Here is a 144,179-nt window from a genome sequence, read left to right as displayed (position 1 = left end):
GGGTCTAGCTCTGAAAAGGCTTTGTTCCTCATTTTTTAATCCTTCTTAACAGCCCATTAAATAGACCTGCTGGCATTCTCAGGCTTCAGCACTGCCCTAGGCAAGGGCAGAATTAAGGACAGTCTGAAAGACAAAGTAACTAGTAAAATCAATAGGGATAATTCCCCAAAGGGCACATTTTAAAGGGGTTTCTACTGGCAGCAAGGAAGTTTAGACAAGCTTTAACTGCAGTTTTAATCCCAGAAGAGAGGAGGTGGGATTGACGGGGGGGGGAGTGAAATAGAACAAAGACAGAGGGTTTTGAAGTTCAAGAATCTCAGAGTACTGGAATCTTGGGGGCTGGGGACTGACTCTGAAAAGGGATTTCTTTTATCTTTTATTTTATTTTAAAATATTTTAAGTAGCTCATTAGAGAAAGCCCCATTCTCGATTGCCAGCAAGGCCCAGGAAAGGGTTGAGTTAAGATAGGGCTGAGAGGCAAACTAATGAATTAAGTGAGGGAGATAATTCCCCAAGAAAAAGGGAGTGGGGCCCAGCTCAAGTGGTGGCCCTCTTTCAGGGAATTCAGGCCCGAGGGTCTAGGAAACAGAAGCAACCTAAGTCCCGTTCTGCCTCAGCCTCTGTCTCAACTGCACCCCTGGCAAGAAGAGGCTGCTGAGAATCAAAAGCACTGCATGGTTGTACACTGATGGGAAGCAAAGGGCTGACAGGTACCACTCTGAACAGGAAAGGAAAGGCACAGGACCTAGAGGCTTCATTGGAAAGCCTGACAACCTATTGGGTCTTTTCCCCAGTGAAATTTGGAACTTATTACGTCCTCCTCCTGAGACACAAGCCTGTCTGGTCTGGGAAAATTTGACTGGGGGCAATCATATCTGAGGAAACACTCCTTTTAAAATGCTTCCATATAGGCAGAACAAGAACCAGAAAAACAAAAGCTGAAAAATTCTGATCAGTTAAATAGATGCCATGCTAGAGGTCTAGAATAAGTTGAACTGAAGGCCAAAGAACAGATAAAGAACAAAGCAAATCAACAAGAAAACCCTAGGTAAAAGAATGAAAATGGCCCCAAGAAAAAACTAATTAAGGAAATCAAATGTTTAGACAGCATCAAAAAATAACAACTCATACTAGGAAAATCAAAGATATGGCCAAGTCAAAGGAACAAACCAACAATTCAAATGAGATGCAGGAGTTGAAAAAACTAAGGACGTTCAAACAGATATTCAAAATCACATAAAAGTCAAATCATCAAGTTAAGGGATGATATGGTAAAAGAAATTGTGTCAGTTTGAAACTATTATGTGTCACAGAAGAGTCATGTTTTAATCCTGACCCAATCTTGTGAAGCTAGGCATATTATTTTGGGTGGGAAACTTTGATTGGATTGCTTCCATGGAGGTGTGACATACCCAATGGTGAGTGTGGCCTTTAAATTAGTTAGAGATGTGACTCTACACATTCAAAGTGGGTTTTTAAAATTAAAATTTTAAAAATTAGTTTACTAGAGTCCTTTAGTAAACTAGGGGGAAAGAGCTAGAGCTAGAGTAAAAAAGGGGGAAAGAGCTGACAGAGATGCAGACATCTGGAGATGCTTGGAGTGCTGACAGAGAAAAAGACATTACCATGCATCTTCTCGTGAGATGCTAAGCAAACCAGAACCCAGAGTTGTGTCCCAGAGGAGCTAAATGAAAGCCCACAGAAGCTTAGAGAGTTTACCACTGGCATTAGAATCTAGAAGCAATGGAACAAAAACAAGGACAAGAAAATGCAAGACACATGCCTTTCCATGTGACAGACATCAGCCTTTCTTGAATCAAGTATCTTGTCCTGGATACCTTAGTTTGCGCATTTGTATAGCCTTGAGCTGTAAACCTGCAAATTAATAAATTCCCTTTTTAAAAGCCATTCCATTTCTAGTATACTGCATTTGGGCAGCTTTAATGAACTAAAAGAGCTAAAGGATATAAAGACACAGGGTGACAATAAAGAAGAATTTGAAAGCTTGAAAAAACAAATGGCAGAATTTATGGGCATGAAAGGCACAGCAGAAGATGCAAAAACAAGGGAGACCTACAGCAGCAGATTTGAAGAGACAGAAGAAAGGATTAGTAAAATACAGGACAAGCCAGCTGAAATCCTACACAATAAAGAAGAGACAAGGAAAAGAATGGGGAAATATGAGCAGGGGCTCAGGGAATTAAATGACAATGTTAAATGCATGAATATATGTATTATGGGTGTCCCACAAGGAGAAGAGAGGGGAAAAGAGGCAGAAAGAATAATGGAGGAAATAACCACTGAAATTTTCCCATCTCTTATGAAAGACATAAAATTATAGATCCAAGAAGCAGCACATACTCCAAAAAGAATAGATCCAAATAGACATACTCCAAGACATTTACTAAGTATATTCTCAAATGTCAAAGACAAAGAGAGAATTCTGAAAGCAGCGAGAGAAAAGTGATGCACAACATACAAGTAAATCTCAATAAGGTTATGTGTGGATATCTCAGAAGAAACCATAGAGGTGAGAAGGCAGTAGTATGATACATTTAATATCTGAAAGGAGAAAAAGTGCCAACCAATAATTCTATACTCAACAAAAGTGCCCTTCAAAAATGAGGGAGAGGACAGGCCACAGCGGCTCAGCAGGCAGAGTTCTCATTTGCCATGCTGGAGACTCAGGTTCAATTCCCAGTGCCTGCCCATGCAAAAAAATAAAATCAAACTAAAATTAAAAATGAGGGGGAGTTTAAAATATTTTCAGATGAACAGTCACCGAGAGAGTTTGTGACTAAGACACTAGCTCTACAAGAAATACTAAAGGGAGCACTATAGACAGATAGGAAAAGATAGGAGAGAGAGTTCTGGAGAAGAGTGTAGAAGTGAACACTATCAGAAAAGGTAAAAAGAGAAAAAAATAAGATATGAAATATAAAATCCAAAAGACAAAATGGTAGAAGAAAGTACTTACTGCCTTTACATAATACATTACATTAAATGTTAATGGATTAAACACCCAATCAAAAGATATAGACAAAGAATGGATTAAAAAAAATCAGGAACCAGCTATGTGCTGTCTACAGGAGACACACCTTAGACGCAAGGACAAAAACAGATTGTGAGTGAAAGCTCGGAAAAATAGATTATACAAAGAACAACTAGAAAAAAAGTAGGGCCAGTGATAAAAGTCGGGCCAGTGATACTGATATCTGACTAATTACACTTCAAATGTAAAACAGTTAAAAGATAAATAAAGACACTATGTATTAATAACAGGAACAATTGATCAAGAAAGCATAATAATCATAAATATGTATGCACAAAGCCAGAGTGCTCCAAAATACATGAGGTAAACACTGACAGCATGGAAGGTAGAAGTAGATACCTCTACAGTGATAGTTGGAGTTTTCAATACACCACTCTCATCAATGTATAGAACATCTAGAAAGAGGATCAATAAGGAAACAGAGCTTTTGAATTATATGATTAAAGAACTAGACTTACCAGACATTTATAGAACATTACACCCCACAACAGAAGATACTCATTTTTCTCAAATGCTCAAGGATAAAGCATATGCTTGCTCACAAACCAAGTCTCAATAAATTTAAAAACATTGAAGTTATACAAAACACTTTCTTAGATCATAATGGAACGAATTTGGAAAACAATAAGAGGCAGAGGGCCAGAAAACTGACAAATATATGAAGGCTAAATAACATACTCTTAAAAAAACAGTGGGTCAAGGAAGAAATTACAAGAGAAATCAGTAAATATCTCAAGGCAAATGAAGATACAAATATCAAAACTTATGGGATGCAGTAAAGGTGGCTGTGAGAAAGGAAATCTATTGCTCTAAATGCCTATATTAAAAAGAAAGAAAGAGGAAAAATCAAGGAATTAACTGGAAAAACTAGAGTAAAAACAGCAAACTAACCCCAAAGCACACAGACACACCCTAGACTCAGAAATAAGTGAAATTGAAAGACTAGAGCAGAAATAAATGAAATTGAAAATAGGAAAATGAGAAAAAAATCAATAAGAATCAGAAGGTTATTCTCTGAAAAAATCAATAAAGTCAATGGATCCTTAGCTAGCTGACAAAAATAGGAGAGGATGAAAATAAATAAAGTTAGAAAGGGCAGAGGGGACATAACCTCTGATCCCATAGAAATAAAGAACATAATGAAAGGTTACCATGAGCAACTATATGCTAATAAACTAGACAACACAGATGAAATGGATAATTTCCTAGAATAGCATAAACAACCAACATTGAGTCAAGAAGTAGAGGGAGACTTCCAGGAAGATGGCTAAATAGAGTAGATCAAGATTAGCCCTGCTCCATGGAAAAGTTAGAGAAGGGACAGGAGGGCCACTGAGGTAGCAATTCAGGAGTGCGGCTGACATGGGAGAGCCTTCTGCACCACATACAGCATCCAGAGTTGCAGAGGCCAAAGAACGGAGAGGCAGAAAGCTGGAGCCTGGCTCGGATGCACAGGGCCCTCAGGAGTGCATGGACAGGAGCTTGGGACTAGGAAATAAGCCAGGCCGCATTCCTTGGGCGTGCTACCCTCACCAGCACAGCCCCGTGACTGGTGACTCACCCACACCCCATGTCACTAAACCCCATCACCTGCCCCCATTCCCCATGCTCCAGGCATCCCCACCCCACTTGCCCCCAGAGCATGTACCTGCCCCACACCCCCACCCCAAGTGCAGCCCAAAATACCTCTCCTGCACCCCTCCTGAGTACTACATCCCCCTCCCTGTTCCTTGTAGGCTGTTGCCAGTGCCTAAAGGCTGTGGGCACTAACCTCCATACCCAAGGTACTCCTATGCTCCTTCCCATAGTGTCACATAGCATCACCCTCCCCCCCTCACCAATCTCTGTGCATCAGTTTACTGTACTCCTAGACCCACGCATGCGCATGAGCCCCCAATCAGGTCATTCAGCTCTAGAACTGCGCACGTGCACGACCCTCAGACACACTTCCCAATTCTGAGAAAGTGCTGACCTGTGCCCCATCTGCCTCCAATCCAGGAAGGCATAATGCCAACCTGCTGCCACAATTCTAAACCTGTGTACAAATGGCCCCATGCCTTAGACCAGTGCACACCAGCGTTACACTACCCAGACCACTGCACAGCTACATCCTACAACGCCACTAGGCACCCATGTTCACAAGCATCAGAGTAACATCCCCAACCTGCACCTATACCTGCCCTGAAACCAATTACCACACTGTGTGCCCCATCCCATCCCCTGCTCCCTGCTGTACATCCATCCTGCAAACACAAGGCCTTAGACTTGTGTTTGAAAGAAATCAACTCCCAAAGTAAATCAATCAAGATATTTGTATGTCATAAAGACAGCAGAAGATCACTAAAAATATCATGATGCAGACAGATATAGAGCACAGGCTACTGACCAAATTAAAACACTGGACAAGACACAGATGTTAGAACAACTAATCGAAGATATTCATAAAACTCTATTTAAGAAAATAAGTGGGATGGCAAATGATATAAAGGAGATAAAGAAGACAGTAGAAGAGCATAAAGGGGAATTTGAGAGAATACCAGATATCACAGAGATTAAATTCTGTTGACCAAATAAAAAACATACTAAAGGCACATAACACCAGATTTGAAGAGACAGAAGAAAGATTAAGTGATATTGAGGACAGGATAACTGACTTCAAAGACTTAAAACAGCAAATGGCAAAAAAGATGAAAAATTTTGAATTGGATCTCAGGGAAATGATAGAAAAACAAAGCACACAAATTTGACTTGTATATTTATGTCCTTTATAAGAATCATTGGTGTTCCAGAAGGAAAAGAAAGAGTAAAGGACTAGGAAGAGTAGTTGAGGATATAATGGGGAAAAACTTCCCAACCTTCATAAAGGACATAAATATACAAGTCAAAGAAGCCCAACGAACTCCAAACAGGATAAATCCAAAAGGCCTTCCCCAAGACATGTACTAATCAGTCTGTCAAATGTTGAAGAGAAGGAGAAAATCCTGAAAGCAGTGAGAGAAAACAATCTACTACATACAAGGAAAACCAAATAAGAATGAGTTCAGACTACTCAACTACTCAACTAGCACCATGGAGGCGAGGAGGAATTGGCATGATTTATTCAAGATCCTGAAAGAATTCGGTACCCAGCCAAGAATTCTGTACCTAGCCAAATTGCCCTTCACAACTGAGGGAGAACAAGATAAAAAAAAAAAAAACTGGAGAGATTTAAGTTTTCACAGACTAAGAAGTCCTGAAAGAACTTGTCAACAAGAGATCAGCCTTAATAGAAATACTAAAAGGAGTTCTGCTGGCTGAAAAAAAAAGACACAAGAGGGAGGTCTAGAGGAGGGCACAGAATTGAAGGGTACCACTAAGAGTAATTTAAAGAATACAAAGAGAAAGAGGGAAAAGAATATTTAGATCTGACAAGTAAAATAAAAATGATAAGATGGAGGATTCAAGAAATGCCTTTTCAGTAATAACTTTGAAAGTTAATGGACTAAATGTACCAATTAAAAGATGCAGAGTGGCAGAATGGATTAAGAAACATAATCCAGGGATATGCTGCTTACATATAGGGATGCAAATAGATTGAAAGTGAAAGATTGGAAAAAGATTTTCCATGGAAGTTGTAACCAAAAGAAAGCAGGAGTAACTATACTAATACCCAACAAGATAGACTTTAAATGTAAAGACATCATAAAAGACAAGGAAGGACACTATATACTACTAATTAAAAGGCCAATTCACTAAGAAGATATAAAAATCATAAAGGTTTATGCTCCCAATCAAGGATCTCCAAAGTAGATGAGACAAACATTGGCAAAACTGAAGGGAGTGATAGATGTTTCAACAATAATATATATATATATATATAGAACAACCAGACAGAAGATCAATAAGGAAATAGAGAAGGTAAATAACTTGATAAATAAAAATTAGACCTAACAGACTATATATAGGTCATTGCACACCAAAGCACAAGGATATACATTATTTTCTAGTGCTCATGGAACATTCTCCAGGATAGATTATGTGCTGGGACACAAAAACAGGTCTTTATAAATGTAAAAACATTGAAATTATTCAAAGCACTTTCTCTGATAACAATGGGATGAAGCTGGACCTCAATAACCACCAAAGAATGAAAACATTCACAAATATAAGGATATTAAATAACAGAGTCTTAAGCAACCAATGGGTCAAAAAAGAAATTGCTAGAGAATTCAGTAGCTATCTGGAGGCGAAAGAAAATGAGAATACAACTTATCAAAACTTATGGGATGTGGCAAAGGCTATGTTGAGCGGGAGATTTATTGCCCTAAATGCCTATATTAAAAAACAAGAAAGAGCAAAACTCGAGGACATAGCAGCACACCTGGAGGAACTTGAAAAAGAACAGCAAGCTAACCCCAAAGCAAATAGAAGAAGAGAAAACAAAGATTAAGGCAGAGATAAATGAATGGGTGAACAAAAGAACAATAGAAAGAATCAATAAAACCAAAAGTTGGGTCTTTGAGAAAATCAATCAATTGATGGACCACTAGCAAGACTGACAAAGAAAAAAAGATAGAAGATGCAAATAAACAAAATCAGAAATGAGAATGGGTGCCAATACCACAGACCATGAAGAAATAAAAGAAATCTAAGAGGATACTATGAACAACTATACGCCAACAAACTTTGACACCTTAGATGAAAAGGAAAAATTCCTGAAACTCACAAACAAGCTATACTGACTCAAGAAGAATAGAGGATCTCAACAAACCAATCATAAGTAAAGAGATTCAATCAGTCATCAAAAATCTTCCTACAAAGAAAAGCCCAGGGCCAGATGGCTTCACAGGGGAATTTTATCAAACATTCCAAAAAGAACTAACACCAATCCTGCTCAAAATTTTCAGAAAATTTGAGGAAAAATGAACTCTACCTAGCTCATTTTATGAAGCTAATATCATTGCAATGCCAAAATCAGGCAAAGATGCTAGAAGAAAGGAAAACTACAGGCCAATCTTCCTAATGAACATAGATGCAAAAATTCTCAACAAAATATTAGCAAATTGAATCCAATAACACATATACACCATGACCAAGTGGGGTTTATACCAGGAATGCAAGGATGGTTCGATACCAGAAAATCAATTAATGTAATACAGCACATTAACGAATCAAAAGGGAAAAATCATATGATCATCTTGATTGATGCTGAAAGAGCATTCAACAAAATTCAGCAACTTTTTCTGATAAAAACACCCTAAAAGACAGGAATCAAAGGTAACTACCTCAATATGTTAAAGGAAATAGATGAAAAACTGATAGCCAGCATCATACTCAATAGAGAGAGACTGAAAGCTTTCCCCCTGAGATCAGGAACAAGACAAGGATTCCCACTGTCACCATTGTTATTCACCATTGTGCTAGAAGTTCAAGCTAGAGCAATCAGGAAGGACAAAGAAATAAAAGGCATCCAAATTGGAAAAGAAGAAGAAAAGCTCTCATTATTTGCAGATATGATACTATACTTGGAAGATCCTGAGAAATCTACAGCAAAGTTACTTGAGTTAATAAACAAATTCAGCAAGGTGGCAGGATATAAAATCAATGTGCAAAAATAAGTGACATTTCTATACACAAGCAATGAGCTAGCTGAGGAGTCAGTTAAGGAAAAAATTCCATTCCAAATAGCAACTAAGAGAATCAAGTACTTAGGAAAAAACTTAACTAGAGACATAAAGGAATTGTATACATAAAACTACATAACACTGCTAAAAGAAATCAAAGGAAATCTAAATAGGTGGAAAGACATTTCCTGCTCATGGATAGTGTGTGGTTTTGAAAGAATGTATGTCCCCTACAAAGCCATGTTTTAATCTAAATCCCATTTCATAAAGGCAGAATAATCCCTATTTAACACTGTATATTTGCAACTGTAATCAGATAATCTCCCTGGAAATGTGATTTAATCAAGAGTGGTTGTTAAGCTGGATTAGGTGATGACATGTCTCCACCCATTTTTGTGGATCTTGATAAGTTTCCAGAGTCCTATAAAAGAAGAAACATTTTGGAGAATGAAAGAGATTCAGAGAGAGCAGAGAATGCTTCAGCACCACGAAGTAGAGAGTCCATGAGCTAGTGACCTTTGGAGATGAAGAAGGAAAATGCCTCCTGGGAGCTCATGAAACCAGAAGGCAGGGGAGAAAGCTAGCAGATGACACTGTGTTCACCATGTGCCCTTCCAGCTGAGAGAGAAGCCCTGACTGTGTTCACCATGTGCCTTCTCACTTGAGAGAGAAACCCTGAACTTCATTGGCCTTCTTGAACCAAGGTATCTTTCCCTGGATGCCTTAGATTGGACATTTCTATAGACTTATTTTAACTGGGACATTTTCTTGGCCTTAGAACTGTAAATTAGCAACTTGTTAAATTCCCCCTTTTTAAAAGCCAGTCTGTTCCTGGTATATTGCATTCCAGCCGCTATCAAACTAGAACAGATTTGAAGGCTAAATATAGTTAAGATATCAATTCTACCCAAATTGACATACAGATTCAACACAGTACCAATCAAAATTCTACAACCCACTTTGAAGATTAGGAAAAGCTAACTACCACACTCATCTGGAAGGGAAAGAGACCATTAATAGCTAAAAGCATCCTAAAAAAGAATAATGAAGTGGGAGGATTAGCACTGCCTGACTTTAAAACCTACTATAAAGCTACAGTGGTCAAAACAGCATGCTACTGGCACAAAGATTAAAGCACTGACCAATGTAATTGAATCAAGAGTGCAGAAATAGACCACCAAACCTATGGTCAACTGATTTTTGACAAGGCCCCCAAAACCTCTGAACTGGAACAAAATAGTCTGTTCAATAATTGGGCATGGAAGAACTGGCTATCAATAACCAAAAGAATGAAGGAGGACCCCTATCTTACACCTTACACAAAAATTAATTCAAAGTGGATCAAATATCTAAATATAAGAACTAGCACCATAAAGATTCTAAAATAAAATGTAGGGAAACATCTTCAAGACCTGGCAATAGGAGGTAGCTTCCTAAACTTTACACCCGAAGCACAAGCAACAACAACAAAAATAGATAAATGGAAACTCCTCAAAACCAAATGCTTCTGCACCTTGAAAGACTTTGTCAAAAAGCTGAAGAGGCAGCAAACTCAATGGGGGGAAATATTTGGAAATCACATTTTGGACAAAGGTTTGATTTCCTGTATATACAGATATCATGTCAACAATAAAAGAACAAACAACCCAATTTTAAAATGGGCTAAGGATATGAGTAGGCATTTTTCTGAAGAGCAAATACAGATGTCTCAAAAGCACATGAAGATATGCTCATTTTCTTTGGCTATAAGGGAAATACAGATCAAGACTACAATGAGATACCACCTCACACCTATAAGAATGGCTGCTATTAAATAAACAGGAAACTATAAATTTTGGAGAGGATGTGGAGAAATTGGGACACTTATGCACTGCTGGTGGGCATGTATAATGGTGCAGACACTATGGAAGACTGCTTGGCAGTGCCATAGGAAACTATTGAGTTGCTCTATGACCCAGCAATAGCACTACTTGCAATATACCCAGAAGTGCTGAAAGCAATGACACAAACAGACATTTACACACCAATATTCATAGCAGCATTATTCACAATCGCCAAAAGGTGGAAACAAATCAAATGCCCATCATCATATGAGTGGATCAACAAAATATGGTATATACATACAATGGAATATTATGCAGCAGTAAGGTAAAATGACATCCTGAACCACATGACAAGATGGATGAGCCCTAAGGACATAATGCTGAGTGAGATTAGCCAGATACAAAAGGATAGACACTGTATGATTCCACTTTTATGACCAGCATAAAGGTGTAATCATACAGAGGCTTATAATTCAGAATATAGGGGACTTAGAGATACACAGAAGCTAGAGATGGGTAAGCGGTTAGCTAATGAGGATGAACTCCAATGTAAGGAAATAGACTGCAGTGAAGGTGGTTATCTAATGGGTCTATAAGTAATATTACCATTTTGAGATGGACAAGATTGAAAGGGGTTATACAGGAACATCAGGCAGCCTCCAGCAACACCCAGCAAGAAGCAGGGCCTTCAATCTTACTATCACAAGAAAATGAATTCACTTACCAGAAGCATTACACCATTATCAGTCATTTATACCTCAGAGCCCACAAAGGATTTGCTAGCTGCTGGAATGCAATATACCAGAAACAGAATGGCTTTTAAAAGGGGGAATCTAATAAGTTGCTAGTTTACAATTCTAAGGCCAAGTAAATGTCCCAGTTAAAACAAGTCTATATAAATGTTCAATCAAAAGCATCCATCCAGGGAAAGATATCTTGGTTCAAGAAGGCCAATGAAGTTCAGGGTTTCCCTCTCAAGTGAGAAGGCACATGGTGAACACAGTCAGGGTTCCTCTCCTATCTGGAAGGGCACATAGAGAACATGGCATCATCTGCTTGCTTCTTCTCCTGGCTTCCTGTTTCATGAAGCTCCCTGGGAGGCATTTTCCTTCTTCATCTCCAAAGGTCACTGGCTGGTGGACTCTGCTTCTTGTGGCTAGGCCATTCTGCTCTGCTCTCTCTGAACCACATTCTCCAAATGTTTCCTCTTTTATAGGACTTCAGCAAACCAATCAAGACCCACCCAAATGGGTGGAGACACATCTCCATTAATCCAGCTTAACAAACACTCTTGATTGGGTTATATCTCCAGGGAGATTATCTAATTACATATAGTATTGAATAGGGATTATTCTGCCTTTACAAAATGGGATTTTGATTAAAATATGACTTTTCTAGGTAACATACATCCTTTCAAATCATCACACCCACTGTCACCATTGTTATTCAACATTGTGATGGAATTTCTAGCCAGAGCAATTAGACAAGAAAAAGAAATAAAATGCATCCAAATTGGAAAGGAAGAAGTAAAATTCTCACTTTTTGCATATGACATGATACTATGAATTAGTTAGTGTTCTCTAGAGAAACAACCAACAGGGAACACTCACAAATATAAAATTTATAAAAGTGTCTCAGGCGACTGTGGGAACACAGAGTCCAAAATCCGCAGGGTGGGCTGTGAAGCTGATGATTCCAATAGAGGGTCTGGATGAACTCCACAGGACAGGCTCACCAGCCGAGACAGGAAGAGCCTGTCTCTTCTGAATCCTCCTTAAAAGGCTTCCAGTGATCAGATTAAGCATTACTCATTGCAGAAGACACTCCCCTTTGGCTGATTACAAATGTAATCAGCTGTGGATGTAGCTGACATGATCATGATTTAATTCTATGAAATATCCTCATCGCAACAGACAGGCCAGCACTTGCTCAACCAGACAAACAGGTGTCACCATTTGGCCAAGTTGACACTGAACCTAACCATGACATACTATATGTTGGAAATATCAAAACATGTATAGTAAAGCTACTAGGGCTAGTAAAAGAGTACAGCAAAGTTTCAGGGAACAAGTTTAAGACTCAAAACTCAGCAGTGGGAGGAGGGCCAAGATGGTGGCTTAGCAAGGTGTGGGATTTAAGTCGCCCTCCAGAGCAGCTAAAAAATAGCCAGGAACAGTACATAAAAACTGCTGGGGCCACATCAGTGACCAGACACACAGCATACACCAGTCTGGACCAGCTGGACAGGCTGCAAGCCCACCCAGAACTGTGAGTTCCCCAAGCTGCAGTGGCAAGCGACCTCCCCCACAGACTGCTTCCCAGAGGGGAAAGTAAAGGGAGTTTACCAGCAGCAAGGGCTGAGTGCAACAAAACTCCAATTGTGGAATTAATTAACAAACCCTGACTACTAAAAATAGGCCTTCAGTTCAACTGAACCTCCAGTAAAAATGGAGGTTGCTGGATTTTGCCCCAGCACATAGAAGGCCGGGCTGATGGAAAAGGAAAAAAAAAAAGATTTTTTTTTTGAAAAGGTCTGGGCCCTGAAGGAAAGGGGGGGGCACATAGGACCTGGAGGTACACAGAACAATGTACCAACTTAAGCTCTTGATTGACAAACCCAAGGAATGGGGTTCCTGCTCTGAAAAGGATTTTTCTCTTTCATTTTACATGGCTGTAATTACATGGCTGTAATTCTACGGCTTGACTGCTCTTTGGATACAGTGCAAGGTTTCTTGGGATCCACTGCCCCAGGCATAGGTAGAACTGAGCTAGTCTGAGAGTTTGTCAGGAATCTATGCCTTCCCCAGGAGAGGGGTGGGGCCCAGCTCAGGTGGAATCCCTCCCTCAAGGAGTTCAGACCCCAGGGTCTGGAAAAGTGAAGCAATTAAAACCAAGCTACAACCACTCCTCTGTCTCCACCATGCTCCCAGCAGTAAGAGTCTGCTAAAGTTAAAGGTACCACATAACCGTATGCTGGTGGGACCTGCAGGCAGACAAGTGCCACATACTGGGAAGGATAGGAAAAACAGGGAGCCCCAAGGCTTCATAGGAAAGCCATTCAAACTGCTGGGTCTCACCCTCAGGGAAAATTGATGCAGGTGACTCTTTCCTCCTAGCAGGAGGCCAGCTTGCTCTGGGAAAATCTGGCTGGGGTCTATAATAGCTAAGTTGACCCTCGTAAAGGAAAAAAAAGGGCACCATACAGGCAGGGCAAGAAACAAGAAAATAAGAACTGAAAAATTCTGATCTGTTAAACAAAACCTAAGCTAGAGGTCCAGAATAAGCTGATCTGAATGTCAAAGAATAGATAGACAACAAAGTCATCCAGCAAGAAAATCCTAGGTAAAAAAAATGAAAACAATATCCAGAAGGTAATTAAATGCCTAGATGCCAACATAAATAATAAAACATACAGAAAAATTGAAGACATGGCCCAGTTAAAGGATCAAACCAACAATTCAAATGAGATACAGGAGTTGAAACAATTAATTCAGAATGTACGAACAGACATGGAAAACCTCATCAAAAATCAAATCAGTTAATTGAGGGAGGATATAAAGAAGGCAAGGAATGAACAAGAAGAAGAAATCAAAAGTTTAAAAAAACAAATCACAGAATTTATGGGAATGAAAGGCACAGTAGAAAAGATGAAAAAAACAATGGCAACCTACAATGTCAGATTTCAAGAGGCAGAAGATAGGATTAGTGAACTGGAGGATGGGACATCTGAAATCCAACAAGCAAAAGAAAATATAGGGAAAAGAGTGGAAAAATCTGAACAGCATCTCAAGGAATTTAATGGCAATATGAAGTGCATGAATATATGTGTTGTGGGTGTCCCTGAAGGAGAAGAGAAGGGAAAAGGAGGACAAAAACTAATGAAGGAAATTATCACTGAAAATTTCCCAACTCTTATGAAAGACTTAAAATTGCAGATCCAAGAAGTGCAGCATACCCCAAACAGAGTAGATCCAAAGAGACATACTCCAAGACACTTACTAATCAGAATGTCAGATGTCAAAAGAAAGAGAGAATCTTGAAAGCAGCAAGAGAAAAGCAATCTATCACATACAAGGGAAGTCCAACAAGACTATGTGTAGATTTCTCAGCAGAAACCATGGAGGCGAGAAGACAGTGGGATGATATATTTAAATTACTAAAAGAGAAAAACTGCCAACCAAGAATTCTATATCCAGCAAAATTGTCCTTCAAAAATGAGGGAGAAATTAAAACATGTTCAGACAAAAAAATCACTGAGAGAATTTTTGACCAAGAAACGGGCTCTGCAAGAAATACTAAAGGGAGCATGAGAGACAGATATGAAAAGACAGGAGAGAGAGTTGTGGAGAAGAGTGTAGAAATGGAGACTATTAATAAAGGTAAAAAGAAGGAAAATTAGATATGACATATAAAATCCAAAAGGCAAAATGGTAGAAGAAAGTACTGCCTGTACAGTAAAAACACTAAATGTTAATGGATTAAATTCCCAAATCAAAAGACATAAACTGGGAGAATGGATTAAAAACCAGGGCTCACCTATATATACTGTCTAAAGGAGACTCATTTTAGAAACAAGAACAAAAATAGGTTGAAAGTGAAAGGATGGGAAAAGATATTTTCATGCAATCAGCAATCAGAAAAGAGCAAGAGTAGCTATACTAATATCTGACAAGTTAGATTTTAACTGCAAAACAAAAGAGACAAAGAAGGACACTATGTATTAATAAAAGGAACAATTCAACAAGAAGACATAACAATTATAAATATTTATGCACCAAGCCAGAATGCTCTAAAATACATGAGGCAAACATTGAAAAGAGAAACAGACACACCTACCATAATAGTTGGAGACTTCAATTCCCCACTCTCATCAATGGACAGAACATCTAGACAGAGGACCAATAAAGAAACAGAGAATTTGAATAATACAATGAATGAGTTAGACTTAACAGACATTTATGGAACATTACACCTCACAACAGCAGGATATATCTTTTTCTCAAGTGCTCATAGATCATTCTCAAGGATAGATCATATGCTGGGTCACAAAGCAAGTCTCAATAAATTTAAAAAGATTGAAATCATACACAACACTTTCTCAGATCATAAACGAATGAAGTTGGAAATCAATAATAGGCAGAGTGCCAGAAAATTCACAAATATATGGAGGCGCAACAACACACTCTTAAATGACCAGTGGGTCAAGGAAGAAATTACAAGACAAATCAGTAAATATCTTGAGGCAAATAAAAATGAAAACACGACATATCAAAATTTATGGGATGAAGCAAAGGCAATGCTGAGGGAAATTTATTACCCTAAATGCCTAAATCAAAACAGAAGAAAGAGCAAAAATCGAGGAATTAACTGTCTACTTAGAAGAACTAGAGAAAGAACACCATACTAGCCCCAAAGTAAGCAAAAGGAAAGAAATAATGAATATTAGAGCAGAAATAAATGAAACTGAGAACATGAAAGCAATTGAGAAAATCAACAAAACCAGAAGTTGGTTCTATGAGAAAATCAATAAGACTGATGGACCCTTAGCAAGTTGACAAAAGAAGAGAGAGGATACAAATGAATAAAATCAGAAATGGAAGAGGAGACATAACCACTGACCCCACAGAAATAAAGGAAGTAATAAGAGGATATTATGAACAACTTTATGCTAATAAACTCGACAATGTAGATGAAATGGACAACTTCCTAGAAAGGCATGAACAACCAACATTGACTTGAGAAGAAATAGATGCAAACCAATCATAAGTGAAGAAATTGAATCGTTTATTAAGAAGTTCCCCAAAAAGAAAAGTCCAGAATTAGATGTCTTCACATGTGAATTCTACCAAACATTCAAGTGAGAATTAGTACCAATCCTGCTCAAACGCTTCAAAAAAAAATTGAAGAGGAGGGAAAGCTACCTAACTCATTCTACAAAGCCAACATCATTCTCATACCAAAGCCAGACAAAGATGTTACTAAAAAAGAAAACTACAGGCCAATCTCTCTTATGAATATAGATGCAAAAATCCTCAACAAAATTCTTGCAAATCGAATCCGACAGCATATTAAAAGAATTACACATCATAACCAAGTAGAATTCATCCCAGGTATGCAAGGCTGGTTCAACAGAAGAAAAATCAATTAATGTAATACACTGTTCTAGTTTGCTAGCTGCCAGAATGCAACACACCAGAGACGGATTGGCTTTTAATAAAAGGGGATTTATTTTTGTTAGTTCTTCAGAGGAAAGGCAGCTAACTTTCCACTGAGGTTCTTTCTTATGTGGAAGGCACAAGATGGTCTCTGCTTGTCTTCTCTCCAGGCCCCTGGGTTCGAACAACTTTCTCACTGGGGTGACTTCTTTCTGCATCTCCCAAGGCCTGGGCTGAGCTGAAAGTGCTGAGATGAGGAATGCCGAGCTGCTTAGGCTGTGCTACGTTGCACTCTCTCATTTAAGCACCAGTCAGTTAAGTCAAACGTCACTCCTTGCAGCAGACACGCCTCCTAGCTGACTGCAGATGTAATTAGCAACAGATGAGGTTCATGTACCATTGGCTTACATCTGCAGCAACAAGACTAGGTATGCTCACCTGGCCAAGTTGACCACTGAATCTAAATAACACATACACCATATCAACAGATCAAAGCAGAAAAACCACATGATCATCTCAATTGATGCAGAAGAGGAATTTGACAAAATTCAACATCCTTTCCTGTTGAAAACATTTCAAAGGATAGGAATAGAAGGGAACTTCCACAACATGATAAAGGGAATATATGAAAAACCCGCAGCTTACACCATTCCCAATAGTGAAAAACTGAAAACCTTACCCCTAAGATTAGGAGCAAGACAAGGATGTCTGCTATCACCATTGTTATTCAACATTGTGTTGGAAGTTCTAGCCAGAGCAATTATACAAGAAAAAGAAATACAAAGCATCAAAACTGGAAAGGAAGAAGTAAAACTTGTCTGCAGATGATATGATACTATATGTTTAAAACCCTGAAAAATTCACAGCACAACTACTAGAGCTAATAAATGAGTACAGCAAAGTGGCAAGTTACAAGATCAACACTCAAAAATCTGTAGTGTTTCTATGCACTAATAATGAACAATCTGAGGGGGAAATCATGAAAAAAATTCCATTTACAATTGCAACCAAAAGAATAAAATATTTAGAAATAGGTTTAACTAAAGGGACAAAAGACCTATACAGAGAAAACCATAAGAAATTGATAAAATAAATCACAGAAGACCTAAATAAATGGAAGGGCATACCGTGTTCTTGGAATGCAAGACTAAATATAGTTAAGAGCCAATTCTACCTAAATTGATTTACAGATTCAATGTAATACCAATTAAAATCCTAAAAACTTACTTCTCAGAAATAGAAATACCAATAACCAAATTTATCTGGAAGGGCTGGGTGCCCTGAATAGCTAAAAATATCCTGAGAAAGAAAAATGAAGTCGAAGGTCTCACACTACTTTACTTTAAGGCATATTATGAAGCTACAGTGGTCAAAATAGCATGGTACTGGCATAAAGATAGATATATTGACCAACGGAATCTAATAAAGTGTTCAAATATAGACCCTCTCATCTATGGACAATTGATCTTCAATAAGGCAGTCAAGCCAACTCACCTGGGACAGAACATTCTCTTCAATAAATGGTGCCTAGAGAACTGGATATCCACATGCAAAAGAATGAAAGAGGATCCATATCTCACAACCTATACAAAAATTAATTCAAAATTGATCAAAGACCTAAACATTAGATCTAAGACCATAAAACGGTTAGAAGAAAATGTAGTGAAATATCTTATAAATCTTATAATAGGAGGTGGTTTCCTAGACCTTATACCCAAAGCAAGAGTATTGAAGAAGGAAATAAATGGGAACTCCTCAAAATTAAACACTTTTGTGCATCAAAGAACTTTATCAAGTAAGTAAAAAGACAGCCTACACAATGGAAGACAATATTTGGAAACAATATATCAGATAAAGGTCTAGTATCCGGAATATATAAAAAGACTGTTCAACTCAACAATAAAAAGATAAACAACCCATTTACAAAATGGGCAAAAGACTTGAACAGACACTTCTCAGAAGAGGAAATACAAATGGCCAAAAGGCACATGAAAAGATGCTCAACTTCCCTGGCTATTAGGGAAATGCAAATCAAAACCACAATTAGATATCATCTCATACCCACCAGAATGACCATTATGAATAAAACAGAAAACGACAAGTGCTGGAGACGATGTGGAGAAAAATGCACATTTATCCACTGTTGATGGGAATGTCAAATGGCACAACTGCTGTCAAAGGCAGTTTGGCAGTGCCTCGAGAAGCTAAGTATAATATTGTCATATTATGACCCGGCAATACCATTGCTAGGTATCTACTCAGAGGACATGAGGGCAAAGGCACAAAACAGACATTTGTACACCAATGTTTATAGCAGCATTATTTACAATTGCAAAGAGATGGAAACAGCCCAAATGTCCATCAACAGATGAATGACTAAACAAGCTGTGGTATATACATACGATGGAATATTATGTAGCTATAAGACAGAATAAAGTTATCAAGTATGTAACAACATTGGTGGACCTTAAGGATTTTATGCTGAGTACAATTAGCCAGAAACAAAAGGACAAATACTGTATGGCCTCACTGATATGGATAATATTAATGAATGAACGTGGATAATTTCAGTTAAGAACAGAAGTCATCAGGAGATAGAAATAGGGTAGATATTGGGTAATTGTAACTGAAGGGATATAGATTGTGCAACAGGACTGATTGTAAAAATTCAGAAACAGATAGCACAATACTACCTAACTGTAATACAATAATGTTAGAACACTGAATGAAGCTGAATGTGAGAATGATAGAGGGAGGAGGCCTAGGGGCACAAATGAAATCAGAAGGAAAGGTATATGATAAAGACTGAGATGGTATAATCTAGGAATGCCTAGAGTGTATAATGATAGTGACTAAATGTACAAATTTAAAAATGTTTTGCATGAGGAAGAACAAAGGAATGTCAATAATACAGGGTGTTGAAAATAGATGGTAATTCATATTTTAAAACTTTAATTTATGTGTGAGACTAAAGCAAAAAATGTTTACTTGGTACAAAATTTATATTTTGACTAGTGCATTTCCTAATATAACTTATGTGGACAGCTTAATTGAACACCATAATTACATGGAACCTTGAGTAGGGCATGAGATTTTGTAGGTTTGTCCAGAGTGATACCTTGATAAATCCCAGAAGGATGTGAACAGCAAATAAAAAAGTATTTGCAAAGTCCCCTTGGGGGAATGCTGAGAAAGGGGTAAAATTCAACTTCCCCAAGTGGAGAAGTCTTGATATTCTCACAAGCAGTGGGGACAACCAAGGCAATAGTCTGAGCCCCCAATCTTGGGGTTTGTTCAAATGAAACAACCCCACAGATAGGCTAAGCCTACTTAAAATTAGGCCTAAGAGTCACCCCCAAAAGAACCTCTTTTGTTGCTCAGATGTGGCCTCTCTCTCTCAGCCAACATGACAAGCAAACTCACCGCCCTCCTCCTCTCTATGTGGGACATGACTCCCAGGGGTGTGGACCTTCCTGGCAACATGGGACAGAGATCCTAGAATGAGCTGGGACTCAGCACCAAAGGATTGAGAAAACCTTCTTGACCAAAAGGGGATAGAGAGAAATGAGATGAAATAAAGTGTCAATGGCTGAGAGATTCCAAACAGAGTTGAGCTTTTATCCTGGAGGTTATTCTTACACATTAAATAGATATCACCTTTTTAGTTGAGGCATAACAGAGAGGCTGGAGGGAACTGCCTGAAAATGCAGAGCTGTGTTCCAGTAGCCATGTTTCTTGAAGATGATTGTATAATGATAGGGCTTTTGCAACATGACTGTGTGGTTGTGAAAACCTTGTGTCTGATGCTTCTTTTATCTACCCTATCAACAGATGAGTGAAACACATGGATTAAAAATAAATAAATAATAGGGGGAACAAATGTTAAAATAAATTTAGAAGATTGAAATGCCAATGATCAATGAAAGGGAAGGTAAGGGGTATGATATGTATGAATTTTTTTCTGTTTTCTTTTTATTTCTTTTTCTGAATTGATGCAAATGTTCTAAGAAATGATTATGATGATGAATATACAGCTATGTGATAAAAAAAGAAAAATAAGAATGTTCGTATTGTATATTTATTGGTTTTATTAATAATTTTTTTAATCAGCAGTATTTCTATACACTAGTAATGAGCAATCTGAGGAGGAAATTTAAAAATCCATTTACAATAGCAATTAAAAGAATCGAGTATTTAGGAATAAATTTAACTAAGGACACAAATGACCTATACACATAAAACTACATGAAATTGCTAGAAGAAATACTGAAAGGCCTAAATAAATGGAAGAGCATACTGTGTTTATGTATTGGAAGAGTAAATACAGTTAAGATGTCAATCCTACACAAATTGATTTAGATTCAATGCAATACCAAGTAAAATCCCAACAACTTACTTTGCAGAAACAGTAAAACCAATAACCAAATTTATTTGGGAAGGGCAGGTTGCTCCTAATAGCTAAATATGTATTGAAATAGAAAAATGAAGTTAGAAGTCTCACACCGCTTGACTTTAAATCAGATCACAGTACAGTGGTCAAACAGCATGGCACTGTCATAAAAATAGATATATTAACTAATGGAATCAAGTTGATTGTTCAGAAATTGACCCTCTCATCTACGGACAATTGATCTTTGATAAAGCCATCAAGCCAACCCAACTGGAACAGAACAACCTCTTCAATAAATGTATTTGGAGAACTGGATATCCATATGTATCCAAAAGAAGGAAAAAGGACCCATATCTCATACACTATACAAAAATCAACTCAGAATTGATCAAAGACCTAAACATTAGAACTAAGACCATAAAACTTTTAGAATAACATGTAGAGAAATATCTTATAAATCTTGTGATTTCAAACTTACACCCAAAGTGTGAGCAATGAAAAAAAAATAGATAAATGGGTTCTCCTTAAAATTAAACACTTTTATGCATCAATGAGCTCTTTGAAAGTAAAAGAACATAAAAAGGTAGCCTACACATTGGGGGGCAATATTTGGAAACCACATATCAGATAAGGGTTTAGTATCCAGAATATATAAAGAGATTCTACAACTCAACAAACAACCCAAATGGGCAAAAGACATGGATAGACACTTTTCAGAAGCAGAACTACAAATGCCTACAAGGCATATGAAAAGATGCTCAACTTCATTGACTATTAGGGAAATGTAAATCAAAACCTCAATGAGGGTGGCTCAGCAGGCAGAGTTCAATTCCTGGTGCCTGCCCATGCAAAAAAAAAAAACCCACAATGAGATATCTTCTTATACCCACCAGAATGGCTGTTATTTAAAAACAAGAAAAGAAAAGAAAAAAGAAAATGGCAATGCCGGAGAGGATGTGGAGAAAGAGGCACACTTATTCACAGTTGGTGGAAAGGTAAAATGGTGCAAGTGCTCTGGAAGGCAGTTTGGTGGTTTCTCAGGAAGCTACGTATAGAATTGCCATATGATCCAGCAATCCCATTGCTAGGTATATACTAAGAGAAACTGACCACAAGGACACAAACAGACATCTGCATACCAATCTTTATAGCAGCATTGCTCACAAGTGCTAAGAGACGGTAACAGCTAAAATATCTATCAATGGATAAGTAGCTAAACAAGCTGTGGTACACACATATGATGGACTATTATGCAGCTGTAAGACAGAATTAAGTCATGAAGCATGTACTAGTATGGATGAGCCTTGAGGACATTATACTGAGTGAAATTAGCCAGAAAAATAAAAGGACAAATACCATATGGTCTCTCTAAAATGAATTAACATCAAGGAGTGAGTTTTGAAAGTTAAAGTTAAGAACACAGCATATCAGGAAATAGATATTTCTATTGGTGGAAAATTTATATTTTTGGTAGCACAATATCTAATTTAGCTTGTATGGTCAGTTTATTCAAACACCATAATTACATGTCATCTTGAATAAGTAATAAGATCTTGTTGGCTTGTGCAAATCGATGTGATGCCCCAATACATCCCAGAATAATTGGGGCAAAGAATTAAAAAGTATTTGCAAAGCCCCCTGGAGGGACTGGAGAGAAAGAAGGAAATATTAAACTTCCTCACCTGGGAAATTCCTGATGTTCTTGCAAGCACTGGACACAACCAATTTAATAGGCCGAGCTCTCTATTTTGACGCTCACCCTTATGAGACTTATTGCTGCAAAGGAGAAGCTAAGCCTATTAATCAGATGCATAAGAGTCACCCACAGAGAACCTCATCTGAGAATCTCAGATGTGGCCTTTCTCTCTAAGCCAACTCAGTGGATGAATTCATTGCCCCTCTCCCTATGTGGGATAGGACTCCCAGGGGTATAAATACCCCTGGCAATGTATAACGTAACTCCCAGGGATTTGCAGGACCTGGCATTATGGGATTGAAAAAGTCTTTCGACCAAACAGGGGAAGAGAGAAATGAGACAAAGTTTCAGTGGCTGAGAAATTTCAAACAGAGTCAAAAGGTTATCCTGCAGGTTATTCTTATACATTCTGTAGATACCTCTTTTTAGTTAATGGTATATTGGAGTGTCTAGAGGGAAATATCTGAAACTGTTGAACTGTACTCCAGTAGCCTTGATTATTGAAAATGATTGTATAATGATATACCTTTTACAATGTGACCATGTGATTGTGAAAACCTTGTGGCTGACATTTCCTTCATCCAGGCTATAGACAGATGAGTAAAAAATCAGGACAAAAATAAATAAATAATAGGGTGGAATAAGGAATTAAAAAATTGGGTAGATTGCAATGCTAATGAACAATGAGAGGGAAGGGTAAGAGGTATTAGATGCATAGGATTTTTCTTTTTTTAATTTCTTTTTCTGGAATGATCCAAACGTTCTTAAAATGATGATAGTGATTACTACACAAATATGTGATGATATTACATTGTATACTCTGGGTTGTATGATGCATGAATAAAAATATTGGGAAAAAAAGCAAAACAAAACAACAACAACAAAAATGACCCTTTAAGCTTTCTCAATACTGGGTATGAAGCATTAGGTAAATCTGTCCCATGTCCTGGGACACAGTGAGGACCTGGAATATTAGGCATTCTCTCTTGAATTTAGAAGACCACATGATACTGGACAAAGGCCGGTATCTTCAGAAGAAGAAAAGATTCTTCTGCCAACACACTCAATAACCAATTCTTGAGACACCAGGGTTTCAAAGAGAGAAAGTGTTTATTATATTACCACACATGTAGCAGCAGACCAGATGGACTAACTGCCCAAAATCTGTCTCTCCAAACAAAGGAGACTGGAGGTTTTTAAGGTCTCTAGCAATGGAAGATGAGGTCATTTACAATAAAATATTGTTCTTAGTGAGTTCAAAGGTGAAAAGAAAACACTATAAACATAAGTTAACATAAAATGAAAGGAGCTATCTATCCTTCAATGGCAGAATATAGTGGTGCCAAATGGTAGACCTCAGCAAAGCCAAAATGATAACATTGTTAGCATAGTGTGTTAGTTAGATTCAGTTGTCAACTTGGCCAGGTGAAGGTGCCTAGATATATTGCTGTGGACATAAGCCAATGGCATGTGAACCTCATCTGTTGCTGATTACATCTGTAGTCAGCTAGGAGGCAACTCAGTTGAAAATTAGCTGCCTTTGCTCTGAAGAACTAATGAAATAAATCCCCTTTTATTAAAAGCCAATCCATCTCTGGTGTGTCACATTCTGGCAGCTAGCAAACTAGAACACATAGGTTAACATGAGAAGGCAGAGCAATCTATCTTTCTATTCCAGAGCCCAGTCTATATAATTTACAAATGTAAGGGACTGCTAGTTAATTGCTGTTTTCTTTAGCACTGAGGATTGTTAGAGAAGAACCAGACAAGGAGTATTATGGGCAGCAGGTAAAAGATAAGGGCTTTTTACAAACCCCCCACCCAGGATGTCCAAAACAACTTAATTATAATTCAGGGCTTCCCAGTACTTCCTTTGTCTATTCCAAAATCTCAAAAGCAAAAGGGAACATTTATATAATAAATCATTAATTAAAATTATCCCATGACTCCTAACTTCTCGGTTGCACACCTTCTTTCCAAATAGCTAGACTTCCCATCACTGTGCCTCTACCAACAGTAAGACTCCTTTCCTCAACAACTTATCCACCCAGACCTATGCTGCTACTCTCACCAACAATTGTGAATTATGGCAGTCCACATATGCCTGAAGTCACATGACAAAGCCTGTTATTTTCTGGAAGACACTTCCACATTCCTCTGAAAGAAGGAGTAGGGGAGGAGTTGGAGATGCCACATTTATGACTGATGTCACCTTTACTCTTTGGGAGGGTAGTTGTACTCAGCCAGTTGGGCTATAATAACAGATTCACACTCAGACAATCCTATCTTCCACCACTACTGGGTCCAATGAAATGTACAGTAGAGTTAACTTCAGCTGTGCTCACTGAATCATATCTGAAACTCTTAGGCATGGTTGGGTTTAATGGGGCCACAGTGGAAAGAGAAGGGAGGGATTGCTGTATAAGTCAACAAAAGACAGAAACTGAGTCAAAGAACAGCCAAGCCTAAACCTCTATTGCAAAGTTATGTTGAGAGGAAAGTCTCAACATTTAATTCAGAAAGCAGAATGAGGAATTAGATACAGGTTGAGGAACAATAAGGTCATAGCTAGACAGAGAAGTTATCAAAGTAACAAAAAGTGGAGAGGCTGGGTTAAAGAGCATGGGCCAGGGTTAAAGAGCACGAGCCTGTGTTAACATTGCAGATACCAACCAAGACAGCATGAATCCCATAGTCAAACTCCCCTATGCTGAAAAGAATCACAAATTTTTATTAATTAAAGAACTTTTTTTGGTGAGAAAGAAGTACCAACTATAGAAGAATTCTTAAATTTTAATGAATTATACATTAATTGAATCATTCTTCAAGTTTCAGCAGATAACTTTTTAAAGGGGAATTGTAGTTTGTGTTGGGAATTTTCCTACCAGCTTCATGAGGCAAGTATCAATTTGAAAGCAAACTATGAGGAGCAAAAGACATTTTCTCCCTGCAATTTTACAAATGACTATGTAAATCTCAGAACAACCATAAAAATAATTTCTGGTTATATATGGTTAAATACTAAGTAATGATCTGTCAAAATATAACCACTTTCACAAAATAATAATCACAATAACAATGTAATATTTCAGAGCCTACACTGGGACTGTAAGTACTTTTCATGTATTCACTAATTATTCTTTCCAACAACCCTATAAGAAAAATACTACTACTATCCCCATTTTACAAATGAAGAAAGTAAAGTATAGAAAGGTTAAGTAAGAAACTTCTCCGAGGTCACCCAGTTCCTAATGGCCAGAGCCAGGATTTCAACCCAGGCTGTCTGGCAACAGTCAACATTCTTAGGCAGAATAGTCTATTCCTGAGAGCCAAAAGAGAGATAGAGAGCTGGATTAAAAAGTACCATGTATCCTTACTGAATATTTTCACAAGTTTGAGAATTCTTTATGATAAACAATATTCTCATTGGCATGCCATAGTTCTCAATGATAGGATGTAAATCAATGTTTATATACTATGATTTAAACAAAAATGATTAAACTTATAAAAATCGCTTATGTATTTGCATTTAGAATTATATTTATTATTTGATTATTGAAAAAAATGATATTATTTCCTTTTTTAAAAAAACAGTTTTATTCACACACCGTATAATCCATCCGAAGAGTACAATCAGTGGGTGTTTGTGGAATCACAGAGTTGTACATTCATCATCACAATCAATTTGAGAATATTCTCCTTGGTCCAAAAAGAAAAATTCCATACCCTTCATAACACCCCCTATTATTAACACTTAAGATCGGTATAGTACATTTGTTACAATTGATGAAAGAATATTAAAATGGCACTGTTCACTATAGTCCATAGTTTGCATTAGTTGTATTTTTCCCATTTACCACCTTATTAGTTTGTTAGCTGCCAGAAATGGAATGGCTTTTATAAAGGGAATTTAATAAGTTACAAGTTATAGTTCTAAATCTATAAAAATGTCCAAACTAAAACACCAACAAGAGGTTACCTTCACTCAAGGAAAGGTGATGCTGTCCAGAACATGTCTGTCAACTGGGAAGTCATGTGGCTGGCATCTGCTGGTCCCTTGCTCCTGGACTCTGTTGCTTTTAGCCTCTGTTCCTGTGGGGGTTCCTCACTTTGCTTCTCCAGGGTTGACTCATCTCTTGGCTTCCCTTAACTCTCTCCAGCTTCTGGCTTGCTTAACATCTCATGAGAAGCTACATGGCAAAGCCTTGGGCTCCAAGCATCTCCAAACATCCATGTCTCTGTTCTCCAAGTGTTGGCATCTGTACAGCTCTGCTCTGAAGTTTCTGTCATTTCTGGCTCTCTCCAAAATGTTTCCTCTTTTAAAGGACTCCAGTGAACTAATAAAGACCCACCTGAAATGGGAAGAGTCACATCTCTATCTACTCAAAAGGTCACACCCACAATTGGGTGTGCCACATTTCTGTGGAGATAATTTAATCATAAATTTCCATTCTACAGTATTGAATCAGGTTTTTAAAAATGGCTGCCCCCACAAGATTGGATCAGGATTAAAACATGGCTTTTCTGGGGTACATAATATTTTCAAACTAGCACATCACCCTATTAGTTTCACCTTGTAATAATGATGTACATTTGTTCTAGTTCATGTAAGAACACTCTTATATTTGTACAATTAACCACAGCCATCATCCACAACAGGATTCATTATATTATACAGTCTATATTTTATTGCCTAGCTTTCCATCTAGTGACATACATGACTCTAAACTTCCCCTTTCAACCATAATCACACCCATAGTTCAGTGCTGTTTATTGCCCTTACAGGAACGTGCTACCATCACCTCTATCCATTTCCAAACATTTACAATCAATTTATTTAAAATGCTGTACAAATTAAGCATCAGCTCCCCATTCTGTACCATCATTCTATCTGCTAGTAAACTATATTCTAGATTTTAACTTCAAGAGTTTGCTCACTATAATTAGTTCATATTAGTGAGATCATACAATGTTTGTCCCTTTGTCTCTGGCTTATTTCACTCAACATAATGTTCACAAGGTTCATCCAGATTGTCATAGGTGTCAGTACTTCATCCTTTCTCACAGATGAATATATTTCAACATATATATAAAACACATTCTGTTTATCCATTCCTCAGTTGATGACAATTAGGTCACTTCCATCCTTTGGCATGCGTGAATAATGCTGTGATGAATATCGATGAGCAAATGTGTTTTCACATCCCTGCTTACATTCGTCTGAGTATGTATCTAGAAGCAGGATTTATGGATAATATGGCAAGTCTATACTTAGCTTCCTGATGAACTGCCAAATTGTCTTCCACAGCAGCTGCATCATTCTACATTCCCACCAGCAGTGAGTAAGAGTTCCTATTTCTAAGTATTCTCTCCAACACTTGTATTTTCTGAATTTTTTAAATAGTGGTCATTCTATTAGCTGTGAAATGTTACCTTGATATGTTTTTGTTTTGCATTTTCCTAATAGCTAGTGATGTTGAGCATCTTTTCATGTGCATTTTATCCACTTGTATTTCTTCTTTGTAAAAGTGTCTATTCAAATCTTTTGCCCATTTTTAAATTGGTTGTTTGTCTTTTTATTATTGAGGTGTAGGTTTCCTCTATATATTCTAAATATTAAACCCTTGTCAGATATGTGGCTTCCAAATATTTTCTCCCATTGAATAAGCTATTTTTTCACTTTCTTGACAAAGTCCTTTGAAGGACAAAAGTATTTAATTTTGAGGAAGTCCATTTATTTATTTCTTCTTTCATTGCTTGTGTTTTCAGTGTAAAGCCTAAGAAACCACTTCTAACCACAAGATCTTGAATATTATGCCCTATATTTTCTTCTCAATTTTATAGTCCTGGTTATGATATTTATGACTTTCCTCCATTTTGAGTTAATTTTTGTATAAGGTGTTAAATAGGAGTTCTTTTCCATTCTCTTGTGTATGGATATCCTGTTCTTCCAGTACCATTTGTTGAAGAGACCTGTTGCAGTTTCGTGGATTTTGCAGCCTTGTCAAAAATAAATTTTAATTTCTAAATTTGAAGGTCTATTTATTGATGATAGTGGTGTACTGAACTCTCCAACTATTATTGTAGAGATGGCTATTTCTCCATTCCATGTTATCAGTGTTTCCAACACATTTTTGGCTCCCTGGTTAGGTGTATAAGTATTTATGATTGTTATTTCTTCTTGGTGGATGACCCCTTTTATTAACATGTAATGTCTTTAACAGTTTTTATTTAATGTCTATTTTGTCTGATATTAGTATAGCTAACTCCAGCTCTTCTCTGGTTACTGTTTCCATACAATATCTTTTCCCAACCTTTCACTTTCAAACTATTAAATTTTTATCAGTTAAACATGAGCTACTCTAAAGGTTTAAAATAAGTTGAACCAAGTATCAAAAGAGAGTTTAAAATTTTATATTTGGAGTAGTGCATTATCTAATTTAAATTGTATGATCAGTTTATTTGAACACCATAATTACATGTAATCTTGAATAGGGCATGAGCTCCTGCTGGCTTGTATAGATTAGTGTGATGGTCCAATATATCCCAGAGTAATTTTGGAAGAGAATAAAAAAGTATTTGCAAAGTCCACTGGAGGGACTTGGGAGAAAAGAAAATATATTCAGCTTCCCCAAATGGGGAATTCCTGATATTCTCACAAGCAGTGTGGACAACCAACTCAATAGGTTGAGCCCTCGATCTTGGGGTTTGCCCCTATGAAACTTATTCCTGCAAAGGAGAAGCTAAGCCTACTTGAAATTATGCCTAAGAGGCACTCCTAGAGAACCTATTTTGTTGCTCAGATGTGGCCTCTCTCTAAGTCTTGGCAGGTGAACTCACTGCCCTTCCTCTACATGGGACATGACTCCCAGGGCTGTAAATATCCCTGGCAATGTGGGGCAGAACTCCCAGGATCACCAGGACCTGGCATTATGGGATTGAGAGAAAGCCATCTTGACCAAAAGGGGGGAGAGAGAAATGAGATAAAATAAAGTTTCGGTGGCTGACTGAGAGATTTCAAACAGAGTCAAGAGGTTATTTTGGAATCTTATGCACTATAATAGATATCCCTTTTTTAGTTTATGGTTTATTGGAATGGCTTGGGGGAAGTACCTGAAACTTTTGGGCTGTGTTCCAGTAGCCTTGATTCTTGAAGATGATAGTATAATGATATAGCTTTTACAATGTGATCATGTGACTGTCAAACCTTGTGTCTCATGCTCCTTTTACCCAGGGTATGAACAGATGTGTAAAAAAATAAGTATAAAAAATAAATAAATAAAGGGTAAAAACTGGATAGATTGAAATGCTGGTGGTCAAAGAGAGGGAGGGGTAAAGGATATGGGATGTCTGAGTTTTTTCTTTTTTCTTTTTATTTCTCCTTTTTCTGGGGTGATGCAAATGTTCTAAAAATGATCATGGTGATGAATATACAACTATGTGATGATACTGTGAGCCACTGATTGTATACCATGTATGAGCTATATGTGTGTGAAGATTTCTCAATAAAAATATTTTTTAAAAAGACCTGTTTGTAAAAGGCAAAAAATAAATACATAAAATAAAATAAGAGCACTTAAGCCCAGTGCCAATCAACAAGAAAACCTAGCACAAGAGGGATAAACTGACCTCCAGAGTAAACTCACAAGAAAATCAGATGCCTAGACACTAACAAAAAATTATAAGCCATACTAAAAAACAGGAAGATATGACCCCATCAAAGAAAGAAATCAAAACTTCAGATGAGATACAATATTTGAAATATAAATCAATGATGTCCAAACAAATCTCTGAAATCAGTTCAAGGAAATTAAGGAAAATATGGCAAAGGAAATAAAAGATATAAAGAAGAACTGGATGAGTATAAAGAAGAATTTGAAAGTATCCCAAAAAAAAAAAATAACAGAACTTGTGGAATGAAAGCCACAATAGAAGGATAAAAAATACACTAGAAGCATACAACAGCATATATGAAAAGGCAGGAGATAAGCTCAGCAAACTAGAGGATAGGACATCTGCAGTCTTACAGTCAGAGGAACCAACAGAGAAAAGAATGGGGAAAAAAATGGAGCAGGGTCTCAGGAATTGAATGTCAGCACAAAGTACAGAATTATATGTGTCATGAACTTTACAGTAATAGCACTGGAAGCTAATGTATTAAACTCCCCAATTAAAAGACACAGATTGGTGGGACATATAAAAAAAATATGACCCATCTTTATGCTGTCTCCAAGAGGCCCACCTCAGACCCAAGGATGCAAATTGCTTATATTATTTTTGATAAAACTCTAACTTTAAAAAATGTATGTATTTTGGTTAAAAAATGCTTTATATTCTGCCCAATCTAAAAATTTAACAATTACTTGAAAATTTACTTTAGCAAAATTATAAAGAAAAGTAAGGACTCAGGAAGTAAAAAAATGCCTTAACTACAAAGCTAAATTGGAACACAGAATTGAAATGTCTTCATTTTCATTCTATTGTTTTGTTATTACACAATGTATTTGTGGAAACTGGTGTCATTTGGAAATTTCTGTTCCTGCGTAATTTTATTATTAGTAAAATAAAGCCTTCCCTTACTGAGCACTTTACACAGTACACTGAGCTAACATATTGCATCTTTAGTATTCTAAGATGGCTAAGCAAATGCCATGAAATGGCTTAGCTTAAACAATGGGAATTTATTTGCTCACAGTTTTAAGGCCAGGAGATCATCCAAATTAAGGCATCATCAAGGTGATACTTTCTTTCTGAAGGCCGGAAGTCTGGGGAAGGCTGGTAGTGACCCTGTCTCTTCTGTCACATGGCAAGGCACATGGCAGTATCTGTGGGATGCTCCTTTCTCTTGTGTTTCATGATTTCAGGTTCTGATTTCAGTTAGCTAGCTCTCTCTGTCTGAATTTCATTCTCTGAAGAAATTCAGTGATAGGAGTAAGACCCACCCAGAATGAAGTAGCTTTAACTGAAGTAGCCTCAACCCAAGATTCTATTTACACATGGGTCCATACCCAAAGGAATGGATTAACTTTAAGAACATGCTTTTCTGGGGTACATACAGTTTAAAACTGTCACACCCTACCTTCTAGATCCTAAAAAGATATGTTCATTGTATACACAAAATGCCTTCACTCCATCACAATATTCAAAAAGCCTTAAATCATTTCAAAAACAATATTTACTACAAAGTATCATTGAAATCAGTTATGGCTCTGTTCTGTTCTGATGCACAATTCTCCTCAGTCTGTGAACCTATGAAACCCAGAGAACAAGTTATCTGCTAACAATATACAATGTGGGGACGGGCATAGAATAAACATTCTCATTCCAGAAGGGAGAAATTGGAAAGAAAACAGGGATCATATGTCCCTAACAATTCAGTAACCCAACAGGGCATATTCCATTAGAGTTCAAGATCAACTAGTTATCTAAGGGATGGTATTTTGCCCACCAGGCAGGATAGAGTGGAATGTTCCACTCATCCCAAGTGCTTCAGCAATGTTCATGGTCTCCATGAAGGGTGGAGTGAAGGCTCCACCCTCCTGAAACATTGGGGTGGTGGCCAGACTTTCTGCAACCCATGGGGTACAGGCGTCACACACCCAGAACTGCGAGGTGGCAGCACTCTTCTTGAACAATGGGATGACAGGTTTCTTCTCAAGTGCCAGGGCAGACTCAACCTTACAATATACATGAGTGGACCCACTCTCTTGGCTCAAGAAGCTATTATCTGTTAAGACCTCAGCTTCCATGGTTCTGTCCTGAAACTGATTTTTCTTTCAATTTGTCCCTTTTCTGCCCCTTACAATCTGGATTGGCAGTGGTTCTGTTCATACAGATCTCACCAAAAACTTGTCAGTTTTGCATGTAGTACACAGGGGGCAAATCCATCAGAGAGCAGGATCCACAAATCCTTCCTGGGTAATGGTACCTCCAATCTAAACCTGCACAGAAATTGCTGACTGGTTCCATGTTCAGTTAAACCCCCACATGGAGCACTAGCCTCTGGGTATTTGTTTCACAAAAGCCTAGAATTTTCCAAACCATCAGTTTCTGGTTTCTTTCTGCCCAGGAGTTCTGCTTATACCTTTCCTCTCATATTTCACTATAAGCTGCGAAGAGGAACCATGCAGTACTTACCATATATAGTTCATCACTTTCAAGTTCTGCTTTCCATCCAACATCCAAATTCAGTTTTTCCAAGTTTCCACCACTTTAAAACAAAGATTGTCTTTCCACTAGTTCCCAATAACACAGTCATTTTTTCTAAACCCTCATCAGAAGTAACTTTAGCATCCATATTTCTACCAACAGTCTTCAAAGCATATAAGCCTTTTCTATCAAGGACCTCACAATTCCTCCAACCTCTACTGATTATCCAATTCCAAAGGGTATTTACAATAACAGCACTCCATTCTCTCCTAATCTGTTCTAGTTTTCTAGGAAACCTAAGCAAATATCATGAAATGCTACAGCTTAAACAATGGAAATTTATTTGCTTATGGTTTTGAGGCCAGGAGATTGTCCAAGTCAAGGCATCATCAAGGTGAGGATTTCTTCCTGAAACCAGCATTCTAGGTCTGGGTGCCAGTGATCATGTCTCCTCTATTCCATGGAAGGCACATGGTGACATCTGCTGTTATCTCCTCCATTCTCTCCTGTATTTTGTTGATTTCAGCTTCATGCTGCCATGCTTTTCTGTTTGTGTGTCTGAATTTCATTCTCTTTTATAGGAATCTAGTAATAGGATTAAGAGCCATCTTGACTGAGGTGGCTCACATCTTCACTGAAGTAACTTCATCAAAAGGTCCTCTACATAATAGGTTCACACCCACAGGAATGGATTAAGTTTAAGGACATGTTTTTCTGAGTTTTATCTCATACGCCACAGTTCATGTATGCTGTCTCATGGATTTCTAACACCCTGTGAAGTAGATATTATAACTCATATTTTATAAATGAGGGAAGGGAGGATCATGCAGGAAATTAAAGGAACTAAAGATCTCAAAAAGTTGACAGAACCAAGGTTCAAACCCATGTCTCTGGCACTGCAAATTTTTAATTTTTCCCTCAAGTCTACAATATTATTTTATTTACATCAGTTATCATTGTCAGTATGAACTTTAAGATGAAACTAATAATCAGCCTCATTACATTGAGTTGACGGTTATTAAAATACAATTCCCTATCTGTCATGGTCAGGGACATGTGTCAAATTGGCCAAGTTGTGGTACCTGTTTATCTGGTTGGGCAAGTGCTGGCCTGTCTGTTGCAATGAGGACATTTCATAGAATTAGATCATGATCACATCAGCTGCATACACAGCTGATTCCATTTGTAATCAGCCAAAGGGGAGTGTCTTCTACAATGAGTGATTCTTAATCTAATCATGGGAAGCCTTTTAAGGAGGACTCAGAGGAGACAGGTTCCACTCCTGCTTCGGCTGGTGAGCCTCATCTGTGGAGTTCATCCAGACCATCCATCGGAGTCGTCAGCTACACAGCCTGCCACGTGGATATTGGACTCTGCGTTCCTGCGGTCACGTGAGGCACTTTTATAAATTTTATATTTGCAAGTGTTCCCTGTTGATTCTGTTTCTCTAGAGAACCCTAACTAATACACTATCTATACAGTGAAAGTGTTCATACTACATTGCTATTTCCCAAAAAATGTTTTATCCTCTCCCAAACAACCATAGTAGGAGAGGCTGTTGGAAGTGTGGCTTTTAACTTTCAACAGTTCGCCAGGTAGGATCGGCAGCAAAGCAGTCATGTGACTGTCCCACTAATGTTACAGATGCTGGTGCCATGACAGGGTCAGCAAGAGCCTTGGAGTCTTGAGCTAGTCCAAAGGACTCTCAGGCACCACCCTGGGTCCCTTCTTGTTTTCTGGGGAAAGGTGTCCCTTGAACCCAAGTTTAAGATGACCAGATTCATACGAGCACCTCCACAAACATCTGCTTCAGCTTGTTCTTCCCTAGAATGAAAATAAATGTGTGACCATTAAGAAAAAAATTGTAATTACTTCTCGAATCATATTAGTCATCTTAGTTTCTGGAAATTATTGGTAGATGCAATTAAAAAGGCTAGAAATTAAAGCAGGAAGAGAAAGAGGAAGGAAAGGAGGATTTTGATGGCCATTTGTGGGCTTCAGTGCTTGGATCTCTGGAGCTGATACCATTATGTTGAATCTTCTGTGTGTGCTTCCCCAAGGAGAAGATGAGGAGATGGTAGGAGGCCATGGGCACAATTAAGGCAGGGAGATTCCACAGAGTCCCAAGAATATCATATTCACTTCTATTCTTTCTGAAGTGTTCACTCACATTCACTGTGTCATCAATTCCTCTGAAGTCAGGACAGATTTTAAATTCATGTATCGGTGTGCTTTTATAACATACATGCATCGTATGTTTTAATTCTAATCCCATTTTGTAAATGCAGCCACTTCTTCTAATCCCTATTCAGCATTGTATTTTTGAAACAGTAATTAGATAACCTCCATGGAAATGTGATTTAGTCAAGAGTGGTTATTCAGATGGATTACATGGAGGCATGTCTCCACCCATTTGGGTAAGTCTTGATTAGTTTCTGGAGTCCTATAAAAGAGGAAACATTTTCAGAAGGTGGAGATTTCTGCGAGAGCAGAGAATGACATAGCCACAAGAAGCACAGTCTACCAGCCAGCAACCTTTGGAGATGAAGAAGGAAAATGCCTCTCAGGGAGCTTCATAAAACAGGAAGCCAGGAGAGAAAACCAACAGATGATGCCATGCTCGCCAAGTGCCTTTCCAGATGAGCAAGAAACTCTGACCATGTTCGCCATGTGCCTTCTCACTTGAGAGAGAAACCCAGAACTTCATCTGCCTTCTTGAACAAAGGTTTCTTTCCCTGGATGCCTTAGATTGGACATTTCTATAGACTTGTTTCAATTGGGACATTTTCTCGGCTTTAGAACTGTAAACTAGCAACTTACTAAATTCCCCTTTTAAAAGTCATTCCGTTTCTGGTATATTGCATTCCGGCAGCTAGCAAACTAGAGCAATCAGAGACATGGCACTGCCACAAAATGAAAGCAGTGCACCCAACAGCATCCACACAACCACACTGGAAACTCTCCACTTGAGCCAGAGAAACATGGGGTGGGAGAAACTGGTGATCTTCAGGCAGTAAAGGATACTGAGACAAGTAATAAGCCACAGGCTCAGATGGTTTGTAAATGTCCAGAAAAGATCAATAACCTGCATTACTACCCCTGATTCATGCCATTTGAAAGAAAATATCATTAAAGTACCATCACTCAAGAGAATCCCCAGTAGTTCCATCCTGGACAGAACCAGGTTGATGAAGTCAGGCAAAAAGATTCTCTTGCTCTTGAGCAAGGTGCTGCCATTGATCAAACCAATGAAACCATTCCCCAGCATTCCCAGAATGAATTGAATAAGAAATAGAACCAGAAACATCCACTCTGCAAGTCCCAACATGTCAGCAATAGGCATCCCTAATCCTTTTTGATATATACTCTCCTTGCTGCTTTGAAATGTCTCTCTGTGAATCTATTGCCTTTACCTGTTTCTTCTCTGTGCCTGAATCTCATCTCTTACCCAATTTAGTCCATCACAGAGCACAGTTTAGTGCATCCTCTCTGGCTCTTTCCAGGTTAGTCTGTCCTCTTCACAGATGACATGGCTTGTCAAATTGTATCAATCATCATAAACTCAGCAGCTCTTTGCTAAAATGCAAATAGAGCAGTGTCCAGTGTCAAAAAAAGAAGGAAGAGTCACAAAGAAGATGGCAGACTTGGGCTCAATTTCAAAGGGAGTGAGGTTCTGAGCTGCTCAGAACAGAGAGGTGAGTGTCACTAGAAGGAGGCACAGAATCATTGAGAAATCTTGCCCTCATAAGTGTGGAGGGCAAGGAGCAATCAATCAGGCCCAAGCAGGGAAAGTCCCCACTACATTGGGGCAAATGTCCCCAAGAGTTAAACAATAACCAATGTTAGGAACTGAGGGAAAGGGATGTGTTTTGGCAACAGCTAACGGCATTCTTCTCCTTCTATGATACGCTTGCTTGCTAGCAACTGCAAAACCACAACATGATTTTAGCCTTTATAAGCACACCTTGAAAACCTCTGGGGGCTGCTCTCTGAATCTTTCTTCTTGGAAGCTTCTAACGCAGTCACTGGCCAGCTAATAAAGACTCCAAATTAGCTTGCAGTTTTGAATTATGTGGTCTCTCTTTCGGTGCACACCACAACAATAAGGACTCAACAGACACACACAGAAAAGTGGAAATATCAGAATTCCACCATGAGACACTTTTGGAGTTACCCAATATGGGTTCAGTGCATAAAATAGAAAAAGTTCATTGTCCCTGGGCTTGGATTAGAACTAAAAGGCATGCCTTTGGGAGCATGCCTTATACGAGGAGTGCCATGTTCTTCACTGAGTCAGATCACTAGAAATTCCTAAATACTTAAATATTTTAATGATAATGCTAATAAAGTACAGCATAAAAAGTATTCAAAATATGGATTTTTGGAGTGTATGACCACTGTATTGATAAATGTCAACAGTAGTTCAGGCTGACAGAGATCACACACAAACACTATTTGTGTCATTCAAACAAGGCTCATTTATCTAAAACTATACCTTACAAATTTGACATTGATAAACAATATGTTTTTCTATTACATTACTGCAGTATTACATACATAAAAGTCACAATTTTAAATATATGGGAAATACAAAATTTTGCAAAACTGTATCTCCATTTACTACTACATGTTAAGTAGTCTAATATTTTCTATTCTATTTCTTTAAATTCTCCTTGCCTAAAATTACAAAATGATTTTAAAACCTACTATTTATTTGTGATGAATATTGCTTAAAATCACTGACATGAAGGATGGAGAAAAAAATCAATAGCAATAAGATACAAAACAGAATTCAGCATTATCCTATGAGAGATAAAGATTTAGGTTTCCACAAAAGAAACTTACAGATTGGATGGCAATAAATCTCAATAAATTAGACATATCCTCATCTATAAATGTAACCAGGAGCCCCTCACCTGCATCACATGAATCTCACCACTTCTGGCATTATGCAGTGTACCAGATGCTTACAGAAAATAGTAGAGTATGATACGCTCAGCATGAACACAGTCCTCATTAACCACCCTCGGCTTTCTCAGATTAACTTAACCACCTGGACCAAGTGTTTCCTAAACTCAAGTATTCCTACAGAATTAGAATAAGGTCAGTTCCCAGATGTCTCGATATGTCCTGTAAGAACCTTAGGGCTTATCCCACAATCTATCCTTAACCAGGCTGTGTTTTCTCATTGCTTCATTTGTGTAGGTCTGGATATTTTTATAACAGCTTTTATATTCCTTCAAGTGAAGAAATATTACAAAAAAGATTCCTCTGTACATATGTTAGAATTATCCAACCAGGTGAAAGTTTAGAATCCATAACATATCTAAATGCATTTCTTATATCATTTCATGTCTGATCATACTTTTTCAGTAGCTCTATTATTTTTATCCCTTCACATTAGAATTTGTGCCTTGCCAGTTGTTATTAAATAAAGGTTAACTGTAATTTCTCTTCATCATCATTTGGTTCTTTCACAAGACTATTTGCTTTTATGCACACCACATTAGCGACTGTCCAAAGCTCAATTTTCCAAAAGACTTTGTTGGATATCATCATCACTGCTATTTTTTCATTAGATACCAGTAATATGAAGATGAGCCCATAATTATACCATTCTCATGTTTTTCTAAAATAAATACTAAAGCTATGATACTATGTCCAAGTGTCATAGCATTAATAATGCCGCTTCCAAAATATGATATTGGTCACTGTTCACCAAAATAGCCACATATATTCCAAGTCCAATTCTACAAAGCCTTAAGCTTAAAACATGGTTTGATGGAGGACTAAATACCAGAGTCATCTCTTGGATCTTTCAATCCAGGCTGCAGACCTGTTGCAACAATAAATATTGCTAAGAGCACATGCTACTACTATCAACCATTCTTTTGAGTTAAGAACAAAGTCAGTATATTAGTCAGGTCCTGGCAGGAATCAGCAAACTTAGATTGGATAGTTTTAGAAGAGTTTTAAAAGGGTTATTTTAAAAATCATGGGAAGAGTATAGGGAAACCATAAAGAGACAGTATAGTACCCCAGAGCTAGTAACAGTGGGGTATCATATGACAGACAGAGATGAGGGGTGGAAGAGTGAGAGGGCAAGTTCTATGTGGAGTTGACCTCCTTTTGAAAGTTGGTGAGCTCTTTCAGTTAGGTAACGCCAAAGGGAGTGAGCTGGAAGAGTAAACCTCAAAACGCAGGTCAACAGGCTAACAAGACATTACAGTATTCCACCTATTATTCTTGCACTTTACCCACAGTGGCTTAGATTTAATGGTTTAGGCCTTTTCATCATTCCTGCTTCTGATACTAAGCTGCATGACCACTATGTTGTTAAATGTCACTAGTACACTCACACCTGGCATCCAGACAAGTCATTAACAAAATCTAGGATCATTAATCTAGAGGATACAAAGGAAGCCAGCACAGCCAGGGATCACAACAGAGAGATTAGCAATATTATGTGGTGATGAACAGAATGAAGAGTCCCTTAAAGTCCTTATCCAGGAGAATGCACAATCAAAGTAATAAGTCTAAGTAAGTGAGCAGCTCATCAGAGTCCTGGAAGCTCAAACACCCCCAAACCAAGCATTTTATAAATATGATCATATCTATAGGTGATGTCGCCTCATCTAGACAAGGTGTGTTATCAATCTTGGTGTTATACTGTGTATAATCCCTCTGCAAAAAAATGTAGAGTATGGTACACTCAGGATGAACACAGGCCTCATTAATCAAGTTCAGTGCCATTTCCAAATTAATAAAACCTTGTTCTGCAAAACCAGAACAAATGTCTGTTACCCAGATATTTCCAATATCATGCAACCAAGCTATTAGACCAACTGCATTATCTATCTTGTACTTAATATTACCCCAGGAATATATAGATATGTTTAATCAAATATACTCAGAGAAGTGTACATATATACACCTATTTGTTGATTAATTTTGATCAAATCATTATATGAATATTACCTAAAATATCATAATTATTTGCAAACCCATGAGTTATATTTATCAGGGCATAAATCAATTTTCACATTAAAATCACAAGCCTGATATTGCCTCACATCTTCTTATTTTAGCAATTTTATGAAAGAGAAAGTATTTGATAAAACCTAACATGACTTAGATTTGGTCAAGCAACTGGAAATTTGATGATTGTTCTGAAGTTAATTTACTCACTTGTAAAAGTGCAGAGATAAAAGGTCTTCTTGGCATGTGTGTCAGTTTGAAAGGATTTATGTACCCTAGAAAAGACATGTTTTAATCCTAATCAATCTTTGAGAGCAATAGTTTCTTGTATTCCCTATTCAATACTATAGGTTGGAAACTTGATTAGGTTATCTCCAGGGAGACGTGACTCAATCAATTGTGGATTAAACTTGATTAGATGGAGATGTATCTCCACCTATTCTAAGTGGCAATCTGAAAGGTTTAGGAGGTGAAAAGGTGAGAAAGGATGGTAGAACAGGACATTTAAAGCAGGCAGGTTTATTTCTGCGCTCCCAGGCTGAGCTCACAGAACCCAACATGGAGAGAGGTGAGTCAGCGCCTGGGTGATGGCGTGGGCAGTTTTTAAGCAAGGGGGTCAGGTGACATCCTGAAGGGGCGGTTCTCAGGAAGTCAGGTGTCGGGAAGGGGCAGTTCTAGAAGCCATGTTAGGAGGGGCAACACAGCTTCCGCAGCTCCAGTTGCAGTGCCCTTCCCCGTTCCCCTGACCTAACAGAATCCTATAAAAAAAGAAGTATTTTGGAGAAAGCTTCAGAACACCGCAGAACCACAAAGCAGAGAGTCTACCTGCCAATGAACTTTGGAGAGGAAGAAGAAAAATGCCTCCTTGGGAGCTTCTGGAAGCAAGAGGTCTGGAGAGAAAGCCAGCAGATGTTGCCATGTTCACTATGTGCTCTTCCAGCTGAGAGAGAAACACTGAACATCATCGGCTTTCTTGAACTAAGGTAACTTTCTCTGGATGCCTCAGACTGGACATTTCTATAGGCTTGTTTTAATTCGGACAACTTCACAGCCTTAGAACTTTCAACTGGTAACTTATTAAGTCATTCTGTTTCTGGTATATTGCATTCTGACAGCTTGCAAACTGGAACCGCATGTATAAGATGCTTCCACATTGGATACTACCTCTAGAAACTAAGATAAACTGATGATATATATATCATATTTTACAAATATGAAGAAAAATGTTTCATGATCATGAGCAACTGATGGAGTATAAGAGAAGAATTACATTTTATTCCCTAAAGGTTCAATCACACAACTTGGTTCTGCAATGAATAATACTTGCATAATCATAATATTGCAAATACCATTTTCTGGTTTTCAAATTTATAATCAACATAGAGACATTGAACAGAAAACTTATTATGGATGCTAAAATATACCTTGCTAATGCAAAACTAATGCCTGGCAGAGATTAGGAAGATGAGAGGTGAAGTAAATAGAGTGAATGGTGTGAAACTTAATGAATATTCCCCCCATTCAATTACTTACATTTATGCTTTTAGAATCATGTCTTTTATCTGATAAAATTTTTCTTATGAGGTCAAATTATTCAATCTATGGGATTTGTGTATTCATTTATTATTTTCTTTTTTAACTTTTTTATTGTAGAGTATGACATATATACAAAGCAAAGAAATTTTAAAAAGCAATAGTTTTCAAAGTACTCTTCAATAAGTACTTACATGACTGATCCTAGAGTTTGTCACGGACTACCATACGATCCTCTCAGATTTTTTCATCTAGCTGCTCCAGAATATAGGAGGCTAGAAGGCATATTTTTTTTTATCACAATTGACTTTTTTTTCTTTCTTTTTTGTGAAAAATACCTTATACAAAAAAACAATAAATTTCAAAACACAGCAACACAATAAGTTGTAGAACATATTTTAGAGTTTGACATGGGTTTCAACTCCACAATTTCAGGTTTTTACTTCTAGCTGCTCTAAAATACTGGTGACTAAAAGAGATATCAATTTAATGATTCAGCAATCATATTCATTTATTAAATCCTATCTTCTCTGTATCCATCATCACCTTTGGTCTTTCCATCCCACTCTTTCGGAGTGTTTGGACTATGGCCATCCTAACATTTTCATGGTGGTCTGTCACTAATATGGGGTAGGAAGATGGAACTAGCTGATGTTCTGGAGAGGATGGGCCCTCTAGGTTTCTGGACTTATCTGGTCCAGGGACCCAGCTGGAGGTTGTAGGTTTCTGGAAAGTTACTCTAGTGCCTGGAACCCTTGTGGAATCTTATATATTGCCCTAGGTGTTCTTTAGAATTGGTTAGAATGGTCCTGGTTGGGGGTTGGCAAGTTATGATGGGTAGCAATGTCTAACTTAATATTGCATGTCTAACTTATGGTTATGCAACTTAACTCCTTTCAATCTTGTACATCTTCAATATGGTAATATTACTTAGAGACCCACTAGAGAACTGCGTTCACTTCTATCTATTTTCTTACATTGGAGTTGAACCCTCATTAGCTAACCATTCACCCATCTTTAGCTTCTGTGTATCTATTAAGTTCCCCATATTCTGAATTATAAACCTCTGATTTTACCTTTACCATAGTCATAAAAATGGAATCATACGGTATGTATCCTTTTGTGTCTGGCTTATTTCACTCAGCATTATGTCCTCAAGGCCTGTCTAGTTTGTCATGTGCTTCAGGATGTCATTATGTTTTACTGCTGCATAATATTCCATCATATGTACATATCACATTTTTGTTAATCCACTTGTCTGTTGATGGGCATTTGGTTTGTTTCCATCTTTTGGCAATTGTGAATAATGCTGCTAAGAACATCAGTGTGCAAAGTCTGTGTCACTGTTTTCAGCTCTTCTGGGTATATACCAAATAGTGCTATTGATGGGTCATGGGGCAACTCAATATTTAGTTTCCTAAGGACCCACCAGTCTTCCATAGTTTCTGCACCATTATACATTCCTGTCGGCAGTGCATAAGTGTCCCAATTTCCCCATATCCCCTCCAACATTTACAGTTTCCTGTTTGTTTAATAGCAGCCATTCTTATAGGTGTGAGGTGGTATATCATTGTAGTCTTGATCTGCATTTGCCTTATAGCCAATGAAAATGAACATCACTTCATGTTTTTGAGCCACCTGTATTTGCTCTTCAGAAAAATGCCTATTCATAACTTTAGCCCATTTTATAATTGGGCTATTTGTTCTTTTGTTGTTGAGTTATATTATTTCTTTCTGTATACAGAATATCAAACTTTCTCTGATATGTGACTTTCAAATATTTTCTCCAATTGGGTTGGCTGCCTCTTCACCTTTTTGACAAAGTCTTTTCAGGTGCTGAAGCATTCAATTTTGAGGAGTTCCCTTTCATCTATTTTTTCTTTTATTTTGCTTGTGCTTTGGGTGTAAAGTTTAGGAAGCTGCCTCCTATTACTAGGTCTTGAAGATGTTTGCCTACATTTTCTTTTAGAAGCTTTATGGTGCTAGTTCTTATATTTAGATGTTTGATTCACTTTAATTTTTGTATAGGGGGTAAGATAGGGGTCCTCTTTCATTCTTTTGGTTACTGATAGCCAGTACTTCCATGCCCATTTATTGAAAAGACTATTTTGACCCAGTTCAAAGGACTTAGGGGCCTTTTCAAAATCAGTTGGCCAAAGATTTGGTGGTCTATTTCTGTATTCTCAATTTGATTCCATTGGTCAATGCTTCTATCTTTGTGCCAGTATAATGCTGTTTTGGCCACTGTAGCTTTAGAATAGGTTTTAAAGTTAGGGAGTGTTAATACTCCTACTTCATTCTTCTTTTTTTAGGGTGCTTTTAGCTATTCAGGGTCTATTTCCCTTCCAAATGAATTTGGTAATGCTTTTCCAACTTTTCAAAGTAGGTTGTTGGAATTTTGATTGCTACTGCATTGAATCTGTAGATCAATTTGGGTAAAACTGACATCTTAACTATATTCAGCCTTCCTATCCATGAGCAGGGAATGTCTTTCCACCTATTTAGATCGTCTTTGATTTCTTTCAGCAGTGTTAAGTAGTTTTCTGTTTACAAGTCATTTACATTCCTAGTTAAGTTCATTCCTAAGTACTTGATTCTTTTCATTGCTATTTTGCATGGAATTTTTTCCTTAACTGACTCCTCAACTAGCTCACTGCTTCTGTATAGAAATGTCATTGATTTTTGCAAATTAATTTTATATTCTGCCACCTCGCTGAATTCGTTTATTAGCTCAGGTAACTTTGCTATAGATTTCTCAGGATTTTCCAAGTATAGTATCATATCATCTGCAAATAATGAGAGTTTTACTTCTTCCTTTCCAATTTGGATACCTTTTATTTCTTTGTCCTGCCTGATTGCTCTAGCTAGAACTTCTAGCACAACGTTGAATAATAATGGTAAAAGTGGTAATCGTTGTCTCATTCTTGATCTGAGGGGGAAAGCTTTCAGTCTCTCTCCATTGACTATGATGCTGGCCATCAGTTTTTCATCTATTTCCTTTATCATATGGGGGTAGTTACCTTTGATTCCTGTCTTTTGGAGTGTTTTTAATCAGAAAAGGTTGCTGAATTTTGTTGAATGCTTTTTCAGCATCAATCAAGAGAATTGTGATTTTCCCTTTTGATTTGTTAATGTGCTGTATTACATTAATTGATTTTCTGGTGTTGAACCATCCTTGCATTCCTGGTATAAACCCCACTTGGTCATGGTGTGTATGTATTGTTGGTTTCGATTTGCTAATATTTTGTTGAGAATTTTTACATTTATGTTCATTAGGGAGATTGGCCTGTAGTTTTCCTTTCTTATAGCATCTTTGCCTGGTTTTGGCATTACAATGATATTAGTTTCATAAAATGAGTTAGGTAGAGTTCCTTTTTCCTCAAATTTTTTGAAAATTTTGAGCAGGATTGGTGTTAGTTCTTTTTGGAATGTTTGATAAAATTCCCCTGTGAAGCCATCTGGCCCTGGGCTTTTCTTTGTAGGAAGATTTTTGATGACTGATTAAATCTCTTTACTTGTGATTGGTTTGTTGAGATTTTCTATTTCTTCCTAAGTCAGGGTAGTTGCTTGTGTGCTTCCAGGGATTTGTCCATTTCATCTAAGTTGTCTAGTTTGTTGATATATAGTTGTTCATAGTATCATCTTATGATTTCTTTTTTATCTTCAGGGTCTGTGGCAATGCACCCCTTCTCATTTCTGATTTGGTTTATTTGCATCCTCTTTTTTTCTTTGTTAGTCTTACTAGTGGCCCATTAATTTTATTGATTTTCTCAAAGAACCAAATTTTGGTTTTATTGATTCTTTCTATTGTCTTTTTTTTCTCCCACTCATTTAATTCTGCTTTAATCTTTGTTAATCTCTTCTTCTATTTGCTTTGGGGCTAGTTTGCTTTCTTTCTCAAGTTCCTCCAAGTGAGCAGCTAAGTCCTCAATTTTTGCTCTTTCTTGCTTTTAATATTGGCATTTAGGGCAATAAATTTCCCTCCCAGCACAGCCTTTGCTGCATCCCATAAGTTCTGATAAATTGTATTCTCATTTTCATTCATCTCCAGACAGCTACTGATTTCTCTAGCAATTTCTTCTTTAACCCACTGAGTGTTTAAGATTGTGTTACCTAATCACCATATATTTGTGAATGTGCTCATTCTTTGGTGGTTATTGAGATCCAGTTTCATTCCACTGTGATCAGAGAAAGTGCTTTAAATAATTTCAATGTTTTTTAATTTATAAAGACTTGTTTTGTGCCCCAGCACATGATCTATCCAGGAGAATGTCCCATGGGCACTAGGGAAGAATGTATATACTTGTGTTTTGGGGTGCAATGACCTATATATGTCTGTTAGGTCTAATTCTTTTATCAAGTTGTTTAACTTCTGTTTCCTTGTCAATCTTCTGTCTGGTTGTTCTATCTACAGTGGAGAGTGGTGTATTGAATTCTCCTAATATTATTGTTGAAACATCTATCATTCCCTTCAGTTTTGTCAATGTCTGTCTCATGTACTTCGGAGCTCCTTGATTGGGAGCATAAACGTTTATGATTTTTATATCTTCTTGGTGAATTATCCCTTTAACTGATATATAGTGTCTTTATTTGCCTCTTATGATGTCTTTACATTTAAAGTCTATTTTGTCTGATATTAGTATAGCTACTCCTGCTTTCTTTTGGTTACAACTTGCATGGAAAATCTTTTTCCATCCTTTCACTTTCAATCTATTTGTATCCTTATGTCTAAATGAGTGTCTTCTTAGCAGAATATAGCTGGATTATATTTCTAAATCCCTTCTGTCAATGTGTGTCTTTTAATTGGTATGTTTAGTCCATTAACATTCAAAGTTATTACTTACTGAAAACGCATTTCTTGACTCCACTTTATTATCTTTTTATTTGTCAGAAATATATATTATTTCCATCTTTCTCTTTATATTCTTTAAGTTACCCTTACTGGTACTCTTCAATTCTGTGCCCTCTCCAGACCTCTCTCTCTCTCTCTGGTCTTTTCTTTTTTCAACTGGAAGAACCACCTTCAGTTTTTCTTGTAGGGACTGTCTCTTGTTGACAAATTCTTTCAGTGATCATTTTAATCTCTCCCTCAGTTTTGAAGGACAGTTTGGCTGGGTACAGAATTCTTGGCTGGAAATCTTTCTTTCAGGATCTTAAATATATCATACCACTGCCTTCTTGCCTCCATGGTGCCAGTTGAGTAGTCTGAACTCAGTCTCATGTGGTTTCCCTTGTATATAGTAGATTGTTTTTCACTTGTCACTTTCAGAATTTTCTGCTTCTCTTTAACATTCAATAGACTGATTAACATGTGTCTTGAGGAAGGCCTATTTGGATTTATTCTGTATGGAGTTTGTTGGGCTTCTCTGACTTGTGTACTTACGTCCTTTATAAGGGTTGGGAAATTTTCTCCTATTATATCCTCAACTACTCCTCCTAGTCCTTTACTCCTCTTTTCTCCTTCTGGGACAACAATGATTCTTATATTTGTGTGCTTTGTTTTGTCTACAATTTCCCTGAGATCCAATTCAAATTTTTCCATCATTTTTGCCATTTGCAGTTTTGAGGGTTCAAAATCAGTTATCCTGTCTTCTAGTTTTTGCTTATTCTTTTTTCTGTCTCTTCAAATCTGCTGTTGTGTGCCTCTAGTATGGTTTTTATTTGGCCAACAGTCTTTAATCTCTGTGATATCTGCTGTTTATCTATTTATTCTTTCAAATTCCTCTTTATGCTCTTCTACTGTTTTCTTAATCTTCTTTATGTCATTAGCCATCCCACTTATTTTATTAAGTATAGTTTATATGAACATCTTTGATTAGTTGTTCCAATGTCTACATATCCTCTGGTGTTTTAATTTGGTCATTAGCCTGGGCTATATCTGTCTACATTGTGATATGCTTAGTCATCTTGTGCTGTTTTTGTTGCATGCAAATATCTTGATTGATTCACTTTGGGAATTGATTTCCTTCAGTAGTCTAAATGCTTGTGTTTGCAGGGTGGATGTGTAGCAGGATGCAGGGTACAGGGCAGGGCACAACAGTGTGGTGGTGTATTGCAGCGCAGGTATAGGTGCAGGTTGGGGACGTTACACTGGTGCTTGTGAACATGGGCACCCAGCAGCCAGGGAGGATGTAGCTGTGCGGGTGTACAGGTCTGGAGTGCATAACCCTAGGGCACAGGGCCCTTTGTGCAAATGTGCAGAGCTATGGCAGTGGGTTGGCATTATGCCTTCCTGGGCTGGGGGTCTGATATGATCTGGCTATGCAGGTCAGCAGTTTCTCAGAGCAGGGAAGCATAACTGAGGGCTCTGTATTCATATTTTTTAAAGTTTAATGTTTAGGCTTATTTAAAACCAGATTTTCACTTGCACCCTTTTTCTGTGGATTCTGTGAAGGAGATATTTTTTCTTTTCTCGTAAAGAGCCATTTGCCCCAACACCATTTTTAAAAATAGTCCATCTTTCCCTGTTTGGCTGAAATATCACCTTCTTCTTGAACTAAATTCCATATTTAGGATTGCTTTCTGAACTCTCTGTTCTGTTTTGTTAACTAGCTAATTCTGCATCAATAGCACTCTGTTTTAAATTTTCAAGTATGTCTTATTATCTGCTAGGACAACCTACCACACACCCATACAAATGCACACATTTCTTTTCAATGTTTTCTTGACTGAGATTAAATGTATTCTCTTTTACATGAATTTAACATCAGTTTTGTCATGCCAAATAAAATCGTATTGGGAGTTTGACTAGAATTTCAGGCAAGATAGATTATTACTGAAAAGCTGTTAAAGTTGTATTGAATCTTCTCATAAGGAAAAATAATTTTATAAAAATCAGCATTTGTGTCCCTCAAGAAATTTTGAAATTCTTTTCAAGTAGCATTATTAAGTTCTTGTAGTTTTAATTCCAGGAATTTCATTACTTTCTCCTGTCTAATTGTTCGAGCTAGTACTTCTAATATAATGTTGAATAATAGTGGTAACAAGGGACATCCTTGTCTCATCCCCGATCTCAAGGGGAATGCTTTCAATTTCTCAACATTAAGTATGATGTTGGCTATGAGTTTTTCATATATGCCCTTTATGATACTGAGAAAGCTTCTTTTGATACCTAATTTCTCAAGTGCTTTTATCAGGAAAGGATGCTGGATTATGTTGAATACTCTTTCAGCATCAATCAATATGATCATGTGATTTTTTCCCTTTTGATTTGTTAATGTGCTGTATCACACTGATTGATTTTCTTATGTCGAATCACCCTTGCTCCTGGTATGACTTCCACTTGATCATGATGTTTAATTCTTTTAATGTGATGTTGGATATGATTTGCTAGTATTTTGTTAAGAATTTTTTGCATCTATTTTCATTAGGGAGATTGGCCAGTAGTTTTCTTTTCTTGTATCATCTTTATCCAATTTTGGTATTAGAGTGATATTAGATTCATAAAATGAGTTAGGTAGTGTTCCTTTTTCTTCAATTTTTTGGAAGAATTTTAGGAGGACTGGCATTAGTTCTTTTTGAAAATTTTGATAAAATTCTGGGATGCCGTGGGTCATGGGCTTTTTTTTATTTGTAGGAAGATTTTTGATGATTGATTGTATCTCTTTACTTGTAATTGTTTTATTGAGATCTTCTATTTCTTCTCAAGTCAGTATAGGCAAATCTTGTTTCTAGGAATTTGTCCATTTCATCTAAGTTGTCTAGTTTGTTGGCATATAGTTGTTCATAATATTCTCATGATTTTTAAATTTCTTCATGATCTGTGGTAACAACCCCCCCCCCATTTCTGATTTTGTTAGTTTGTGTCCTTGCTCTTTTCTTCTTTGTTAGTCTAGTGAGTGGACCATCAATTTTATTAATTTTCTCAAAGAACCAACTTTTAGTTTTGTTACTTCTACTGTTTTATTGTTCTCCAGTTTGTTTATTTCCACTTTAGTGTTTATTATTTCTTTTCTTTTATTTGCTTTGGGGTTGGTTTGCTGCTCTTTCTCTAAATTCTCCAGATGAGCAGTTAAACCCTCAAGTTTTGCTCATTCTTGTTTTTTAATATACACATTTAAGGCAATGAATTTCCCTCTCAGTACTGCCTTTGCTGCATCCCATAATTTTTTATATGTTGTATTCTCATTATCATTTATCTCCAGATATTGACTGATTACTATAGCAATTTCTTCCTTGACCCACTGATTATTTAAGAGTGTGTTGCTTTGTGCTGGTTTGAAAGGATGTATGTCCCCTAGAAAAGCCATCTTTAAATCAAAATCCCATTTTGTAAAGGGAGAATAATCCCTATTCAATACTGCATGTTTGAATCTGTAATTAAATTGTCTCCCTGGAGATGTGATTTAATCAAGAGTGGTTGTTAAGCTGGGTTAGGTGACAACATGTCTCCACCCATTTGGGTGGATCTTGATTAGTTTCTGGAGTCCTATAAAAGAGGAAACATTTTGAAGAATGAAAGAGATTCGGAGAGAGCAGAGAATGCTGCAGCACCACGAAGCAGAGTCCATCAGCCAGCGCTTTGGAGATGAAGAATGAAAACGCCTCCCAGGGAGCTTCATGAAACAGGAAGCCAGGAGAAGAAGCTAGCAGATGACGCTGCATTCATCATGTGCCCTTCCAGATGAGAAAGGAACCCTGACTGTGTTCATCATGTGCCTTTCCAGATGAGAGAGAAACTCTGACTGTGTTCACCATGTGCCCTTCCACTTGAGAGAGAAACTCTGAACTTTATCAACCTTCTTGAACCGAGGTATCTTTCCCTGGATGCCTTAGATTGGACATTTCTATAGACCTTTTTAATTGGGACATTTTCTCAGCCTTAGAACTGTAAACTAGCAACTTATTAAATTCTCCTTTTTAAAAGACATTCTGTTTGTGGTATATTGCATTCTGGCAGCTAGCAAACTAGAACATACTTTAATCTCCATATATTTGTGAAAGTTCTGATTCTTTGGTGATCATTAATTTTCAACTTGATTCTGCTGTGATCAGAGAAACTGGTTTGGATAATCTCAATCTTATTATATTTATAGAGACTCAGTTTATGTCCCAGTATATGATCTACCCTGGAGAATGCCCCATGGACACTAGAGAAGAATGTGTACCCTGGTGTTTGGGGATGTAATGATCTATATATATGTTTATCAGATCAAATTCATTTATCTTATTTAGTTTCTCTATTTCCTTGTTGATCCTTTGTATGGTTGTTCTATCTATAGCAGAGAGTGATGTATTGAAATATCCTACTATTATTGTTAAAACATCTATCACTTCCTTCAGTTTTTTTTTTACTTTTTTTATTTTATAGTATAAGGAATATACAAAGCAAAGAAATAAAAAAGCAATAGTTTTCAAAACACTCTTCAAAAAGTGGTTACAGGACAGATTTATCATGAGCTACCATACCATCTTCTCATATTTTTCCTTCTAGCTGCTACAGAATATAGGAGGCTAGAGGGCTTAAATACTTTTTAATCATCACAATCAACTTTTCTTTCCTTCTTTTTTGTGAAAAATAACATATATACAAAAAAGCTATAAATTTCAAAGCACAGCACCACAATTAGTTATAGAACATATTTCAGACTTTGACATGGGTTAAAATTTCACAATGTTAGGTTTTACTACAAGCTGCTCTAAAATACTGGAAACTAAAAGAGATCAATTTAATGATTCAGCATTCATATTCATTTGTTGGGTCTTATCTTCTATGTACAATTCCGCCATCACCTTTGGTCTTTTCATACCTCTCTTTGGTATGGACTATAGCAATTTTAAATTTCTGATATTGGAAGGGTCTGTCACTAATATGGGGTAGGGAGATGGAACTAGCTGATGTTCTGAAGAGGCTAGGTCCTCTAGGTTTCAGGATTTATCTGGACCAGGGACCCATCTGGAGGTTGTAGGTCTCTGAAAGTTACTCTAGTGCATGGAAACCCTGTGGAATCTTATATATTGCCCTAGGTGTTCTTTAGGATTGGCTAGAACAGTCCTGGTTGGGGGTTGATAGGTTATGATAGGCAGCAAGGTCTACCTGAAACTTGTGTAAGTGCAACCTCCAGAGTAGACTCTCGACTCTATATGAAATCTCTGCCAATGATACTTTACTAATTACACTTCTTTTACCCCTTTTGGTCAGGATGTAATTGTTGATGCCATGGTGTCAGGTCTGGATTCATCCCTGGGAGTCCTCTCCCATGTCGCCAGGGAGACTTTCGATGTGACATCGAGGACATGACCCCTCGATGTCATGTCCTATGTAGAGGGGAGGGCAATGATTTCACTTGCAGAGTTGGGCTTAGAGAGACTGAGGCCGCATCTGAGCAACAACAGAGGTCCTCTGGAAGTAATTCTTAGGCATACCTACAGGTAGTCTAAGCTTCTATGCTACCTACATAAGCTTCACAAGAGTAAGCCTCATGATTGAGGGCATGGCCTATTGATTTGGGTATCCCTAAAGTTTGACACAGTATCAGGGAATTCCCTGATGGTAAGGTTTAATAGTTCCATAGTCTTTCTCCCCTTCCTCAGGGGACTTTGCCAATACATTTTGATTATCTACTTAATATACTCTAGGATGTTTTCAGACATTACAATAATCTAAACAGGATTAAAGGACTTTTTTCATATTCCGTGTCCCTTCAGTTTTTCTAATATGTGCCTCATATAATTTAGAGCTCCTTGATGGGGAGCATACACATTTATGATTGTTATTTCTTCCTGGTGAATTATCTCTTTTGTTAACATGTAGTGTCCTTCTTTGTTTCTTACAACATCTTTACGTTTAAAGTCTATTTTGTCTGCTATTAGTATAACACTCCTGCTTTCTTTTGGTTACAGCCTGCAGAGGTCTTTTTCCATTCTTTCACTTTCAATCTAACTGTGTCTTTGAGTCTAAGATAAATCTCCTGTAAACAGCATATAGATGGACTATGTTTTTTATTCATTCTCTCATTCTGTATCTTTTCATTGGTTGTTTAGTCCATTAACATTCAAATTACTGTAAAAGCAGTTCTTGACTCTACCATTTTGTCCTTCCATTTTTATCTGTCAGAACTGTATATTATTTTCCTTATCTCTCTCTCTTTTCCTTTATTTTATTTTATTTTATTTTTTACATGGGCAGGCACCGGGAATCGAACCCGGGTCCTCTGGCATGGCAGGCAAGCATTCTTGCCTGCTGAGCCACCATGGCCCGCCCTCTCTTTTCCTTTAAATTACTTTTGTTCATATTCTTCGATTCTGTGCCCTCCTTCAGACCTACCTCTCCTGTCTTTTTTTTATCAGCCGACAGGGCTCCTTTTAGTATTTCTTGTACAGCTGGTCTCTTGTTGATTAGTTCTTGTAATCTTTCTTCATCTTTGAAGATTTTAATCTCTCCCTCAGTTTTGAAGGATAACTTGGCTAGATAAAGAATTCTTGGTTGAACACCTTTCTCATTCAGGATCTTAAAAATATCATACCACTGCCTTCTTGCTTCCATGGTGCCTGTTAAGTCATCTGAAGTCAGTCTTATGTGTTTTCCCTTGTATGTAGTAGATTGCTTCTCTCATGCTGCTTTCAGGACTTTGTTTCTCTTCAATACCTGACAGTCTGATAAGTATATCTTGGAGTGGGGCCATTCGGATTTATTCTATTTGGAGTTCACTGGGCCTCTTTGATACGCATATTTGTATCTTTTTTTTTTTTTTTTTTTTTTTTTAAGACAGAGAGAAGGAAGGAAGGATAGAAGGAAGGAAGGAAGGAAGAAAGGGAAACATTTTTAAACCTTTTCTTGTTTTATTGTATTCTGTTTCTCCGTTTTTGTTACATGGGCTGGGGCCGGGAATCGAACCGAGGTCCTCCGGCATAGCAGGCAAGTACTTTGCCCGCTGAGCCACCGCGGCCCCCCCTATTTGTATCTTTTATAAGGGTTAGGGAAGTTAGATTATACCTTCAACTAACTTTCCCAACTGTTTACTCTTCTATTCTCCTTCTGGGACATCAATAGTTCTTATATTTGTGTGCCTCTTGTTGCCCATCATTTCCCTAAGATCTAGTTGCATTTTTTCTATCTTTCTTGACATTTGTTCTTTTGTGCACTCTAGTTCTATTGTTCTATCTTCTAGCTCACTTATTCTTCCTTCTGCTTCTTTGAATCTGCTATTGTGTGTCTCCAGAATATTTTTTATTTGGTCTACTGTATATTTCATTTCTGTGAGATCTGCCATTATTCTATTTAACCTGCTAAATTCTTCTTTATGCTCTTCTAGTGTCTTCCTGATATCCTTTAGTAGTTGTTCATATTCTGTGTCCCCTTTGGAATTTTTATTTTGTTGTTTGGGCTGTTTCTGCTTGGATCTTCATGTGCTTTATGATTTTCTGTTGTGTTCGGGGCATTTGATTATCTTGATATGGTTATTTTGCAAGTTGGTTTCCTTCACTCTTCTAAAGTTTTGTATTTACTTAGTTTTTGCTGAATGCTTCCTTTTGCACTTTGTTTGTTGGTTATTCTCCACCAAATCAAGGTCTGGATCTCATGTAGGGGATACAGTTCAACATAAGGTTCTATTAGAAGCTAGGCCAGAGTGCATGGGTATTCCAGTGGTAGAATATCTGCCCATCATGCAGGAGATCCACGCTTGACTCCCAGCCTATGCACAAAACCTAAACAAAAAAGAACTAGAAAAGAAGAAAGAAGAGATAATAGTAACTAAGTAAAATAATAATATAATAAAAATATGAAACACAAAAACAAGAACCACAACAAAATACACCTCAACAGTAGTAGGCACAAAAATCAAAAGGAAACACCTCAGGATATGCTGGGAGTGAACTCAGGCTAGTGCCCACCAGAGGGAAAGAAAATTTAAGAGGAAAATAATAATAGTAATAATAAAAATAAATTAAATGGAATAGTAAAAAATAATACATGGAATTCAAAAAATAGAAAAAATAAAAATATAATATAAAATAGCTATAAAAATTTAAAAATAATGAAAAGGACAATTATATTACTAATAAAACTGTATAGAAAGAATATATTTTAAAAGGGGGGGAAATTAAAAATGAATATTAAGAAGAAAAAAATATAAATAAATAAAATAAATATAAAGACCTAGGCAGATAGGGAGTTAGCTTGCCTGCACTTACCCCTTCTCCCCAGAATGTAGAGACCATGAGGTTCCACCTAAGCTCTGCCCTCCGTCTGGTGCAGCTGACCTACACTTACAGAGTGTGGCCAGCAGATGGTGGCCTCGAGTCTTCTTCTCCCTTAGCCCTGCCCTTCCTGGCCCAAGCAGCTTGGGTTTGGCAGCTCAGCAGGTAGGCTGACCAGCACATGGAAGATCAGCAGATCAGCTGGTGGGCCTGCCAGACACCACCACTGTGGGCTGGCTGTTCCCGCACCCAAGATCACTACTACGACCCCAAGGGGTGTTTTATAATTATGCTTTCTTTAAATGAATTACTAGATATATTAAGTATAATATATAATAGATTCTATTTACTCTACCTAACCCCCAAAAAAAGCATCAGCCTTGATTTTTGTAGGACAGTTTTCATAAACATTCAGGAGACAGACAATTTCTTAATTATATAAAGCATTCCAGAGTTAAAAAGAAAAAAAATAGAAACACCCCAACTCATTCCAAGTCCCCCAAATGCAAGTAACTCATATACCAAAACCAGAGAACAGCACACAAAAAAGTAAAAGTTCTGTTAAAAATACAGATAAAAAATTTGTAAGTAAAATGTTGACATACTGCATACAGCAGCATGTTAAAAATAAGAGTATATTTCCAATGCAAGAAATATCAATACTAGGAAACCTAATAATGTAAATCATTGTTAACAAATTTGATTGAGTAAAAAATACTTAACAATATTCGTTACATTTGACAATTCTCACTGTGCTAGGAATAGAAAACCTTCTGAATATAATAGTTACACTGCCACTAGCCTCTGCAATTCTATAGGAATATTGTGTTTGTTTTACTATTTTACTATTTTTTTTGCATGGGCAGGCACTGGGACTCAAACCCGGGTCTCTAGCATGGCAGGCGAGAACTCGGCCTGCTGAGCCACCGTGGCCCACCCTGTTTTACTATTTTGGAAAGGAGGGATAGTGCTAGGACACTATGCTAGGGCAGTCCCACTTGGCACTTTCAACTATAATAGCCCTCACTCCACTGGGCAGATAACTGGGAATTCTGGCCTGATGTTAAATACATCTATTCCATCTATTCATTTCAGTTCTGTGGAAATAACCACATAGTATGTTCAGGAATCCACTGGGCCTATTTTAAGAGGGGCTGGGTTCAACACCCATGTCTCACCCATACCATCATAAGGCCTTACTCTGACTGGTGGACCACTGTAGTGTTTTGAATCTTAAGGAATTGGTCAGATCAGAGTCACTAACTAGCAGTGCCCCCAAAATCTGGTTCTTTCACTTTCCCTAGTGTGCAGTAACCCAAATAAATGGCCCAAAATACTCCAATATAATGGTTTGAAGTATCATTTCTGGCAAAATAGAGTGAGAGAAACCAGATTTATTCTTCTGCTTAAAACAACTAAAAAACAGACACAATATATAAAATAATGACAGTGGATAAATTATATCTCAAACATTAGGTCCTCTTTAAAGCCTATGACTGCCCCCAGGCTTTACAAAAATACAAAAAAAAAATTGTATTTTGTATCTGTTTCTTATACAACTGGTCATATTGTTATGTATTTTATAATCTGCTATGTGTCAGAAATACGCATTTCTGTCCCCACATCCAAATTTTCCAACACATAGCAGATTATTTTCCTACTGACAAGGTTAATTTCACATTTTTATAGGAAAGGAGAGCAACAGAAAGGATGGAGTACCTCCACTGGTATACAGAAATATACCAGTAGTGCCCTCGTCCCTCTGTGCAGTAATAGTAGGATCAGGAGGAACCATCCTTTCATTCTGTTGCTGATGAAAGTATTCCCCAATAGAGCCTATCCCTTAACTCAAAGTGTGTGATATTGTAAAATTTATCCTGAACCTTGCCTGTTGCATGACAGGAGGATACCCAGAAGAGTTTTTTAGCACTCAATATAATACAAGGAGATTATATTTTGTGGTAATTACTCCTGGAAGCCATAGAAGTGTTTTAAGTAGTGGAAAAAGTAATCTAAACTATATTTTAATAGGATCACTTTTGTGGCTGAATGGAGACTCTATTATGGGGAAAATAATTAGAAACAGAAATAAGTTAAAAGGCTATTGAGTACTTCCGATGAGAGTTTACGGTAGCTGGGACTGGGAAGGAGGCGATGGGAACTGAAAATTCAAGATATATTTTATAATTAAAATGGGCCTAAAGTCATTGATGAACTAGATGTGGAGTATCTAGTTAATTCTTAGGTAGGGCCTGATTTAAACAACTGGATGGATAATTGACACTTGCTGAAGTGGAGAAGACTGAGGTGAAAGATGGCTAATTTTTTGTAAAAGGTGATAAGTTTAGTTTTGGATATACCAAGTTTAAGATGTTCATGATATAACCAAGTAAATATGTCATTTAGGTAAATTGATATGGGACTGTAGAGCTTAAGAGTAGTCTGGCATTAAGATGAATGTTTTGGAATTTATCAGTATATGGATGGCATTAAAATAAATACAAACATACTTTGTTTTATTGGGTTTTGCTTTATTACATTTTGCAGATACTGCATTTTTTTTTAACCAATTAAAGGTTTTTTACAAGTTGTGTTGAGCAAGTCTGTCAGAATCATTTTTCCAAGGTATGTGCTCACTTTGTGTCTTTGTCACATTTTGGTAATTATCATAGTATTTCAAACTTTTTCATTATTATATATGTTATGGTGATCTGTGAAAAGTGATCTTTGATGTTACTGTTCTAATTGTTTCTAACCATACCCAAATAATATGGCTAATTTAATCAAAGTATGTGTTCTGACTGTCCCACCCCCATCTCTCTCCCTGTCTTTGGGACTCCCATTCCTTAAGATAAAACAGTGTTGAAATTAGCCAATTAATAACCCTACAATGGCCTCTAAGCATTCAAATGAAAGGAAGTATCACACATCTCTCACTTTAAATCAAAACTAGAAATAATTAAGCTTAGTGAGTGTTCTAGTTTGCTAGCTGCCGGAATGCAATATACCAGAAACAGAATGGCTTTTAAAAAGGGGAATTTAATGTTGCTAATTTACAGTTCAAAAGGCCGAGAAAATGTCTCAATTAAAATAACTCTGTAGAAGTGTCCAACCTAAGGCATCCAGGAAAAGATACCTTGGTTCAAGAAGGTCGATGAAACAGAGCTTTTATCTTTCTAGTTCTGATGTTACTGGAAGGCATGCTAGAAGGGAATATTGATTGAAACAGTCTAAGCATCTATCATATCCTTTGCGTAACACTAGAAAGGAGTTTGCAGAAGCAGATTTGCTTTGAGAAGGAGCTGAAGTAAATTTAATGGATACTCATGGAGACAGGCCAATATTTGCAGGAAAAAAAATTTGACCTGTAACAGAAAAGGAAAAGAGAGATATGGCATTTTGAACAGCCTAATAACTGCCCGCTGGGGGTGTAAGGGTAGTTCAGTGGTAGAATTCTTACCTGCCATGCAGAAGACCCAGGTTTGATTCCTGGCCCATGCACTTCCCAAACAAACAAACAACAAGCAAATGAATGAAAAGCTGAACTAACAAAAATTCAACAAATGGTGCTGTGATAAGGGAATACTCATATGGAAAAAAGAATGAAATGTGACTCCCACCATTCAGCATACAAAAAAAAAACACAAAAAAACTAGTAAGTGCCTGTTTCTATTGGGTAGGAATAATTAAAGGATGGAGAAATAACTTTACACATACAAAAGCCTCACTTGGGCTATAAGAAGTCCTGCCAAGGTAGATCAAAGCCTTGTTTCTTCTAATGAATAAAATGCAAATTGGAAAAACTGCCTACAAAGATGAGTAACCAAAAATGTAGCATACATACAAATGTAATACAAAGGAAGAAATTAATAGGAAAAATAAATGGCATATAAGCACTCATTTACAGTATTTGGCAGGTGAAAATTAATGAGCAAACATTTTCTCATGAGTTTTTAAAGTCATTAGATTATGTCTTGGAGCTTACCTGTATGGAACTTTTCCTACAAAGGAAAAGCTAAGCCTACTAATAATTGTCTAAGAGTCACCCCTAGAGAAGCTCTTTTTTGCTCACATAGGGCCTCTCTCTAAGCCGACTATGCAAATTAACTGCCCTGGCATGAGACATGACTCCCAGGGGTGTAAATCTCCCTGGCTACATGGGACATGTCTCCAAAGGATGAGCCTAGCCCTGGCATCATGAGATTGAGAAAGCCTTCTTGACCAAAAGGAGGAAAATAAATGAAACAAAAAGTTTCAGTGGGCAAGAGATTTCAAATAGAGTTGAGAGGTCATTCTGGAGGTTATTCTTAGGCTTTATATAGAGATTCCTTTTTAGTTGGTAGTTCCTTAATAGCTAGAAGGAGATACCTGAAATGTTGAACTGTAATCCAGTAGTCTTGATTCTTGATGATTGTATAAATATATAGCTTTTACACTATGACCATGTGATTGTGAAAACACTCCCTTTATCCGGTGTATGGGCAGATGAATAAGAAAAACTAAATAAATAAGTGAATAATAGAAGGGATAAGCAGTAAGAGATGTGTTATGTGTTCATTTTAATTTTAATTTTAATGTTTACTTTTAGGAGTAATGAAAATGTTCTAAAATTGGTTGCGGGATGGGCGGGCCACGGTGGCTCAGCAGGTAAGAATGCTTGCCTGCCATGCCAGAGGACTTGGGTTCGATTTCCGGTGCCTGCCCATGTAAAAAAAAAATAAAATTGGTTGTGGCGATTAATGCACAACAGCATGATGATATTGTGAGCCATTGATTCTACACTTTAGATGATTATATGGTCTGAACACAGTTCAATAAAATTGCATTAAAAATTACTAGATTGGGGGTGCAAGGGTAGTTCAGTGGTAGAATTCTCACCTGCCATGCGGGAGACCTGGGTTTGATGTCAGGCCCATGCACTTCCCAAAAACAAACAAACAAAAGAAAGAAAAAGCAAACAGAAATTCAACGGACAGTGCAAATAGTGCTGCAATAATGGGATATTCACATGGAAAAAGAATGAAATGTAACCCCTGCCATACAGCATACAAAAAAAAAGTCATTAAATCATAGAAGAGAGAGAAAACAAGAGAAGGGGATAAAAAATGACCTGGAATATGTCAGAAAAGAAACAGAAGAAAAAGAAGACTAAAACTATCATAAAATAACATAAGGGAGAATGAACAGTGCTGAACATTCAGTAAGCAACATAGTGGGATAAAATAAGTGAGAAAACTGAGTGGAATGAAGATTAAAATCATACAAAAGGCCTCGAGTGATAATAAAAATATGGAAGATAGAGATTATTCAAAATATGCATAACTGGAAATTCCTGAAGAAAGCAAACATTAATACAATACAACAAATACTTAAAGATATTATTCAAGAAAATTTTCCAGAAATAAAAGATTGAACGTACACAGTGGATATAGTTTATGTACTTTCCAAGATCCACATGACCTAGTACTCACCTCTAATCCCATTCCTTGGTTTCCAGACATCGTAAGGCTTCAGGAAGAAATTTATGTCTATGGCATAAGGAGCTGTGATGATTCCAGCCACCCAATCTGACATTTCTGAACCTACACAGGTTCTGGCTTCCTTTTTGATAATTCTGACTGGTCTTTCATTTCTGACTCTGATTTGATTGATTTTTTTCCTCATGATAGGTCATATTTTCCTGCTTCTTCGCTTGCTGGGGAATTTTTGACTGGATGGCAAATACTGTGAATTTGACCTTATTGCATGTTGGATATTTTTGTATTTATGTAAATAATCCCGAGCTTTGTTCTCAGGCACATTTAAATTAGTTGGAAACAGTCTGATCCCTTCAGGTTTAGTCTAATGCAAATTTATCCTATGGAGGAGAGCCCCTTCAAAGTGCTTTATCCAATGCTCCATCCATTATTTTTTTTTTTATTCTTACTGGTGACAACAGGCACTTCTCAGCCCTGTGTGATCAACAGGTACTGAACATGCAAATTCTTTCAGTGGGCTCTTACCACAGCCTTCATTAGTTTACTTACACCCATGTGTTAAAAAGTACTCTGCTCAAGGCCTGAAGTTCTGTAGATCTCTGGAATTTCCTTTCTTTGAAGTTCTTTCTTCTCTAGTACTCTACCATAAACACTTCAACTACCTCAGTGTCCCTGGACTCATAGTTCCATTTCCTCAACTCAGACTTTTCTGGGATCTGCCTGGAGTTTTCCACCTGTTACTATGGCCGTGTGTCTTAGTTTGCCCAACTACTGTGAAAGAAATACCAAGTAGAGGTTGTCTCAAACAGGAAGAATTTATTGGCTGATGGTGTCACAGGCCAGAAAACGCAAACAAAGGGACTTTTTTCTGGGAAGACCATGCTTTCTCCAAGGATGAGTAGCATTTTGGTGCTGGATTGGTAGGGTCCCTGGGGTTCCTTGGCTTTCCCACCACATGGAAATGTTCCTTCATTTTTCCCTACACTTCCAGTTTCTGCTGACTTCCAGCTTCTGGAATATCCCTATGGCCTTGTTTTTTACAATGGAGGTTTTGTTTGTTTGTTTGTTTGTTTGTTTGGAATTACAAGGTCCGGAATGCAATTGCTGTCTTTTTATAAGGTATAACAACCTCATTCAGTTTAACTTAACCCGAAAATTATGTATTCAAGAGGTCCTATTTACAGTGAGCTCCTATCCATAGGGAGGCACATTAAGATTAAGATCACATCTAAATTTGGGAACATAAGGCAACCTACCATACCTGGAAACTCTAGGCAGTAAACTGGGACAATTATAGGGTTCTTATTTTGATTCTTATCAAAATAATGACACAAGAATGGTCTGGAATGGCCAGTACCTAACACCTAGGGACTTTGGAGCACATGAGATATTAACAGTTCCACTGCTGGAAGGAGGAAGTCATTAATTCTGTGAGAGAATAAACTTATACGAAGTACTTTATTTTGGAGGGTTTTTACCAGCTAGGTTGTTGTCCAAACTAGATTACCTTCCAAGAGCCTTTGGACAATTTTCCTTATGGTATAAATTATCCATAAGAAGAATGATCATATTTACCAGTTTGTCCAGGAGAGTGCTAATACATGCCTGTCACTTCAAGTAATTAATAGTACCCCTTTTCCCCTCAAATGTCAGCATTTAACTCATGAATACTCAGCCCCTAGATTCAGTCCATTTAACATAGTACAATCTTAATAAATAGCTGCTGAATAAATTATTTTTCTCAACAGCTTGCAATTCAGTTTGATATTTGTTTTTAGCTCAAATCTGACATTCATTTGTAATGCTATTAGGTCTTAGGGGACTGTTCTAGTTTGAAAGCCGTCAGAATGTGATATGCTAGAAACACAACAGTTTTTAAAAAAGGGAATTAAGTTGCAAGTTAACAGTTCTAAGGAAATGAAAATGTTCAAATTAAAGCAAGGCCATGAAAATGTCCAAATTAAGGCACCAACAAGAGATTACCTTCACTCAAGAAAGGCCAATGAGGTCTGAGGTTTCTCTCATGGCTAGGAGGGTACATGGTGATGTCTGTTAGCTTTCTCTCCTGGCTACTTGTTTCATGAAGCTTCCCAGGGAACTCTGGCTGTGTGGGCTCTGCTGGTTCAGGTGGCTCTCTTGGCCCTGGCAGCTCTAAAAAGCTTTTTCTAAAGCCCTCTTAAAGGGTTCCACTAAGCAACCCCACCTTGAATGAGTGGAGACACATCTCCATGGAAACGATCTAATCGAAAAGTTACCACCAACTGGTTGGGTTGTATCTCCATGGAAACAATCTAAAAGGTCCCACGCAGCAACACTGAATGAGATTAAATGACATGGCTTTTCTGGGGTACATAATCGCTTCAAACCAGCACAGGGACATGAGAAAGTAAAAATAAGTGAACTGGGAGCTAGAATCTGTTTGAGTCTGCCATTTATTCATCTAACATTTCTTGAGTATCTATTTGTGATAGACACTGTGGTGGTGCAGGAATTCATAGATTAATAAGCAAGAGAAACTTATGAAAAAAAAATACATAACAATATGACCAGTTGTATAAGAAACAGATACAAAATACAAATTATTTTTTGTATTTTTGTAAAGCCTGGGGGTAGTCATAGGCTTTAAAGAGGACCTAATGTTTGAGATATAACTTTAAAAATGAATGGAAAAGGGGGAACAGGTGGTTCAGTGATAGAAAGCTCGCCTTCCATGTAGGAGACCCAAATTTGATTCCCAAGCCATGTATCCCCCGCCCTCCCACCCACCACCACCAAAAAAAGAACGTAGTTTACCTGGCAGAGAAGGTAGAGAAAAAGAAGTTATAGGCACTATAGAAATAGAAGGGGTAATAGTAATGATGGCTTATCCACTAACACATCATAGACTAGCTGAGTTAGAAATAAAAATACAGTGTTTATCTGCTATGCACTGTTTTAAGGACTTTATATGAACTCATTTAATGAACAACACATAAGGAAGATCCTATCATTATCCCTATTTAAGAGTGGGAAACTAAGGCTCACTGAGATTAAAGGCTTGCTCAGGGTCACAGAGCTAGTAAGCAGCAAACTCAAGCAGTCCAGCTTCAGAATTCATTCTCTTCAGTGAAGATATTAAGAGATTACCTACTGATCCTGCTTCATTAAATACAAGGGCCTCTAACAGTAATATTACCGCTCATAGATCTCCTTTCTCTTATATCACACAGCTTCATTAGCTCTGGTTCCTAATCCTGATGATACCTGTACAAACTCTTAAATCATAGATGCAGCTCAAATCAACAGGTTTTTAGTGAGAACCTATACAACCCACTGGGCCCTACACTATCCATATAACATTACTCTGCTCTTGTCTATATAACCCTTTAGCAATTAAGGACTTTTCTGTAAAGTGGAAAAGGCCTGGATAGTAACTTGGGATAACTGCATCATTGTCCTTTCAATGCTTTTACTTTTGAGACATTAGGCAAATTTCTTGATCTTTCTGGACCTCAGGTTCCCAATAAATAAAATAACGAGAGTGACCAGATGATCAATACAAATTAATGAAGTAAGAGCCTGTGTTCTGGGGTTAAGACTTGGATTTGAAATTGTGTCACCATTCATTAGTTATGTGACCTTAGGCAAGTTAATATCACTAAACCTCAATTTCCTCACCTGCAAAATGTATATAATAATTGTATATATTTCATAAGTTGTCATGGTGATTAAATAAGACAGTGCCTATAAAAAAGTACAATGCAGAAGTGTTCTTTAAATGTTAGCTTTTAAGATCATAATCACTAATGGTATCACTGCACTACACATTGTAAGTCAGACATTATATTTATGGAAACTCTGATTTGTTTAATGTAACATTTAATGCATACAAAATAATACATGCAATATATATGTAAGTTACAAAGCAAACAAAATAAACACCCACAACCTACCATCCAACTTAAGAAATACAACAGCACCAGTAACACGGCCTCTACCTGTGTGCTTCTCCCCTATCCCACCCCATGCTTTCCCCAAGTCTCCGAAGTTAACTCATCTTAAATTTTGCATATATCATTTCCTCCCTTTCAAAATTTACCACATGTATTAGTCAGGATTTTCTAGAAAAACAGAATAGGAGATAACTGTAAATTTAAGATTTATAAAAGTGTCTCAAGTAACCGTGGGAATGCAAGAGTCCAAAATCTTTCTGTAGAGCAGGTCATGAGACTGGTAACTATGATGAAGAATCTAGAGGAACTCCACAGGAGAGGCTCACTGGCTGAAGGAGCAGTGAAAATTCTCTCTCCTCCCTTAAAAATCGTCAGCTGATCGGCTCAAATCCAGCTGACTGGATTACCTTGTTTGCGGAAGACACGCCCACAGATGATCGTATATGTAATCAGCATGACTGATGATTTAATAAACCAACCTTCTGGTTTATCAACCAGCCACAAAATATCCTTGCAGTTAACAATTACGTAAGTGCTTGCCTGACCAAACAACTGACCACCATTACCTGGCCAAGTTGACATCAGAACCACATATATGCTTATCCATAAACTTATTTTTTATTTCTGCTTGACACTAACTTTTATAAAAATAACATACTAAACAAATAGTCCACAACCATTATTGTTTCATGCAACATTATGTTTCTAAAATTGTTACTGTGATAGCTGTAATTAATTCATTTATACAGATGTGTAATATTCCACTTTGTGACTATTTCCTTATCTTTTTGTTAATGAAACTTTGAATTGTTCCCAGTTTTGTACTATTAGGTACATGGCTGGTGTGGACACTCTCTGACATGTTTCTTGGACCACATGAGCAGGAGTTTGTAACTTACAGGTGGAAAAAGGAGGTGAAATTTCAATATTATAACTTAATGTCAAAATGTTCCCAAAATAGGGGTGCCAATTTACAATTTACTCCCCACTTCCAGAGCATAAAATTCCCTTGACAGCAGTCTTCCTTAGAAGGTTGTTTTATGAAATATGTTGATTTTTGCCAATCTGGTGAGCTTAAAATGAAACCTCATTGTATATTTTGATTTATGTTCCCTTGATTATTAATCAGGTCAACCATTTTTTCATACACTTTTTCATACATCAATTACATTTCTTTCTCTTTGAAATGCCTCTGTATCCCTTGCCCCTTTTCAACTTTGCTATCTTCTTTCGTATTGGCTTTCAGGCCTTTATATATTCTAGGTAAGTTATATTTCAGCTACACTGGCTTTTAGGCCTTTATATAGCCTAGATAACAGTTATATTTCAGCTACATTATTGCAAACATTCTCTCCAAGTTTGTGACTTGTCTTTTTTTCATGGTGATTTTTCATAAACAAAGGTTATTTTTAACAATTTTTACCACTCTTTTCTGTTCACCACTTTTTTTCCTTGTAGCAGTAGTGTATTTATCACTAAAGCTTTACTTGAAAAAAAAAAAAATCCAGCCAATTGCAATAGCATGCCCCCCTACCTCTTTCATGAATACACTGGCTGTTCCTGGACCATTGCTTAGCAATACAACCTCAGAATCAGCTTGTCAAGATCATCATAAAGCCTTCTGGGAATTCTGATTTAGAATGATTTTGAATCTATAATGTCAATTTGAGAACTGACATCTTTCAATAGTGATTCTTCCAATAAGTTATTTGGTGTATCAATGCATTTGTCTTCTTTTAATGTCTACAAGTACAAGGTTTACAATGTTGTCCCTTCAGGCCACGCATGTGTGAACTACTTATATTTTCTGATACTCTTGGATATGACATCTTTGTAAAATTCTATTTGCTTTGCTGTTGGTTATAACTGACTTTTGTATATTGGTCCTATTTCCAGCAACTCTTAATTATCAATTTATCTATAGATTCTTTTGTTTTTTATGCAATTCCAACATTTGTGACAACTTCCTTTCTTCTTCTCCAGTCCTAGTACTTTTATTTCTTTTGTTTTCCCACTGTGCTTGCTAGGCCTCAGTAAAGCAGGCTGATAAAGAAACAGAGTGGTAACAAGCATTCTTGCCTTATTCCTGTTTCGAAAGAAATGTTCCCCTCTACTTTTAAGAATGTTAGCAGCGGGGACTTCCGGAGAAGATGGCGGCTTAGTAAGACGCGCGGGTCTTAGTTCCTCCTCCAGAAAAGCAACTAAAGAAACAGAAACAATACAAAACAGCTCCCGGAGTCACGACAGAGACCAAAAAAGACAGCGTACCCCATTCTGGAACGGCTGAACGGGTAGGGAGAATCCACTGCTGTGAGATACCCGAGGGGTGCACGTTTTCCCGGCTGGGGTGGCTGGCATCTGGGGTCCCCTCCACGCACGTGGCTCCCCGGTCTGACTGGGAACATTGGATAGCGGGGCCCTCCCGTCACGCTTGGCGTCTCGGGCCAGCTGGGCAATTTGGACCGGCACTCCCCCAAGCCACGGCCAGCGACCCCCGCCTCCACGCGTGGTTTCCCGGGCCGACTGCCCCGCAGACAAACGACCGCCACGAGCGCCACCTACTGGGCAGGAAAAAGAAAAACAGAGCCCAGAGATTCCACAGAAAAACCTTTCAACCAGCTGGGTCCCACACCCAGGGAGATCTGATCAAATGCCCAGACACCAGCAGAAAATAATGGATGACGCTCGGAAAATTGAAGATATGGCCCAGTCAAAGGAACAAACCAATAGTTCAAATGAGATACAGGAGCTGAGACAACTAATGCTGAATATACGAACAGAAATGGAAAAACTCTTCAAAAACCAAATCAATAAATTGAGGGAGGACATGAAGAAGATATGGGCTGAACAAAAAGAAGAAATAGAAAATCTGAAAAAACAAATCACAGAACTTGTGGGAGTGAAGGACAAAGAAGAAAAAATGGAAAAAACAATGGATACCTACAATGGTAGATCTAAAGAGACAGAAGCTACAATTAGTGAACTGGAGGATGGAACAACTGAATTCCAAAAAGAAACAGAAACTATAGGGAAAAGAATGGAAAAACTTGAGCAGGGAATCAGGGAACTGAATGACAATATGAAGCGCACAAATATACGTGTTGTGGGTGTCCCAGAAGGAGAAGAGAAGGGAAAAGGAGGAGAAAAACTAATGGAAGAAATTATCACTGAAAATTTCCCAACTCTTATGAAAGACCTAAATTTGCAGATCCAAGAAGTGCAGCGCACCCCAAAGAGAATAGACCCAAATAGGCGTTCTCCAAGACATTTACTAGTTAGAATGTCAGAGGTCAAAGAGAAAGAGAGGATCTTGAAAGCAGCAAGAGAAAAACAATCTGTCACATACAAGGGAAACCCAATAAGACTATGTGTAGATTTCTCAGCAGAAACCATGGAAGCTAGAAGACAGTGGGATGATATATTTAAATCACTAAAAGAGAAAAACTGCCAACCAAGACTCCTATATCCAGCAAAATTGTCCTTCAAAAATGAAGGAGAAATTAAAACATTTATAGACAAAAAGTCACTGAGAGAATTTGTGACCAAGAGACCAGCTCTGCAAGAAATACTAAAGGGAGCACTAGAGTCAGATACGAAAAGACAGAAGAGAGAGGTATGGACTAAAGTGTAGAAAGAAGGAAAATCAGATATGATATATATAATACAAAAGCCAAAATGGTAGAGGAAAATATTATCCAAACAGTAATAACACTAAAAGTTAATGGTCTGAATTTCCCAATCAAAAGACATAGAATGGCAGAATGGATTACGACCCAGCAATACCACTGCTAGGTATCTACTCAAAGGACTTAAGGGCAAAGACACAGACGGACATTTGCACACCAGTGTTTATAGCAGCATTATCTACAACTTCAAAGAGATGGAAACAGCCAAAATGCCCATCAACAGACGAGTGGCTAAACAAACTGTGGCGTATACCTACGATGGAATATTATGCAGCTTTAAGACAGACTAAACTTATGAAGCATGTAATAACATAGATGGACCTAGAGAACATTATGCTGAGTGAGTCTAGCCAAAAACTAAAGGACAAATACTGTATGGTCCCACTGAAGTGAACCGACATTCGAGAATCAGCTTGGACTATATCATTGGTAACAGAGACCAGCAGGAGTTAGAAACAGGGTAAGATAATGGGTAATTGGAGCTGAAGGGATACAGACTGTGCAACAGGACTAGATACAAAAACTCAAAAATGGACAGCACAATAATACCTAAGTGTAATGTAACTAGGTTGGAACACTGAATGAAGCTGCACCTGAAATATGGTTTTTTGTTTGTTTGTTTGTGTGTTTGTATCTTTTGTTTTTGTTTTTTTCTTTTTCCTTTTTATATATATATATATATTATTAGTATTATTATTTTAATTCTCTTCTCTATATTAACATTCTATATCTTTTTCTGCTGTTTTGCTAGTTCTTTTCCTAAATCGATGCAAATGTACTAAGAAATGATGATCATACATCTATGTGATGATACTAAGAATTACTGAGTGCATGTGTAGAATGGAATGATTTCTAAATGTTGTGTTACTTTCTTTTCTTTTTTTTATTAATAAAAAAATTAAAAAAAAAAAAAAAAGGAAAAAAAAGAGGACTTGAGAAAGCTTTAACATTCTTGAGAAAGCTCAACCAACACAGAGAGAAACATTTGTAGATGCAGAAAGAAAACACCCTCAGGGAAGCTTTTTGAAACCAGAAGCCAAAGGACCAGCAGATACCAGCCATATGCCTTCCCAGATCAGCTTCTCTTAAGTCAAGATGTCTTTTTCTACATGCTTTAGTTTGGACATTTTTATGGCCCTAGAACTGTAAACTTGTAACCTAATAAATTCCCTTTATAAAAACCAAAAAAAAAAAAAAAGAATGTTAGCAGCACACCCTTTTTACACATACCCTTTTTTCTCACATTACAATTTTTTAATAGGTGATATATTTTATCAAATAATTTTTCTTCATCTACTGGAAATGACGTACAGACATAACATTTATAGATTTTAAAAATATTAATTTCCCTTTCATTTCTATGATAAACCAAATTTATCATGATGCCTTTTTCATGTATCACCGTTTGTTAGTATTTTATTTCCAAAATTTGCATCTATGCTTCTGCTTTTCTTACATCATCCTTTCCTGGCTTTGCTGTCATGGTTATTTTAACTCTCAAGCTTTGAGGTACAGTCTCCAAATCACAATACCAAGAATAGCACCTGTTATTAGGGAACCCCCTTTTTCTTATGTATTGCCTACACAATGCTCTGTTTACAGTTACTACTTTGTTTTAAAACTTGCCATTTACACAATGATGTAATAAAAACTATGTCGTACTTAAATCTGTTTATTTTGCAGTAGGTAGTCCTCTCACCCCAGAACATCTAGGCTGCTATACTGCCAGGGGAAGCAGAAGGGTGTTAATTCTGTTCCAAGTACTCATTTATTTAACAGGGGGATTAATTAAGGGCTCTCATTAAAGATTATAAACAAAATCAAATAGTGTTTGATGAAAAACTGTGCTTATATCCACTCTTTATAAGACTAATTGCTAAGGTTTGGGGTACTTTTTATGTCCCAGCCCAAATGTACAAGACATAGGTAAAAGCCTGAAGGACTATGGGAAAAGAAATAATATTTTACTTCTATTTGCAGTGGTTACTTCTATTTGCAGTGGAAGGTCATATAAGAGGAAAGATAAGAAGTAAAGAGTTGATCACATAAATGGTGCTAAAGATTAAGAATGTGTGAATTCGTAAGGGCTAGTTTTGACTGCAAAGGCAAATAAGTAGTTTAAACAAAGCAGAGGTTCATTTGTGTCTTCCTCAGAAATCCAGACGTAGGCTGTCCAGGATTGGTATGATGGCTCCAAGGTCATAACAGATCCTGCTGCTTCCAGCTTTCATCCAGAAGATGAAGACCTCATGGTCTAAGATGGCTAATAGAGATTCAACCCTCTTGTCTGCAATTCACACACACAAAAAAAGCAGAGGACGAGAGTTGGAAGGAGTACAATGGGTAAGCCTCCCAACAGAGTTCTATCTTAAGGAATTTTCCTGAAAGCACCACCAAATGACTTAAGCTTATATTCCATTGACAACTCCTAAATGCAAAGAATAGAATGTAGTTTTTTAGCTATGCACATTGCTGCCCTCAATAAAATAGGGGTTTCTCTAACTATAAAAGGTTACAATATGGTTTTCCACAACAGAAAGCTGAAATCCTGGAAAGATTTTTAAATTATCTCATAAAACTTGTTTATAATGTGTTTGCCAGGAGGAAAAAAAAAAGTCACTACTGTTAACGTCTCTTCTGATTTCAAAACACATACAATTAATAGTCTGGTGAACATTTGCTAGAAAGTCTAAATTAAACTACATTCAAAACTAAACCCATTATCTTGCCCTATCTCAAATCTACTCCCATATTTGTGTTTCCTTAATTTCAAAAACATTACTTCCACAGTTGCCCAAGCAACACCCTGAGTCGTCTTCATTGCTTTTTCTCTCACCATCAATACCTTCCAACACTAAATTCTGTGCAAGGCATGGCACAAGATCTGACACACAACTGGTACACAATTAATACTGGTTGAATTAACCTGAATACCAAATGCCCTTCACATCACCTCTACATCCCCACTCTGCTAAGCTGATTTCATCTTTCTTTCAAGACTTACTACAATAGCTTCCAAACTGCCTCCAAGCTCTCCCCTTCTAACCATTCACCCTGTCTTCTTTATTCTCTTCCTAAAGCATAATTCCAATGAGATGCCTCTGTTTAAAACTTTATATAGCTCCCCACTGCTAAAGTCCTCTGGACACTTTCAAAGTCCTTTACAATTTAGCCCAAACCCACCTTAGCATGTCTTATAAATTACTCCCTCATAAACTTTTAAGTTTCTGGATCTTTGCTCTGACTGTTTCCTCTCCTGAAAACTAACCTAACTATTGTTTTCTGTGCTCCCATAAGGCTTTATTTCTACCATTGCTAGCATACTCTTAACACTGTACCATATTTAACTGCATAGGCTTATTATCTTCCCCATTCAACCCTTATCTGAAATTCTAAACTTTCTTCAATTCAATGCAGGAATCCTGTTAAAGTCATCCCATATGTAGGACCTATATAGGTACATGGCATACAGGAGGTACCTAACTTGACTTGACTAAAAAAAAAAAAAAACTAATTGTAGGTAGTTATGAAAGATTTAAAATTGCATCTATAAAACACCACCAAAGTGGGATGTGTGCTCAATAATTTCTAGAATTTAAAAATTTTTTTTAAAAAAGGTCAAGTATAATAAATTAACTTGAGATTACTACGTTCTCTATTACATAAGGCTTGGTGAAATGGGCATAGTAACTGAAAGAATGATACATGTTTAAAATAGCTACGACAATAGTTGCCAACATGGACTGAGCACTTGTTTCAAGTACTTCATGCTATGTATGAAGAAATATTGTATTATTTCTTGTGCTCTTCACAGCAAGACTATGAAGTGGGTACTACTATTATATCCATTACTCACAGGAAAATAAAAATTAAAAACTGAAGGTTGGGAAAGTTAAGTAACTTACCTAAGCCAGCCAATTGGTGAGTAAAGAAGCAGGGATTCAAATCCAGGCTGGCAAAATCTTAACTTTAAACTATCACTATAAACCATCTTTTTTTTCAAATGACAGATGGGAGAAAAAAGCAATAAATGTCAAGATGTGAAAGTATATAGCAAAACAAGTCCCTGAAGTTCAAAGCATAGCAGAAAGCAAATGGACAAAGAAAAGACAAAAAGAGAAGTTTCATTATTGTGGCACCATGACCATTATTATGGCTACATGACCAAAAGCCTAAAAAGATATACATTATCTTTTTAAAACTTTATATAGCTCCCCACTGCTAAAGTCCTATTACAGATTTTCGAACTGGTACAAATGCAAATTAGAGGAGGGACTTCAATGCTGTAGATGCCTGCCAAAAATCTCATTCTCTAAAATGAACCCGATAAATTCTTGAATAACCTTGATAACAATTTCAACTCTTAGTAAGTAAACAAACAAAGGAGAAGACACTGTGAACTTAGTCTAACCAGGAGAGGCACTGTTTGATAAAAGTAAAGTGAGAGAAATATGCTAGGATAACCTTGTAGAGGAAAATACTGTGAATTATTTTCCTGTAAGATCATCATACTGAGAATCGGAAAGTGTGATTCAGATGTACCCTGCATGGACACTGTTCAAACTTAGCAGTGGGAGGCTGTGGGCATGCAGAGTCAGTAGGAGTGTGACAGCAGCTGGAACCATGTAGTGAGAAGAAAGCAAATGCAAACTTCACATACCTGAGTTCAAACTCCAGGCACACCTCTTATAAGCTACAAGACTTTGCAAGTTACTTAACCTCTCTCAATTTCAGTTTCCTCATCTGTAAAATGGGGATTTTATATTAGTACCTTCTTCTTAGGGCAACTGTTAAATGAGACTACACATAACCAGCACTTAGATTAGTTAGTACCTGGCACCTAGTAAGCACACAATACATATCAGCCATAATACATGTGATTATTGTTACATCTTCAGAGATTTCCCTGTAACTCATTAACTTGAGGGCTTCTTCTTATTTTTCATAATGATTTATTTGCTGTTACTCCCACCAATCTTCATAGCATAATACAAACCCTGACAGAAAAATGAGTTAACTAATCCTGCCCTCATTTCCATGTTAATGCTTCAGTTCAATCCAGCCAAACACATTTATAAGGTCCTATAATGTCGCTGTGTGAATGTGAGCTGGACAAAGGAGGAGAGGGTAGTTGGAATAAGACAACAACCTACTTCAAGAATCTCATCATCTCTTTTGAGAACAAACAGAAACTACCATTAATATCTCCTAACAGCCTCCTGAAGCTATAACCGAGTGAGCAATAACAAGTAACTCCCAAAAAAATAGTTATTTCTATCCTCAAAACAGACTCAGAAATATGCCTTTGATGTCTTTGCACAATTACTAAATATTCCAGGGATTTTCAAGAAATGGATGACTCTCAAAAATACAGTATTGGCATCAAACAGCAGATCTCACATAGGTTGGCCTTTAATGTCTGTCATCCTCAGTTGTGCATATAGTAAAAGGTAAGGAAAGTGTCCAAGCATGAGACACTGAGATGAAGATGACAGGGAAATATATATGAAAGATTAGCTTAATCACCTACAATACTGAATGAGCAGAGTAAGTCTGGCTTGGAAATAGTGGAAAGATTTTTTTCCCAAAATGAAAACAGCTTTATTTTATTTTTCTTCTTTCTTATTATAAAATATATACTAGGGGGTACAAGGGAGTTTAGTGGTAGAATTCTCGCCTGCCATGCAGGAGATCTGGGTTCAATTCTTGACCAATGCATTTCCCAAAAACAAGACAAAACAAACAAAAATTCAACAAATGGTACTATAATAACGGGATACTCACATGGAAAAATAATGAAACGTGACCCCCACCATAAATAACACACACAAAAAGTAATATATGTTAAATGCTAACAAAAATTTAAATATACAGAAGTATAAAGAATTACAGAATATCACCAATAATTACATTATCCAGAGATACTGCAAAATTCTGAGGTTTTTCCTTCCAGATGTTTCTAAGCATATGCTTACATTAATCACAACTTCTTTTTCAAGAATGAAATAACAACATATGTGCTGTTTGATATCTCTTTTCCTATTTTTCCATGTACCATACTCATCTTGCCATTTAACATGGGCACTCAAAATCAAAACGGCAGGACAGCTTTATGCAGGTTTGTTTCCTGACACCACAACAATATGATAAAGAAAAATGCAGAGGTGAAAACCTGGGACTAGAAGACCCCTGCACTCTCTTACTGCTGTCAGATTCCCCAAGTACACTCTGTGGCTAAACCAGGTTGGAAGCAGTAAAAAGTTTCTGGGCAAATGGGGCTGCCTGGGAGAGGAGGGCAGAGTTTACCCTGAAGCAGGTCTGATTTTACTTTGGTCTGCCAATATCATACATATGTTGAAGAGTCAACACTACGTATGTACTTGCTCTCTAAGCCACCTAGACTTTCAGAGACGTAGCAATAAAAGGCAATATCAGCAGGAGAAAGAATTTGGCAAAGAGACCTTTGGCTTACAGTGAACCTGCAGGACTCAGTTTTCTGGGAACTCAGAAAAAATTATTTGGGGTTGGTAATTAAGCTGTTTAATTCCTTCTAATTTTTCCACAGCACAAATTTATCACCCTGTTTAAAGAGGAATATTAGCTCCATAATTTGTCACAACTTTTAAGGAACATAAAAGTGGCTATGCTGAGGGAAGAAATAAAGAGTTGCCTAAAAGATAACTTTATTAACTTTATAATTTTGCTTAAGGTAAGGAATGTGTCATAATGGAGTGAGGACTGTATCACGAAGCAGTTTCTACTGTGTGAATTTAGAAAGTAGAATTAATACGCTAATTACTGGTCCAGCTACAGAAAAAACATTGGCTGATAAGAAAGCAACAATTTTCTAATGTTGCTGGGTTAGGAGAGGATGAAGTTAAGGACCTCCACTTTTCCTGAACCAAACTGCCCTGTAAGTATGTAAAGCTGCTCAAGGTACAGGAAATAACTTAAAAAATAAACAAAGAAATAAAATTAAAATAAAAGGTCCAGAACATAGCATGTGAATTCTGAACCTGTTAAATATGACCTACTCTACAGTTAGTACCATACTCTCAGAAGAGAGGAAAGAAAAATAGCCTGGGGTACAGAACATATAGTCTGGGACAGAAGCCAAGCTAGAGGCTGAGTGGCCTATATATAATGAAGGACTTCTGCAATTTGAACTGGAAAACCTATTCAACCTCTGGGAAACGGCACTAAACTAGCAGAAGGCAAACCTGCAAAGGACTGATTCAAACTTTACAAGGAAAAAGATGTGATGAAAAACTGAGTTTACTTAATACAAACTTAATTGGTAAATTTTTTAGTATTCTGCAATTTTCTGAATCTCAGAATACAAGTGATTGTGTATACCCAATGATCTGCCTGTAAATCAAGAGACTACATGGAAAAATAAAGGAAACTGCCACATACCTGAAATACTATCTAACCTAGAAAGGCACTGTCAAAGATTGCTAGTGCACAAAGGAGATTTCCTCAATACTTCTAGATGAAAGACTTTAAAAAGTAGAGAATAGGGGCTTATAAAGATGGAGAATAGTGGAACCAGAACCCCTGTATCACCATGTAGAGATGAACTATTTCATCCCTAGCTACATTTCCATCTTTACTACTGGTAAACTGTTCAGTAAATGCTACTAGTAAAATTGTTCAAAACACAAAAGATGTTTAGAAGATAGCTTAGTCCTGAAGCCATTTAAGTTAGACAGTAACCACTGTTCTAGCAAGCCCTTCAATTTGGGCTAAGTGTATTATCCCATTGGGATCTCACCTATCAATGTTTACTGAGTGCCTAATCTGTGCCAAGCACAGGTTAGAGTGCCAGGAATACAGAGAAGATAGAGTCCCTACCTTCGGGTCTAATGAAAGAAACAAGTAAGAAAAGCAAAGTTTACAACAGTGGAATAACTATCTGCCTGACAAATAGTGCTCCTCAATAAATACTAAGTGGCTAAATGAATATTTATATAACACAAGTGTACAACAAAACCAGGGTGCCTTTCAGAGATCATTACTCTTTTATAATACAGACAAATAAGCCTGAAAATCTTTTCTGTAGATTTATATATAGAAATCATTTCTTAATGAACAAACAACTAGTAAATACATAATAGATATGAACTACCAATTTTTATGACACCAAAAGAGGAGGGGGAACAATAATCAGGGTAAATATTATCACTCATTTTACATAAAAGAATATTTTAATTCTTGTCCTTAGAAACTACAAAGACTATACATGATTTGGAAATAAGACTGTACCAATCAATGGCCAAAGAATCATCCATTCTATGCCTTCTCTTTTGTCTGGTCACTCAGAAATATGATGTTATCTGCAAAGAAGCCAAAGTATAGGTATTATTACATGAAAAACTTTTTCTTTTTAGGTTTCATCTTTCCTCCTTAAAACATACATATTATAATGCCATTCACCAAATGTATTTTAGAGGAACAAATTCTCAAAATATATATATATAAAATAACTCTTCTTATGTTCATGAGAGGTTATATATGATAGGCATAAATGGAGCTAAAAGTTGGGCTACAGTTGCTTGGTGAACAATTCAGACTTTATTAGAAGACGTGGGATATTTCTTGCTCTCTTTTCTTGAAGAAAGTTAAAGTCTTTTCAGCAACAACTTATGAAAAAGGAAAGAATTGGTCACAAAGTTTCAGTGGCTGAGAGATTTCAAACAGAGTCAAGAGGTTATCCTGGAGGTTATTTTTATGCATTTTATAAATATCTCTTTTTAGTTTATGTCGTATTGGAATGGCTGGAGGGAAGTACCTGAAACTGTACAGCTGTGTTCCAGTACCACATTTCTTGAAGATGACTGTATAATGATATAGCTTTTACAATGTGACAGTGTAATTTGTGAAAACCTTGTGTCTGATGTTCCTTTTATCTACAATATGGACAGACGAGTAAAAAATACAGATAAAAAATAAACAGATAATAGGGGGAACAAAGGTTAAAATAAATTGAGTAGATTGAAAAAAAATAATGAAGTGAACTTGCCACATCCAAGAAAACAGCTGACAATACTTGTTGCCAATGCTCTTCTTACAATGTGTAGCTGACATTCTTCTATTAAGAAGTAAGGTTGATGTTTCCTCCCCTTGACCCTTGGAAGACCTGGGAAGGTCTTGACCAATGGAATGCAGTGGGAGAGTAGAGACACTGCATGACTTCTGAGACAATACAGCTTCCTACTGGCCCTTGCTGTCTGTGGCCACCAGGTTCAGAGGAAGCTTAGGCTACACAGAAGGGAAAGCATCAGGATATCACTGTCTTCCTAGAAGCTTGAGAAAGTTCTGAATGTAAATGAGAATGTGAAAAAACTCAGCCCGCCCTTTTAACAGAAGATCACACCCTCTTCACAGAATCCATTTCTTAGCAGCATTTGACACATTTGTTCCCTCAATTCTTCTTGAAATGTTTTATTCAATTAGCTTCCAGGACACTGTCATCTCCTTGCAGCTCATATTATCTTCTTAGACATGCTGGCTTCTTCCTTATGTTCTTCTTATGTTCCTCCTTAACCCAAGGCTCATATTTCTATTAGCCCATATGTTTTCTAACAGGCTTCTCAAACAAAACTTGTTCAAAACAGAACTTTCGGTTCCTGCAAATATGTTCCTTCTCAAGTCTTTCTCTATTCAGAAAAAAATACCACCTTCTATCCAGTTGCCTATGTCAAATTCCGTGAGCCATACTTGATTCCTGTATTCCCTACAGCACCAAAATCCAACCCTACCAGTCTTCGTATCTACCCCAAATCTTCTCACCACCCCTCATGGAGACCACACTCACCAACACTCTTGTGGTTACTTGCCTCCTTTTTTGTAATAGCATGATGGATGATGATCTCCCTTTCTGCACACTTGTACCCCTCAGTAGAATAGTCACACCATTGCTACAGTGATTTTTTTTCTAATGTAAACCAAATCATGACACATACTGCTTAAATGGCTTCCCAACAAACTTGAAATAAAATCCATGTTCCTTACTATTCTCCCTCAAACCTCTCAAGACAGTTATGGACCAGCATACCGAAGTGGATAATGGATAAATGGATGAATGAATGATATAAATAGAATAAAGTTTGGGAAGACTATCTAATCCAAGAAACAGATATTTCCTTCAGTCGTTCACCCTTAATCCACCCATATTTCATTTAATGCACTTTTTGGTTGTGTGGTTTGAGGTAGTTTTTCTTTTAATTATTAAATTTTTTACCAGAAAGTTACATAAATTATAAAACTATGGATGTTATGAAAATTTAAAATGACTTTAAAATTTAAAAGAAAAAGATGTTCATATATTCTTTTAAAAGATGATGGTATCAAATTGTTATATTTAGATTCCATTAATACATTTCAGATATGATACTTTCACACTGAAAAATCCTTTAATGTCGACTTAAAAGCAAAAATTTTTTAAACAGTACCTTAAGACAATGAAGATGGACCCTAGTAGCAATCTAGCAGCATCCTTTCATTATCTAGGAACTTAAGATGTCCAAAGCAGTACATTGGTTTCAAAATTCTTACAGAAATTCCAAAAGCTCAAAAATTCTTTTCTAAGGGGTATCTCTGCAACTTTCTTTAAGCCTTATGTGTCCATCTTTTTTGTGGTTTTGTTTTTTTGTTTAAACAAATAGAAATTATACCCCACACACACACATAAAATTACTATGTTAAGTACCTCAGAGGGTCTGAATAAATAGACACAAACTTCTAATGCCTCACATTAGTGTAAGTCTAATGAAATAGATAAATGTAGATACTCTTAGAAACCCACAAACCACACTCATAGAATTCTTCTTGTTAGTTGCCTCACAACCTCATAAATATCAGTATTCACAGCTCCAATTAAAGTCACTTATAATGCAGTCAAGCTTTTAAGGAAGGAAAGGAGAAGAAAAGAATGGCTAATATCACAAAAGCCCCTTACCAGCTATGATTGTTGTTGCCTGTCGTCTCACATTATTTTTATCTGTGTATTCACCATAGTCTATTTTTCCTTCCACATAAATTCGTGACCTGACATATACAAAATTTACAGTTTTTAGTCTGGAAATTGTAATATACTTTACAAATAAGGTCAGGAGAGATAATGAATAAGGATGAAATACGTAATCACATATAACCACATTTTTTAACGACTTCTCAAAGTTAAGAATTATACAGTATAGAAACAATGTAGAAACAGACTTGCTAAATTTAGGTAAAAAGGACAATATTTTTATCCTTGAGTTTATTGTAGTCCTTATGGATGTTTTAAAAAGAAGAGAAAAAATATTCAAACTCTTAAGCAAAAATTTTTTTAAAAGTACCTTAAGACAATGAGGTTGGAACCTAGTAGCCAATCTAGCAGCATCCTTTAAACATCTAGGAATAATTTCCAATGTATCGTTTTCCTTTACCTTTGACTTTGGACACCCTAACAGACATACTGGTTTTTTGATTTATTGATTTTTTTTATAGTAAAGATCATGACCTTATTTTCAAGGAACTTAGATTATTAGAATTCAAAATGCAGGCTTTCAGCTTCATATATCACTCAAAGTGAATTGCTAAGACTGTTTCTGCACTATCTAGAAGGCTGAACTAGAAGACAACCCATACCTACAATTTCAGCGGGTAAAAATGACTATAATGGTATGAGTTTTCAGAGTTCACCATGACCAAAAAATATAGAAAGGAGACAAAGCCAGTGAAATGATAGATACCAAAATATACATACACACACACACACACAAATTCATCAATCACCAAATCAAACTGAATAAACTGTTCCTATGTGTTTGTGTATACATATACATACACATGTACATATACACAAAGGGCAAAGCAAATACATACAAAGAAAAGGTATACAGCAATTGAAGAGAAAGAAATTTTAGTCACTGTTGAAATTATTTTTCACAAAATATTTTATTTCTATAAAACAAGTACATAAACATATTCATTATAATTAAACATACTCTTTTGCCCTTCTGTGGGTTTGGAAAAGATACTTTTTATACATAACCAATCCAAGTATCCCAAATGGGAACTACTAAGTCTACAGAAAATTATCAAACATAAAATGTGAATATTACCATAATAACTCAGTGTGTTAAGGCTTCAAACATTCCAGATTCTCTGCTAAAAACATCATGTGCATGCCAAGAAGCAAGACACCACCCTTAGGATTCCTAGCAACGGTGATAACAGAGCTTCTAAAAGCACCTAATTCAAACGGCACTTAATTCATTTTGCTTTCTAGAAGCTTCACTTGCTTCTATTTATATACATACACACGTTGTTTGTCAGAAAAGACAAATTCTTAAAAGGCCAAGGCTATCTTTTATACACCTTTGAATTAGTCACAGCACACGTCAATGTGCCTTGCATATAGTATTATGTACCTAATAAATATCTCTTGAATTAAGACAGAAAAGTAATACTCAAGGATAACCAAATCCTTGACATGAGAACATTTGTTGTTAGTTCGTTAAACCATTCATCTGTAAGAGCCCTCCTTCCTAAACTTACCCCTTTTTCACATACTGATATGCTACATCTCTGAGGCCTGGCCGGAATACTGATATCCTGTGCCATGTTGTCTTTTGACTGACATCACCTAAATCACAAGAAAAGGAATTGTCATTACAAATGCCAGCAAATAAAACAAATACCAACAGATAACATGCCCAGGTAAAGCAAATGTCACAATTTCTAAGAGATCAGAATGGAATTAAAGAAGGAAGGCACTTTCTAAAAGAATAGCTTATCTCTGATCAGACAATTTGCAACAAATGTAAAGTTAAAATCCCAGTCTTTAATACTCACCCATTTGGTATACTTCACTTTCCCCTGACCGCCACATCTCATTTGTTGCTAGGGAAAATATCGTGACTGGATTTTTTCCTTCCACCTGTCTCATGACAGGGTCCTGACCCACTCGCCCAAGTAACTGCACACGATTTAGAGCTGAAATGCAATGTGGAGATAAAATGAGTTTGAGGACCCAACACTTGAGATTTTGAGAAATATGAAGAATAGGAATAGCTACAAATACCATTTCAATATCAATCTCTGCACTAAGCAAAGCCAAAGTTCTAGAAGATCAGAAAATAAATTGAAAGGTTTAGAATAAAAGGAGGCTGGGAGGGAAAGGACATGTTGGCAAGAAATTATTCCTAGAGAAAGTAGTGTCACAGAACAGTGTAAGCTCTTTATCTTAAATTCTGTTGTAAAAAACTTTTTAAAAATACTACTTGTATGGTTAAAAGAACAAATCTAACACCTGAAAATCTTTATAAATACAAGGGACAATAAATATATCTGTGAAATGATAGTTTTCATAAACTATCACTATCTTGCCTAACAGTTCATAACCATAGAAGAGTTAGATTGCCATATATGATTCAAGGAATTTCTTATGGTAGGAAAGCGACACAAGTGAGTAGTAATTGATGAAGGAAAGGTCCAATTTATGCTAAGTTTCTGTAACCTTATGAAGCAAGGCCAGGATTTAGAGAGCAAATATGAATCCAAGGCATGATGATTAACAGTTTCTAACCCAATAACCCAATAAGTATGCCTCTTCTGTGTCACACTTAAGAGTATTAGCACATTAATATAAATAACATATTTTAAAATTGGGAATTTTACAAGCTACTTACATCTTTCAAGAACCAAACTGCTAGCTACTTCAGACTCATGTCTCACAAACTGATGAAGTACCTAAAGTGGAACAAATGAGTATCGAGGCTTTAATTTTTTAGGAGCTCAGATTCAGTCACCATTTAGTAAGTAACCCCTATAGCATACATTCACAAGAGAGGAATGATCTTCCCACGTTCTCCCAACATACACCACCAGAAAAAACTAAACACTTGAAGAGTAGCCTACTTTAAAAGCCCAAAGGTACAAAAGATGTACACAGAGCATGCCCCCAGAAAGTTAATTTATAGTCTTTCCTATATCTCTTGTGGCAACCTTCCTGATTATGGCTCTTTTGTGTTTGCATAAAAAAGGTAAATTCAGTGATCTGGAACAGTGATTATAAATCCAATCTGTACTTAAGAATCACTGTTGGGCGGGCCACGGTGGCTCAGCAGGTAAGAATGCTTGCCTGCCATGTCCGAGGACCCGGGTTCGTTTCCCGGTGCCTGCCCATGTAATTATAAATAAATAAATAAATAAAAACAACCAATGGGTAAAACATAGATATCTTTAAAAAAAAAAAAAGAATCACTGTTAAGTAGAAAAAAATCAGCTTTCATTAGCAGGAAACACTAACAGGAAGAAGTAAAAGGTGCTCAATAGAGTAGACAAATCTTACTTTTTTGAATATAAATACTGGTGTATTATTACTATATTTTGTTACAGGAGACTTTGGAAACCAGTTAACTTAGATTTACCTCAAGTGGGTACAGATTTAGTCCGTCATTAGACCAAAGAAGAGTAGAAAGAAATCAATGCTTTATAAGCAATACCTTAAGAAACAGATTCATTACTAACATCCAGAGCAATTACCAACACTGTTAGAATGTGATAAAATAAGTATAACACCAGTCATTACCTATGCCTCACTGTCAGCCATAAACAGATTAGAGATTGAGGCAGTTAGTTTAAACACCAACAAAACAACACAATCCTTAACATAAATGACTTTCTGCAATGGCAATAGGCACAGGTGCCAAAGTTAGACTCCCCATGAATAAAACCTATAGAAACTATACTCTGCTCTTCTTTGTTATCCCTCAGAACTCACAAGGAATTCAGAGATACCTCAAATATGGTTAACCTAAAGAAAGCCATTAAAAAGTGAGCAGATACCCAGCAATGGTATTGCTGGGTCGTATGGCAATTCTATATTCAGCTTTTTGAGGAAACAGACGAGTGGCTCAACAAACTGTGGTATATACATATGATGGAATATTATGCAGCTTTAAGACAGAATAAACTTATGAAGCATGTAATAACATGGATGGACCTAGAGAACATTATGCTGAGTAAGTTTAGCCAAAAACTAAAGGACAAATACTGTATGGTCCCACTGATGTGAACCGACATTTGAGAATAAACTTGGAATATGTCATTGGTAACAGAGTCCAGCAGGAGTTAGAAACAGGGTAAGATACTGGGTAATTGGACCTGAAGGGATATAGACTGTGCAACAGGACTAGATACAAAAACTCAAAAATGGACAGCATAATAACACCTAATTGTAAAGTAATCATGTTAAAACACTGAATGAAGCTGCATCTGAGATACAGGTTTTTTTTTTTGTCTGTCGGTTTGTTTGTTTGTCTTTTTTTTTTGTACTATTATTTTTATTTTTTTTCTCTGTATTAACATTCTATATCTTTTTCTGTTGTTTTGCTAGTTCTTCTTCTAAATCGATGCAAATGTACTAAGAAATGATGATCATGCATCTATGTGATGATGTTAAGAATTACTGATTGCATACGTAGAATGGAATGATTTCTAAATGTTGGGTTAATTTCTTTTTTTTTTTCTTTAATTAAAAAAAAAGAATTAATGGCATTCTAAATAAAGCTCAAACATAAGGCAAAAAAAAAAGTGAGCAGAAAGATGATAGATAGTATCTGTATTACAAAGTTCTTGTAAGAATTAAACAGCTTATGTAGTAAGTTAAACTGAGTAGAAGAGTTCTATAAATATTTGTCAGAAAATGCATGCTTTCAACAAACCACAGAAACTAATCTATGATAAATAAATTGGTTCTCTGATAAAGGACAAAGGCATGGCTATGTCAGGTCGTCAGAGAAGGGTAATGAGGGCCACATAATAGCTGTGCTTAATAACAGTTATCATTACTGAATACCAGTTAAATGCTTGATCTATTATCAGTTAATCTTACAAAGAAATTAATGAACTATGTAAACTATCCCCATTTTAGAAGTACGGATACTATAACTCAGAGAGATTGAGTAACTTGCCCAAGATCCTATCACAAATAAGTGGCAAAGTCATAACTAGACCCCACGGCTGCCTTGACACCAAAGCTGCTGATTTTCCTACTGCCCTACACGCCTCCTTAAAAACATTCTGCTCAAGGACTACCACCAAAATTTGAGTACACGTCACTGAAAATTACTACTGGATTCAGAGTTCAGAGAACTAACCATTAAAACAGAGAAATATGTTTAAGGTGGCAGTTCTGCTAATATAAAAAGGAACAGCCCACCAATCAAATGTATACCTGGAGCAGTCTTGGCTATGTAATCCCATTACTAAGTATTGTGGCAGAGGGTGGGCAAGAAAATGAAGATGTGAGTTATGACATACTATAAAATCAAACTGGTAACCAATTCCTGTGTCATGATTCTACAAATGTAAACTAATTTGAATGCTTAGGTGAGCCAGGGCTCATAAATCTTACAAAATAACAAGTCCCGTTTGGGGCACACAAAATCAAGACCTGGTGGAGAAGCAAAAATAAGGAAAGGATTATTTAGCTTGGATAACTTTTTAAATTAGACATTTAACGCTGATATTTGGTTTTAAAGACAAACTTACTGCTGTATAAGCAGTAGTAAATTTTCCACACTTCATATTTCAAAACATAAAAAAGCATGTTAAAAGTATGTACTGGATAAAGCGCAGACACAAGAACAGAAGGTCAATTCTAGTGGGGTGGGGGCCATGAGGAAAGATTTCATAGAGGCACTGATATTCATTAGTCTAACAGGCCAGAGAGAAGGAAAGAGATGTTAAAAGGTGTTTAGAATCTAAAGAACTTGGTGCCCAGATGTGGTAAGTAAGAAAAAGAGTAGCCTAGGATGGTTCAAAGCTGGCTAGGGTGACTGGATAAATGAGCAACTAGACTGGGAAGAATGAGAAAGAATTACATTTTGGTCATACTGAATTTATGGTGAAGGTGAGACTTGAGGTGCTGTGTTTAGAGCAGGAAGGTGGGGGATGAGGAGAAGTGACACAGGGGATAGATAGTAAAGAAAGAAATCACACTCCCTATAAAAAAAAAGACCTTAATGTCACTCTAAAATTAATTTAAATACAAGTAACACACGTTTTAAAAAGTAATGATTCCTATTATAGATGAGAATAAATTTTAGGCTTTTTTCGTTGTTTTAATCAACATTAAACGGGCAAAATTAGTCCCCAACCTCCTATGTCAAATTAGTGCAAATCAAGAGGGTGGGTGGACTCAAAGGTCTTTGCACTTGCAATTGAAATCCTGAAGAAATCACTATAATTGGCAATAACACATCCCAGCACTAATACGGAAACGTGATTACCTGTAATACACGTCTTCGAAACATGGCTTCTATTTTCTTTTCTTACAATCTAATATTTAGTCTTTCCTGAAGGAAAAAAAAAAAAAGACAAATTAAACAGCACTTCTTAGAGCAAAAGCACGAGTTACTAGTCCTAAATTCCTGATTTTTATGCGTTCAGACTTGAAACCCTAACATCAACATCCCTGCACAGCAGACGAGAAGAATCGACCCCCTCCAAACAAACAAAACCCTCACTCTTGCATGCTTCTTCTTGAGATTTTCAGATCCCCCTTAACTCTCTATTCCTCCAACACACGGGGAAAAAAATCTGACTCAGCTATTCCCATTTCAAATCCATGTATTCTCTCAAATTTCATTCAAATACGAGCTCCCTTAGGGCAGAGATTTTTGTCTGATTTATTCACTGCCATCAAGCTCCTAAAACAGTTTCAAACACACAGTAAGCGCTCGATATATAAGAATGTCCTCGATGGACAAACACGACACCAGTTGCAAAAATAACTACCTCCATCTTGTTAGCAAAGACCAAGCAAAGCCAGAGACCCCAGGGGTCCCCAGTTTTCCCTCCCGGATTGGCGAGCGCCCTGTCCCAGATGTGGCGCTCCCAACCAACGATACAAGGTGGATGAAAGACTGGGGGAAACGCATAATCCTCCAAACGAGTGAAAAGAGACGGGCCAGACACGGTACAACAATATCTCGCATCAGACTCCAATCTATACACACCGCACAAGAGCATCGGTTCGTCACCAGAGACGCCCCAGCCGTACACGCACCAGCCAGAGAAACAGTTCCGGGTGAAACGATGACACGCGGACCACGCAAGGGAGGGGAGTACGCGGCGTGTGACGTAAGAGGCTGTCCTCAGCACCATGGGAAACGCGTCCAATTAGGAGCTCCGAGAGTCGCTAAATCAGCGCCGCGGGGTAGTAATTTGAGGTGGTTTTAAGTTTCTAAATCAAAAGAAATTATTTGATGAGATTCCTAGCCGGGTCTCAGAAGGAATGAAATAGAAGAAACAGAGCACTGCTCCGCACCTGGGGAAAACCTGAGCGGTACAGGTCTCCAAAAACATTAAGAACACTAGAAAAAGAACTGAGTACAGAAAGGGCTAAGGAGTGCAAAATGTAAGAGAATTTCAACGCAGAATTTTTAAAAAATCAAAATTGAGGCAAAAAATTAATGGAGAAAAATATTAAAATTTTACACTAAAACAGGATAGGTAATAATACTTTGCCAAACCTTAAAATCTGAGACACACGAAAAAATGCAAACATTAAAACCTGAGACACACGCACACAAAAAATACATGTTTTTATGTATTTTTAATGATTTTTCACATTAAAGTAGTTTGAATATTAAAATTTTAAAATTGTATTATTTTAAATTTAATTATTTTATTTATATCCAAAGTAGAATTCGTTAATTTTACTTTCTGACTGTAATCCAAGTAAATTTACCAATAATATTTTCAAAAATATATCTTTACTTGTTTTCCAATTAACATAATTGCCATGTCTGGCAATATTTTTGAACAAGTAACGATCTTAATTTTTAATTAACGTTTTCCATTTATTTTAATTTTTAAAAAATATTGTTAATGTATCACTAATCTTGATTCCTGAATTTATTGGTGTCCGTTAAATTTTGTCTCACTCGCACAGATATTGGCTCTGGTAGAGAAGATGGGTATATGGAGCCCCATGAAATCCAGGCCAGAGGATACTGTCTACTGTTTCTTCCCTCAAAATCATTATAAGGTCCCTACTTAAACCCTCTAATGGCTTATTCTTGCTCTTAAGGTTAATAAGGAACCTACAATTGAACTTTTAAAAGTCTCTCAGGGCTATAGTCACTCAGAACTAGGAAGCCAAACCAAGAACCTAATAGCAGTCACAGTACCTATAAATTTGTGTGAATTACTCTTTCTTGGTGTTCCCAAGGTATTATAAAGTTCCTGTGCTTCCTAGGAGGTAGTCTTTTTTACTGACTGACCTCTAAGGCTAGGAACTCTAGAGGTAGGTACCAGACTGCTTTCTCCAGAAGGGTTTTGTAAGCCTTAGCCCCACAAAGTCAACTTTAGTTCCTTAAGAGTGTTTGGCCAGAAACCCAGAAACTTGGGAAGCTCCAGGACACAACCCTCCCACTTAAATAACTATCAAATGGTCAGAAACTATCTAAAACAACTGTTTTGAAACATCAGAAGCCAGAATAACATTGTACAGCACCCAGGGAAGAATGGAAGAAGAGGCAGATAAATTATGGTAAAGAACTGTATTTTAGTTTGTTAATGCTGCAGGAAATGCAATATGCCAGAAATGGTTTGGCTTTTATAAAGGAATTTATTAACTTACAAGTTTACTGTCCTAAGGCCATCAAAATATCCACACTAAGGTATCCAGGGAAAAATACTTTGACCCCAGAAAGGGCTGGTGACAGTTTCTCCATCAGCTGGGAAGTCATGCTGCTGACATCTGTTGGTTCTTTGGCTTCTGGTTTCCTACAGCTTCCCTGGGGGTGTTTTCTTTTTGCCTCTACAAATGTCTCTGTCTGTGTCAGCTCTGAAGCTTTTCCCAAAATGGTGCCCTCTTAAAGGTCTTTAGTAAGCAGATTAAGACACACCCTGAATTGGTGGAGACACATCTCTATGAAAACCACATAATCAGAAGGCCCCACCCATAATTGGGTGTGTCACAAACCCATAGAAACAACTTAATAAAAAAGATCCCACCCAATAATATTGAATCAGAACTAAAAACATGGCTTTTCTGGGTTATGCAACAGTTTCAAACCAGCACAAACTGTAAGTGTCCATCCCCACTCTTGCATCAAGCCACCTTGGGGTTCAGTCCCTAGGTAGCTGCTGGTGACAGAAAGGTACACAAAAACTGTTCTCCAAGAACTGAGGTGGACAGGGTCAATCATCAGTCATGGCTTTTGATTAGTGAATTCCAATCACTGGGTCTCAGTTCATTGAGACCAAATATTGTTTCAACCAAAGGGCAGCAGCAACCATTGTTTCAACCCTCCCCAGAAAGGGATAGAGGCGGTGAAGATTTAAGCATGCAGTGCTTTCTTAGGGATGCAGGGAACAGTTAGCTGAAGAACTACATTTGCTGGATACACCAAGAAATTTCAGCTTAGGAGGGCTGCCAGAAAAACTTTTGGCACCCTTCCTGATCCCCTCCCCAGGGCACTTTGTGGTTGATCTTCACCCCTTTAATCCCCTTAGTGGGTCTCCTTATGGCTGAGAAAGACTGATGTGGCAAAGTCTTCTTCAGAGTGAACCTGTTTTAGTTTGCTAAAGCTACCAGAGTACAATACACCAGAAATGAATCAGCTTTTATAAAGGAGACATTACGTTAAAGACTTACAGTTCTAAGACCTTAAAAATGTCCAAACTAAGGCATCCATAGAAAGATACTGTGTTGGTTTGTTAAAGCTGCCAGAATGCAATATACCAGAAGTGGAATGGCCTTTAAAAAGGGTATTTATTAATTACAATAAATATAGAAAATTAGGCATCCAGGGAAAGATACTTTGACTAAAGGAAAGCCTATGTGTACAGAACACCTCTGTCAGCTGGGAAGACACATCTGCTGGGGTCTTTGGCTTCTGGTTTCAAACAGCTTCCCCAGGGGCATTTACTTTCTGCATCTCCAAGCATCTGGGTCTCATGTTGGCTATGTCGGCCTAGTCTGCCCTCTCCAAAATGTTTCCTCTTTTAAAGAACCCCAGTAAACTAATCAAGACACAGCTTAAATGGCCATAGCCACAGGTCCATCTAATCAAAAGGTCACACCTGCAATTGAGTGGATCATATCTCCATAGAGGCAATCTGATCAAAGGGTCCCACCTCACAATATTAAATATGTATTAGAACAGCAAGGCTTTTCTGCGGCACATCATTTCAAACCAGCACAGATACCTTAACTCCAAAGAAAGGCCAATGTCTGTCAAATAGGAAGGCACATGACTGGCATCTGCTGGGCCTTGTTCCTGATTCCATTGCTTCCAGCTTCTGATTCCAATGGCTTCCTCCCTAAGTGTCTGTGGGTCCTCGCTTAGCTGCTCCAGGGCAAAACTCTGGGTTTGGTTTAGCATCTATTGGAGCTGACTATTTTTTTCTCTTCTGTTTCTATTTCTCTGGGTCCTTGCTTAACACCTAGGCTTTATCTGTCTCAATCTCCAAATGTCCATGTTTGAGTTTTCTAAAAAAAAAAAGTTTCCCCTTTTAAAGGACTCCAATAAACTAATCAATACTCACCTTAAGTGGGCAGGGCCACACCTCTGTGGAAACCTAATAAAAAGGTCACTCCACAATTGGAAGTGTCACATCTCCATGGAAACAACCTAAGAAAAGGTCCCACCCTAAGCAATAGGTCTGGTACCACAAGATTGGATTAGGATTAAAAAACCATGGTTTTTCTGGAAAACATAACAGTTTCTAACCAGCAAACCCTCCTTCCAGAATTTGCCCTCCAGGCAGAAGCAGTTTGAGACCAGGAAAGGAATGTGAAAAACTATAGAAGTAGAGTCTGTAATTAAGGCCTGCCAGCATCAAATAATGGGGAGAAGAAGGTCTGTATTCTGGGAAAGAGAGGGGTCAAAAAAACTCCTGTAAACAGAGAAGTCCAAAATAACTAATAAGCAAAAGCCCAAGACAATAAAGAGGCCTAAAAAAACAGGGAAAAACCCTGTCCGCTGCATTTGCCTTGGGAAGACCTTCTGTCTAGGCGAGCTGGAAAAAAATCCCTTCCTTGTCACCACCTGGTTATAAAATAAGAAACAGACAACCCAGTGAGTAATCCCAGAGTTAACATTTTACTTTTTTTTTTTTTTTTGCACGTGGGCAAGCACCAGGAATCGAACCTGGATCTCCAGCATAGCAGATGAGAATTCTGCCACTGAGCCACCATCACGCCGCAAGTTAACATTTTAAAATATTAAAATATACATTTTGCAACATAAGAGTGCAAGGCAAACAAGGAGAGTAAATGGTGGCCCATCCAAAGGAAGAGGATAACAATACAGAAAACATCAAAGAGGATGAGAATGTGGACATACCAAACAAAATCTTTAAAAAACTGATCTTAAAAATAACAAGGAAATGAAGAAAGATACAGAGAAAGAACCGAAGAATATCAGGAAAACAATGAAAGAGCAATATGAACATCTAAATAAAGAGAAAGAAAATTTTTAAAGGGACCAAACAGAACTTCAGGAGTTGAAGAGCATAATAACTGAAATGAAAAATACTCAGAAGGGCTTCAAGAACAGAATGGACTGGCAGAATAATGAATCAGTGAACTTAAAGACAAAATGCTTGAAATGAGTCAGGCTGAGGAGCAGAAAGAAAAAAGAAATATTAAAAGGGAAAATAGCCTGAGATAGCTATGAGATGCCATCAGTTGCACAAATATATGCATTATGGGAGTCCCAAAAAAAGGAAGAGAGAGGGGCAGAGGAATAGTCAAAGAAATAATGGCAGAGAACTTCCAAAACTTAGCAAAAGTCATGAATATGCACATCCAAGAAGCTCAGAGAACAGCAAATAGAATAAACTTGAAGAAAAATACACCCCATCATGTATCTATTATACTGTCATTTGCAGAGGACAATGAGTGAGTTTGGAAAGCTGCAAGAGAAAAGCAACATGTTACAAAAAGAGAGTCCCAATTAGATTGAATCTCGATCTCTCAGCAGAAACCATGGAGGCAAGAAGGTAGTGCGGATTGAAATACTTAAATCACTGAAAGAAAACTGCCAGCCAAGAATTTTATATCTGGCAAGACTGTCTTTTAATTCTGAGAGTGAGATTAGAACATTCTCAGATAAACAAAAACAAAGAGTTCATCACCAGTAAACTGACCCTAAAAGCAATGCTAAAGCAAATTCTTCAGACTGAAGGGACAGTGGTTCAAAGCACTTTGAAGTCCTTCAGTAAAGGTGACCATTCAGGTAATTATAAATGCCAGTATTATTGTATTATACTGTGTTATATTGTATCATTTGGTATGTAACGCCACTACTTAATTCCTACAGATGCTATACTTAAAAAAAAGTGAATGCATAAAAATTAACCATAAATCTAGGTTTTTGAACACACAATGAACAAAGATATAAGTGGTAACAAGTACAAAAAAAATGGTTGGGGAACAGAGGGGTATAGGAAAAGTATATGTGTGTATTATTGAAGTTTAATTGGTTTGCCAGTTTGAATCTGTGGTGGACCTCTGAAAAGCCGTGTCCTTTAATCCTCATTCAGTATCGCTGCCTGGGAGCATTTTATTGTTCTCATGGAGATGTGACCCACCCAATTGTGGGTGGTAACTTTTGACTAGATGGCTTCCATGGAGTTGTGACTCCACTCATTCCAGTTGGGTCTTGATTAATTTACTGGAATCCTTTTAAAAAAAGAAGGATTTTGGAGAGAATCCCTTCGTAGAACCCTAAGAATGACAAGAGTCCATGGAGCCAGAGACCTTTGGAACTGACAAAGGAAAACGTCCCCAGGGGAGCTTCATGAAACAAGAAGCCTGGAGAGATATCCAGCAGACATCACCATGTTCTCCATGTGCCTTTCCACTTGAGAGACAAACCCTGAACTCCATTGGTCTTTCTTGAATGAAGGTAACCTCTTGTTGGTGCCTTAATTTGGATATTTTCATAGACTTGCTTTAATTTGGACATTCTCATGACCTTAGAATTGTAAACTAGCAAATTAATAAATTTCCCCTTTTAAAAGCCATTCTGTTTCTGGTATATTGCATTCTGGTAGCTAGCAAGCTAGAATAGCTCATATTAAGCCAAATTATGATTGCTATACAATCAGGATGAGAAGCTTTTTTTTATTAATTTTTTTATTTTTTAATACCAAAAACACCAAACAAATGCAAACATTCGTAACTTTTGATCATTCCATTCTACATATATAATCAGTAATTCACAATATCATCACATAGTTGCATATTCATCATCATGATCATTTCTTGGAACATTCGCATCTATTCAGAAAAAGAAATAAAAAGAAAACAGAAAAAAGTTCATACATACCATTACCCCCACCCCTCCCCCTCACCGATCACCAGCATGTCACTCTAAATTTATTTTAACATTTGTTCCCCCTATCATTCATCTTTATTCCATATGTTTTACTCATCTGTTGATAAGGCAGATAAAAGGAGCATTAGACACAAGGTTTTCACAATCACACAGTCACATTGTGAAAGCTATATCATTATACAATCATCTTCAAGAAACATGGTTACTGGAACACAGCTCCACATTTTCAGGCAGTTCCCTCCAGCCTCTCCACTACATCTTGACTAAAACGGTGGTATCTATTTAATGCATAAGAATAACCTCCAGGATAACCTCTTGACTCTGTTTGGAATCTCTCAGCTATTGACACTTAATTTGTCTCATTTCACTCTTCCCCCCTTTAGGTTAAGAAGGTTTTCTCAATCCCTTGATGCTGAGTCTCAGCTCATTCCAGGATTTCTGTCCCATGTTGCCAGGAAGTTCCACACCCCTGGGAGACATGTCCCACATGGACAGGGGGAGAGTGGTGAGTTTGCTTGTTGTGTTGGCTGGAGAGAGGGGTCACATCTGAGCAACAAAAGAGGTTCTCTCGGGGGTGACTCTTAGCTAATTTTAAGTAGGCTTGACCTATCCTTGTGGGGTTAAGTTCCATGTGAACAAACCCCAAGATTGGGGGCTCAGCCTATAGCTTTGATTGTCCACACTGCTTGTGAGAATATCAAAAATTCAACTTGGGGAAGTTGAATTTTCCCCCGTATATCCAGATAGAATTTAGAAGGTCTACAATATGGTTCAACACAAAAAAAGTAAATAAATATAAAAGTAAGCATTAATAGAAGTTAAGGATGGAAAAAAAAGCATAAGACTTATAAAGGCTAAACAGGAAAATGGCAGAAGAAAGTCCTGTATTATCAGTAGTGACTTGAAATGTAAATAGATTAAACTCTCCAGTCAAAAAGCAGAGATTTCAGAATGGATAAAAAAGTATGACCCAACTATATGCTATCTGCAAAAGACTCACCTTAAAGTCAAAGATACAAATAAATTGAAAGTTAAAGGATAGGAAAATAATATATCACAAATAAGTTGAAGGTTAAAGGATAGGAAAATAATATATCGAGCAGGTAGTAACCAAAAGAGAGCTGGGGTGGCCCTACTAATGCCATATAAAATAGACTAAGTCAAAAGCAGTTACAGGGTCAAAGATGGTCACTGTATATGGATAAAGGCAGCAATTCAACAGGAAGATGTAACAATTATAAACATATAAGTACCTAACAGCAGAGCTGCAAAATATATGCAAATACTGAAGGGTATAATTGATGGTTCTACACTAATAGTAGGAGAATTTAACACAGCACTTTGAATAATGGACATAACATCTAGTCAGAAGGAAGCACAGGACTTGAGTGATACACTAAACCAACTAGACCTAACTGACATATACAAACACTATACCCAATGAATAAAGAATGCACATTCTTCTTGAGTGCACATGGGTCATTATCTAGGAAAGACCATATGTTGGGTCACAAAACAAGTTCAATAAATTCAAAAATAATGAAATCATAGAATGTATATTCTCTGACCACAATGGAAAGAAGCTAGAAATCAGTAACAGAGGGAGAAATGGAAAATTCACAACTATGTAGAAATTAAATAACATAGTTTTAAACAACCAATGAGTTAAAGTGGAAATCAGAAGCAAAATTAGGAAATATCTTGAGGAAAATTAAAATGAAAGTACAACATAACAAAAGTTACGGGATGCAGTGAAGGAAGTGCCAAGAAGGAAATTTATAGTTCTACATGCTTAGATTTAAAAAAAAGACTTCAGATCAGAGACCTAACCTCACAGCTGTAAAAACTAGAAAAAGAGGAGCAAACTAAACCTAATGCAAGTAGAAAGAGAGAAATAATGAAGATTAGAGCAGAAGTAAATGAAATAAAAGCAAAAAAAAAAGAGTCAATAAAATGGTTGTTTGAAAAGATCAATAAAATCAACAAAACTTTAGCTAGACTGACAAAAAAAGAACACAAATAATGAAAATCAGCAATGATAAGGGGGACATTAACTACCAACCCTGCTGAGATAAAAAGGACTACAAAAGGAAACTATGAAAATCTGTTTGCCAACACATTAGATAGCCTAGATTAAATGAACAAATTTTTACAAACACATAAACTACCTACTTTGACTCAAGAAAAAATAGAAGATTTAAACAAATCAATTATTAGTAAGGAGGTTGAATCAGTGATCAAAAACCACAATGAGATATCATTTCACACTCATTATAATGGCTATTAAAAAAAAACAGAAAACTGCAAGTCTCAGGATGTGGAGAAACAGGAACACTTGCTGAAGAATTGTAAAATGGTGCACCTGCTGTGGAAGACAGTATGGCAGTTCCTCGGGAAGTATAGAATTATCATATGTTCCGGCAATCCCACTACTAGGTATACACCCAGGATTGAAAGCAGAGATTTGAATAGATATTTTCACACCTATGTTTATAGCAGCATTATTCACAATTGCGAAGAGATGGAAGCAACCTAAATGTACATCAATGGATGAATGGATAAATAAAGTGTGGTATATACATACTATGGTATATTATTCAGCAGTAAAATGAAATGAAGTCCTGATAAATGCAACAACATGGATGAATCCTGAGGCCATTATGCTGATTAAGACGGAAAAGGACATATACTGCGTGATCTTTCTGAAATGAACGAATTATAATAAGCAGACTCACAGAGTTAGAATATAGGCTGTCGGGATAGATTGGGGTTAAAGAATGGGGACTTGATGCTTAATCTATACAGAATTTCTATTTAGATTGATTGCAAACATTTAGAAATGGATGGTGGTAATGGTAGTACATTATTGTGAGTATAATTAATAACCCTGAATTATATAGGTGAATGTCATTAAAAGGGGAAATGTTAAGTTGCATAGGTTGTTCAAATAAAGTTTAAAGATACAGCATGGAACTGTACAATAGTGAATCCTATTGTAGATAATGAACTACAGTTAATAGTACAAGAATGTTTATGAATTATGACAAATGTATGATACTAATACAATAATAGGGTGGTATATGAGAAAAAAATAAACATAGTGTAAACTATGGCTGATAGTTAATAATAATATTTTAATAATCTCTCAATTGTAACAAAGTTAACTACAGTTAAAATAGTACAATTACTAAAAGTCCTATCAGTTGTAACAAATTTTCCACATCACTGCAAGGTGTCGATTGTGGGATGGTGTATGGGAATCCTGTATTTTATTCATTATTGTTCTGTAAACCCACAACTTCTCTAGTATAATTTTTTGCCTTTCTTGTTGTCTCGAGTCTTTAGCAGTTACCTTAAGATCCCATCCTTGCACCAAAACTGATAAAACTTTTCATGCAGTTTAGGACTTCACAGCTTTTTTGAGCATCCCATTCAGAAAGTAGGAAGATGCTCCACTGGGTGATGAGGGGTAGGGCGAGTGGAAAGGGGAATCTCCTATAGGGTGAATGTGGAAGCAAGTGAGGAAATGTTCTGATTAGCTGACATTGTTTCCATTCTACAGAGGGGCATCTTAAAAATTGGGGAACAGATGTACATTGATCAGTATGGCATGCTTGTCCATGCTTGTCCATTCTGATATACTCTGTACTGGACTGAAACTAGCTTTATCACCAGGTGTTGCTTATCAATAACCCTGTAGGGTATGTTCCATTTTCTCAGAAAAGCCCTGCAGATAAATTGCTTTTTCTTCTGGAAAAGCCTTTTTCAGAAAGGGCTCTTTTCCGGACAGTTCCTAATACCATTTTATTTTATTTAATAAGGTAAAAATCTAAACTAGTAGCATGATTTGCCAGGTTCACCTTAACCTGCTTCAGAGTTAAAGCATTTTCTCTTGTATTTTGTGTGTTCCCTCTTTCCAACACAAATTCTTCGACATTTTTAATGCAATTTTATTGAAATATATATCCACACACCATGTACTCCATACAAGTATACAATCAATAGCTTATGTCATCATATAGCTGTGCATTCATCACCACAATCAATTTAGAACGTTTTCATTACTCCAAAAAATTTTTAAAAGAACACACAAAACATTCTATAACCCTTATCCCTCCCCCCCCATTATTTTATTTATTTGTTTGTTATTTTATTACTCATCTGACCATGCACTAGCTAAAGGAAGTGTCAGTCACAAGGTTTTCACAATCACCGGGTATGTCATTGTTTTACTCTCTGTGCTCTGCATCTGGAATGCTGTTCTCCCATACTTTGAAGATTGTCTGCTCTCTGTATTCAGTCTATCTTGTATTATAGTTTAAATGATCACAAGATAGCTCTCTTTTTCCTACTGACTGTGAGCTCTTGGATATCAGGGACCTTGTTAATATTCAATTGGCTTTGTGCTTTAAAACAATGACTCACTTTAGCTGGGCCCAGGTTACCGGCCACAGCAAAGAACAGGAAAAAGTAGGAAGAACCCAGAAGGAAACTCAGATCAGCCTGAAATTAGATTAAAATAAAAGCAAACAAAAAAATAATCAAGAACCTAGAAAGGTGGTTTGTGTGTTTGTGTGCATGTTAGGGATACCCCTTTAAGAACTGCAATTTGCATTTTGATGAGGAAGCCTTGTACCCTTTTCAGGTGGGCATGTGCACAGGCCTGCATACTATTTTACATAATCAGACTTTTTGTAATTCATCCATAACCTCCGAACCCCACTGGGCCATCCCAATGCTGAGAAGTGGTGACAGCATTGACAAAAGTAGCCCTGACATAGTCTACATTTGTTCAAGTACCCTTGCCCTGGCAATAGTGGAATAACTAAGGGCTTTCATCCTTTCAAAGTTAACCAAGAAAGAAATCTACATCATATATGCCTAGGGATGCAAAGTTGCTTTTGGCCATGCCTTTAGTTTCCCCCTAAATTATAAGAAAGTTTAATTTTTCCTATTAAAATGATGTAAAACAGCAAAAAGAGGGAAGGAGTTTAAACCAAAGTCCTCAAGTAGTAGAAATCTTACCTAGTCTGGAAAATTTTGTTGCTGTAAAAAAAACTTATTTTAATTTTTTTCACTTTGCTTTTCAATCAGTTTTTCTAAAGACTCAATAATTGTTGGGAAATCACAGCACTTACCTAAACTACTAACAAATATATATAATTTTTTTATCTTTTTAAAATTTTATGGTGGTTGTATGTACTAAAATTTCCCATTTTAACCACTTTCAAACATACAATTCAGTGATATTAATTACATTCACAATGCTTTGCTAGCCCTCACCATCATCCATCATCAAAACTACTGTACTAGCATATATTTTCAAATAGTTCAAAAGCAATTTTAAATTTTGGAGTTAATAGTTAATAAAGCTATTTTTTGTTAAGTTATAAAAATAAAGCTAGGGAAAGTTCAACATGGCTGCTTGTGGGAGTGATGTTACAGAGGAGTCTGATGAGGGGTGGAGCCTGGATGAGGAGTCCGCCAGCTGTCCTCTATCAACGGATGACGACTGGTTGGATGACGACCGGTTGGATGACAACCGGTTGGATAACATGGAGCCAGTTAAGATGGCAGCCCTCAAGAACACCCCAAGAGATGCTTTGGTGATGGCACAGATTCTGAAGGATATGGGAATTACAGACTACGAACCAAGGGTTATCAATCAGATGTTGGAATTTGCTTTCCGATATGTGACTACAATTCTGGATGATGCAAAAATTTATTCAAACCATGCTAAAAAACCTAATGTTGATGCAGATGATGTGAGACTGGCAATCCAGTGTCGTGCTGACCACTCTTTTACCTCTCCTCCCCCAAGAGATTTTTTACTGGATATTGCAAGGCAGAGGAATCAAACCCCTTTACCACTGATTAAGCCCTATGCAGGACCTAGACTCCCACCTGACAGATACTGCTTAACAGCTCCAAACTGTAGGCTGAAGTCCTTGATTAAAAAGGGACCTAACCAGGGAAGACTAGTTCCACGGTTAAGTGTTGGTGCTGTTAGTAGCAGACCTACCACTCCTACTTTAGCGGCCCCACAAACAGTATCTGTCCCAAATAAAGTTGCAACTCCGGTGTCAGTGACAAGCCAAAGATTTACGGTGCAGATTCCACCATCTCAGTCCACACCTGCCAAACCAATTCCTGCAACAACTGCAGTTCAGAATGTTCTAATTAATTCTTCAATGATTGGGCCAAAAAATATTCTTATTACCACCAACATGGTTTCATCCCAGAGTACTGCCAATGAATCAAACTCATTGAAGAGAAAACATGAAGATATGACAATGATGCTATGTAAGGAATGTAGTCTAGCTTAGATGCATTTCAAAAGTATAGTTGGTTTTGAACCCAGTACACTGAACTAGGACATTCTAGATATTCTCAAGTTGTATCTTAGAAAACGTAAAGGTAGCTGTAATATTTTTCACTTTAGTTAAAACTATTAGATTTAATTCATAAGAGTAGAAATGTTTATCATTAGGCTAAAAGTACAAAAAGTTAAGTAATTGTTTCTTTAATGCCAAGTCCTATATGGCTATTTTGGAAGCAGTTTTCTGCCATGTATCACTGACAGCAGCACTTAAGTTTCAACTTCTACAGTAGGGTCAGTGGCTAATCTTTAACAGCAAAATTGATAAGCTACATTAAAATACTTTCTTTGTAAGGTAAATAGTCACCTTTATTGTCACTAAATTCTTTGAACAAATCTCTCAATTTAGGAAACATTTCTAGAATTTAAATCAGAGGGATGCTAAATCCATTTTGAATGTATTTATTTTTTGATCTTTCCTAACTTCCCACTGCCTCTCAACACCCTTTCTAGATCCCATTCATTTTCTGTACCTCCTTAGGCTTAAGTTTCTCCCCATTCCTCTTAAGTTAAAAAAGCCAAAACCAGAAATTTTAAAATATCATTACTGATAGTACAGTTGAGTATCATTTTTATATTTTTAAAACATGCTCTACATGCCTGATGTTATTTCACTTGAAGGTTATGTATTTGCTGTTTTTTTCTATAGTCAAGAACAGTTTGGTTTTTCCCTTGCCTTTTGTGCCTGTTGACTTTTACTATGCTTTTGACATATAGTCAGTTACATTCAGTTTCAGTCTATTATTCCAAGTTGATAACTCCACCCATTCCAGAGTTCTAAATTTAACATAGAAAATAAAATAGCTTACTAAAATCTGCCCTGATAGGTATATTTACACTGGACTGAGGTAAAACCACTATAGAGCAAGTGTTTTCTTCCATCTCGCACATATGCTTTAATTACTACTTCTTGAACCCTCCTATTCAGATCCTTTTTCTAGCTTGTTGCTAAAGATGTCACATATAAGATGGGATCATACCTCAAAGTAGATTCTAATGGTTTTCCTTCCTCAATAAGGTCAATAAGGAAAACAAATTTGCATGATAAGACTTACATTAGGTGACCTCTGCCTAGGTTTCCTAGTATGGCTATGTTGCTAAACACTTTTCCACATTTTTCATTCATATACACATCTAAAACTTTTATTGAGAAAGATTGCAACACTTTCACAAATGTAACCAGACCTGTTCTGTGTTTGAGTTTAAGTAAATTTAACTTAGGAATATGTTTGCAGAATTTTCTAAAATAAATTATTTATATAATTTAGAATTTATACCCAAGGATCCTCAAAGCTTAAAACATCAAGTTTCACCTTAGGATGGTACTTGATAAGTCGGAGAGAAATAGTTCTATAACAAGGTAGAAATGTCCATCACTGTTTTTTGTTATTAGGGACAGGTGGTATAAAACTTATTAAAACGGATCTGATCAACATCATAGGAGAGAAATGTTGATTATATAGCATAGGATATAACTTGAATGTTCTCAGGGAGGTAGCATGTCAGAAGGCCTAGGTTCTAGTCCTTGCTCCATCATTTATGAATATGTGACCTTATTTCACCTCTGAGCCTTGTTCTCTTACTTCAAAAATAAGAACTACTCTGCCTACCTCACAGGGATGGTGTGAGGGCTTAGTTGTATATGTGAAAGTTCTTTCAAACTTGTAAAATGTTTTACAACTATAAGGATTCATTATTGTATTTGTTCCAAAATTATTAATAAAAATCTGAACATTAAAAAAAATAAAAATAAATAAATAAAGCTAGGGTGGGCCACGGTGGCTCAGCAGTCCGAGTTCTTGCCTGCCATGCCAGAGACCTGGGTTCAATTTCCGATGCCTGCCCATGCAAAAAAAGAAAGAAAGAAAGCTAATAGCATGGTACAACGGTGGCTCAGTGGCAGAATTCTCACCTGTCATGCCAGAGACCCAGGTTTGTTTCCCAGAGCCTGCCCATGCCAAAAATAATAAAGCTAATAACTTTTGTATAATTCATTATTAAAATTATGGTTCATCTAGAACTAAAAAACTTTATTGTTCAGGCTGAAATGTTGATATTTGTCTTTCAGTGTTAGTTTTTCTACAGCTCTATAGAAATGGCTTCTATGAATTGGTACAAATGTTAGAGCTCAGATCAACCAAGAACAATAGTATTTATTTAACTATGTGTTCTAGTTTGCTAGCTGCTGGAATGCAACACACCAGAGAAGGATTGGCTTTTAATAAAAGGAGATTTATTTCATTAATTCTTCAGAGGAAAGGCAGCTAACTTTCAACTGAGGTTCTTTCTTACGTGGGAAGATACAGGGTGATCTCTGCTGGCCTTCTCTCTAGGCCTCTGGGTTCCAACAACTTTCCCCAGGGTGATTTCTTTCTGCATCTCCAAAGGCCTGGGCTGAACTGCGAGTGCTGAGATGAGGTATGCTGAGCTGCTTGGGCTGTGCTACATTGTACTTTCTCATTTAAGCACCAGCCAATTAAATTAAACATCATTCATTGCAGCAGGCACACCTCCTAGTCAACTGCAGATGTAATCAGCAACAGATGAGGTTCACGTACCATTGGCTCATGTCCACAGCAACAGAACTAGGTGCCTTCACCTGGCCAAGTTGACATGTGAATGTAACTACCACACTATGTCTCAAGATTATCTACTGATACCTTTATATCAGTTTGCATTTAAGAAATATCTATATAAAAGCAGCTTATTTATCTCCTAAAGTATTTAAACTTAACTTTAATGTTTTCAACCCAGTGATGTTAATGAAATAATTCTGATAATTAGTTCCTGAGTTATATCATCATCTCAGTGCAGAAACAATTTCCCAGCTGAAGATGGAGCTTCTTCCTGAGGCGAGAGGTGAATTTCTAACTGAAATGGAAGGGATTAAATCCTGACACCAGTGAATACCCAATCCCTCTACAAACTTGAAAGTGTCTTTGCAGATACATTCCATTTTGATGACTTCCTGCTGCCTTCACTCCAGAAAAGATAGAGGGGCCAGGTCCCTTCAGGTGCTGGGCTAGACTTTGGTGAACACAAAAAAAAGATACAAATCCTAATAGTAGTAGTTATCAATGACTGATAAGTACAACCAAGATACATATAACCAAAGAATTCTGGTCTATACATTGCATACACATAATAATATAGCTTTTTCCAAATCACAGACTGTGGTCAGGGGACATGTCCTATTATGTATGGGGGAGGGTGGTAAGCAAGAAATAAACTAACCCATTTTAAAACCCAGAGTAAAGATTAGTTAAAAAAAAAAAAGCAATGTACTGTATAAATCCAACTCGATTGCTTAGAAAGAATTGCTATTCCAAGGCAGAATAATGAATGATAGGTGTGTTTGTTCAATAAAAAACTTAATTTGCTTTAAAAAATGAAGTGAAAAAAAAAAGGCAATGAAAAAACCTACAAACCACTAACAGGTTATCTTCATTAATATGCACAAATATAAATTATCAAATGCCTTTACGATCAGCATTATTGTATAGCAGAGCTGACCATTATTAGCATTTTGGCCTTGCAGCCAAAATGGGCCTGGCAGCCAAGACATATGACTACCAACCTACCCAATTTTCTCACCCATCTACCCAAGAAATGTTTTCCAATATGTATTCTCATTTTGTTATTAGTTACATATTGTGAAGAAAAGTGCTTTACCCACATTTAGCTTTGGACAAGTTAAAAACCTTTATTTAAAAGTTCCATTCCTTTAAATATATGGAAAGAGAAAAGGATGCAAATAAAATATGATAAAAATCACAGCAAACAAAGCCGAATTTTGATCATAAGATTGAGAGAAATTGGTGACACCCAGAAAATAAAAATAGTCCTGGTTCTGGAGCCTCGAGAGAACCAGGGCAAACAGAATGAGGGAGAATGAACAAGTCAAATTTCCTTCGAGCACTTTATGTCCAGTGTTTTTGTCCAAGTTAACAGCCATCTCAGAAATGTTCAAGCTATATATAGTCTCATTTCTACCTATCTGAGCTATTTATTTAATAATACAAATCAGGAAAAGGGATTGTTTCCATACAGAAAATATTTTAGAAGAACCATTAGTTCAAAGTGGCTAAGAGCTTTCTTTTAGGAATAGCATCACATAACGCGAAGCACTGTTAAAATCCAGGCAAATTTTCTCATAAACTGTTATGTTAATTCAAAACCAAGTTTTATTCTTTTCTATGACCACTGAGAGCCCTGGGATCCTTAGTGGATAATTGGCAACAACAACCTCTTAATCCATAGCCTGGGCCCAGGGCTACTTCCTTTCATTCTTTCAATTCAGAGGTCCATGTTTTCCCTTTGTGAGAACAAATGTGAGAAGGGCATAAATTGTGAAAAGGTGATGTTGGGAATATAACAAAAGAGAGGAGAAATGGCTACCAATTATTGTACTTGGAACAATTGGTAATAAAAACTCAATGGTTTTAGGATTAGGAGTGGCTTTTGAAATCTTTGGGGATATAAATTGGTTAATTTTTCAATTTTATAAAAGGAAGGTTGAAACAATATTTATTTCTGGAATCTATACAGTAAAAGGATGGTTGGTATAAAATGAAAATTCTTATGGAGAATGGGAAAGTGGAAAACAAAACTCTATGCCCTCAAGATTTCCCCCAGGTAAAGCTTGAAGATCTTGCACTTTTTCCCCCCACCAGGCGCTTGGAGCTTCTTGATCCTGTGTGGGCTCCAGAGACCCCAGGGTCACCTTGACAGATATTTTCCTTGGGAGACTGGGTCTGCTGGGCTTCTCTCAATTCCCTGGCAATAAAAGGGGAAAAACAAATGTTATCTGATCCCCAATTGAGATAGTATTTATGATCAAAACTAACATAGAAATCAATTTTTCATTTTATTTCTGTATTTTCAGAAAAAAAACCTGCATGTGAATAGAAAATTCAGTTCCTGTAATTGTCATTAAAACTGGCTGACACATATATGCCACAGTGCATAGCAGTTCAGTTGGGGTTCAGTTTCCTAAATCCTACTGATTGGGGCATAATTTTGTCTTGAAAATTCAAAAAACTAAGTGAACAACTCTTTAAGCTATATATGAAGGCTACAGGGGTTAGCAAGCCACAGCCCATAGGCCAAATCAGCCAAACACCTGTTTTATAAATAAAGCATTACTGGAACATAATCACACTCATTCATTTATATATTGTCTATGGCTGCCTTTACACTACAATAGCAGAGCTGAGTAGTTATAACAGAGACCTTATGGCCCACAAGGCATAAAATACCTAGCCCTTTCCAGAAAAAGTTAGCCAGCACCAAAAGTCTAGACAGTTTCAAGAGAGTCTGTCCTGCCCAAATATGTAGGTGCCTATCCTTGACAATATCAAAGTTCTGTTGACTATTAGGAAGGATTAACTGACTAAAGTCTTAGTATCTCTGTAACTTATTACCAAGGTATCATTTTGGGGACTTTTCAAGTTAATCATCCAAGAGAAGTTGCATTTCTAAGCTTATTTTAGGTAAGCATCCACTTTTCAGTGACTTTAAATCAGTTAGAAATACCTTCAGAATTGTGCCTAAACATCACCGCCTGACTTCTTCCCCAATCCTGCCCCATCTAATGCCTATTTGTTTAATGAGTGTATAAAAGAATAAATGGATGCATGCATAAATACAAGCCTACATGAATAAAAGGTCATACTGCTTCCTTTGCTTTGAAAATACCTCTTCATCTAAATATGTACCAAGACAGGGTATCTTCCTGCCTGCCCCTGAAACTTAATGGGTTTCTAAAATTGGTTCTGCCTACCTTGTCTATGGTTATCTCACACTTAGTGATCATCTTACATTAGGGAATGACCTTACGTTAAATGATCACCCAACAGTTACTTGTTCTGCTATCACTCAGAATCCTCATAAATATTCTTCACCAGTTATACTTTCATGTATTCGTCACTTTGGCTTCCTTTGCACTAACTGCAGCAAAGTTAGTGCAACTAACTTTCAGGCAGCCGACTCAGAACTCCCCAACCCCATGCCAGGCTCCCTGGGCAGAGACCTATGTATTTGAATGTTTGGTTAAATTTGAATCCATGGAACACTGTGAGCAGTACATAGATTCTTTCTAGACTCCAAAATCCAAAATCTACCTTTCCAGTGTAGCTGTCTTGAACTTTTCTAGGTTCAGCTGCTGCTGGAGCTCTTCAGTTTTCCCCAGGGAGGGCCGGAGAACTCGATTTCTGGCCAGAGCTGCTGCAAAAGGTCTGTGCTCTGCGTCAGGGTGGATCATATTCTGATGATGGAGACCAAAAGAAAGGAAACAGAAGGTTCTCCAAGGGGAACTCTCCCCTCCCTCACAAGTCGATTCCATTTGCTGGTAGATTTTGTGAAACCCAGCTTCTCATTTGTGCAGAGGGAGAAATAAATTAAAACTCATCTCCACCATGGACAAGATCATCCCTGTCCAGTAGCATCAGTTGTTCAGACCTTTGATTTACCTTTAAATATCATACTTTAGAGCAGGCTAGATGATTAACCAGCCTAATCCCTCAATCTTAAAAACAAATTGAGGTCCTGAAATAAAAACTGACTTGTCCAAATTACTGGCTTGGCCAAGACCAAAGCACAGGTTACCTAACATCTGGTTTGGCTTTCATTCTATATCATGCTTCTTTTTCTCTTAAAATTAAGAATCTCACTACAACAGTATCCTTAAAGCATTTATCTTCAGGCAGAGGATGTCTGTAACCTAAAATGATTTGAATATAATTGAACATACATAATTATATATAACAGTTAGCAGTATAGTATAATGAAGGGAACACTGAGCTTTCCATTTGAGGACCAAGGTTCATAGGTAGCTCCACCATTGAGTATATCACTTAAGTCAGTCACTTAACTTCGCTGAAATTCAGTTTCCTTTTCCTGAAAAGAGGGACACACATTCACTTTCCAGGACTGTTGTTAGAATTAACTGAATTAACATATATGTATTACCTAGCAGAGATCCAGCATTTAGGTACTCAATAAGTAGCTATTAAACCTAAGTTCAGTTTCTATATAGAAACAGGCTATTAAACTATGAACAATAGACAGAGTAAAGTAAGATTTGCCACCTCCTTTAAGGAAAGTAAAATAAGTCAGAAAAGAGGACAAGTTTATAACTACTTTTATGTTTTCAGGTGATCTGTGAAACTCAAATATAATTCCCAAGGGAGTAGATATTTCTAAAGCTATTTTAGGGATCCTAATATGTTCCCTGTTCTTTAAGTCATGTCTTACATATGCATTTTGCTTCCTTGGTATGATTCTAAGCTTCTCGACAGTGTAAGGTTTTCTTGTACCTCCCTTTTCTCAGTAGTATGTTTCTTTCCTTGTCACCACACATGCCTCAGATATCAGTAGATAAAACTAACACATAGATTCTTGAATTGACATTATGCCTTTCTTCCAATAGCAGAAATGATTGGTGGTATTATCAGTTATTAATCAATAAAGTAGCTTACATTTTCTTCTATACCCTCAAAAATCAACTCTTCTAGTCATACCGTCATTGCTACCCTTGATAATAGTTAATGGAACAGGAACCAAAAGAAGAACTTGTCACTATTTTGCTCTGAAATAGGAGCTAAAAGATGCCAGATTTAATTTGGGGATTAACTAGTTGTCTGTGATAATGCAAATCAAGAGTTGTTCTGAGTCTTAGTTTCCTTAACTGCAGAATAGATACCACCTATCTACCTTACAATGTTAGAAAGGACAAATGAAAAGGAAAAATGTAACAACATTTTACAAGCTATACACAAAAGGTTTTATATTTTCTAGCTTTCCTTGAGAAACCTTCCTTCTGTCCTATATTTTCTGGGCTTCCTAGTCACAGTTCCTTTTTCCTTCCTTCTGTTAATGGCACTGTCAACGTCCTTCATATCCTTTTCCCCATCTACTTGCCATCACATTAAAACAAAATAGACATTTCTATCTTTTCTTCATCTCATTCGAGATACCACCTTAAGTAGATTGCAAAAGTTTTCTGAGAGCTTCTGAGGAATGTCTGGAAGGTTCCCCTGGCGGATACAATGCCATTCAGCTCCATTGGTGGGTAGTGATTCTGCTCCTGCAGCCACTGAGATTGTTAATCCCAAGGCAAATATGTCTGCTTTGGGAAGGTGTCGATAATCCTTCAAAACAGAACACAAGAGGGCCAGCAGTCAGTTTACCAAGCAAAGTTTAGACTAAAATACAACTAGTAGGAAAGGGTCATTTGACTAGGCAGGCATATAAACCCTAAGCAGACAGGTCACATTCATTGTGGTTAGTTTATTTCTAGAGAAGATAAGAAAGCAAAAATCTACTTTGTTAATAGTGCTATGCCCTGAAGAGTCCAAGGCACCATTTTGCTCTATTGGGCTCAAAGAGACTTGAAGCATAAATTGATCACAGGAAGAAAGACTCATGTTTTTTCTGACTATTAACCTGGAGGAAGTAATATCCTTCTTAGATCTGACTTGACACACATCCTAGAGGACAGGCTATGACTGAAGCTCATTTAAATGATCAGAGCTGATGGTGCTATCAGAAACATAACAACATGATAAAGGTGGAAGGGACCAATAGGGCTGAGGAAAGTCTCTCCTCCAAGTAGACAATCCATGAGTATAAGAGCTTTAAGAAATACTAAAAACAATAAAGGGCCTGTCAAAATAAAAGCATGAATATCAATTCATCTTTGATTAAGCCAAGTTTTTTATTGACCTTTACTTAAAAAAAAAAAAAGTTTCTCTCCTTCCTTTGGTGTCTATTCTGAATGGGAAAAGAGACACTATAAGTTTAAATTGCAAATATTTACTTTTCATTTCTTGTGCTGTGAGCCTTCATTTGAGAGTCAAAATGTTCAATGAATTATAAAATACCCTACATTTCCCTAATCTATACCTCTTGCAAAATCTCATTAGCCAGGAAGCGACTATCTCCCTCTTCCACTTTGGGTTTGCTTATCGAGGTCACATGGCCCAGGTCACCTAAAAAAAAAGAGAGAGAGAGAGCATATCTTTGTTAGAACTGGAATAAATGGAGCCAGTGTAAGTTTTTTAGGATAGCATACTGGTAGGCGTTTAAGGAAAACTCACCGATTTTATACATCACATTGGCAGAGAGAAACCAATCCGTTTCATTTTCAATTTCTTCTGGAACTACCGGAGTGTCACTCTGCATCTTATGACAAATGAAGATGTTACCTGAAAAAATACAGAACTGACCTATGTAATGATTCCCAAGCTTTTTCATCCCAAAGATTCCTTTTCTCTTCCTCTGTGTACATGTAACAAGACTACCAAGGTTTCTTTCTTTTTTTTTTTACAGCATCTCTCCCATTACTTCTGAACAGTTCAGGTAATGATAATGCCTGTTTAATTTAAATTGATCTCATCCATTCCCTATTCTCTGAAGAGGCTCATGACAGGGTAGTATTACTTAAACAAAAACAACACCAAAATTAGAATAACAACAATTTGTCTTTGGGTTTCACATTATTAAGTACAAGCCCATTAATCACTGCTCCCTTCAACTAGTGCTGAATTGTAGAGTCTAGCACTTTTAGTAAACACAACTGAGATGGAGCCGACATGCTGTCACTTAACCTCTGTCGTAATCCAAAATACCTATTTTCATTTTTTATATTGAAAGAAGTTCTTTGCCTCTCTGTCCTCTGGGCCCAGGAAGAAAATGGTACAATTAAAGCTGTGTAACTATATATATATATATTTTTAGAAGATTCTTCCAGCAAACAGTTTTTTGACACTTAATCAATACACAGGTACAGATTTTGATGATATGGAAAGAATATTATATGGCAAAGGGAAGCTATACTGACTTGGTTTGATGTCCAAGTGCACCATGCCAGAGTTATGGATATACTTAAGCCCAAGAGAAATCTGTAGAAGGATGTCCTTGAGTTTTGGCTCTCGGAAATGATTGCCACGCTTCTTGGCTTCTGTTATAGCAGCTTGCAAGCTCCCACCTGGGAAAGAACCACAGAGAGTAGGCTCCACAGAATGACTGAGAATGTCACGAGTCTTAAAGATAAAAGCATATGCAAATGTTCAGTAAATTCCTCATAAATGGCTTCAGTCCAACAAGTTTGGCTTACTTCATTGTCAGTATAAAACATAATTTCTGCCCCCATCTAGATCACATATATGTTGGAAAGAAAAACTACAGAGCTTTTCAAGAGGGAAATAAAATTCCAATATCCCACATATCCAATATGTGACTCCACAGCCTGGATTATTCCCCAACTAAAATTTTAAAAGTATTACCTAATTACTAAGCACATATACCAGAAGGTCCAGTAGGCCTAACCATATAACTATTATTAGTATCGATGATTTAATCTATTAATTAAATCATTAATTTCAAGTCTAACTCCTATAAAATTTATCATGAAATGAGAACATTTAGTGACTGCTAGCCCAAGAAAGATATAAAACCTCTATGTATATGCCTAAATCTCATATGAGCCATAATTTGCTTGGTTCAGGGCTAAGGAGGGCCAGTAGGGAAAATGAGATGAATGCTAATTATCAGATTTATGATCTAAGTTATTTTAAATAAAAATAAGGCCTGGATTCATATGACTACTTGATATTGGATGCCCCTGCCCTAAGGTATTAGAATGCTTCTACATACTTTATTCCATTAATTACCATTCATTGGCAGAATCTTCAGGCAAATTTTAGGGTCCTAGGACTCATTGGAAGTTTTAAAGCCCTTAGCTCCATCCTTCAGGTATGTATCAGAACAATAGATTTTGAAATGGTAAAAGATTTTTGAGGAAATTTAATATCCTGTGTAAAACTGAATTTAAAGACTGATCTGTCATGCTAAAAAAAAAAGTTCAGAAGAGAAAAGGATTCAGCCCCTTTAAGACACAAAAGAAGAGGGTACAAGAGTAGTTCAGTGGTAAAATTCTCACCTGCCATGTGGGGAACCCAGGTTCAATTCCTGGTCCATGCACTTCCCAAAAATTAAACAAGCAAAACAAACAAACAAAAATCAATAAAATGTGCCGCAGTAATGGGATACTCACATGGAAATGTGTGACCCCACTATACAGCATACGGAAAAAAAAAAAAAAAGACTTTTTTTCTAAGAATCTTCTTACAAAAGAACTTATTTACTATGGATGACTATTGATTAGAAAGGAAGAACAAGTAGGGAGACTGTCTAGAAACATGTTAAAAACAAAGTCTTCCAATAACTAAGTTCAAAGGTGAGGTTAAGAAATGTGACAAAGAGGAACAAGGCTGTATCTAGGGCTTCTTATGTTCATTGACACTCCTGTTTCCCTACTGCACCTTAAGTGTAGAGCCTGCATCCTATCTTCACTTTCCCAAAGTCCGATATGTAATAAATATTTCTGAACAGTATATCTACTCTGGCATCGCAGGGAAGAGAAAGAATAATATAAGGACCCTTTAAAAGGGGTGGAAAGAAAGAAACAGCCTAGGGGGCTATTAAAATCATTTAATATGTTTTTATAGATTACAGACAGATATCTCTAATCCCCTGAATTTCTAGTAATTAGATGAATGCTAGTACCACTTTTCAATATCTGAGAACTCTGTGGGTAAAATTACAATTAGAGTCAGCCAAGTAATAATTAAAAATAGAAGTTAAAAAAATATTTATGCAAAAAGATTAAAATGTCTTTATTTTGCTACAACTAAGAGCATCATTAACTGTACTTTATAATGGTATTAAGAGTTACGTGTTTATAGACATAGCAATACTGAATCAACTGAATGCTTCATACCTCCTAATTTCAGCCAGCTAAGATTCATCTCCATAATTTAAGGTCCCACCAGTTGATGGCTAGTATAACTGCAAGCATTGTGCCGTAGGGGAAATAACCTACTCCTGGGCAATTTTTCTCAAACCATCTTTTGTTAGATAGGCTGCTGAGTTCTTCCACTAAGATAAAAACTAACTACATGGCAGAAAACTTAAAGAAAGAAAATATATTCATGTTCTCCCGTGTGCTAGTGAAGCCCTAACAGATAATAAAATAAACAAATAACAAATGCCTTTTATTTGTAAATTAAAGAGCAGACCATGCAAAATTCATCAGGACATTTGATTCATACATGTATATTCTCACAATCATCATTTTTATGATACCACCTATACCACAGGCACACTTTGCTGGTAAAGTTGTTCCTTGTTTGATGGGGAAGTATAAGCAGTCTTCATGGTATGTTCTAGTTTGCTAGTTGCCAGAAGGCAATATACCAGAAATGGAATGGCTTTTAAAAAGGGGGATTTGATAAGTTAGAAATTTACAACTCTAAGGCCATTAAAATGTCCAAATTAAAGCAAGTCTATAGAAATGTCCAATCTAAGGCATCCAGGTAAAGATACCTTGATTCAAGAAGGCTGATGAAGTTCAGGGTTTCTCTCCCAGCTGGAAAGGCACGTGCTAAACATGGCGATGGCACTAGCTTCCTCTCCAGGCTTCTTGCTTCATGAAACTCCATGGGAGGCTTTTTCCTTCTTCATCTCCAAAGGTCATTGGCTGGTGGACTCTGTGGTTCTCTTGTCATTCTTTCGTGGTTCGGCATCTCTCTCCTCGTTCTCAAAAGGAGCTCTCTCCAAAATGTCTCCTCTTTTATAGGATTCCAGTAACCTAATCAAGACCCATGCAGAATGGATGGAGACACATCTCCATCTAATCAAGTTTAATACCCACAATTGATTGAGTCACATCTCCATAGAGATAACATAATCAAGTTTCCAATCTATCATACTGAATAGGGATTAGAAGAAACCATTGCTCTCACAAGATTGATTAGGATTAAAACATGGCTTTTCTAGGGTACATAAATCCTTTAAACGAGCATGTGGTGTTCTATAGAGGACACTGATGTTTGTGTGTCTCATCACCCAAATAAATGTTAGAACTATCGTTCTGGGCAAGTATGCTTTGTGAAACTTAACTGACAAGAATATGTCATAAGAAAATGCTGCCTTTAAGGAGAGATTAATAGTCCAATCCTGAATCAGTCAAAATCCTGGGAACTGAAGAATCAACCTACTACTGGAAAACCTTCTGACTTCTGAAGCTGACCCATAGGTGACTTGCGGGGAAGCTTGGCAGGGATAGATGAGAAGACAACATTTGCTTGGTTCAGGGCTCAGGAAGGCCAATAAGAAAAAATTGATACTACTCATCTAACTTATAATCTAAGTTGTTTAAGTTATCTAAATCATAATTTAACTTAAAACCATAAATGTCCATGTTATGGTCTGACTGCTGTGAGAGTCCAGGTTAAGGGTGGGTGGGAAGCAGGGTATGAGGAGGAAGAGGTAAGGAGGGAGAAGTAGACGATGGAGGGATAAGGAATGAGGCACTGCGCTATTATGCTACTTTACAAATACTTTGCTTTTCTTATCCTTTATTTAGAGCCACAAGGTAAAGTCTCAACATGGATTATCTGTAACTTCAGACAAGACAAAGTATAAGGGGCATGCTTTATTTTCCATAATCAGTACACATTTGAAAATTCAATATATGCGATTTACATTTTGACAAATCAGAATTACATTTTAATTGGCAAGTACCCACTGAAGTTAATTGACCACCATGATGAATGGACAATAATTCTGGATAATCTATCACATTTAGTCCAAAATCCACTGCCTGACTTTCAAGGCCCTTTATACTCTTGCTATACTTTACCTTGCTAATCTTATTTCCTTTAACTAAACAATATACTGGGTTCACTTTAGTGAAGGAATCAGACCCATTTCCAATACCATGCCCTTTGCCTCATGCTGTTCTCCTAACTGAATGCCTTCCCTCTACTTTATAAACTTTAATAATCTTTCTGCAACTTCGAATTCAAGTCTTGCTGTCCTTACAAAAATTTCTTGAGCTACTCCTATAACAACATTATCGTTGCGTTCCTACCATGTGTCGGATATGGGCACTGTTAAAATTGAATATATATTACAAATTCTCAAACTTCTCCTTTAGAAGTATTACTGTCTATTTACCCAGTGAGATTAAGCAATATATGGAGAGCATGCAACTAGCCAATTACAGAGCTAGGTTTTGAATCCTGCCTGAAGTTAAAACCTCAGACTCCCAGCTCCCCCGTGCCACCTGGGACCCATCACCAGCCCCCATAGGGGCACCCCCCAGGTCCATCAGGGACTCCTGTGCCCCGAGTGGTCAGCAGGGGGACAGGCTGGGAGAGCCAATAGTTCATTCCACCACACTATCCTTCCCACCTCTCACCTTTGCTCACCTTCATCTTCTCTGAATGCTTTTTATCTATAGCTTTTCTTCTAAAAACCTCTAGCTTTTCACCTAATTGTTTCTTGTGTAGTCATTGTAACTGAACAAGTCAAGTGCATCTCCTTGAAGATAAGGACTCACCTTTATTCACTTCAGAGTATTTCTCACCCTAGAGCTTAACCTAGAATGTCCAGCCTATAGAAGGTCTTCAAATGTTAAGATGAATTAGATTATTTGTAATTGGAATAATCACACCTTCTTTTTTGTTGTTGTTGATAACTTGAGGTCTTTACATTGTCCCAAATTAAGTTAACCAGATAAAAATTAGTTTCATTTTATTAATTTTTATTAGATAATAGTTCATATTATCTTTGTTGGTAGCTACGCATCATGGAAATACAATATTCCTCACAGAGAGGAAAGAGACAAAAAAATAAGGAATCTCAGGATGTGATCAGATGGAATTAAGAAGAAAAAATGATTAAGAATATTTTCAACCTCTCAATCACAAGGATAGGGAAAGACTCTTTTCTTTTTAATAGACTATTAAAGAAAGGGATTTGGGAAAGAGCTTAGAGGAAAAACCAACAAAGTTCATAGGTAAGGCTGCAAGAAAATCAAGCTGCAAGGAGGCATTATCCTTTAAACGAGGAAAACACATTATTTTGCCAGATGTGTGTGCCATTTTTTATATTTCTAGCATCTCACAATGGTATTTATTTACCTAACTGCTTATTTATTTATATAATAATGAGGCTTTATCAGCAGCCACTATCCTCAAAAGTTAGGCTGGGCATACATCCTTGGGGCCATATAGTGATACTAAAATTACCACAAGCCAGACAATACTATTCAACCACCTCAGCATGTGTACTGGGGGGGAGGGAGGACTGGTTATTCTATATTACTGTGGCGAGAAAATGGATTGTCATTCCCAAAATAAAGGCAAGCTTCTATTAAATCTGGTAGCACTTATCTACCTTACCACTGAAAATTCTTATGACCAACAGGACATAATGGCTGTTACACCAACCACTTCATTTTAGACTAGAAATACGTTAAGCCCAAGTGACCACTCTTTGTAATTTAAGTATCTCAGAAAGGAAAGTTCTACCGGGTTACCGTGGATCTAAATCCTGAAGGATCTAGTAGAATATATCTGAAGTCATTGAGTTACTGCACCACCCCCACCTCACCTTTACTCTGGTAAGGACACGGATACTCAAAGGTAAAAAGGAGTAAGTAGCCTGAATAATACCTAAATGCAGGTATCCACTTGAAAATTAATAAAAATTGGCTGCATATCTAACCAAGGCACAATGAAAAAGCTTAACACACCTCCCCAAATGGTATTATATTGTATTTTTTAGAATACCCAGCAAATGGTTAAATGATGGTTTACCACTCAAACGACTAAGGTAAAAGTTTTCTCTTGAAGCATCACATGTAAAGGTAGTGATAACTTCTATGGATCAGCTACATTCCAGCTTTGAGAGACATAAGGTAATAGCATGAACCCTGGAAATTCCTTTTCAGCTCAACTCATTTTCTCCAGTTTTCTTCTTCCACACATTTTTAGGTATGACTCTGCTATACCTGTCATAAGCTGTGAGGAGGAGGAAAAGATTTATTCCCAGTCCCTCTCCCCAGGTACTAATTCATGTGCTTACCATTGCAGTATTCGTTCTGAATAATCATGTGATCATCTTCTGCCCACGCAGAGTAATAACGTACCACATGGGGGTGATGCCCAAGTACCGCATGGGCATAAACTTCCCGCAAAGCCAAATTACTGGGACAGAAAAGCATTAAAAAAGATTAATCAAGATTATGTACCTGAAAATGTTTTGAAAAGACAAGATAGGAGGCATTGTCCAACAATGGCACAACATTTTTTGAGCACCTTCTACTCGCTGTTGCATCTCATTTAATCTTCCTAACTACTTGGTAAGGTACAGCAGGGAGGACTAAGGCTCTAAAACGTTAAGTGACTGACCCAAGATCAAAGCAGAATAGTCTTGCTAAGACCAGAACCTTGGTGTGCCTGGCACCAAAGCCCATGTTTTGTTTTGTTTTTTACTGAACACAGCATATGTAAAAAGGGACTTTAAGTGGTTAGTGCCTTGAAGTCAGAAATGTTTCAGGTCTAATTTTCACTGTATTATAATCACCTGAAAAAAGAGGTTACTTAACATAAGCACAGATTTCAAAGAAAACCTTTAGGGCTTACTGACAATGTCAGCTTAGACTGGATTGTGGATATTGTGGTGGGCCCTGAATCTTTTCTATGAATGCTAGACAGTATTAAACTCAGTCAATATGATATAGAGGACAGACAGTCTAGAGGAGAGGTATTCCTTATAGATAGGGAAGTCCAAACAAGAAGAACAAATTAGAGTACTTGACGAATTTTAGTATATAAATGAAGAATTCTAAAATCTATAATTTCATATTCAGCATATTAATTTTTATATCCTCACAGTTCATGAAAAATATTGGCTGAATCTAAAAATATTGGTTTTCCTTTTGATCAAGGAAGAACTTAAAGCACTTAGTTCTGGGAATGAAATATAAATGTTCACTTTTCCTTGCATGTAGTCTTTGAAATTTGGTTATTGAATTCTTTATTAATACAAAGTAGAGATAAACCAGTGAGTTAATAATTTCCTACTTTGCAATTTTTGATGCATTAAAAATGCACCAAAAGGTCATTCCAAAGATCTATTCATTAGATTATTTTTAAGGCAGTAAAACCAGTAGTTGAAAGTAAAAGCCAAGAAGTCCAGCAAAAAAAAATAGCATTATTCGAAATGATCATGTTATATTTTGGGAAACTCCTCGGATCTGGAAAACTCTGGAAGGTCATAGATTTGAGACAACATCCATAGGGCCAGGGGAGTAAAAAAAAAAATAAAAGCAGCAGCAAATGGTATTTTTTAATAACATTAAGTGGTATAATTTAAAATATTTTGACAAGAAAGAACACTTCAAAACCAAGTTTGTTCTGATAGTCTAAGATACTTCTAGTACATTTCAAAGGTACTCACTCATTTGACGACCCTGCAAAAGGTCTTGTAGAGCGTTTTATTGCATAAACACATCCATCCAGCCTCTTAATGCACTTGTAGACTGTGCCAAATTCTCCAACTCCAATTTTTTCTACTTCCAAGAATTCTTTTTCATAGCGAGAATTCATGTTGGTTTCTCGTAGGACACATCTCTGAAATATTTTAACAAAAAGGAAGTTAAAATAATTCTCCCTAACATATTGTGAGCAATAATATTGAGGCATATTTCGTTCTTAAATGATGAAGGTTTTCAAAAAACTTTTGAGTCAAATTCAGTGGATTCTATTTAAGTCAGTATTCATGGTAGCATGAATCCCCCTAACCTTCCACAAAATTCTGTACTGATGCTTCCTTCATATATTTTTCAACATTTTTTCCTCTGACTGGCCATACTATTCTCTACATATTCTTAGAGAGGGGCACAACTGTTCAGACCCAGACCTATTGTCCTTAGCTGAAGGACTGGCTGGGAGCAGGGGTTAAAACATGTTTAAAAAATATTTTTAGAAAGACATCACCTGAGGGCGGGCAATGGTGGCACAGTGGCAGAGTTCTTGCCTGCCACCCTGGAGACCCAGATTTATTTCCCAGTACATGTCCATGCCAAAAAAAAAAAAGACATCACCTGAGTGACAAAGCAGCAGGTGCTGCAGCTTACTGCATGAAGTCACCTGAGCCTTAGCCCAGCAGCTCTTTCGGTCTTCCTCACCTCCCGCTCTGCAAGTCTACATGGCCTCTGCCTTCAGGGCTAAGCCCAAAGCAGGCAAAGGGTTAAGCACCTGAACTAACTTTTAAGGAAAATTCAGAACCAAAAATTCCAACAGATTGGTCAAAAAGATTCTAAGGAAAGATGACTGATTTTCCCAATAGTGCAGAGGAGAAGGTCTTCTTCTGGATTTAAAAAAAAAAAAAAAAGTGGAGGAACTGGAACCTAGAGAATGGGCTCAGCCAGCTGATGCAGTTGGGGAGAGGCAGGCATGAGGGGAAGAGAAGGTCCACGAGCGCCATCTGCTGGGAAGAAATGGAAAGTGCAGTCTGGCAAATCCTGCCTGTCTAGCTTTTAAAAGATTCTCAAGTAGAGTTGCATCCCCAACCTGAGGTATTGGCAGGGAATATCTGACAAATCAAGTACAAAAGGAGACCTTCAATGCAAATCCAAGCAAATACAAAACCTTGGACAAGTGAGGAAAATCAGCGTTCAAAATAACCCTATTTAGATGATCAAATGCTTAAAAGCCAACAGAAAGTCACAAAGTGTATGAAGATGCAGGCAGATATGACCCAGCCAAATGACCAAATTGCAACACCAGAGGCAACACAGAATTTGGAACAATTAATCAAAGATGTTCATACAAATCTCCTAAATAAATTCAGTGGGTTGGCTAATGGCATAAAGGATGTCAAGAAGACACTAAAAGAGCATAAAGAAGAATCTGAAAGAATAAATACAAAAATAGCAGATCTTACAGAGATGAAAGATATTGTAGATCAAATTAAAAACATACTAGAGACACAATGGCAAAGTTGAAGATGCATAAGAAAGAATAAGTGAACAAAAAGGACAGGGCAATTATATTTGAACACAAAAAAAGAATAAATGGCAAAAGAGATGGAAAAAATTGGAATTGGATCTCAGGGAAATGATGAACAATATGAAGCACGCAAATAAAAGAATCATCAGTGTTCCAGAAGCAGAAAAGAAGAGTAAAGGGCTAGGAAGATTAGGTGCGGAGATAATGGGGAGAAACATCTCAAGCCTTATAAAAGACATAGATAAGATGTAGATGCAGATATAGACATCTGGAAATGCAGAAGCCCCAGAAGGTATAAGGAGATGATAGAGCCAAGAGAAGCTTAACAGGGACCAGAATTCACAGAGATGTAGACAGTTGGAGATGCTTAGGGTGTCAACAGGGAGAAAAGACGCCTAGATACAGACATTTTGAGATGCAGGGTCCAGCAGACATCTCCATGTGCCTTCCCATGAGACACTAAGCAAGTCAGAACCAAAGTTGTGTCCCAGAGGAGGCAAGAGAAGGTCCACAGATGCTTAGAGCGGAAACCACTGTATCAGAAGCTAGAAGTAACAGAATTGGGAACAAGGACCAGCAGACATCAGCCACATGTCTTCCTATGTGAAAGACACTGACCTTTCTTGAGTGAAAGTATGTTTCTCTGGTTTCATTAGTTTAAACATTATTATGGGCCTCAGAACTGTAAACATGTAACTTAATAAATTTCCTTTTTAAAAGTTGAAAAAAAATCAAATAAAAGACATGTATATGCAAATCAAAGAAATCCAATGAACCCCAAATAAACTAAATCCAATAGGTCTACTCCAAGACACATACTAATCAGTCTGTCAAGCATTGAAGAGAAGCATAAGTCCTGAAAGCCGACATAAGACTGAGTTCAAACTACTCAACAGGTACCATGGAGGCAAGAAGGCAGTGGTATGATATATTTAAGATCATGGAAGAGAAAGACTTCCAGCCAAGAATTTTTTATACAGCCAAGTCTTCCTTTAAAAGTGAGGGAGAGATTAAAATTTTCACAGACAAACAAAGGCTGAGAAAATGTGACAACAAGAGACCAGCCCTACAACAAATACTAAAGGGAGTTCTGTCAGCTGAAAAAGAAAGACAAGCGAGAGAGGTCTGGAGGAGGGCACAGAATTGAAGAGTATCAGTAAGGGTAACTTAAAGGATAAAAAGAGAGAGAGGGAAAACAATGTATAAATCTAATAAATAAAAACCAAAGAATAAAATGGTAGATTCAAGAAATGTGTTTACAGTAATAACCTGGAATGTTAAGAGACTAAATTCATGAACTAAAAGATACAGACAGGCAGAATGGATTAAGAAATATGATCCATCTCTACGCTGCTTACAAGAGACTCATCTAGACCCAAGGATATGAATAGATTAAACGTGAAAGGATGGCAAAAGATATTCCATGCAAGCTGTAACCAAAAGCAAGCAGGGGTAGCTATACTAATATCAAACAAAATAGACTCTAAATGTAAAGACATCACAAGAGACAAGGGGCTGCTGGATAGTTCAGAATGCTCGCCTTCCATGTAGGAGACCCAGGTTCAATTCCAGACCATGCACCTAAAAAAAAAAAAAAAAAAAAAAAAGAGAGAGAGACACGGAAGGACACACTACCTATTAATGAAAGGGGGCAATTTATCAAGAAGAAACAACAACAATCATAAATGTTTACGCACCCAATCAAGGAACTCCAAAGTTCATGAGGCAAACACTGGCAAAACTGAAGGGAGCTAGAGATGTTTCAGCAATAGTGGGAGACTTCAATACACCGCTGTCCTCTATAAATAGAACTACCAGACAGAGGATCAACAAGAAAATAAATAGCCTAAACAATTTGATAAATGAATTAGACCTAACAGATACATATAGATCATTATACCCCCAAACACCAGTATATACATTCCTCTCCAGTGCTCATGGAACATTCTCCAGACTAGATCATACGCTGGGGCACAAAACACTTTATAAACGTAAAAATACTGAAATTATTCAAAGCACTTTCTTTTATCACAACAGAATGAAGCTTGAAAGCAAATAACCATCAGAGAACAAGAACTTTTACAAATATATGGAGATTAAATAATATACTCTTAAGCAATAGCAATCAGTTATTCAAAGGAGAAAATGGTAAATATGTGGAGATGAATGAAAATGAGAATACAGCATATCAGAACTAATGAGATATGGCAAAGGCAGTGCTGAGAGGGAAATTTATTGCCCTATGTGCCTATATTAAAAAAGAAGAAAGAGCAAAAAATTGAAGACTTACCTGCTCTAGAGGAACTAGAGAGAGAACAGCATACTAATCCCAGAGCAAATAGAAGAGAAATAAAAAAGATTAAACCAGAAATAAATGAACTGGAGAACCCAAAAAATGATACAAAGAATCAATAAAACCAAAAGTTTGGTTCTTAGAGAAAATCACTAAATCTGATAGACCCCTAGCTAGGCTGACAAAGAAAAAAAAGAGAGAGGATACAAGTAAGTGAAATAAAAAATGAGAGGGGGGACTGTTATCACAGACCCTGAAGAAATAAAAGAAATCATAAGCGGGTACTATGAACAACTATACATCAACAAACTAGACAACTTAGATGAAATGGAAAAGTCTTAGAAACACATGAACAACCTACACTGACTCAAAAAGAAATAGCAGATCTAAACAAACCAGTCACAAGAAAAGAGATTCCATCAATCATCAAACACCTTCCTACAAAGAAAAATCCAAGCCAGATGGCTTCACAAGGGAATTTAATCAAACATTCCAAAAAGAACTAATACCAATCCTGCTCAAACTCTTCCAAAAATTTGAGTAAAAAGGAACGCAGTACCTAACTCATTGTATGAAGCTAACATCACTGTAATACCAAAATCAGATAAAGATGCTACAAGAAGGGAAAACTACAGGCCAATTTAACTAATGAATAAAAATTCTCAACAAAGTACTAGCAAATAGAATCCAACAATATATTAAAAGAATTCTACACTATGACCAAGTGGGGTTTATATCAGCAATGCAAGGGTAGTTCAACACAAGAAAACTGTCAAACAGTACATTAACAAATTAAAAGGGAAAAATCACATAATATTTCAATTGATGCTGAAAAAGCATTCAACAAAAGTCAGCATCCTTTTTCTGGTAAAACACTTCAAAAGGTAGGAATTGAAAGAAACTTCTTCAATGTGATAAAGAGTGTATATGAAAAACCCATAGCCTGCATCATACTCAATGGTGAGAGACTGAAAGCCTTCTGCCTAAGTCTGGGAATGAGATAGGGATGCCCTCTATGCTGGGTTGAAACTGTTGTATACCCCAGAAAAGCCATGTTCTTTAACCATGAGTCAATATTGTTAAGTAGGATCTTTTTTATTAAGTTGTTTCCATGAAGATGTGCCTTCATCCATTCAAGGTGGGTCACTTACTGGAATCTTTTAAGAGAGAAACATTTTTGGAAAAAGCTTCATAGTTGACCAAGACAGAGACATTTGGAAATGCAGAAAGAAAATGCTCCCAGTGAAGTTGTTCGAAACCAGAAGTCAAACCAGCAAATGCCAGCCACATGCCTTCCCAGCTGACAGAGTTATTCCCAACCCATCAGCTTTCCTTGAGTCGTATCTTTCCCTGGATGCCTTAGTTTGGAAACTGTGATGGCCTCAGAATTGTAAATTTGTAACTTAAATTCACTTCATAAAAGCCAACCAATTTCTGGTATATTGCATTTCCAGCAGCATTAAAAAACTAAAACACTCTTTATTTTCACTATTTTTTCAACATTGTACTAGAAATTCTAGCTAGAACAATCAGGCAGGAAAAAAGAAATAAAAGTCATCCAAATCAGAAAGGAAGAAGTAAAACTTTCATTATTTGCAGATGACATGACACTATACTTGGAAAATGATGAGAAATCTATGAAAAGTGGTGGGATACAAGATCAACGTGCAAAAATCAGCAATGTTTCTATACACAAGTAATGACCTAACTGAGGAGACAATTAAGGAAAACATTCCACTCAAAATAGCACCTAAAAGAATCAAATATCCAGGAATAAACTTAACGAGGAATACAATGGACCTATCCTAGAAAACTAGAAAAAAGTGCCAAAAGAATTCAAAGAAGATCTAAATAGGTGGAAAGACATTCCCTGCTCATGATTAGGAAGGTTAAATATAGCTTATGATATCAATTCTACCCAAATCGATCAACAGATTGAATACAATACTAATAAAATCTCCAACAGCCTACTTTGAAGACTTGGAAAAGCTAGGTATCAAATTCATTTGGAAGGGAAAGAGACCTCAAATAAGCTAAAAATTTCCTAAAACAGAATGAAGTGGGAGGTGTAACAGTTCCTGATTTTAAAGCTTATTATAAAACTACAGTGGTCAAAACAGCATGGTACTGGCACAAACATAGACCAGTGGAACAAAATAGAGAGTACAGAGATAAACCATCAAATCCATGGCCCATTGATTTTCAACAAGGCCCCAAAATCTACTGAACTGGGACAGAATAGTCTTTTCTGTAAACGGGCATGGGAGAACTGGATATCAATAGCCAAAAGAATGAAAGAGGATCTTTACCTCACACCCTATATAAAAATTAACTCAAAGTGGATCAAAGACCTGAACATAAGAGCCAGTACCATAAAACTCCTAGAAGAAAATAAAGGGAAACATCTTCAAGACCCGTGAATAGGAGGAAGCTTCTTAAACTTTATACCCAAACACAAGCAGTGAAAGGAAAAATAGATAAAATGGGAACTCCTCAAAAGCAAATGCTTTTGTGCCTCAAAGGACTTTGTCAAAAAGGTGAAGAGTCAGCAAATATTTGGAAACCACAATCGGATAAAAGTTTGAAATCCTGTATATATAAAGAAATCATACAACTCAACAACAAAAGAACAAACAACCCAATCATAAAATGTGCATAAAATTCATAAAAAAGGAACAGACATTTTTCTGAAGAGCAAATGCAGATGGCTAATAAACACATGAAGAGATGTTCATCTTCATTAGCTATAAGGGAAATGCAAATCAAGACTACAATGACATATCACCTCACACCTGTAAGAATGGCTGCTCTTAACCAAAGAGAAAACTATAAAGGTTGGAGAGGATGTGGAGAAATCAGAACACTTATTTACTGCTGGGGTGGGGGGGGTTTGTACAATTGTACAGCTACTGTGGAAGACAGGTTAGTGGTTCCTTAGAAAACTAAATATCAAGTTGCCCTATGACCAGGCAATACCATTACTCAATATTTAAGAAGAGCTGAAAGCAGTGACACAAACAGACATTTGCACACCAAATAGAATTATTCATTATTCACAATTGTCAAAAGATGGAAATAATCCAAATGCCCAGAAGAGTGCATAAACAAATGTGGTATATGCATATTATAGAATATTAATGCAGCTGTAAGAAGAAATGAAGTCCTGAAGCATATGACCACATGGATAAACCTTGAGAACATAAAGCTGGGAGAAGGATACTGTATGATTTTGCTATTATGACCTTGGTAAAAGTAAACTGAGAGTTTTATAATTTAGAATATAGGGGACCTAGAGATACACAGAAGCTAGAAATGGGTGAACAGTTAGCGAGTGAGGTTGAACTTAAATGTAAGGGAATAGATAGAAGTAAAGGCAGTCCATTAGTGGGTTTACAAGTAATATTGCCACGTTGAAGGTGAACACAATTGACAGTGGTTGTATAGAGCCAGGTATCCCAATGATTAGCACTATAATATAAATAAGTTCCTGCATGCACTACTGCACAGGTATGACTCTTATACAAAGAGTCAATAACAGAGGGGTATAGGGGGGAAACTATTGCATGCTATGGCCTATATTAACAGGAAGATATCAGCAGTACCACAGCAATAACACCGGCAAATAATTGAGAGAGAGGAACAAGTGTTAAGGGGAGGTTTGGATTTTCTATTAGTGAGGGAATGTTTACCTGCTACTTTTCTCTTTGGAACAATGGAAAGTTGTCTAAAATTGAGAATGTTGATGATTGAGAACTAAGTGAGGATAAAGTGAGACATGGATTGTTTACTGTGGACATTATCCATGTTGCCCAATGGATGGAGGTGGCTAAAGGATACATTGAGAAGCAGAAGGGCAAACTGGTTTATACATATGATGGAATATTGTGCAGCTACAGAAAGCAACAAAAGTATCAGGCATGTAATGAGGTAAATGAACCTTGGGGACATTCTATGGTGCAAAATAAGCCAGAAACACAAGAACAAATATTTTATGGTCTCTTTTAGAAAATACTTATAAGAAGATTGTGGCCTCGATTGTAAGCTCTTCTAGTAGTCACATTTAGTCTGGAGCTGTAAATGTTATTTCTCGATTTTGAGATGCTGGGCTACATATGTATAACCCAGTATTTCTCTGGAACTTTGGGTACTGTGTGACATTTAAGACTCAGAGTTGGAGTTCTTCAGCTCTAAAAGCAGCATTGCTATGTATAACAATTATTAAAGAAACTGAAAGAGAAATCCGTCTTCAATTAGAGATAAGAATGAAGCAAATCTGGTCAGGGCTAACGTAAACCAGAAAACAGGGTAAAGGATGATATCATCTGTATTTGTTAACTTCACCTACTATATGAGACCAAAGGAAGAAAGGTTTATTTTGTCCAAAACCTAAATTATCTGTAGCATATAGTCTAACTCAATCTATCTAGTTAGCTCATTTGAACAACCCAGAATGGGAATGAGGACTTGTAATTCTGTACAGCTTAATGTAATACCTAGATACATCCTAGAGTATTTTGGGCAGATAATTTAAAAGTATTGGCAAAGTCCCTTGAGAGAGACTGGAGAAAAAAATATAGAACTATTAAACTTTCCCACCAGGGAAATCCCTGAAACGATCACAAACTTAGGGACACCCAAGTTAATAGACCAAGCCCTTCATCTTGAGGCTCTTATGGAACTTATTTCTTTAGTAGAGAACCTAAGCCTACCTACAGTTATGTCTAAGAGTTACTTCCAGAAAACTTCTTTTGTTTACATGTGGTCTCTCTCTCTCTCTCTCTCTCTCTCTCTCTCTCTCTCTCTCTCCACAACTCTCCAAGGAAAATCATTACCCTCCCTGCTACATGGGACATGACATCTGGGGTGAAAGCCTCCGTGGCAATGTGGGACATAACTTCCAGAGGTAAACCTGGCCCTGGCACTATGGGATCAACAATGCCTTCCTGACCAAAAGGGAAAAAAGAAATGTAACAAAATAAGGCATTAGTGTCTATCTGAGAGTTCAAATAGAGTTGAGAGGCTATTCTGGAGGTTAATCTTATGCAAGTTTCAGCTAGATATCGCTAATTACCCCAGTTTGCCAAACCCCAACCAACACCTTTCCCGTCAATCCTAAAAAACACTGAAGGCTCTATCTGAGATTCTACAAAAGTTTCATGCACTAAGATTACTTTCCAGAAACTTACAATCTCCAGATGGTTCCTAGGCTAGATAAGCCCTGAAACCCAGAGGGGCCAGCCTCTCCAAGAACATCAACTAGTTCCATACCCCTATCCCCTATGGTTAACACTCCTTTCCTATATGAAAAAGTTAGAATGGGCATAGCCCAAATATTCCTAAAGTTTGGGAGAAGAATCAAAGGAGAAGGAGGAGTTATAACAGAGAAGACAATTTAACAAATGCGTATGACTGCTGAATCATTATATTGATATTTCTTTCAGTGTCCAGTATCTTGGAGCAGTTAGAAGGAAAAAACAGAAATTGTGGAACTGTAATCCATACCAAACTTTGAAATCTGTTCTATAACTCCTTGTTAACAATGTACTTCAAAGTTTATCACCTTTTTGTATGTATGTTATATTTCACAATAAAAAATATTTTAAAAAAACTTTCAAATTAAATGCATGGAAATGGATAGTGGTGATGGTAGTACATAAGTGTGACTATAATTAACGGTTCTGAATGGTGTGTGAATGTGGTTGATGGGGGAAGTTTAGGGTCATATATATGTCACAGAAAGGAAAGCCAGAGATTAAAACAGGGACTGTATAACAGTAAATCTTGTGGTGGACGATGACTATGATTACCAGTACAAATATAAAAAATTTCATCTATGAACTAGAACAAACACATGAAACTACTAAAAGGAACTAGTAATAGAGTGCTATATGCGAAAAAGTGTACCTATTGTAAACTAAGGACTATAATTAACAGTATTATATCAACATTCTTCATCAACAGTAACAAATGTACCACAACAATGCTAGAGATCAATGAGGGGGGTGTGGAATAAAGGGTAAAGGGATGTTTTGGGTTTTCTTTTTCTGGAGTAATGAAAATATTCCAAAATTGATTGTAGTGATGAATACACAACTATGTAATAATACTATGAGCCATTGATCACATATTTTGGATTTCATGGTGTATGACCACATCTCAATAAAATTGCATTAAAGGGTGGGCCACGGTGGCTCAGCAGGCAAGAATGCTTGCCTGCCATGCCAGAGGACCCGGGTTCGATTCCCGCTGCCTGCCCATGTTAAAAAAAAAATTGTATCATTTACTAAATGTGTATATTTAGGGGCGATTTATCTATGTGTCGAGGTTACTATGATGGCTTGGCTTGCCTGATAGGGCTGTTGTAAAGATTTAAAGAGAAAATGTGTGACTACTGAATAAATGCTATTTGTTATTTTTCTTGATCTCACTAGGTCATGTTTTGATCCATGATTTTAAGACAAAAGAGAAAACCTCACATGTAACGTTTCCTGGATAAGTATGGGACTGAACTGGTATAGGTACTGACTGGACAAAATCTGAACTCTGAGTGGCACAGAGCAGTGGTTCTCCAGCCTGGGCTCTACCCACAGAGATTTGTGGAGGGTACTCAGGCATTTTTTCCTCAAGTTTTCCACAGAGGACTCAAATGCACAGCCAGGGTTGAGATCGTTAAAGAGCAGATGCTGATTTTATGAGTAGTAGCGTTTTCCTCATCATTACTCCAGCACATTCATTTTAGTTTTAGAAACCCAGTGTTTTGCTAGTGAGATGAGGTACTCTGATTAATGTAATTTTCTGGTTAACTGATGATTAATTCCTTTTTCTAGTTGAAATGCTCAGGTGAGAAGGGGGAACTTTGGAATCAGGTTTTAGGAACTTATGTCCAGAGCTTTCAGAACTGTACTGGTTGAGCTATGAAACATTATTATTATTACTATTAGGTTTTATTTAGATAAGCAGTACCTTGTTCTCATTCTATTAAGTAGAGAGTCACCTTTAAAAAGGGTTCATGGGGATTATGGCCTGGTACCAAGTTTAAGATACAAGATCAGAAGTTAGGCAATCTGGATTCTGGTTCTGATCCTCCTACCTGGGACATAGCAATTGACCTTAATCCATAGATTTAAGGTTTCTGCTAGGTCTAACTTATAATAAAAATTAAAAATACAAACATTTCTAAAACTTTTAACCAATCAGGAAAACTAAAGGGAAAGAAACTTTTTTCATGCAAACTAACAGTTCAGGGCTGACAACTCATCATCAAATATATCATAAGCATGATTGTCATCATAGAAAGTAATATATATTGAGTACCTACCACTTGCTAGGCATTTTGTACATTAACTTATTTAATTTCCACAAGCTTCTGATTTACGTATAGGTTACTACTATTATTCCTATTTTATAGTTGTGGAAACTAACAAACAGTTTGCCTAAGATCATAAAAATAGTGACTGGTGGTATCAAAATTCAGTGGTACCAAAATTCAAGTGTAGACCCTTAATTATAAAAACCTCACTTCAAGTAATTTCATCATCAAGACAAGTCTGTGGAAGATACTCCTAGCATATGTACCGTATTTTATAACAGAGGAGGTGATTTCTTAATACACCCTCCTCTATATGACAAAAGCATTTTCAGTAATATTCATTTCCCTTTATTTTATTTAATTTAAAAACAATTTAAAAAGAAATATCAATTTTAAAGATATTGTTAAAATTCAGTAAAATAATTTTTTCATGAACCAAAGTTTGTATTTACCAAACAAAATATTTAAAACTTTCCAGTTCAGACTCTGCTAAATTATTTTAAAATTCAAACCCAAAAACTCCTAGTGTTCTCATAAAATAATAGAATTGAAGTGACTCATGTTTTAATTTTCAGTGTTTAAGTCATACATATTTTGTTAAATTTATCCCTAAGTATTTTTGTTTGGTGCTATTATAAACAGGACTTTTAATTTCAATTTTTAAATGTTACTACCTACAGAAACACAGTTAAAATTATTTTTGGTATAATTAACAAAAAATAACATGCACACATTTTAAGTGTGCAGTTTAATGAGTTTTCACAAATCTATACATCCATGTTAATCCAGATGTAGACTAATTCTGTCAGTGAAAGTTTTCCTTGGGCTGTTTCCCAGTCAGCACAAACCACATCTCTGGCCCGAAGCAACCACTGCTCTTCCTTCTATGGCTAGGGATTGTATGTTTCCTAGAGTTCAAAGTAAATAGAATCATACAATAATATCTTCTATAGCATCTGCATTTTTAAACTTAGCCTGTTTCAGCCCTGCTACCGTTTGTATACATGGTTCCATTTTGTTGCTGTATAGTGTTCCATTTTATGGAGGAATATGCCACAATTTTTAATATATTCATCATATTCATCTGTTGGTGGGTATTTGGATTGTTGATACTTTGGGGCTGTTTTGAATGGAACTGCTATGAATATTTGTGAACAACAAAAAGACAGCCATGACACCTCCCTTTGACAGTCTTCTCTACCTGTCTCACAATCTAGTTAATGCTTTCATACTGAGTTAAATAAACATTCTTTTTTTCAATTTGCTTCTACGAAAATCTTTTTCATCAGAGTTTGGAGAACAAAATTGTCAAACAGCGTACTTAGAGTATGGGTTTAGGTATAATGATAGCTCCTCCTACTGGTCAGCTAGCGACATCACTCATCACCCAACTAATAATAACCCACTCCAGGCAAATCTTTGAACTTCTTTATCAGTTTACTCGTCTGTAAGATGAGGGTCATAGAAACTGATCCTCGGGAATCTCTTGAATATTACATGAGAATATGTAAATAACTTAGTATCATGTCAAGAACACAGTAAATCCTCAGTAACTGGTAGCTATGATGACCAAAATTGACATCCATTTCTGTGAATCTCAATCCAGCTGATCTGAAGTTATCTTTTCCCCATTAGCAAGAATTTCTTTCTCATCTAACTTTTTAAAAATACTGACTCTTCCCAGCTCATCATTTTCAACATCAAGCTCCAATCAGTCTTCATCAGCAAGATCTGCCATCTTCATTGCCCTTAACCAATCTGTCTCCACTAACTCAAGATTTCCTACAGCTACCCAGCCTTCTCTCCATCTCTTCCAATAGTAAGAATTATTTTTTTTGTAAAACAAAACTGTAAAATCAGACACACCTAACTGTCTCCTGTGGGAAATTCAAGCCTCTTTTCAAAGGACTGAATTGCACACCCACTCCCATACCACCCTCTTACACACCAAATTAGCCAGCTTGCCATCCACGTGCATCCCAACCACCAGTCCACTCCACCCATCCTTACTTGTAACCTATTGTCCTGCCTTCATAGCATTCAAAGTTATTTCCTTTGCCTAGAATTATCTCAACAAAATATGCCATCTTTTCTACCCAAGTCCTGGTTCCTGCCAGAAGTATTTTTTCTACCCTCTCATACAAATGGATTTATAAATGTGTACAAGAATTTGTACATACACATTGCGCATACATACATAAAAATATACACACAAGCACTTCGTGGGTTCACATTCATATACACATTCTTTTGAAATATATTTCAAAGGTGTTAGAGAGTAAGTTCCTCTTTGGCAGTGACTTTTGTATGGATTTTGTCTTTCTTATAGAATCTATATACAATGCAAGTGTAAAATAGTGAAGGCTTGATTCAGAAACTTACATATGAAGGAAAATACGTTTCAAATGACATTTTGTGCTATCTTACTTTGTTGCCTTATCTGTCTAAGGATTTATCAGTACTGGCAGCCTTCCTTTCCATGATCATTACAACATCCAAGTCCAGACATTTTTAATATTTAACACTTTTATCCAAACAAAATAAAACCTGCTTTGAAAAAAATTAGAAATTCAGAGGGAAGAAAAATTGACGAATCTTAAATTCCCATCATTCAAAGACAAATAACAGTGATTGTAGCTCCTTCCAGTTCTCTTTGTGACTTAGAAGTAATACATGATTGTGATCATTCTGCATATAAAATTTTGAGTCTTTGTCCACAAACATTGGATATAAGCATATTTTCATGACATCATAATCATCTTGATGAAAATTCAATATTTTACTGAATTAAAATGATAATTTACTTAGCCATCCTATTTTTGGAAATTTGGTTTATCCTTCTTTCCTACTTTCCTCCATTCCTCCCCCCTCCTCCGCCTTTTTTTCTTTTTCTATTATATACAGGGCTTAAATAAACATCTCTTAGGATAATATTTAAAGTACTATTTTCTTAGGTTGTATTACCAAATGAGGGATACGAGATCAAAGATTATGAACATTATAAAAATTGATGCATTCTCTACAATTTTACATATAAATCATTTCTTTTGCTTCGTGATTACTTTTCTCTGTTCTGTTTTTCCATTTGAGGACTTTAAATATCTTGATTTTCCTTTCGCTTCTCTAGCAGATGAGTATAGAATTCTTCCCAAGATCAAAGATAGAAGCAGCAACCTTTAATTTAAAAATACTCCAAGGTAATGGTCCAGCAATATACATATTAGACACTTCCTGGAAAACCAACAGCCAACAAACAAATCAGACCCTGATTAGAGTTCAGATAAATTCATACTCAAAGCACACTTGTAAAGCCACAAAGCACCTATGTGAGTGGGGGTGGGGGTGGGGGTGGGGGCGGGGGGGGGTAGAGGGAGGGGAAGGAGGGAAGGGGAAGGGAGGAAAGGGAAGAGGCAGAAGGATTAAATTACTGTTTATGAGAGCTGGGTCAAGGAACCATACTCACTTTGGCAGGAAGCTCTTGTTCTACCTTGCCTTCCCCCCGATCAGCTTCTTCACTAAAAAAAAAAAGGAAATTATCAATGTATGATTGGCAATTCTTGAGCCTGGTACTATGGTATTATGCTAAGTTCTGGGGCTGTAATAGTTAATGAGACCATTTCTTCCCCTCTTCAATTTATTTTAGGGGGCTGGGATTAAAAAAACAACAACAGTAAATTTCATTATAAGAACCCAGGATAGTCTAAAAAGAGGATACCTGGATATATACCAGGGAAAGCACCCAAATAATCTTTTACAGTAGAAGTCTTTCCTGGAACAGACAATATGTAAGCTAAAATTCCAAGAATGAGTAAGAGCTAGCTATGGAACGGGTAATAGAATAGAGTAGACTTTAAGAGAGTAGGTCAACACGTGCCAAGACTTGGAGGCAAGGGAGAATACAGAAAACACATGAAACTGTAAGTGGGTATTAATATCCCAAAATGAAAAATCTCAAGACATAAGGAGGTTAAGTAACTCTGTCATACAATTCCTAAGTGACAGAAATGGGATTTGAAACCTCATCTGATGTCAAAGCATTTGCTCTTCAATGCCATACTACACTCCTCCTTCCAACACCCACCTCCCCCAGAACCTTTTTGTTAGGTTCACAGGTAAACTATAAGTGCAACAGAGTGAGCCCTATCCATGACTATGATATTTTCAATTACTTTTCAATAAGCTAAAGTCATTAACTAAACACCCTCTTTGGCATAAAGAGTTGCCGTCTGGATTTTAAGCAACTGATCTTTAAGCAATGTTTCAATTTCTGGATCAGCTGTCTATAGACTTCTTCCGGAGAAGTACAAGACAGAAAAGGTAAATGGAAGACATTATATTCACGGAAATAAACTGATCCTGAAATATGTGACTTTTATTTAATATTATATCCTAATAGTTTCTAAAACAACAAAAACACAATCAATAAGAGAGGGAAAATACCCTCTCAGAAGCACTAAGTGATGTTATTAAAGTGTCACCACTTTCATTGCCAGGAATTCAGATGAACTGTTTTTCCTGTTGGCTTCAGTGAGAGGTAAAACCCATTAGAGTTCTTGGAAACCATCAGAATTAAAGAGCTAAAATCATTAGAATTTTTGGTAACATAAGTGAACCAGCATACTTGCCCTTACATCCTGTTTACTTATGATCCAGGAGACAGTGTTAAATAAACCTGTTGTGAACACAAGGTTGGTTAATACAATAATCACAGATCCTAAAGACACTGTCCCATTTTAGAGATACTTTCACTTCTATAAAATAAAAAGAAACATTCAAGGGAGTAGTAAAGGGTCCCTAAGCAGCATGAAAAAACCCTTAGACAATTTCTACCATACAGTAGACTTTGTGGCTTTACGTTTTTTAGCACCTCTGAAAGCAATGTTACCTTTTCCTCTTCAACTAATCTTCTATTACCTGCTGAGAACTTCAAATCCTTCCTCTTTAACTCTCATCACCATTTACAAAGCCAAACTCAAAACAGCAATATACTCACTCTTTGTAGTGTGAACTACAGCTTCCCCTTCCTAGCCTCATATTAACCAGAGGGGACTCCTTGAATGCAATTCCATAGCCCATTCAACTTCCTAACGGAAGTCTATCACACACATGGTCCCCATCTTTTATAGAGAAGGCAGCTAAGTACACATCAGAATACAAAGTTGCCAGAATCCTTGTGATAAAGCAGATTAAAACCAACATTGACACTGAGGGAGGAGAAAACATATAAACCATCATACAGTCTCATTTGAATAGAGCCCATGCTCCTAATCTTAGTCTCACCTCTTACCACTTGAGCTCTGGTGTGATCACTTCTCAAAAGTCCTAGACCACAGTGCACTTACATTTCTCCTCTGGTTTTCCTCTTGCCGTTGGATTGAAAGAATAATTTTCTATAGGACTCTGGTGTGAAGGGATTAATGTTGACCAGAGCCAGTGAGGTCATCTCATCCGTGGAGGATACAGGCGTGAGCCGCAAATGCTTAGAGCCTCTGGAGGGGACCTTCCCTGTTGAAGAAATCACCGACTGGCTTGGCAGGCTCTGAACGAAGGTAACAAAAGGCACGTCAGAATGGGGTTAGTGAAAAAAAAGAGAGAGAGTTCCAAATCAGTTAGTCAGTTAATATTTGAACCTAAGAATGTTCTTGTTAAAAGGGGCCTTAGAGATTATCTGGTTCAGTGCAAATTAATTGCATCCTAACTGGTCCTCTTTTAAAAAGTACAGATTCTTGGTCTCTGTCTCTAGATCTTCTCATTCATGAGGCCAACACAAAGGATCTATGCTTTTGCTAAGCTCCACTACTCCCTTCCCCCTGGATAATTCAGATAGCTAGCTATGAAAACCACCAATTCTAGTCCTACTTCCAATTTTTTTTTTCATTTTAAAAGTTTAGAACTTTAAGGCATAATTGAAATACAATAAACTATATAAAGTACATAATTTGTTCAGTTTTTCATAGGTATGAACCAGTGAAACTATTATTAAAATCAATATAAACATTTCCATCATCCCCACAAGTGTCCTGGTGCGCCTTTGTAATCCATTTCTCCCTCTACCCACATCCCCAGGAAACCTCTGATCTGCCATCATTGTAGTTTGCATTTTCTAAAATTTTCAATAAATGATATTACCCAGTATGTCCTCTATTTTTACCTGGTTTCTCTCACTCAACATAATGTACACATATCAATAATTTTAATTGCTTTTTTTGCTCTTATTGCTGAGTAATATTCTGTTATGTATGGAGATTCTGTAATTTGTTCATCCATTCACCTGTTGATGGACAGTTGTAATTGTTCCCAGGTTGGTTTTTTTGGTTTGTTTTTGACTATTATAAACCTGCTATGAGATTCATGGAGACATCTTTCTGTGAACTTATGTTTGTGTTTCTCTTGGGTAACTACCTAGCAATAAAATGACTGGGTTACATGGTAGATGTTTGTATAACATTTAGCTCCTTCCAACTTTTAAAGATAAGGATATTTAAGTTGAGACAAATAAAAATAATTCTATAGAAGACCTGGCCCTTGTTCTCTCAGAACTTCATGCTTTAACTTCCCCTCAAGTTTTCATCGAAACATTTGTTTGGTATCTACTAACGTAGCAGATGTTGGACTAGATGGTGATGAGGACAGAGATGAGTTCCAGTCCTCAGGGGTGTGCAGTCTGCTAATCAGCAGATCACCAATGTTTCAAAAATAATCACTTTGTAAGGGAAAGAGTTCACAGACTATCTAAACATTAAAGAAGAGTTTTCAAATTCCACTTAAAATTTAGCATTAAATGAGAAAAGCTCTATAAAATGGGATAAAGAGATTGAACAATTATACTCTAAAATAAGCTGCAAAGATTCAGGGTTTACCAGTGGCTGTAGCTAACACTCTGAAAAATAGAAATAAATGTACATGTTTTACCACTGCAAGTGGGGTATAGGAAGAAATCAAAGGCTTGAAACCTAACTGACCACTAGAATTAAACCAAAGACAAAGAATTCTGATGAGACAACAAAATGCCATTATGACCCAAGTATCAGAAGCCAGAGGAATACCCGTGTTAGAGATCATTAAGAATAACAGCTGTCTACACTGAGGCCAGGATAGAACCTCACAGTATAATCAGTGTACTGTGAGGCTCTTTCTAAATATATTCCACTGTTTTGATAATCTCTGCCTATGACTTTTCAGTGCAGAAGCAGAATCTAGGCTACAACATGATTAAAGAATGAACATTATAGATACTCAATAAATGACTGATTTAAGCAGAAATGAAAGAAGCTATACAGTATACCCAGCAGCTAACATTTTAAAAACAAATTAATAGAAATATATCATTGCCAGAGTCAAGATTTTTTGCAAGGGTTTTGCATATCTCTTGCAGTTCTTAGGGTAAATAACCCTGAGCTATGGACAGACAAGGCCCTTATTTACAAATCCACAATTTTCCTGTAAGTTTCTTATAAGGCTTCATATTGGTTCAAAATAAGTAAACCTATAACATTGGATGACAGTTCTCAGTTATCAGTGTGATTCACCAAAGAAGTCTCAGAATTAGAGTAAATATTCCCTAACAAACAGGTTTTGGTAGTTGGTTTTCATATGAAAAGTAGAATAAATATATCCCATATGAAACAGTGGGATGTCCACACGTGGAATACTGCACATACTTCTGGTGGCAACCAGAAGGAAACCTCAAGGAAAATAAAGAAGACCTTAAGGGTACACAGGTAGTTCAGTGGTTAAAATGCCCACCTTCCATGTGGGAGACCCGGGTTCGATTTCCAGACTATGCACCCAAAAAAAGAAGACCTAGAAAATTTTCAGAGAAAAAGAAAGAAAAGTATTTGTATCAGGACAGGACAATGTTAGAAGTTCTAGTCTGGAGATAAGACTAAGAGAAATTTTGATCTTCATCTATGAACTAAGGAAGATGTTAATTATAGGACTATGGATCTTATTGCCAAAATAGTAGAATCATGAGTAATCCTCTTAAGTCTAAAAGAACATAGTTTGGGATAAGACTTATGAAAGGAAGTTCTGCCTGGAAGTAAAATAGATAAAAAATTTGTGGAATGATTACACAGCTGTTTAGGTAACTTTCTATTACAGGTGATTAAGGGAGAAAAGGGAAATTTGAGGGATATCCGCTTGACTTCTGAAGATGGTAAGAGGAGAAGGCAACCGCCCACAAAGACACAAAATCATAGTATCTTGGGACTGGAAGGGACTTTTAAAGACTTAGTGGGTACAATTAGTGTCCTGATGCTTTAATCCCTTCTATAATATTTCTATTCAGTGGTTGTGCTGGTTTGAAAGGATGTATGGACCATAGAAAAGCCATGTTTTAATCAAAATCCCTTTTGTAAAGGCAGAATAATCCCTAGTCAATACTGTACATTTGAGTCTGTAATTAGATCATCTCCCTGGAGATGTAACTCAATCAAGAGTGGTATTTAAACTGGATTAGGGGAGATGTGTCTCCACCCATTTGGGTAGGTTTTGATTGGTTTACTGGAGTCCTATAAAAGTGGAAACATTTTGGAGAATGAGAGATTCAGAGAGAGAGAGAGAGAATGCTGCAGTACCACAAAGCAGAGAGTCCACAAGCCAGCAACCTTTGGAGATGAAAAAGGAAAATGCCTCATGGGGAGCTTCATAAAACCAGAAGCCAGGAGAGAGCTAGCAGATGACACCATGTTCACCATGTGCCTTTCCAGTTGGCAGAGAAGCCCTGACTATGTTCGCCATGTGCCTTCTCACTTGAGAGAGAAACCCTGAACTTCATTGGCCTTCTTGAACCAAGTTATCTTTCCCTGGATGGATGCCTTTGATTGGACATTTCTATAGACTTGTTTTAATTGGGACATTTTCTCAGCCTTAGAACTGTAAACTAGTAACTTATTAAATTCCCCTCTTTAAAAGCCATTCCATTTCTGGTATATTGCATTTCGGCACCTAGCAAACTAGAACAGTGGTTATCAGCTAGTGTTTATAGACTAGTGTTTTGTCTCAGGGACTTTACTACCTCCTGAGGAAGTTTTCTATCTCAGTATAATTAGGTTAAGGAGTCCTTACTGTCTAAAGTCAATTTCTCTTGATTTCAGGTTCTATCCGTTGGCAGGCTGAACTACATCTAGACTTCTTTCCTATAGCAGCCTTGTCTTTAGGACAAGATCTCCATTTATCATCACACTGACCTGTACGTTCTGACCCTAATCCAAACTACATTCTTCATAAAGTGTTCCCATTTTCCCTCCCAAGCTCTGTTTTCTGCCTGTCCCTCAAATCTTGGACTAGGTGGCCTAACCCGCCATCCACGGCTTCAAAGCCTTCCTAAATGCTGCTGAGATCCAAATAGAGATCTCCAACTCAGACTGTTTTCCTGAGCTCTGGACCTATTTATTCAACTATTTATGCCACATTTCTGCTTTTCTCCAAGCCAGTACAATCTAAAGTTTTACCTGTCTTGATTCTAGGTAGCATCTACTTAGCCAAGCAAGAAATCGCAAATATCCTAGATTCCTCCTTTTCTCTTAACCCCTCCATCAAGTCAGTTACCAATTCCTAAAAATCTCTCAATTATTCTGGTCCAGCAATGTCCTGGTACAGTCCCTTCTCCTTTCTCACCAGAACTATTATGAATACTTTCCAGCCTCAGCCCCTTCATACTCCAGTCCATCCTATATGTGGATGCCATGATTTTTCAGAAGTGCTGCTGCTCAAACCATTAAATGGCTCTCTCAACACCTTCAGACTAAAATCTTGATCCAGCTTCCTACCTACCTACTCCAGCCTCATCTCTTCTGCTCACTCTCATGTACAGATCCCTGCCACATTGAATAGCATGCAGTTTTTCAAGTGCAACAAATGCTTTTCCCTCTGTAACTTGGTAATTGCTATTCCTTTTGCCTAGAGTTCCCATCCCTCTCTTCTTTGCATGGCTAACTCCAACTCATCCTTGAAGGCTTCTCTTAACATTACTTTCTTTGACAACACTTTTCTGATATTGTGAGACTTAATTCAGAATTCTTCCTCTATGCCTCCTCATCACCCCTTATCCATTCATCTGGCACACATGATCTGAACTTTGTTTCATTTACTTATCTTCATTCACTTTGAGGGCACTTTTTGAAGGCAGTGAATGGGTTTCTCTTGCAGAGGGTTCACTAGTGTATCAAGGTGTTCAGTTAGGTTTTGAGTGCATGAATGAAATATGTACACCATTTCCCAGACCCATATCATGTTTTCCTACCTATGTACTCTTGCTAAGTCACATTTTCTGTCTGGAACCATCCACTCACTCTCTCCCTAATTTCCACATATCAAAATCTTACTTAATTTTCATTACCAGTTATATGCTTGCCTCACCTTTCTTTCTTTCCTGAGCATCTCAACAAAGAAGCAATCTACCCAGAGACCTCTGTTTGGTCCTCTTGAAGCTCTTATCACATAATGTCTATACCCACATCTCTCCTCTTTTTGCTAGATTGTTAGCTATTTGAGGGCAAATGCTGTATATTAGGATCCTTGTCCACAGTGGGCTGTCAAAAAATAAATTAATTAATGGATGACTAAATGAATGACTGATTGGTTGGTTTGGGAACCACTGAAAATCCTTCAGATGGGCACATGCTCATATTAAAGTAGTTTGCCTTACAGTTCAAGCCAGAAACTTAGTATTTCCTGGCAAACATGGGACCCATACTCAGCAGGTACTAAGTAGACATGCTGACAGTGTCTGTGCTGCGTCAGGATCACAGATGTTATTATGACAATCTTAAGTGCCTCCAGCTGAGCCAGCAGGAAGCAGTGTTAGTATCAACCCTATGGAATCACATACTAGGGAGCCAGAATCTGAGAGGAGAGAACCATAACTCAATCCTGTTTTTAATAACATGAAAGATACAATAGGAGACTGATGGCAGCAGGAATAAAGGAATATGCTGACTGCTAGAGATCTTTGTTCATTTGCCATCCTCAGTTTATAAAGAGGTATCAACAAGTTACCTCTTTGATCACAAGTAATAGAAGAGCCTGTACTTCACTAACCAAGGAGGAGAGGAGTTCTGGGAAGAGCGGCAACAAAGAGACATGAATATGTTTAAACAAAGAGACATGAATATGTTCAAACAGCAAATGTGGACCTTCCTCTGTTAAAAAATATTAGTAAGTAGTTACCTAAAAAGGCCAGTTGGTGTAAGGAAAGAACAATGCATTAAACCCAAGAGATCAGGTTTCTAGCCTTGTCTCTACCATTGGCTGAGCTATAAGCCAGTTCACCTCTAGGGCCCTAATTTTCTCATCTATAAAATGCAGTAGTTGCACTAGATCTCAATACTCCTTCCAGCTTCAATTTCTTTAAGGAATTTCTTCCCCACTCAAAATTTATTTGTGGCCTACACCAAATAGCTGCTGGCAATAGTGGTTTTGAGAAGGCAGTGGATAAACATTCAGTTCTGTTTTCTAGCAACTTTAAACCCTTCTTCATTTTTTTAACAGATATGTAATCGAGAATATGCAGCATGTTAGGTAAATATATCATAGGCACATAGAGTACTGAGCCCTCTTTTTCAGCTAAACTTAAGGAAGTCAGATCTTGGAGCCCTTGGTCCCTCTTTCCTTATAGCTTACTTACTTTGGGAGTAAAGGGACTGTCACAGTGCAGCAACTTTCTCCTGCTGTCTGGTTGTGCCGGTGTTTCAGGACATTTGAGAGAGCCTGACACTGGAGTCTTCAGAATCTGATCTGGACTTCTTTTGTCTTTTTCCTGAAATATGCTGCGTTCAGGTGTTTGGGGAGATGTAAACTTTGCATCTGAAGCTGGAAATTCACACTTTTCTGGGGTTTGGCTCTGGACCTCCCTATTCTCTTGCTCTTTCTTCTGCCCTTCACTCTCAGTTTCTTCTTCACAATAGGAAAAGTTTAATTTCTGCTTCAGTTCTTTGTTAATATCACCGTCATCCATCTCAGTTAAAGAGCTTCACAGTATAAATAAGAAGGTCTATCAGAAGAGAATGCTATATAATCTGCAGAAGTGAGGAGAAAAGAGATTAAACTGAAAAGTTCCACAAATTCAGCCCATCTCTCCGTCTGCCAACTAATAGCTACTTCGAGACAGTTGTCTCCCTTAAGTGCAGCATAAATCTGCACAACTTCAACTTATGCTTATTTCCATTCTGATTAAAGAAAGCTAGTAACTCTTTGAGCAATTAAATCCAATTTATATGTGGAATTGTTCTGAATAACCCACGCATTCTCCCTAAACACATGTGCTACAAATACACTTATGAAATTATTTTTTTCCTTTCATTTAGAATGGTTTTCAAAAGTACTCAATAGCCAATTCTGGGACTAACTCATTATTGGAAAGAATTATTTTCATTCTTTCATACTTACCATTCATAAATATCTCTTCTACTCCCCCATCTACCTGAAGGCTACAGCACCTAATTAGAATTCAGCATCACCTGAATATCATAATGACCCTTAAACAGCCTCTAACATATCTTGCCTAAAGTTCATAACCCTGATAAAGACACACTTTAGGTCTCTGCCAAACACACTTTCCCTAACACACACACACACACACACACACACACACACACACACACACACACACACACACACACACACACACACACACACACACACACACACACACACACACACACACACACACACACACACACACACACACACACACACACACACACACACACACACACACACACACACACACACACACACACACACACACCCCTTCCAGGTATTAGTAGTTAAAGTTTTAGGGAATTAATGCGTTTTAAAATTGACAAGGGAAAGTCTAGAAAGATCAGAAATAAATAGATGAAGATATGGGCCATTTCAAAATGGTAATTATTTTTGCCAAAATACCTTATTTTATAAAACCCTTTTTCTTAGTGTCAAGTTAAAAAACTTTGAAGGAGAAAATTTTAAAATAATGCCTATATCACTTTATTGGAGAAAGCCTTGTGAAAAGCAGTCCATGGAAAATGGAAAATGATGTATATCAGTCCCTTGATGTCCCTTAGGGGAAAGTCTCTGGAAGAGTTACTTACGTGATGTGGGTCTGGGGAAAGAGAAGCACTGAAGAGACCCAGGCAGCATTAATAAGGCTGATATTGACTGAAACATTTTATTTCCCTTCTCTTTATATTCCTTCATCTACCCTTTGCCTGTCATCCTTTCTCCATTTTCTCTTTCTTCACCAATCCCTCCAACCCTTCCTCCTATCTCATTCCTTCCCCATTTCTAACCAGAACGCCTGAGGATGTTAATTCAAATGAAAATTAACTTCGGGGAGATTTTTTCAGCTATGACCAGCTCTTTCTAGGTGTGACCACCGCCCAATCCTTCCTTTACCCTTCTCTATTTCTTCCCTGCCATATAAACTTTCCCAAATAACTCAGCAGGGGGTAACATATTGCTTATTCCATACAGTAATTTACTGCTCACCTTTTGTCAGAGGTTCAGCATTCCGGGGGAACCAAGAGGAAAAGGAGGGCACATAAGTTGGCAGTAAAGAAATCACAAATAATTGAGATTCTGGGTCTAAGAGAGAGTTTCCTGTTTACAAACCTGCAGGCCAGGTGGTACAATTCATTCCGTACAGCGCTGGCGTTGATCGGTTTCCCCCTCACAGGGCATGGCTAGTCATTACGGCCTCTCCAGGCCAGCTGGGGCTGCTTCTGTTCTCAAGCAGCCGAGACCTGACTCGAAATACAACAGGGGCTGCAGACCGGGCAAAGTGGCTTGTTTATTGGTTACCCAAGAGGACCAGGTTATTTTTTACCATCACCACCTGTCCTTCCTCCCTGCCTTACTATAATTCTTAATCATCCTCATTTATGACCACACTGTTTGTGTAGGGAGGCAAACACGCCCTCGTGCTTAGCAGCAGTAATTCTGTTATCAGCGATTATTCTGTTAGAAACGCGTACCATCACACTCACATGTGTTGTCACTTAGCAGACAATGATTGCGGCTAAAACTTCAGAATGACAATAACAAGAACAAAAAGATATTCTCAATTTGAAAAATAAAATCATGTGAATCGAACCATTTTGGATCTAGATGACACAAAGGGATCCCTGAAGGGACACCTACTGCCTCTGGCCCACGGGCCCCACACACTATTTTGTTGTCACACTTTACTATTTTCTTCGTTCTTTGGGCGCTTCACATTATAAAAAAATTCCTTTTTGCTCCAGTTTATTGTTAATACCACAGATATCCAACCCAAGCAAAAAGCTTCACCTCACAGTTGAGATGATGTGTCCTTCCACACGTAATCCCACATAATCTGTGGCAATAAAAAGGAAAAGGAGGGGTTTTTCCCCCTCCTGCCTGACACATAATGGGTATTCAATAAATCATTGCTGAATGGATTTTGGGAAATAATATATCTCAGTTTTATTTAAAATACTCACTGGCCATTTTAGACATTCGAAAGCTTTCCTTAATATAACAGGGGTTGCTGTACAGTGGAAAAGCAGTGTTCCCAGGAGAAAAATGTACAAAAAGCGGCCACTTTGGTTCCCTACACCATGTGCCTAGACACTGCCCTCTGGCAGATACAGCTGAATGCCGAGGAGACTCCTGGGACTCAAAGCTGAATTCTGACCCTCTCTTGGTTCTGAGGCTTTTGAAACAATGATGGGAAGAACAGAAGCAGGAAAGTCCATCTATTCAAATCATTTCTGCAAGAGGTAGAGATTTGTATTCATCTTCTCCTTAGCAAAAATCAAATTAAGCCCATGAGAAATGAGATATTGTTTGATCGCCTGTGGCACCGGATTCGATCATCTGTGCCTGATTGTCCTCCTCAATCAGGGAGAATTATAAAAACCACTTGAACACGCCAAAGCAAAACTCTACCACATTATTTATTTAAGAGTAGAATAAGATTGAATAACTCAGGCCCTGAGAAAATACTAATATTGGATTATCGTATATTTGGGGACTTCCTATTGGAGACCAATGGGAGGTCTGGTTTTCTCAGCAAGAGATGGACATTTTTTTTCTATTGTTTTTTTTTTTTTTTTTGCCCCCCTGGGAAGCCGGCAGATTCCAGGATAGGATGTGAAGACTTGAAGACAGTTTAGGCTGAAAGTGATTCTCTGGGTCTTCAGACTATTGGACCTGGACTGTGAAAACCAAAGTCAAACCTAAGGGTTCCTTCAACTTTTATGGCCAGAATGTGCCTTGTAGAAGTGACAATGCAGCAATCAAGCATTCTTGGCAAAGGCCTGTGGGCCTCATTACGATGCGGAGGGATCATCTACAGTTCAGTGATGAAATAGGAGAGCTGGGCAATAATGTCTCTAAGGTCCCTGCCAGCTTTAACCTTCTATGCTTCTTTCCTTCCTTGTTCAATATCTCGTCACAGCTGGAAGTGCTGTTTCAACCCCACAGGGTTGAAGCTAGGAGCCACTTTGAAAGAGCAGAATTTTTTCATTACAACTATATATTTCTGCTGGCTCTCTGGACTCTTCGATCAGCTGGAGTGACACTGAGCAAGTGCAGATCAGTGAACTTTACCTAGCCCTGATCCATCTGAGCAAGAGAGCCCTGATCCATCTTGTGCTCCTCACTCTACCAGCTCTTCTATGACCAGCGTGCTCAGCAATTCCAGGAGCCTGGAAGGGACCTTCTCCTTATCTCTTCTCTCCCTGGAAGAGAGAGTTCACAGAAGCAAACACCAGTCAGTCACAGCGAATGTAGTGATAATTAAATAAATTATAACATTATATTTGCACATCACATTTATTGTTTCAAAGTGCTTATACATCTTGATCTAATGGGTTACATTGCAGGTAGAATGAAATACCAAGGACAGATTCTGGATTAGATAAGATAAAACCTGGAGGATTATATCATTATTATTTTTCATCTTTCTGCTTAACTTTTTCTTATGAATATTTTCATTTTCATAAGTTTCAACAATATTTTCAACAATATTTGAGTAGAGAGAAGAGTATGATGAATTCCCATTAGCCATCACCTAGCTTAAAAAAATTACAGGCAGTTTTACAGTCTTGTGTCTTTTATAGCTGCCACTTCATTTGGGGTGGGTCCTGAGGCTTTTTTAAGCAGATCACAGATAGCATGTCATGTTATCCTTGAACACTTTAGCACCATAAGTAAAAATCTATAGGTGAATCTATTAATTTGAAATCTACTATAAATCTAACTGATGCATAAATCAAACAGTTTTTAATGAACTGCTTCTCTTCCCATTTGCTAGAACCAAAGGATATTCATCAAAATAACTATTATAGTAGAAAATTCCTTGTCAACCTATAAGACACAGTATTCTTAGAACAGGAACAGATTTCTGACCTGATACTTCAAAAATTTAGATTGTTGAAGCACTGCCCATGCTCTAGGGTCCAGATATTTCTAAACTATGATACAGACTCACTAAACTGTTCTTTTCTCTATTAGTCACAATTAGGAGAATTTGTAGGGATTTGATCATTCTCACATTCAGTAAAATTAGAGCAGGCAATGGGTTGCCTATGTGGTTTACACGAAGCCCAGCCCTGTTGCCACACAGACAATCTCTCTCTTTACAAGGAAAGAGTGATGGAAAACACTCATGCTAAGAACTGGATCTCTTGTGTCTCAATCTTGACTTCTTATATATCTGTGCTACAAGAGACCAATTCTGGAAGTCCCTAGGGACATGATCAAACATTTTCAGCCATTTCTCCCTACTTCTGATCCAATTTTATGTCTTTTTTTTTTTTTTTAAGTATGATAAAGAACTAAGCTCTTTCACAGGAGGTAATCACCAGAAACTCTAAAGACAGAAACTTTCAAAACTAGTTGACTCTACCAAGAACATAGAGAAAGGGGGTTGGAGAAGGTAACTTCTGTTCGTTATATACCCTGTGTGCTATTTGAGTATTTAACTTTTGCCATGAATATGTATTTACTTACTACAATGTTTAAAATACTTTTAAAAATTAATCAAGTAAAAAATATGGTTTTATTTTGTTTCGCAACACTGGTACATAAAGTGCTTTAATCATCATAAAGTGTTCCTTTTCATCTCCCAAACTCTAGAGTTTGGAGATACCTGGGCTTAGTCTCCCAACCTTTTCTCTTTGTATACTCTCTTCATTGAAATATCATCCAGTGGCAGAGCTCTAAAACCTATTTACAAGTTGTTGTGATCCATGAATTGATATCACAGAACTCTCTCTTGAACTTCAGGTTTGCAACTGCCTAATCAATCTCTGGATGCCTAACAGGCATGTCGATCTTATGCCCAAAATCAAACTCCTGATTTCCCTACCAAACCTGTTCTTCCTATAATTTATTCATATTTTAATAAATGGGAATC

At 37.1% G+C, this 144,179-nt stretch overlaps 3 protein-coding genes and 1 pseudogene across 8 annotated transcripts; 1 reads left to right on the top strand and 3 right to left on the bottom strand.

Moving 5' to 3' along the window:
* Window positions 1–34,440: 34,440 nt before the first annotated feature.
* Window positions 34,441–36,285, bottom strand: TAS2R3 (taste 2 receptor member 3). Its single transcript, XM_077148007.1, is given in 6 exon segments — window positions 34,441–34,654; window positions 34,656–34,722; window positions 34,725–34,775; window positions 34,778–34,855; window positions 34,858–35,099; window positions 35,766–36,285. Coding segments are annotated over 6 exon segments (981 nt in total). The 5' UTR covers window positions 36,212–36,285; the 3' UTR covers window positions 34,441–34,557.
* A 16,994-nt stretch (window positions 36,286–53,279) lies between these two features.
* Window positions 53,280–85,715, bottom strand: SSBP1 (single stranded DNA binding protein 1). 4 transcript variants are annotated; one of them, XM_077147988.1, is made up of 8 exons: window positions 85,629–85,715; window positions 84,900–84,965; window positions 81,294–81,354; window positions 80,458–80,598; window positions 80,161–80,248; window positions 78,575–78,663; window positions 75,880–75,950; window positions 53,280–54,042 (listed from the first exon to the last, which is right to left on the bottom strand). In XM_077147988.1, the coding sequence occupies exons 2-7, from the start codon at window positions 84,921–84,923 to the stop codon at window positions 75,907–75,909; spliced, it is 447 nt and encodes a 148-aa protein (XP_077004103.1). In that variant the 5' UTR covers window positions 84,924–84,965; window positions 85,629–85,715; the 3' UTR covers window positions 53,280–54,042; window positions 75,880–75,906. The 4 variants fall into 4 exon arrangements, with proteins under 4 accessions (XP_077004103.1, XP_077004094.1, XP_077004087.1 ...); XM_077147979.1 differs by lacking the exon at window positions 53,280–54,042 and adding an exon at window positions 68,560–69,901; XM_077147972.1 differs by lacking the exon at window positions 53,280–54,042 and having other exon boundaries at window positions 69,913–75,950.
* Window positions 85,716–97,414: 11,699 nt separating this feature from the next.
* On the top strand, window positions 97,415–98,927 carry LOC143687466 (transcription initiation factor TFIID subunit 9B pseudogene; annotated as a pseudogene).
* A 3,106-nt stretch (window positions 98,928–102,033) lies between these two features.
* Window positions 102,034–133,317, bottom strand: WEE2 (WEE2 oocyte meiosis inhibiting kinase). 3 transcript variants are annotated; one of them, XM_077147956.1, is made up of 11 exons: window positions 133,086–133,317; window positions 132,157–132,353; window positions 130,278–130,329; window positions 115,660–115,832; window positions 114,283–114,404; window positions 108,188–108,334; window positions 107,445–107,552; window positions 107,251–107,336; window positions 106,326–106,496; window positions 104,469–104,611; window positions 102,034–103,122 (listed from the first exon to the last, which is right to left on the bottom strand). In XM_077147956.1, exons 2-11 carry the CDS (start codon window positions 132,255–132,257, stop codon window positions 102,966–102,968), a joined length of 1,260 nt encoding a protein of 419 aa, XP_077004071.1. In that variant the 5' UTR covers window positions 132,258–132,353; window positions 133,086–133,317; the 3' UTR covers window positions 102,034–102,965. The 3 variants fall into 3 exon arrangements, with proteins under 3 accessions (XP_077004071.1, XP_077004063.1, XP_077004083.1); XM_077147948.1 differs by lacking the exon at window positions 133,086–133,317 and having other exon boundaries at window positions 132,157–132,405; XM_077147968.1 differs by lacking the exons at window positions 132,157–132,353; window positions 133,086–133,317 and adding an exon at window positions 131,808–131,886.
* Window positions 133,318–144,179: the final 10,862 nt, after the last annotated feature.

This window comes from Tamandua tetradactyla, chromosome 1 (genome assembly GCF_023851605.1).
Source record: "Tamandua tetradactyla isolate mTamTet1 chromosome 1, mTamTet1.pri, whole genome shotgun sequence".
Taxonomy (NCBI): Eukaryota; Metazoa; Chordata; class Mammalia; order Pilosa; family Myrmecophagidae; genus Tamandua; species Tamandua tetradactyla.
The sequence above is the reverse complement of the archived record's forward strand: the minus strand, read 5'-3'. Positions and strand labels throughout refer to the sequence as shown.

Bases quoted from the DNA above. Each gene is read 5' to 3' on its own strand.
- SSBP1 (XM_077147988.1), bottom strand. From the start codon at position 84,923: ATGTTTCGAAGACGTGTATTACAG. The intron at 81,355-84,899 runs GTAATCACGTTT...GTTCCACTTTAG, and splicing joins TTCGAAGACGTGTATTACAG to GTACTTCATCAGTTTGTGAG. The intron at 78,664-80,160 runs GTAAGTTTAGGA...TGTATATGTCAG, and splicing joins TATCAGTATGTGAAAAAGGG to GTCACGAATTTATGTGGAAG.
- WEE2 (XM_077147956.1), bottom strand. From the start codon at position 132,257: ATGACCTCACTGGCTCTGGTCAACATTAATCCCTTCACACCAGAGTCC. The intron at 114,405-115,659 runs GTGAGTACCTTT...TTTCTGTCCCAG, and splicing joins TTTGCAGGGTCGTCAAATGA to TAATTTGGCTTTGCGGGAAG. The intron at 107,337-107,444 runs GTGAGTTTTCCT...CTTTTTTTTTAG, and splicing joins CAATGTGATGTATAAAATCG to GTGACCTGGGCCATGTGACC.